The sequence below is a fragment of the Ammodytes marinus genome (genome assembly GCF_949987685.1).
Source record: "Ammodytes marinus genome assembly, chromosome: 9".
Lineage (NCBI taxonomy): Eukaryota > Metazoa > Chordata > Actinopteri > Uranoscopiformes > Ammodytidae > Ammodytes > Ammodytes marinus.
The window spans coordinates 17,122,603-17,266,781 of record NC_137213.1 but is presented as its reverse complement, the minus strand read 5'-3'; the positions used below and the strand labels follow the sequence as shown (position 1 = coordinate 17,266,781).

At 40.5% G+C, this 144,179-nt stretch overlaps 1 protein-coding gene across 1 annotated transcript; it reads left to right on the top strand.

Annotated features, from left to right (window-relative positions):
* Positions 1 to 65,181: 65,181 nt before the first annotated feature.
* tnr (tenascin R (restrictin, janusin)) lies at positions 65,182 to 134,339 on the top strand (the record flags this gene model as incomplete). The annotated part of the gene is made up of 28 exons (XM_080034205.1): positions 65,182 to 65,265; positions 65,973 to 66,177; positions 66,630 to 66,730; positions 68,693 to 68,855; positions 69,741 to 70,217; positions 75,828 to 75,947; positions 76,144 to 76,287; positions 77,552 to 77,667; positions 81,514 to 81,664; positions 84,827 to 85,005; positions 85,733 to 85,823; positions 86,310 to 86,392; positions 87,576 to 87,678; positions 88,564 to 88,653; positions 90,141 to 90,274; positions 90,437 to 90,566; positions 93,120 to 93,386; positions 97,783 to 97,902; positions 98,268 to 98,411; positions 104,023 to 104,142; positions 106,638 to 106,781; positions 115,855 to 115,985; positions 120,137 to 120,269; positions 120,991 to 121,142; positions 121,359 to 121,455; positions 131,613 to 131,774; positions 132,286 to 132,449; positions 134,220 to 134,339. 28 exons carry the CDS (start codon positions 65,182 to 65,184, stop codon positions 134,337 to 134,339), a joined length of 4,125 nt encoding a protein of 1,374 aa, XP_079890331.1.
* Between the last annotated feature and the right edge of the window lie 9,840 nt (positions 134,340 to 144,179).

The following is a 144,179-nucleotide window of genomic DNA, read 5'->3' as shown; positions in this document are numbered from 1 at the left end:
TAGTGGTTACTGAAAGTAATTAATTACAGAACAGACCACAACAGATACCGAAACAATTCATTCTTTAGTAAACAGGTAAGGTGACTATTCTTTTTTTTTGTTGGAAAAGCCTACATATTTCAGTTATTGGTCAGCATCATCCTTCAGGCTTGGTATCACTGTCTTTAGCATTAAGCTTGGAGAAAGACTCATCTGTGGGCAAAAACAGACACAACGCAAAAGGTCCCTTTTCTTTTGGCATCCTCGGTTCAAAGAGATAAACCCTTTGATCCCTATGATATTTCACTTCTTTATCAACATAATTCCAGAAGCACAGTGGACTACCTTTGGCGTTTACTCAGGATTTCCCTGTGCAGCTTGTTCTTTAGGGTGCGTAAATCCCTCTCCTCCACTCACCCCCCCTTCCATCTTCCCCTATATATTTTCCTCCATCCATTCCTCCCTCTGATTAATTACAAGGTCAGTATAAACAAAAGGGAGCAGTTGTTCACATGGTCTGCTATATCATTGGCCGAGGCTCTATTCATATTCTGGCCTTTCATTTATCACCACTCGACCCCCAGTTGGACTGGAGCCATTGCCTGACGTGGCAAGGGCGATTCCAATTAATATAATGGACTTGTGGGTTGATGTTTTTTCTTCGAGCTCTCAATAACGCAGTCATTTATATGCTGATTTGCCATTTCTCAGTTGTTGCGGACAGCTGGACGCAACCCATAATAAATCCAAAGGGGTAAGTCTGCGGTGCATAACTCACCAAGGACATGTTTTGTCCCAAATCAAAACAACGCCTACTGTTTTGACATTGAGGATTCAGTCTGAACTGTGGTGGCCTTGTATATAATGACGGGGGGCTGCATTAGTCTGCTGAGATTGCTTGTCTCAGCAGTATCGTTACACAAATCCTTACATTATCATGAATCATCAGCAGTAGTCAGCAGCGCTGGATAAAATGGAAACAGCGTGATTGATACCTTGTGTGCAGAAAACGGCCAAAGCAATCTAGCCGAGGCCCATATTACTTCTATTATTGGTGCTGAATTAGACTCAAACAGCAAAGTGTGTGAGGAGATGAAAAGGGAAGCCTCTGTGGGGTGTATGACTTCCATGCAAATTGTTTTAAAGTGCTTATTGAGCTGTGTTTTCATTTGACATGGATTGATGCATAATTCCATCTTCCCTGCGAGTCTTTCCTTCAGTGTCATTTGAATACTTTATTGAACTGTGTCTATTCTTTATGAGATGCTGATGTGCTGCTGAATATAACACATGTACAAAGTAAAGAGGTTGCTGACATCCTGGAAATACTCAGTGAAAACACCATGGTATTTATCCTCCCAACTTGAAACAAAATAGAGATCAAACCTTTATCCAAATGTCTCTTTCAAAAATTACATTTTGATTAGTAAACAAACACTTAAAATACGCTGTTGTTTTAACACGCACTAATGTACAAGAAAGAGGTCAAGTTTGCCTGAAATACATTTGCGTCTTTGAAAAAATACAATCCTTGCGGGAACATTTTCTCCTTAAATACAATTATCACATACTACTTGAAGTGTTTCGATTGCAACAGTTAATCCGTTAAAGTGCAAAGCACACAGTTTATTAAGGGAGTCACTTCCCCTGTGGACAATATCACCTTAAACATGTATTCTTTTTTAAAGCTCAAAATATATTCAAAATGTAAGCATTTATTTTGAACACCCTGCACTTTTTTTGTGTGTTTTATGCCCATAGATTGTGTGTTACAAAATATTTAAGTGCTCTTGAAGAATAACAAAAATACACTGTGGCTCTCAGGGGATTTATAAATGAGGTCTGTTCCCCCAGGACCATTGTTAATCTAGACCAAGGTCACTCCACTGACCTGGGTAGTGGGTACTACTCTGTTTTGAGAGTGTTTGTGTGTGCATGTATGTGTTTGTACATGTTTGTTGTGAAGCTGCTAGTACGTGTATAGGGAAAATGAAGACCCATACACACTCACAGCTATAGACAGATGGAGAGGGACAAGGGGACGCGAGCAAGGTCAGTGTCACTGAGCCATGACGAAGAGCCAATGTTGTAAATAATAAGCTCTGACCTTTCAGGGTAGCTAGATGAGCCATTTATCAGCCTATCGACCCAGTGTCCACTTCTTTATCTGGTCTTTGTCATAACAAGTAGAGCAACCAATGGACATTAATGGCTTTCTTTGTTGACATAATGAAATTTTGTTCAATTGTCACAAAAATCATTGATAAAGCAACCTCATTTATAGGTGTAGTCAGTGATCGTAATCCAACACTTTTTGTCAAGATAAGCACATATCTACTCACTACTGCTACCTGTCCGTACTGTGAGTGCGCGCAGAAAGAAAGTCTGTTGTTTATGCATGACCCAGGCTATGTAAACTGGTATGTTAACAAATGGAGTCAGGTAGACACCGCCAACACTTCTCCAACCAATCAGCTTAAGGCAGCGTTCGTGACGTTAGTAGCAACAATGCTATTGGACATTACAGCACATTTATAACACATATGCAAATCAATTCAATGTATGCTATACACATTCTGTTTTAATCTTTCTATAGAGTTGTTTTCAGAGTTACTGGGTTTTCAAATGATCTACACACTTGAGATTCATGGTTATGTTTGTTTAAAGCAACTAGACTTACAAGAGGAAGTATATTTTAATTTAAACAAAGGCTAAATATAGAGCTGATGAATAGAACTGGATTTTTAAAACAATATTTCCTTGATATAAAATAAACACATACACATTGGAACATGACTTACTTTGCTTACTATGGAACTCTTAGATGTAAACAGCATCTATTAAGTTGAGTAATTCTCTTTTAAAAAAGGTTTGCTTGCTCATCTGTAGGCCTCAGCAGGTGCCGTTTTTTTTTTTTTTTTTTTGCTTCTCTTGCATTTCCATCACTTGGTTATTGGATTTTGCGGAGGAGGGATGTTTCGGTTGCACTTCTCACCTAATACGAACTGTATGTCTCGTCGGATACCTGTCATCGGCAACTGATCCAGATCCTCTCTCATAAAGCCTTTTAACCTCCGGAGACACTGTGCTGTTAGTGAGGTATAGCAAGTGTAAACAAAAAAGATAAAAAGAAATACAAAAGAAATAAAATATGAAAGAAGTATTGACATAAAGCAAGTCTTTGATTAAAGCCTACTGGGAGCGCAAAACTAACCAGCACAACTTGAATTTATCTGGGCTCTTTTCAAAGGGCCTGACAGCGTATTTACAGTAACACTTACTCTTTGAGCCATTTTGTAAAATGAAAGCCCTCGCTGCATCAAGCTGCACTCTTGAGCCCTGAGTAGATGAAGCCAACCCCTCCTTTTTTGTGGTATTCCTTCGGCGGTATCTCCATTTAAAGGCGAACGAAGGATTGAAAAAAGATGGATGGATCGACAGAGATGTTGATTACGACCCAGCTGGGACCTGCACTCAATTTCAACGACACCAGAAATATTATGATGCGTGTCCGAGCCATCAGAGCACACCAGTAAGCCCCAGGTCTCCCATTATATTGAATGGGGACGACTTATCACTCCTGTATCACGCTTGCCAATAAAGACAATGGTCGCTGGGAGACTTGACATGGGAAAAGCTTAATAGAAATACACTTCAAATATAGTTTGCAGCCTTGTAATAAATCACAGTAACTGTTGGCAAAAACAAAACAATATGATAAATGCCAATCTTTGTGAACTTTGTTATTTGTTTTTCTTATAGGCTGCCTTGAGAATTGTTATGTGTTGTTTACAGAAAAGCATCCTATATGAATTTCTCGCTGTTTTGATCTAGTCTTTTTTTAATTAAGTGGAAAACTTGAACTCAGTTTTGCAATATTTAATTCAGTGTCTATTTTGTGTTTCAGCAGTTTAACGTATTAAACCAATTAACTTCGAATGATATGCTCAACAGCTTGTTTTTGATTCAAAGACAAACTGAAACTGTCCGTTTGTTGAATTCCATGGATTTACATTTTCTAAAAGCTGACAATTTTTTTTCAGATGTCCTTGAATGCATCGCCAGGGAGAATTTTAAACTTTGTCCTTGCTCGCAGCTTCAGTGCCAGACAATGGTAACAAACACTATGGACAAACAGTTTAAAATAGGATAACATTTAAAAAGTTGCATATTCTGCATAACTGGTCCGAAGAAGGACCTCTTCTTCACATGCAGCATAGCCAACATGTTCCCAGTTTAGTTTTTTAGTTTAAATTATTATCTCAAACTAAGATGATTTGGATTCTGGATAATATTTCTGCTGTGGTGTGGAGTTTTACTTTCATGCGATCCTTTCTTCTTCTGTATTATATTCATTTTGTAACTGGTTGTGCCACAATTCACATCCAAACCCTTGATATGCTCCTTCCATAATCTCTTTCTTCAAGAACTTTCTTTTCCCTTAACCTTTGTGTTTCCTCAAGTGTTAAGTTGTCAAATCAAAAGCTTTTCTTGAGAGCCTATAGGTAAACAGATGGGGCTTAAAATTGATGTAGACACAGCTTTGAAGCTAGTCCAATTAAGATGCCAAAACTTCATTCTTAAAATCAGCATGCATCTTAACATTAAGATGGGAAGATTATCAAGTTTTTGTCACTATTTTAATATTCTTCTGACTGGTTGTGTATGCACAAATACAAGTCAATTAAAAGTCAACAGAAGGTATGGATAAACAAAAAATAGAACGTGTTCGTGTGTGTGTGCTTATTATGCATGTTTTATGACATATGACCCTGGTGTTCTTGAGGCCCTCCACTCGAAGCTGGCAGGTCAGGATATTCAGAGTGTTCTAGCTGATCCCGGCAGCAGCTTCCCCCCGATCAATTATGATCTAGACCGCCAGCGGAGGCAGAGACAGTGGGGAGGTAAGCATGGGCCTAAGGCAGAAAGCAAACATCTGTGTTCGTTCAAACCAATTAATTGCGAGGGGCTTGCAACGGGCTACGATCGGTGAACATTCCCACCCTCCACTCCTCCTTCATTAGTGCTGCTTGCCATTTCCTCATCATCTTCATTCCTTGCTGGTCTTTTGGCCGTTCTACCCGCCATCTGTCTCTTTCCTCCCCTTCATGCATGTCCATTTTCTTCTGCATCTTTTTTGATCTCTTTTTCTCCCTCTCCACCCCGCCCTCCACCTTTCCCTCTCCTCCCTTTTTGTCTCTTTAATTATCCCTCCCTCACCGTTGCGAGATAAAAAGAAATGGCACATTTTGTACACAATGGAAATATTCAGAAAAGATGTGTGTCCTCCCCTCATACATGTCCTCCTTTATTTGTTCACTGCTCCCACCTCACACACACGCACACACACACACACACACACACACACACACACACACACACACACACACACACACACACACACACACACACACACACACACACACACACACACACACACACACACACACCCACCCACCCACATAATGTTGAATTAATTCCTTCAACGTCCCCGCTCACCATCGGTGGTCCTTTTATCTCTGGGGGTTGTGGAAAGGTGACTGGATGGCTCCCCGTCATTAAAACCTCATCATCTGAGATGACACTGTCTAACGTCATTGACTCTCACTCTTCCCCCCCCCCCCACACAAAGGATATGTCCATAAAATCCAATTGGCAGATGACTTTTCAAGCGTAGTTTCATTTAAAGTTGAATTTGACACTTTTATACTACAATTACAGTGTGAATACTGTAAAAGAAGGAATAATGTTCATTTCTGCACAGAATGTCAGGACTCTCAGAGCAATTTCTCTGCAATCCTCTGAAATACAAATACCTGACTGTGGCGGGCTATAATGTTTTGGGTGGGATGGGTTTCCTAGACTGCTTTCCAGAGAGGTATTGGGACAGAGATATATATGTACAGAGATAGAGAGAAAGAGAAAGAGAAAGAGAAAGAGAAAGAGAAAGAGAAAGAGAAAGAGAAAGAGAAAGAGAGAGAGAAAGTAAAAAGAGAAAAAAGATGGAAATGTCAAAGTAGATAATTTCCGTGGAAGATGTTCCTAGAGGATCTAAACCATGGTCTGTGTTGCCCTGCAGTGTTTCATCTTGTATATTTTTGGTGGGAGGTTTGAGCCAGATACATGTGGCCGATTTAATGTGGCCTTTGAAATAATGGTGTGTGATTAGTAAGAGGGCATGGTAGACATAATGGATGAACTTGGTGACCAGAGTGTCCTTGCGCACACACACACACACACACACACACACACACACGCACACACACACAGACACACACACACACACACACACACACACAAAAAACATCCGGCAGTCATTATACAACTGATAAAGCTCAGAAGCCGCTCTTTTAATGTCTATTAAAAGAGAAGCTGCAATTAATTTCCACTCTGATGATTTGCCCCATGCTGGCCATAAAACTGACCTGCTGTCGGCATGTCAACAGAGATGTCACCTTAATCATTGTCATTGAAACAGATTTAGGAATTGGGTTTTCTAATGTCTGGCCTTTGGAGGTTACAGGACATGATGCGTTGGAGGTTCTAAATGAAATATCCAGCCTTTGATTAAAGTGGCATCATGCCACATTTTCTGACAAAGGGAGTGATTACAGAAACTCAGAAGAAGTGTTGGTACTTTTCAAATTCTACCTTCAAACACTCCGGGACTGTTTAGTGTGTTTGTAATGTCGTGTGCACACAGAAGCATAAATCTTTTAAGATATGCCAAAAATGTTTATAGTATTTCTAACATTGTCTCCAAAAAGTGCTGGAATTGATCTGAACCGGTGTGGCCATCAATCATCCTGTCAATCAATAAATCAATAGTTCAGTTCCATGAAACTGCAGTTTAACAATGTCAAAAGAGTGCTTCATCAAGCTATTGTAAAAGGGAAAGCGGATATACACCTGGGACCCATTTTGTCAGATAGCTGACTGCATGACAGATTACTAGTCAGTGATGGCCTAACCTTTAGGAACACCTAAATCTCCCAACATGTGCTTGAGACATTTCTGAACAATTTCCTGCCTTTAATTGAAAATACGTAGGCCAGTAAATTAGTCTGTCATTGCCACTTTTAACCATATTATTTTGATTATCATGTACAATATAACCCATCTTACTAAGTCCAAGGGAGTCAAAGTGTGCATCCCTTTGGCCTTTTCGTTTTTTTTTGTAGTTGTAATTCCCTATAGGGTTGGGCAGGATACTGGTACCAGTAACCAATAGTACCCTTTGTTATGTTTCACTCTCTGTAATTACACAAATGAAATTTAAGTTTAAAAAAATTAAGTCATATCTTCTCAATTTTGACATATTTGTTTAGAACATTGTCATATTATTATTATAATAATAATGGAAAGCTTCAGATAAAGTTTGTGGGTTTACCTTAAATGAACACTCACCTGCTGCTATGCTTCATTAACACTTTTCTAGACTGAACACAAATTCTGTGTTTCATCCCCGAGCTGATGAGCGATCACCTCTGCATCTATGGCAGGATGTGTGGCGTAGTGTCCATGCATGTGTGTTTATGTATATATGTTCATGTAGATGAATAGGTCCTTTATTATGGATTTTAGCTTAACCCAATATCCTTCCACTGTCACTGTGATAACTGTCTAGGGTGGAAAATTCCGGGAATTTTCAAAGTTGGAAACTTTCCATGGGAATTAACGGGAATTCATGGGAATTTATGGGAATAAATGGGAATTTACTCAATTTAAAGCAACCCAAATGCACTAGATCCTTCTAACTATGTTATTACAGTCCTGGCAAATGTTCTAGACAGTAAAAAGCAGTGTTTTCAACTAAGTTTTATAATATTTATCAACATTTCATTTCAAATCAGATTTTTTAAAAAGCTTATTGAGACAACCAACTTGATATCATATATTGATTTTTACTAGAGCAGGTTTACAGAGGCTTAAACAGTGATTTTAAATATAGTTGGGTATAGTATATTTTAGCTTAATCTTGACTAAAAAAACAACCAGATTTGTACACTTGGCAATAATTATAGAATATAGGCCTACCCTAACTTTCACACACAAATGCCGACTCGGACGACCCTGTGAAAATACAGATTTACTGTATATAACATTTAATTGATGTGTTTATGTGTGTGTGCACGATTTGCTCACTGCTCCCCCATTCATGGCATGAATAGTAATGCTAATACCTTGTGCCTAGACATCAGTGTTTTATTTAGCTGTTTATATTCAGTCCCTGTGCTGTATAATCATAGATAATGCGTTAACACATTCAGAATCTTTCAATTACAGGAGGAATATGCTCTGCAGCCTACAGAAGCCTTTCAGATATTCAATTACATCCATCCCCACTATTTCTTGTTCCCTCCAAACACTATAATGTTAGTCCATTGTGGTCATGGCCTGATCATTTCCCTTTATGTTAGAGAATCAAAGCTCATGATATGATTCATAAGAGAACCCCTTTGTGCAGGAGATGAATCAAATGGTTTTGAGTGGTACTGTGCCATGCAGGCTCAATGCTCCCCGTCCCTTTTCTAATGCTAAATAGAACAAAGGGCAGTATTCCACCCCAAAAGTAAATACAGAAAAAAAGATAAAAGCTCTAATCTCCCCCCCCTTTTTTTTGGACCTCATCATAAAAGTACATCAATGTATTCTGGCTTCGGCAGAAACTAGTCCTAATACAATACAACTTAAGTGAATGTTCCCAAATACATATCTCTCTCTTTTCTATTTAATTTGACATTTTTTTGTATACCATTTTTTAAACTGTTTAAAAGGTGTTACCCAATAATTATGTAAATGTAGAATTCAAGATTTAAGGTATATCGGTGAAACACAGAAGAAATCAATCAGCTAACATTTGACAGATTACGAATTTCTCTTTTTATAAAGTCAAGCTTGACCACATATACTACATGACTACCAATTGAATTCAGTGGATTGATTTTTTTGAATGATTGTCTATTAATTTTGCCCACAAAGACAGGGCCATACATTTTTCATTCTCACTGACTTTTATTTTAAAAATGTCTTTAAGGAACATTATTACACCCTATTACCGCTAAATACAGATGGCTCACTGTACATTACTCCCACCATAATCCTCAGAAGGTCCAATTTATTAAAATGATTTGTTATGTAGGCTCCACACAGAAAACCCAAATTTGTTTAATAATGAAAATATTATGTTTTTTATGTTCCATCCATTTTCTGAAAGCTGGCGTACTGATGGAGACAGAGACCTTTGAGAGTACAAGAGGGTCTTTTAGGAGTCCAGAACCAGTAATGGACACTGACATCTATTTATAGTGGGAACAGCTAAAGACGATGAATAGGAAGCTGAACAAAAAGGGGAGAGATAGAGAGCAGAGCCACAAGCAATGTTCTCAAAAAGCTTTCATGTGTAGGAGTAGTAATCTAATGCAAAACCACTTAATGGACAATTGTTTAGATTTTACTGTTTTTACTCCATGGAATTTCATGTACGCCATGATTCCTTTCATAAGCCTGTTTGAATCTCACTTTGTTGCATTTTGGGTTTTAACAATGCACCAACTTTATGTTTGCAATGTTACAACTTTATTTTGAGATATAAGCCTGGGTCAGGGACCTTGATTTACAAGATGAATGCCTGAAATTCTGACCAAAAATTCAACATCAAAATCATATTCTGAAATGTTTTATCCACAGAGGAGACCTATTTGCTTTTTATGTGTTGGTGTTTTTGAGTGGCTCAGGTCGATGTTCTAATCGCTAGTCTGCCCACAACATCCTTATGCAGTTGGGACGAGTGAAGAAAACATGTTTTTGAAATTCATCTTCTCCAGCTCTCTGGGCGATGCCATAAAGTCGCAACATAATTCATTCCTCCTTCTTTAGACATAGCCAAGAATTATGCCCCGTTTTAAGAAATCCCTGAAGGTACTAATTCATATTCTCAATATGATTGGACCATCAATACTGAGGGGAAGTGAAGGTCGCTCTGACAGTTTTATGGGTTTGGCAGGTTTGCCCGTCTTACTGCCATGGCTTCACAAAGCTCTATAATGCTTTTGTTCCCAGCATTGCTGTTCACATTGCATTGTGACAGACGGCCAGTTCAAAAGACAGCAAACATAATCAAAGCCGCATTACACTGAATGTGACCTTCGCTCACTTGTTCCTGATAGGTTGTTGATGATACCAAGTAGCTTGCCCTGCTCCTAATATTACAGATCAATAAACAAGCTCTGTGAATATTGCATAAGTTCAGGCATTTGCCTTCCAATGTATTATGCTTTTTGTTGAGAGCTTTTTTTTATTTAATTTTTTTTTTACTGTCAAAAGCATAACCGTCAAAACACCAAAGGCTTTACAAAGGGTTTCATATCTATTATAAACGCTACACTGACTGATAGCTTAAAAGACAAAACAGCACATGTCTGGTACATGCTATTGAGCACAAGGTGAATATTCTTTAACTCCACAACTGTGTTTGATATTATTATAAAACCTGCTTGCTTGCTTGGCTGTCTGGCTCCAGTTATTTTCTCTGATGGGTAGGCAAGACGTGTTGCTGTCCATGGTGCTGAACTTGTGTTCCAGTTCTTGAAGGTGGCAAAATAGCAATTCAATTCAATTTAAATGCGCTTCATTGGCATGACCATATTAAAAGAGTCTTGCCAAATAATGAAATACAATAACCAGTTAGAACACACATACTACACAAGCATACACAAATACAAATATAATTTTGAAAGGTGTGCAATAACTGCATATGCACTTTATCCCACCTTTTTATTTTTCTTATATTTTTTTTTACAACATGCATATATGGGGAACAACTGTTGGCGGACATATTTAATTTAAGGGATTCTCTCTCACTATACTCTTATCCTTGTGTCAGTACGGTCCTGCAACAGTTAAAGTTGTCCAATACTCAGGATGGATGGAGGGAAATAAAATAAAAAAACTCTCAATCGCTATTGTGAGTGATTGAATGGCTTGTTCAACCGCTGCATGGCCTTTTGACCTTTGCCGTACTAAAGAGAAGAAGGAATTAGATTGGTTAGAAAAATAAGATATGAAAGCTTTATAGACCCCGGGCCTGCCACAAAAAAAGGTTACAAAAAATCTTCTGTAAAGGTCTGAAAAGGCACTCTGTGATTAAATGCACCGCTGCTCCAAGTCTTGTAATCCTGGACTTGCGTTTTCTCTTTTTCTGCCTTCCTCTTTATAACCAACTCTCCAACCAAAACGGAAAGCCTCAAGGAGTGTGAGTGTCATAAGTATGGCTGTGCATGGCAAAACAATTGCAGCTTGTCCACTGCATAATAGGCGGATGGAAGTTTAAGCACTGTGCGCTATCCATGAAATCAATGGTCCACTGCTTGGTGGCTGGCTGACTCTCTTCCAAAACACAGCCAGGCGGGTGCCATAAAGGATGTTTATTAGGCTGACAAGTTGACACTGCAGCCTCTTGTCATGCTCTGATAATAGGGGCCAGGCGCAGACCAGTGGAAGGCCTTGCTTCAGCTGGTTAGGAGACAGACAGCCCCTTCAGGGGGGACAGATAAGAAAGGAGAGGAAATAAGACCGGAGAAGAAAAGAAAGAAGGAAGAGGGAGGGTAGGATGTATTAGTGCAGCTAGTGCCTGGCTTTTATGCGTGGAAGAACAGGAGAAGAGAGAAAAGCAGAGGAGCAAGGTAGAGAAAAGTGCAGAGGAAGAGAATGGAGGATGGTCAAGGGCTTTGTTCAATCAGTACCTACTTCATTGCGAGTTTAAGACGTGGATTTAAGAAAAGAGCTCAGTACCCATAGAGCATTTGCACAATGGCGTGAAACTTGTTTACTCTGCTCTTCAAAACTCTGTATCTTATTGGACCAAATTCTGAGAATATAACTGGTCGTTTTGTATTTGTTTTGTATTCCACGCAACCTGCAATTCCAACTGTGTCCACTACAACAAAATGGCAACATGACCCAGCGCTGTTTCTTTTAAGACTTTATATTTCGTTACTTCTGTTCCTAGTGAGGTTTCCGCACTTGCTGTGGTAAGCTTTTCCAGCACTGTATAGTGCATTGGATCAATTACGAAATAAATCTAAGACTTCTTAAAAAAATCAGTTTGTGACCCTCTTCTTTTCTCTTTTCTCTTCTCCTCCTTCCATCTCCCGTAATGAGCGGCTCTACATTTACTGTGAGCCCAGAACAGATGCACTCTCTAAATCAGCTAATCGATGGCACCAGAGTTGGTCCCTGAACAATATTGTAGGAAAACTGCTTGAATGAGCTTCATTGATTCGGCTTCCCAAATCATTATTTCCTCCCAAGAAAGAATGACCTTGCTGAGACAACAAGGTCGTTATTTGTCTCTCCACACGCTAAGACTCTAATTGAGTACAAAAGTGCAAACCATTCTAAAAGTTGGTTGCCCATTCATTGATATTGTCGCATATTGTGAAAATGATTTAATGAAGTCTCTTCTTAACAGCAGAACCTCCGCGACCTTGACAATTATCTTTTCACTCAGAAAAACAGGTCAGCTCAAGACGATAAGGCAAAGATAGGATGAGCTGTGGCTTATTTCTTGCTAACTCTTCATAAAGCACACCTCCATTTTTCATTTTTCCAAGGGTCAGTTCTTCTGTTTTTTTTCTTTCTTTCAGTCAGCTCTGCATTGGGGAAGTTCCCAGCCCCATTATGTCATCAGGGGACAAGGGAGAGTAGAGGGAGAGAAAGCGCTACAAAATAAGCTATTTTAATTAAAGCTGGCAGATTTACCTCGCCTTGCTGGGTTTAAAGCATAGGCGTACCGGGCCAACGGGGGCCAAAGTGCCGGCCGTAAAAATGAGTCATGCCAGGCAGGGGTGTAGAAAGAGCCCCCCCCCCTGAGGGACGGGCCGGGGGAATGGAGGTGGGCAGTCGGAAGGCTGTTCTGTAATGAGGACACATCGCCAAGAAGTTTGCCGTCTGATAGAAGGTCCTGGAGCTAGTGGCCAGGGAAATATGGACATTGCAATACTAACTGTATAGCTGTGGTGACATTTCAGCTGCACTGTGCTGCCGAAGTAAGAGGGTGTGACAGTGTAACAACAAGAAAGAAGATGGAGAAAATATTCATAAATAATATAAAATCTGAAATAGAGCCCAAGAGTTATGGCCTTCTATCAGTGTGGTGGCTTAGTTCTTTTGCAATAGAATTAAGAAAATATGTAAATGTGAGTATTTTCAATGCTAAAACATATGAAAATCAGTTGGGGAAGTCTGTGATAAAAAAAAACCCAACAACTGTTAAAACCTCTGTGGTTTCTGGTTTTTAAGTGGTTGATCAGAGTTCCTAATCAGTGGCTATAGCATCTAATACATCCTGCTGTATGAGACAGTTAATAGTAAATCCTTGCCTTGCATGGGGCCCAGCCTAAACGTAAGCTTATTTCAGACAAAATATAATAACACAAGTAGTATGTATAGTGTAATGTAATATGACAATGTGTTATGGTGGATATATATATGTGTGTATGATCATGTGATCCTTTAGCCTTCCTTCTGCTGCAGTAGTGGAGTAAAGGCAACGTGTGACTCCAACTGTGATTTTGTGATTTTGGCAGCCATCAACCAAACCAAGTACATTTGTAAAGTGTAGCTCATGCAACAGCTGCTGTCTACTTCCCGTGCCAGAGTTTGATGGTGTTGAGGAGCCAAAGGAGAGCCATGGCATGACACAAGCATGTTTTTGCATGTAATTCTGTTTTCGGGAGATTTGGATGGGGTGAAAATAATCCGTCATCCACCATCTTCTGTTCTTTTTTTATCTCGGATTTTTGTCTTTGTCTCATTTCCCACACTCCTTTGCTTCTCTAATCTTCTTCTCTTGTTTCCTCACTCTCTCCTCCAAGCTGTTGGATGTCCCCAGGAATGAATGAGTGATAAATTGATAGCTGTGAAAATAATAGCCCCCCCCCACCACACACATACAGATACAAACACACATGCGCGCACAGACACACAGAAACACACACCCACACACTCTCTCACACCATAGGCACTAACTGCCGCGATAGCAGATGTGACTTGATGTCAGCACTGTCACTTCTTCCCTTTCTTTCTGCGTTGAATAGATTTCATATTTTTTAATCACCATCTATAAATTGCTCTTTTTTATGTGTTTTGTTTCCCTTTGTCATTTGAGAGTCTCCACTTTATCTCTTGTAACAAAAAACAAAAGAGACAGGGACGTCCTCTCACATATTTGCCCGGGCACGGTGCCATCTTGAATGCAGCAGAACAATTGGCGACAGTGTGTTAAATCCTTAAATAAACAGAAAAACAAAGAAAGAAAGAAAGAAAGAAAAACTTATCACCTCCCTAAAAAAACATTGGCACACGAAATGTACAGTATGTACACACACCTGCAAGTTCAAGCACACACACACACACACACACACACACACACACACACACACACACACACACACACACACACACACACACACACACACACACACACACACACACACACACACACACACACACACACACAATGACTTAGACTTTCAGTTACAGTCCTTTCACACCATTTAAAAGAAACTAGACCAGACAATTTATTGTCCTTGCTTCAGATTGATTCTGTGGATTTATCCGACAGATTCAGTTTAGGGTTGTTTTCCTTATTCTCCTTTTCAGCTGAGTAAACTGGTTGGCTTTTGTCAACTCCTAAAATGTGAGCCGTCACTCAACTGGGACACCTTAGTGCGGCAATAACTCTCAAAGACTGTGTGTTTTTCTGCAGCAATCAGAGCCTGTCATCCTCTACTTTGGCTTCTTTACAGCATATTTTCTCTCCAGGTCGTGTTCGCCTACCCATCTTCTGGTGATATCCTCTTAAGAAAATCAGACTTGTTCAATATGCTGCCTCGTCTTTCTTTCTTTTTTGTAATTCGGATCCTGTTTCTTTGCTACAGTAACCCACCTGAATTCAGCTATAAAAAATTTCGTCTGAATGTTTGAAAAGCGTTGAGCTACAAAAACATCCCATCTTGCTGACCTAGATGGGAAGTATTTGTTTATTCTTCCTTAGATGTAAAACTCACACTTTCTTTAAAGCTCCACACTAGAGTCTATCCCTCTCCCCGCCTGTCTTTGTGCAGATTCAGTGCCCTGTTTCAGCTTTTTGTGTGTGTGTGTGTGTTTGTTTACAAGAGATCAAGAAATCTTTAATTCAGACTCTAGCCTGACCTTGTGAATACATTGAGGCAAAACACATACATTTATGAACAACTAGATGATTACACCTTATGTTACATGCTGAATATAACCTTCATGTGTTAGGGTTTGGTCTCCGTCTCAGTAAATGTGAGTATGTAGCCTGAAATTGGGTGCCCAGCGGAAACCACTCAGGGGGATTGGAAACAGCTACAGCTCATGTATAGGCCAACACACAATATGCAACACAGGTGTTCTAAAAACTAGGTTTAATTAACACTTGAACTCGACCAACACTGATTGGAATTTCCGAGTGCTGGGACAATATGGCAGCCTAATTAGGATAACGAGAGGAGCTCATAAGACGAGTGGCCCAGGTACCGGGAAAGGTTGTGTCCTGTGATGCTATAGCTCTGTAAATCCTTCATCAAGAATCTGTATCACGTGCAGGCTCTTGTCCCAAGTGTAAAATGATAGTCATTTCTTGTGTCCTTCAAAACCATTATAAATGTTAATGAGCACGTTTGTGTACAGGGTGTGTTTGCAATGTTTCCACACACACACACACACACACACACACACACACACACACACACACACACACACACACACACACACACACACACACACACACACACACACACACACACACACACACACACAGACTTATACTTTAGAAAAGGAAAAGTGCTGCAAAGGAGTTTCTTTTTCTTAGCGGCGTTTGAATTTGTTTAAAAATGGATCCACAGTCAGCATCCTTCTTCATTTATTAAAAGACACCGACAAAGATTATTGGAATTGAACAGATGTCAGAACTTGCAGAACTTTGCAATTACCAAACTTTAAATAGACCTCACACAGCTTCATAACGCTACACCAGGAGTTTGAATTGAGTCATCGGGGCAGAAGATTGAAGTATGTAGAATACGGCCTTCGCTGCTGTTTTGGGCTGGGGGGTGAGTCAGGGAGGGAGCAATAATCGGAAATACTGTAGCACCCAGATATAATGCATAGCTAACTGTGTCTGAGTTTTTTTTTGTTTGTCTCTGATTACACTATTACACTTTGTATAATTGTGATATATTTGTTTTTTTTGCCGCTCCCAACCAAATACATTTTATTGGGGGGTAGAATAAAGTGTGCATGCATCACTTTGTGTCCCCGGTCTCTCTTGTTCTATTCTCATGAATACTAATGTATATATATATATATATATATATATATATATATATATATATATATATATAGGGGAAGGTGGGGTGATTAGTGCATTTTGGAAGTTGCAAAACCCATTGTTTCTAGAAAACCGTGGAAGAAATTGGAAATGTGACCACATATTTAAGAAGAGCCATCCATTTGACTCATCCTGTAAAGAAGGGAGACACAAGGAATAAGATATAAGCACATTTAAGCTAAAAAAACTGTGTTTTGCCTTTCAAAGTAAAATTTCCATGATCAAGGTTTTTTGATTATTGTGTCTGAACAATTATAGACACGTTTGAAAACATTTGACACATGTTTTAGTGCTTTGGTATGCTACACTTTGAGTCTATATAATTAGCACAATGTCAACCCTAAATTGCTGCATCATGCCTATTATCCAAAATTCTGGGGATGGGGTGATTTGTGCGCAAGGGCCTGGGTGAGTTATAAGTAAGTAAGTAAGTAAAATGTATTTATAAAAGCACATTTATGACAGTTTGCACTGTCCAAAGTGCTGTACATAGTGCATTCAGTAGGTAAACAATGAAGGTAAAATAACAATAACCAAAATAAAAGACGTAAAGCCCATACATCCACATAAACACAGATAGTAGTGCAGAGGTAAGTAAGTAGTGCAGAGGTTAATGGGGAGGAAACACCAGGGTGTACATATGGGTTTTGAGCCTTGATTTAAAGGCAGAAATGTAGGGGGAATCACATTTGTCAGGTGGCAGTTGGTTCCACAAGCACGGAGCAACTAGTGCAAAGTACATTTCTGAGAGTTGTGCCAGTGGCATGGCTGTATACGCTGGTCACCAAAAGAAAGTGATTGTCTACAGTAGCTCAGAAGAGAGTGACATCTCAATTCCACTTAACGACACCACTGATGAGAGTTCAGATGGCCAGAAAGATGATGATGGTGACTTTGTCATTGTGACACAATGACGCACAAATCACCCCACTACGTGGGGTGATTTGTGCGACAAGACAACTTTTTTTCCGAAAGCTATATTTCTTAAACAGTTTATTCCAGATCCAAAGTTTTTATTGCCAGGGATGCACAACATCCTGAAATATATGTACATATTTGAGTTGGAGACATAACTGTCAAGGCCTCACTTTAAAATCACTTTGAGTAAAAAGTTGCACAAATCACCCCACCTTCCCCTATAATAAATCCAAAAAGAAATAAAACGACCTAAGCTTACACATCTAAAACCTCTTTCCTTTCTGTTTACAGCTGCGACCCAGAGGACCAACCCTGAAAGGATCGGCTCAGGTGCTCTAAGGGTGAGTTGCTATTTTAGATGCTTGCTGTGAGTATTCCTTAGGGCATGTAAACAGTATGTTTGTGTATGTGTGTCTGTATCTGGGTGTGTCTGTATGTGTTTATGTGCATTATGTTTAGTACTCCTATATATAGGAGAGAGGACTCCATATGTATATATAGTCGTAAAACTTGCACACTCCAACTTGTCTTATATATATATACATGAGTGCACACTGGCAAAGAGTGCAATAATGTTTTCACACAACAATGAAAAAACACCTCAGCGTGACACATGGAATTACACAATAATTCAGTTTTCTTTTGGATGCACATATTAACGCTCCTTTGACTAGGCACTGCTGCATAACTTTGTCTTCTTCTGTTAAATCTTAAATGTCTTCTTAAAACCCTTATACAGTTTCACAGCTAGGGTTCTCTGCATTAAAACACGACTAGACAGTTTTTTTTAAGATAAGACAAGGCCCCTTTTTGCTCTCTGTCCGTGTCCCCGGATGCCCCCCTTTGGCCACATTAGCATTGAAAGCACATACTTCAAGGAGCTGTCCCAATCACTGTGCACTACATATCTCAATGATGCAGAGACTCCATTACCCTTTTAGCAGTAGACTTACTGTGTAAAAAAGACTCCATATAACTTTAACCTTCCGCAGCAAAAAAAATATAATCTTTTGAATTTAATTTAGTCACAACCTCCGATTCAAACGATTATTTTCAGTCACAACTCTCAGACCCTTTTTTCTGTACAATAAATCTGTTCATTATGCTCGCTAGTTCATCAACTCTGCCTCCCAGTTTCCATTAGGCTGATTATTTTGAGAGACAGTACACTTTAGTTGAGTTTGAATCCTAGGATGACATTTTTACACACACCTCCCTTCTTCCGCACGAAAATAAATAAAATGTACAGCCCTTCTCTTTAGCTGCAGAGATGGCCCCCGGGCAGTAAAAGCCCTTTCAGAGTTGTGAAGAATTAGCAAACCAAGTATAAAGTGTTGGCTCCGTACTGCTTAATTGGCCTCCGGCATAGTTTTCATTACATTTGATTTTAGTCTTTCTGTCTGTGTCTCTGTACTAACTACTGTAGAGTAATACTCTCTGAGGGATAGGTTGATAGCTGTGTAGATTGCTTGTAGGCGGATTGGAGAGAGAGAGTTAACAGGTAGATGGATCAGAAGATGTTAGCAAGACAAATCCCTAGTCACTTGATCAAAGGATCTACTACACTGATAATAATGGAAACACCTGCACACTACAGGGTCTAACAGGGAAAAGGAGATAACTCATTATTAGTGTTACTCCGCATTAATTCAGAGTAATTGTTCAGAAGGGGATACTAAATTATACTATAATTCAAAGGTTGAAAACAGGGTGCAGAAATATATTAGGGATATATTATAAATAAGCAAGGCCAGTCTATCCTGACGGCAGTGGCGAAGTGGGTAGGAAGATTGCCTCTGGAGTGCAGGGTCGGAGGTTCGATTCCCTGCCTACCCGCCACATGTCGAAGTGTCCCTGGGCAAGACACTGAACCCCAAATTGCTCCCGATGGTTCAGAGAGCGCCTTGCATGGCAGCTACTGCCATCGGTGTATGAGTGTGTGTATGAATGGGTGAATGTGGTAAGATATGTAAAGCGCTTTGGGGCTGAGAAAATCGGCTAGAAAAGCGCTATATAAGTCAAGTCCATTTACCATTTACCATTTATCCTTCTTTATCTGTAGCAGCTTATCCAAAGTATGTCAGGCTGGAGTGTTAGAAGAATACAGAACGCAAATGATCATCTCCTTATAGGGTCATTCAAATGCCTCAAGGCTTTGATGTGTAAATATGAATTCATTCCCAGCTTTACTCGGGACCAAGTAATTATGCAGTCATGTCTCTGAGCTAACAGTTGTTCTTATGGACATTTTTGTGTCCATTTGTTTCTTCACAAGAGAGGCACAACCATACCCGTCGCTATGGGCGGGCCATAGGGGGCCGGGCCCGCCCCCAGAAATGCTTGTGCCCCCCCACTTGGGGCACAGATCTCTCAAAAAAAATGACTTTCATTTTTATTTTATACTATCATAGTAGCTCATTTTGTGTTGATAAATACTAATGTTGCATTCTTTATCATCAAAACATTTAAAATATAAATAAACAATGGTGTGATTTTGTTTGATTGATGGGAGTCTATCTACACTGCAACAGCCTATCACGGCCTTACTGAAAAGAAAGTAAGGCTACGTAGGCCTACGTAATACGTCAATGCAGCCGCTCAACAGTTACCGCGCATTTTGAAAGTGAAGCTGGATGAGTTTTCGCATCATAATCGATATTCGGTAACGGTTGAAAAGCCCTCCAACAGTCTCCTCTGCCAAATCGGATCGTCAAACTGTTGTCACTTTTCGAGCCGCATGACAGACTACAATCCGAAATTATGGACTTGTTCAGCGCGGTGACACTTCTGATTGCGTGAAGCCACAGTTTTGCACTGTGGGAACTCTGCACTCCTCCAGCCACGGCCATCGAGGCTGTGCCGAAGACCGACCCCAGTCCAAGCAAGAGAAGACGCACAATTTACAAGAACCTCCGCGGATTTGCAGTTGAGGAAACAGTTGGTCCGTCACAAAGTGACATAGACGAAAAGATTGAGTTCAAGAGTATTTTACAGTGTTATTGATGCTGTGCAAGGAGAGATGGATGCGCGTTTTGGAGAGCGCAGTAGCAAGCTCATTGGCGCACTGGCTGCTTTGAACCCGGAGGCCGAAAGATATGTTGATGAGGAGGTTGAGCTCGGAGAAACGCCGCCTCCCGCTGTACTGATAGAAGGGACTGGAGAGAGCAAAGCCCTGCCTCCACTCAAAGTAGGCTACCGTGTGTGTGTGTGTGTGTGTGTGTGTGTGTGTGTGTGTGTGTGTGTGTGTGTGTGTGTGTGTGTGTGTGTGTGTGTGTGTGTGTGTGTGTGTGTGTGTGTGTGTGTGTGTGTGTGTGTGTAATGGCAATGCATATCCCTCTGTTGACTGCTTTAAAATGCAATGTTTGAGATATGCGTCTGGTGTTAGGCTACATCTAATATGTTGAATAGTCAAGTGTTTTATGGATATTCATAACATTGCTTCTATGCAATGTATTGCTTTAAATTATGAATTATGAGGACTGATGTTGTAGGCTATAGGCTACCGCTGTTGGTTAGTTTAACGTGATGATTACGTGCTGCGCGAATAGAGTAGGACTATTAAAAATATACGTAGGCCTACTGTAGGCTAATAATAATTGTGCCCCCCTATGCATTTCATATGCCCCCCTTAAGACAGAGGTCTGGCAACGGGTCTGGGCACAACACACATAGCCTGTCTTACATTTGCACTCATTTTATACCCATTTTCACATTTAGTTAACAATGGTTTATTAAAAAATAAATGTATTCGTTCCTTTAGTACAAATATCACTGTACTGAACTCTGTTTTGACCACGCGGTGGAGAAGCACTTAGTTTATAGCTCACAGTGATCTGCAGTCAGATAAGGGCCCGTTTGCCTTTCTAATTAGTTCTCATAGGAACTGAGCCATTGATGGATGCAAATGCCCATCGATTTCTAGCAGGGCCCTACACTATTTGACGTTTGTGCTAAATGCCACGCGGAGTATGACGACTCTGTGTCAGTGATTTCTGTAACATCAGCACATGTCTATGTGTTTGAGCTTGTGTGTTTGTGTGTGTGTGTGTGTGTGTGTGTGTGTGTGTGCCCGCGTGCAAGTGTGTTTCTGTGTATTTATGTGTGCCTGTGTTAAATGAGAATGGGCCCTGGAAGCTGACGAATAGGAAAGTTGCTGCATTCCTTTTGGCCCAGGCAGCCTAATCGAGAAACATTGATCTGGCCGGGGGCAACAGTGTGCTTACTTGCACATTGAGATAGCCAAAGGCTATTGGCAAACTGTTTGTTCTCATAGGATAAAAATCACAAGGCCCAGTGGTCTAAACAGATCACTATGTTGGAAGGTCAGAAGGAGTGCCACAATTAATCAGCTAGCCTCCTTCAATATTTCCGGTACCGAAATGTTAGTTGACGCCACAGTTCAATACAGACCTGGTTAATGAATTGTGCTTACATATGTTTCTGACAGCATGTCAAGACTTATGCACAGTAAGCATAAACCTATTGCACAGTAAGCATAAAAGTATCTGGGAATGGTTTGAACTTTGAACAAGTGTAAAACTAAAAGTATGATCTCAAAAGGCTTCACTATTCATCACATCAATATTACTGTCAGGGTTTACACTTTAAAATACAAACTAATTGCATATAATATGACATCATCTGTTGAAATACATTTGCAAAGTGTGAGCAATGTCCACTGATAGCACAAAAACAGTCCACGTCTTTAAACTGCTGTTCTAAAGCAGATGCTTCATGTATACCACACAGGTGCAGCCTATATTTCACCTTTTGGCAGTTTAAAAAAAATAAGTTACTTAATTTAAATAGGCAACCAGCCACAGCCTCGAATGACATTCTCATTTCTCAGAGAAAAATAGCAGGATCCTGATTATGTGATTCACAAACAGTGTTTGATGTGTTTTGAGGTCTCCATCAGAGCATGTTATAATCCGGCTTGGCAATATCCAGGATATTGGTTCCAGTCACTTGATTTTCCACATAAGGGTTTGTGATGTGACAGGCATTTCAACTGACGCTCACAACAGGCTCATAGCTGGCCGGCTGATCGCCCTCATCTCACAGCACATGTTAGCCTTCACTAACTGCGTCGTGGATGTTTCAAAACCCAAAAGGTGTCAATCTCTGTCATGATACACCCAGCCAGTTGTAGTGATGCTTTACATAAAGTTTTGAGTTTTGATTTCAAGGCAAACATCTGGACTTAATGCACAGCCTCGGCTCTGTAAACAGGCATGCAAAGTAGAGCGTCTATTAAAACTGTTTTTTTTCTTTCAGCACACAAAGCACTGACACGTAACTGATCATGAGGAGATAGTCCCTGATTTCAACAACAAGCATTATCCAGAATCGCCTATTCCACCTTTAAGGGCAGATGTTGCTGTGAAAGATATGGCTCTGTCTGTATTGCTGTCACTTGTATGAAAGTGTTAACTCTACAAATGGCCTGCATTAATGTGAATCTCCCTGTCATTGTCCCCAACTCTCTTCACTGTGGACAGGGTTTGAATAATGCAACGCTCTGTCCTTAACTTCCATTTGAAAACATCTGTTTGGTCAGCAGAGAGAAAAACTGTGACAAAGACTGAGCAACTCATTCAGATGACAGAGATTGAAAGGCAAAGGGACCACAAGTGAACGAGGGACAAGGAGAGAGGAAAAGAGGGATGTGTCAAGAGACAGAGGGGAAAGATGGATAGAAAGACTAATTGTAAGGGAGAGGGCTACACAGTGCAGCATCTATATTAGTCTTCCGGAGGATACCTAATATGATTTGCTTGGGTAATGAGACAGGCGGCCATTTATAATTTTCAGCGTTAGTTCACCGCTCCTCATCATTTTTCGGCGCTGTTTACCTACATACACCATCCTGATTGCAGAGAGGCGGGAGACTTTTATTTTTAGTTGTTTGGAAGGTATGTAGACAGGCCGTGATGAATGGGGAGGCTCTTCCATTGTGGCAGCAACAACAGGAGCAGGATTGACTGTAGCGTGTTGGCAATAATGCTGTCGCTACTTCACACTGAGAAAAACATTGCTTGACTTGCTTAAATTTAAGTTCAGATATGCAGTGAGTTTACCGGGGATGAACTGAAATGAGAAAGAATTAACAAGAAAAACACAAATTAACAATCCAAGTTTATAAAAAATTTAATAAAAACTACTTTAAAATCACAATTTACTTTACACTATATTACATATAGTTACTAGACTACAGGTGTGAAATAGCAGGTGTTGCTACTGCACAAAAATACATTTGTAATGAAGGTAGAAGTGGGGACACCACTATTATTAAGTGTTGCGTTTGATGAAACAAGCCCTTAATTATACATTAAAGTTAATTTTTAATAGCTTTTAATGCATATGAATGATTAAACTCTGTGGACACACTGTTTTGAATGTAGTGAGAAGATAACAAGTGTCATATATTTTACATAATAATGATACAATTAAATTTAAGGGGATAATTGTATCCAGACATTCTATTATTAATCCCTAATAACTAAACTACCATTTTAAATATTTTTATTTTTAAACATAACATCAGTTACTATTGCAAGTATTTTGTCCTGCTTCTCAAGAATCACTAAATGTTTGTGATTTGATTTTGAAAAACAGAGTAAATTCAATAATTTCTCCACATTTAAACCTTGTTTTTATTATACTTCTGACTTGCAACAGGCAGCATGTATTTTGATTAGAAAACCGTAATGGCTCAGAAAAACAGACAAAAGCACGGGTTTAGATACAAGTTCACGTGTACCTCCGGTGAAAACCAGCGGCCAGACAAAAGGCAAACGCATCCGACGACAGAATCAATCCGTGGGTCAGGCAGGCAAAACAAAAGTCTAGAAAGCTTGGAGGGGGATGCAAACTAGACACGTCTGGGAAAGTGTGGGTGGAATAGTGGCCTGGTATTTATTGTGTGAGACTGAGGAAGGGAACTGGAGAATAGGTGGGGGGAGAAGGTCAGGTGATGGACATGGTAAGAATCGTGCTTAATGCAGAGCTATGGGTGAATGAACTGGGGGTTGTGGGCAACTGAAAGGAGTCAGAATGGTTAGGAATGAACTCAACTGAGGTATTTGTGAGAGAAACATAATGCAAGCTGCTTTACGTTTTTATCAACACTATAATAAAACATTAATCCACAAAGCTATACCCAACCTTGATACTGAACACACATCCTGCTACTTTTTATATACAATACTTAGGCAATCGCAGCACTCTGTAAAGGTTAGACATACTGAATACATGCTTTACTATACAAAGTCACTGCCCATTGCATTGCTTATTTCAAGGAGAAAATTCCTGAGGTTTTTCTAACCTATATGCTGAAATGAGTTGTCAAGTATACTATACATTAAATGCTGTCCAATTTCACGAGTCACAAATCTGTCTCTAGGGCCTTAATAATCTGCACTCAAAATTAAGTATGTACAGTACAGTACAATGGTTGAGAGGAACTCAACTTTAATCAAAGTTTTCTAACAGGTTTAATTTTAGTTGAATTTGTCAGATTGACAGCAAAGCACTGTGGTCAGTGGGCCACAGACAAAGGCAGAGATTTGGGTAACTTGTACGGGTTATGTTGACAATAGCCAGCTGGACAACATTAGTTTTAAACCATTCAAGCCATCCAATTTAATTTGATCTTTTTCTCCACTTTGTCTGGTAAATGGCAAAGCACGTCACAATGCAGTAGATCCTGCTACTGCATGCATTGGCACGGACCTGTCTTAGCCATTTTCTTCAGAAGTTTAGCAAAAAACACATTCAAAAAGCCATAACTCAAACAGTGTTTGCCAGTTGAGCGGTCGGAAGAGCACAGAATATGATTTAGTCTATACGGAAACCAACAGCACGGCCCAGGAACAATCACTTCAACCATTACTCTTGTTCAAAGTGGAGAGACTGTAACTCCCATGCTTCTGTCTACTTTAACTTTTCCGTTGCACTTTAGTTTAAGAGCTCTCTCATCCTGTCCCTCTGAGAACAGGTACTGCTCTGCCTCTCATCAGCTCTCATTTCACAGCTGCTTTAACATTCTTTAATTCCTCCTCCAGCATCACTCGAGGTCTCTCTTTTCACCCCTTACTTTCTTCTCAGCCTTTCTTCTCTCGCTCACTCCCCCTTTTTTTCCCCACTAAGAAGACAAAGTCGAATGGCCCGATAGCATTTAATTGCTGTGGTTTTTATGTGGTCTGCTGAGAAGTAATAGCCACTCAGCACTTCTGTCCACAAGATAGATGCTGCCGATGCTTGTCTGGGAGTTGCTTGCAGCTTGGGAGCGCACCCACTGGCTCAAGGAAGTGAAGGTGAAGTAATAAAAGAAAATGGTTCGCTAGAGGGGGGGGGAAGAAAAAAAAATCCCCACAATGGATTTAATTTCCTTATTGGCAACAAGTCATTCTGGGTCATGCACACATGCACACGCAGGGATACACAAATACACATTCCCATAGACACACCAGCAAATGCAGCAACACACACACCCACACACTCACAAAAAGGGGTCAGAGAGGGGCAGTAACTTGTTAGCAGCAGCCAGTTGCTGTGACCGGTCCAATAATGCAATTTGTTCTTACCGTAGGACAGGCCACCGCAAGGAAACAGTCACAGGGTTACTCAGAGCGAAATCACAGATGGAAACAGCAGGAAATCAAAAGGATTGCTGGGATCCTTTCTGTATTCCTCCCAGCGCTGGTGTCACAGACCGGTCACAAACGCATTATTTCCTAGGCCCTGAAACATTAAAACAACATGTTTTACTCTGCAGTATGTCTGGGGTTGAGCTTTACAATAACACATATCCCTTGTTTAACACCATGTATGATGTGAACATGTGTTGATTTTATTAAGCCTTAACTCAATAAATCACACAGCATAAACTTATCTTAATATTTCAGTATGGCCTTCATGGAACACTTAGCATATTTTTCAATCCTATATTGTCTGCAGCGTTCCTAATACAGTTGTGTACATTATGCAGTATGCACCTGCTTGAGTATGTGTCGTTCTGGAGATTGCTCGTTGTCAATACATAGCATAGGCTCTGAATACGGGCATGTGGGCCCCTTTGTTTACACAGTCTAGGCTGTGTATTAACACTAGATTTAATTTTCTGCTCACACACAGCTGGTGGATCTTGAGGAGATATTCACTGATTTTGACAACAATCATTGCTAATAATTGCTAACTCTACCTTTGATAAACTGTGGCAGAGTCATAAGCATTTAATTAATCTGTTCAATGACATCAACACCAATCATATCAAATGTACTGATGTAGATGTTGAGGGTAATTTAAATAATGTGCAACCAATACATCAAATGATCTAGTATGGACTTATTGAAGTAGCCTGAACATCACAATCAGCAACAGTTTTAGCTGGACTTTACGAGAAATCCGTCAGCATTCATTAAGAAACGTACAGCGTCTTTAAGAGACACTGACACTGAAACTCAATGTATATATACTCAAACATATGCCTATTAATAGTAAAACGAGAGACACTGAACATTTTGAGTGGTCTCTTAATTTTTTTCAGAGCTATATATACAGTATATTGCACTGCACATGATGACAAACTTACTGAAAACATCTTCGGCATCCTGCGAGGGAAATTAAATATGGATCACAGTAAGGCACCTTGCAACCGAACCATGTCAGAAGTTCACTGAAGAGTTTAATTGCTATCCATGTGATTGGATTTTGTCAGTATAGGAAATTTAAAAAATCTTGAGTCCATGAAAAAGCAATTACTTGCTTTACTGCTTAACTGTTAAGAGGCTCTCATTATCTAGTTAAAGCCATTCACAATTTAAATTCAAAAGGAATCTTTAATTAGTTTTATTTACTGTCACACTGTGCAGTTTATAATTCTTCTGTGAATAAAACACTGAAAGACAGACTTGGTGTTTCTGTAATGTGTGACTAAAGTGCTATTCTAGATAGTGTAAACTTTGCTGGCTTTGTTTAGCCCCTATGTTCTATTTGTGTTCTGCTAAAGTTATATGATTGTAATTACAAAAGTTTGACTGAGGTCATGCCCTTGAAACTGTCAATTACGAGAGGAATTAAATATGTATTTCAATAAATAGAAATGTTATCTTTGTCAAAATGTGAAGTTATTAATAAGCCATTATTAAGAAAGTTTATCAAAGACAAAATGTACTTTTGTTGGGCTTTCTCTCTGTAACATCCAAAACACACCCTGACTGTTTAGGTCTTAAGAATGCGAGTGTGCCGTTTAATTATTGTTTCTAATTAAAATGCCCAGTTTGGCGTAATGCATCACCAGTCTCCACTGTCCTTTTATGAGGTACAAACTCATTAAACTTGTATCACATCAACACTTTTCAAACTTACTCTATTACTGAAACTACTGTTTTCAATCAAAGTTTTATTGTTTAATAATGACATAGCTTGAGGTTCCCTTTAAAAGTTCACAAAGTTACGACTTTACTTTAAGTAATGGGACACCGATCATTTTAGAGAGAGATATTTTGAATATAGCAGTATTATAAACTGCAGTGTAGTGTTTTTTTTTTACTGAATTAATGAGTATGTTTTTCAAACTGCCTTTTCTTGAATGCATTTCATGTATCACATATATTGCGTGTATATGGAGAGGCTGCGTGCTGCATCATTCGTCTAATATGGCCATAACAAATTGGAAGACAATAAAGCCTAATTTAATTTAATTTAATTTAATTGAATTTAATCTAATCTAATAATCGGTACCGAAAACACGCCCTCACCAACGCCGGCACATGCTTTTTTATTTTCTATACTTTATCGTAGGATCATATATTACTCTGGGAAGTTATTTTTTACATTTACAACATCCTACAGACATTTTTTTTATAGTGTAAACACTACAAAAAAACACACACCGGCACATGCTTTTAAGGGGGGGGGGGGGGGGGGCTTCTCCTTTTATTGAACATCGGCTCTAAATTGTATCCCCTGCAAGATCTGATCAACCTTAAAGGTGCTGTAAGCGGAATGCTTCTTTTAGCTAACTTCCTGTCAGTTACTGCAGTTAGCAGTGCCCTCGCTCGTCCCCACGTCACCACATTAATGCACTGCGGTCTTCAAGCAGCAAGTTATCTAGCATCATCTCAGATCCATAAGTGTGATAAAACATGATAAAAACCATCAAAACAGACATTGGGAAGGATTTTTACCTGCTCCGCCATTGAAGGCGCATAAACATTCACCCATCTGATGCTCTGGCGTGCACTGGCAGTGAGACCATGGAGTGTATATACTATATATGAGTGAGACGAGTGTCGGTTTGTAGCGTTCTCTCTTCTGATTGGATAAAAATTTCGGGATACAACAATAACTTTATTTGCCGATTAGATGCAAAGCAGCTGACTGAGAGATCGGCTTTATGAAATGCGCACATTAAAGAGGACCTATGATGCTTTTTGACTTTTATGACCTATAAACGTTGTTGTTATGATGATTCATAGTCATGCTTAACCATACTAAATTATCAAATAATGACTTGCATGCATTTCGACGTATTCCCTGCTGACCGTCTGGGGTGTCTGTGCAGAGCACTAAACACTATTCTAGCCAGTCGAGAAGTCACGTGTTCAAAGCGGTCTACCCTTTGTAACTTTGTGACGTCGCATGTAACTTCGTGAAGTCACCACGCGAATGTTTCCATGTATGGTAATGCTGTCACTTCCCTGTTCGCGTCTGCCTCGCGCCCTTATAGGTCCATGCTCGCGCTTCCCGCCACTGAAAGTGTTCCGGAAGGAAGGTAACCAATCACAACGGAGTGGGGTTTGCAGGAGGGGGGGAGGGGAGCGGAGATTGCCGAAGCACAGGCGGAGGGAGCGGAGATGGCCGATGCACACACACTCAAGTGTTGACAGGACGTGCTGGATCGCCAAAATAAGAGAAAGAGCTTCCCGAAAATCTACATAGTTTTTTGTGATGTGATTTGTGTCAGGTTGCTCTATAGCAGTGTAAAACAAGAAATTAAGACCAGAAAAGTAGTATAATAGGTCCTCTTTAAGTAAGTGATCACTGTATGAATAAAGAGCGATTTTACACTTATATTAACATAAATAAACCGCTTACTTCACCTTTTAAGGTTTTATTTTCCTAAACCCTCCTGACTTAGCCTGGCATTCCCAGACCTGCCACTAGGCGCTGTGGTTAGCCTGTTGGTCTGGACACTCCATTGAAGCTTTTTTGAAAGTCCAGAAATCCTGACTCACGTTTCAATTGGTTCTATCTAATATGGGCGGGCCAGAGCCCTTTGTATGGTGCTCTGGGGCGGACGTAACCGGCTGACGACAGTGACGTGCATGCGCCGTCGAAGCCGTGATAGTAAACATCAAAGATGGCTGCAGATATGTTGTTTGAGTTTGAGACTGCTTTGGCCTCGACCCTTTACGATTTGGAAGATGGCACTCAAATCTTTCATTAGAAAGTAAGTGGAATGTTCTGTTTTGCCGACCGACCACGGCAAAAGTTTAATTTAATAGTTTAACAGCTGTTCGCTAAACGAACGGGGCTTAATACGTCACCTTGTGCATCGCTCTGATTGGTTGTAGTGCTATCCAACTGCGTGCATTGGCATTTGAAATGCACGAGTAGGAGCCGCCCCTTGAGTTGGAAATTACTGTTGATCGTGGCCAGACCCTCTATCGTTCAAGATATCAGGGTCTGGATTTCCAGGCTACTCCTGACTGACAAAAGCACACAAATTGCAGCAGTATATTGAGAAAAATCCAGGGCTTAAAAAAAAACGGATGTTTACAACTTGGTTGCCTTCGTGATTCACAGCACATGTTGTTTGTATAGTACCGTGGTGGTCAGGGGAACCATTTTAGACATCAAAAGCCCTCAGCTGGGCCTACTTAGCTACCTACTCCAGGTTGCCTTTGTGATTTGGGAAAGAGGCAGTCGTTTGCCCCAGTTGAGCTGGCAGCCCCGCAGCTATCCTACATGGAAAACAGCCCCTGGTGAAAATGACTTTCCATTACTCGTGACCCTATCTGTAATGACGCTCCCTGCTGATAGGATAATTCGCTGCCTGAAATATCAACCGGGGCATTTTTTTCTTCTTTTTGTTGCAAGATAACGGAGGCACATAGTGTGATCCCACAATATAGAGATACCTCCCTAAAAATAGATTAATGTATTCATCTTTTTCTCTAGATGATGATGGATGATATCCAGGGAAGCATTGTACTTCTACACTCTCCGCATCGGGGACTCGCATATAAAACAATGTAGCACTACTTTCATATTTGTCCTTTTTTCATTTTTTTTGTTTGCCCTCCTCACTGTAATGACACTGTATTTCTGTGTAGTCAGTGTCTTAGAAGATGTATCGATCACATCACTAGAATACAATGAATGGGGGTAGCGTGTTAAAATTGATTGCTGTGGGGGGGAAGCTTCTGAAAGAGACTTTTTTTTTCGTAACAAACAAATCAATAGCCTCGAAATAAGAAATGATCTTGCATCAACTTATGTGCTCATAGCTATCTGTCATTGTGTGTCAGTTTGGGTGTGTGTTGTAGAGTACATGTGTGTCTTGTTCATTTAACAGGGAGCACTGGAGCAGAATGTAGTGCCATAACAAAATAAAAGAATCAATGCACAAGCACTCTTGATCTCGGTTCTTTGTCTAACAAATGTCACTGAGGCAAGATGTCAGCAATGGAAGAAGGCCAACAAGGAGAGTGTGCGCAGGAGGGATTAAAGATATTTGAAAACAAAAAGATAATACTGTACATGTGTCTTACTGTTTTTAAGAGGGTGGCATTTAGTATTTTCAATCTTGAGTTCAATGCTAAAATGTTGGGAAAGTTTCCTGAGCAAAGATGTTTCTTTAACTGGGCTATGGCTGCCTGACATCACGTCCCAACTAGAGAAACACCTCAAGATTAGTTGCAAGCTCACGAGTCACACTGAATGTCCTCTGTCACATAGTGTGCTATTCTTTATCTAGTGGCTTAACTCAAAATAGAGATTGACAATGTGTTATTAATTGCAGCATTTAAAAAAAAAAAACAGTGTCACGTGGTGTAATGTAAACATACCTGTAAACATACCTCCGTTAATTATCAGCTAACTAATAAACATAGTAATTATACATTGCATATGTATGTGTGTTGCTGCCTACTATCATGACATCATTATTTGCTAAAATATTAAATATACATGTAGTATTCTTTTTTTAAATACTACAGGCTTTGTGTTGTACGATTCAGAACAACACCACTGCACAGCCTTTTACACAAAGCATATACTGTAAGAGTATATAAACTATACATATTGTAAATGATACTGAAAGAGGGAGCACACCTTTGCCTCACATCACTGTTTCAAACTGTTGCTTATAGAAACCCTTATTGGCTTCCTGGCTGAAAATATCAACCTGTTTTCGAGCAGATGACTAATAAATGTATGAAAAGGTTCCCGGGAATCACTGAAATGTGCAAAGTTGATTTGCCGGTTTTGCTTGAATAACTGAGGTAATAGAAAAACTTTTTATCAAAGCCTCTTCTTACTTTCCGAATGCATTTTTTTTTGCTCAAATCTGCAAGCATAGCCATCTTCTCAGTTTATTGGAAAGTCTGTTTTTCAGACGAAGGAGACTATCTTTCATATACAGCGCTCATACATTTAAAGATGCCATCTGTTTTTTTTGTGTAGTTCCTTACAAACTTTGTAACCGTTTTTAGCTGTGTTGCTGCACTAATTCCACAGTCAAAACAAGCTGGAAACTAAAGAATGTAAATCACAACCTTTTAGTTATATCAGGTGGTGGTGAGATGTAGTAGACTTGTGAAGTTGAGATCATTACATCAAAACAGCAACTCAGAGTTGTTCCACACGGTCACACCACATAATATTGCCTTTATTTAAAGGCCAACACAGTAATCCGTCTCAGTCGTTGTATATTGTATTAGATATAGTCATGGATATGTTCTAAACTGACCCCTATTATTAAACCAAAAGAGAAGCTAGCTCGTTGTATCCATTTGTTTGTCTGTCAAATCAGACAGCATCAGCTGTGGAGATGGACTGATAGAGGCTTTAAATGCAGCCATGTTTCATGATCCAGTCACACATGGCTGACCACAAATGTAATTCCAGCCCGTCTATGAATCTGGTATGAATTTGATTAGCAATTTGCTGTTTTGTTTTTCTGCAATCTAGATTGGATCAAATCTAAAATCAGTCTGGATAATCCCAAACTCAGAGTCAGTTTAGCACTTCACACTTTCTCCACATCCAGTGTCAGCAGACGTGTCAGCCATTCAGCCTTATTTTCCATTTTTAAAATAAAAGTGTTTTTAATGTGTTTGTAACCCAGTGACAAAAATGGGTTAACATAAATAAATAAATGCCCATAACCCCGTTGATAAGATCATCATAATACATCATTATATATGCTTATTTAGTTATTATTTTATTTCCATCATTCCTATTCACTTAAATAGCTTGTCAATCAATGTTGGTCTTGCATTGAGGCGGTTGATTGGTTATGACAAGGAATAGAGACTGCTCATTGGATGGTTAAGTTAAGTTCCGCCTCCATGACAGAAGAAAGAAAACTTCAACACAGAATGAGACGATATTGATGCACACAGAGATAAAATTGATTTATAAAAGTTAAACTGCAGACGTGAGTGAGGCTAGAGCGTATGCCTTCGTGTTGTCTGTCTGAGGAGTTGGAGGACGGCCGTGTGTCGGAGGTTAACTGTTTCTAGCATTGTTTCGGCTGGGTTTTTTCGTTGGATTAAATTGGATTCTGGATTCTCCTGGACAAAGGAGATGGCGAGCTACCCTTGAACCATCGAGCAGCTTCTCATCCAGAGGAGTTGGAACTGATAAGCAATTCAGAGGAACATCTCAGAGGAGTTGGAACTGATAAGCAATTCAGAGGAACATCTCAGAGAAGTTGGAACTGATAAGAAATTCAGATGAACACTTTAGAACCTTTCAAGCAATCTGTGTATTTCACTGTGAGATATTGTCTGTTAAATTGTCTTATATAAGAGAGGAAACTTTATTTTATTTTCTTATGACAAAGCGCTCTTTGGGAGTAAAAGTTAATATTTACAACATATTTTGTCTGGTGGTTTCATGTGTCGTCAATGGTTTATTCACTCAGCTCCTCCCGAACCTAGAGCAACTGTTCTTTACCTAAAATAGGGTTACCACGGTTACATAAAAGTTGGCGAGCTAGCCAGGAGCTTTGTGACTATTGACATACATGTAAACCACCTGTAGCGCCACCTACAGGTCAAAACGTGAATTGTAGATTTATCTTTTTTTGCGTTTTTGCTGCTTTTCTTGTTGAAATCTATACATTGAGGTTGAACATCGTAGTCTAAGTGTTACACCTTTGAAATGGAGGTTGTTGTGACAGAAAATATCAAAGTGACAAACTCTGTAATAGTTAGTGGACTATCCTTTACCCCTCTAGATGAGGAGGTTTTTGATTACCTAAAGCAATATGGGTCAATCAGCAGGATAATTAATATTGACAACCCCCAATCTGAGTTCCACAAACAAGTTATCATTGAGTTTGAATCAGGTGCGACACTGCAGTCACTTGCAGACCTATTACCCTTCGACAGGCCAAGTACTGAAGACCCCAGGGTCTTTCACCATGTGAAAGCACTGGCTAGTGTTTACAGCAGCAGGGTGGGCACTGAGGTCACTCACACTTTTATTTCTGAGCTTAAAGGCTTAGCCAAATTAAGTGGCATGTCATTTGAGGACATTTTGCGAGATGAGTTGACAAAGATAACAGAAACTATTGTAGCACAGACCCCAGCGGAAGAGGTGCAGATAGTTCATGACCCTACCCCTACCCAACCATTAGTGACTCCCTCACTTACTGCCCAAGCTCAGCCCAGACCCCCACCAGGCCAATGGGGACAATATCCTCAACCCAGTGAAACAAAACTGAGCCCTGCTGAAACCCCACTTAGCCCTCACTATGGTGGACTAAAACCAACCCTAGTTCAGCCCCACACTGAGCCAGTAACTTCTTTAACCCCACCTCTCTTAAGCGATCCCAGGCCCAATTTTACCTTGTCCCCTGATCATCTCAGCACACCTGAAGTTCAGAGAGTAGTAGTCGAACACATTGTGAAAAGCACAGAAATAGCATCTCACCTGCACTCACGTGCTAAATTGAGGCCTTTCTCAGGCAGAGTCCCTTGCTCCAACTATGAGGTAGACTATGACACCTGGCGGACCAGCGTTGATATCTACTTAAATGACCCCACTGTCTCCCATTCACAGTTGGTGAGGAAAATTGTTGACAGCCTTTCACCCCCTGCTATCAAAGTGGTAAAGCCCCTAGGTCCCCAGGCTACTCCAAGAGATTACCTGGATTTGCTTGATTCAGCATACGGAATTGTGGAAGATGGTGATGAGTTGTTTGCTAAATTTCTCAATACTCACCAGAATTCAGGAGAAAAACCATCAAGTTATCTCCATAGACTGCAGTCATCTCTCATTGAAGTAGTGAAGAAAAAGGCTGTATGTGCCGGTGATGCAGACAGGCAGCTTCTCAAACAATTCTGTAGAGGGTGCTGGGACAACACAGTAATTACAAATCTCCAACTGGAACAAAGACAAAGTAACCCACCAACCTTCTCAGAGTTTTTGCTGCTGTTGCGAACTGAAGAGGATAAGCAAGCTGCCAAGGCAAGTCGAATGAAGCAGCACCTTGGATTCACAAAGACAAAAGTTCAGGCTAACACACAAGCTGCGTGTGTCAATGACATCGAACCCCAAGATAACAGTATACCGTCAACCATGAAACAGATGCAAAAACAAATTGCTGACCTCCAAACTCTGATTGCATCATTCACAGCTTCCAATGGAGAAAAGGCAGTGAAACCCAAAACAGCTAAGGCTCAAAAGTCAAAGCCAAAAGAAAGTCCCCCTGTTTCTCAGAACCACTCCCCAGCTCAACTCATGACCACCAGGAGGCCAAGGCCCTGGTATTGTTTTAAATGTGGGGAAGATGGTCATATTGTCACCAGTTGTAGTAACCCTGCTGATCCTACACTGGTCTATGGCAAGAGAAAGGAGCTGAAAGAAATGCAACAGGCTTGGGATGAGAAGAACCCTTCTAACGATGCTCTACCTTTAAACTAGAAGAGGCTCCTGTAAAGGGACTATCAGGAACCGAAAAACAGACAAGTCCCAAAGAAAAGCACAACACAAAAGCAATATTTAAAGAGCAAAACGTTGAACAAACCAGAAACATTCCAAAAGGACTTGTAGGAAGACAGAGCACTGCTAATGTTACAGTTGGTGGAGTAGAGTGCAACTGTTTACTCGATACAGGTTCACAAGTTACCACTGTATCACAATCATTCTACAATAATCACCTGTCAGAGTACAAGATCAAGCCAGTCAGTGACTTATTAGAGGTTGAAGGAGCTAATGGCGAACCTGTCCCTTATGCTGGTTATGTGGAGATAAGTCTGAAGTTTCCTAAAGAGTTCATCGCCTCAGAACCTGAAATTGAAACTCTAGCTCTGATAGTGCCAAATACTCGCTCAAGCAGCAGTATACCAGTACTAATTGGAACAAACACTCTTGACTCTCTCTATGAAGAGTACTGTGATGACAACACCCTCAGATCTACTAAATTCTGTGGTTATGCTCAAGTACTCCAAACCCTGCAGCTACGACATCAGCAACACTCCAGTGGCAGACTTGGCCTAGTCAAACTAAGAGGCACTACTCCTGCCACAATCCCTGCCGGTCAAAAAGTCATCCTGCAAGGTTTTGCTGGTTCAAAAACTGTCAACAGTGAACAATGGGCGCTGCTTGAACCACCAACCATGTCATCGTTACCTGGTGGAATCTTCACAGACTGTTGTCTCATAACCATACCAAACCAACATCCTTACAAGGTACCTGTTGTACTCAGAAATGAGACCGAGCATGACATAACACTACCAATTAACTGTGTCATAGCTGAGCTAACAGTAGCTCGGGAAATTGTACAACATACTTACCCCAATCAAAGACCTTCTCACCTGGAAAAAGAATCCCTTCAATCTGATGAGCTACAAGATGCAGCCTGTACTTCCAGTCAGCAAAAGGCAGAAGCAGATGTGAAGTTGAAGTTTGACTTTGGTGATTCACCACTTCCTGAGAACTGGAAAACCAGAGTAACAAATAAGCTAAATGACTACTCTGATGTTTTTGCTCATCATGATCTCGACTTCGGTCATGCAACGAAAGTCAAACATCACATCAGACTGAAGGATGAAACGCCTTTCAAACAGCGACCCCGTCCCATACACCCGCAAGATTACGAAGCAGTGCGACGCCATCTCAAAACCCTTCTCGATGCTGGAATCATCAGAGAGTCTGAGTCCCCCTTTTCGTCACCTATTGTTGTTGTCAAAAAGAAGAATGGTGACATCAGGCTGTGTGTGGATTACAGAAAACTAAACCTCCAGACTATCAAGGATGCATATGCCCTACCCAACCTGGAGGAATCGTCTTCTGCACTCACTGGGTCTCAATGGTTTTCTGTGATGGATCTAAAATCTGGATACTATCAGATTGGGATGGAGGAGACTGACAAACAAAAAACAGCGTTTGTCTGTCCTTTAGGATTTTGGGAATGGAACCGAATGCCGCAAGGAATAACAAATGCACCCTCAACGTTCCAGCGCTTAATGGAAAAGTGCATGGGAGATATGCATCTGCGGGAAGTGCTCGTTTTCCTTGACGACTTAATTGTCTTCTCCAAATCCTTGGAAGAACATGAAATCCGACTGACCAGTGTCCTGAACCGACTGAGAGAAAACGGCCTCAAGCTTTCACCAGAAAAGTGCCGTTTCTTCCAAGCATCAGTCCGTTACTTAGGGCACATTGTGTCAAGAAGCGGAGTGGAAACTGACCCAGAAAAGGTTAAAGCACTCAAAACCTGGCCGAGACCTCAGACTTTGAAGGAATTAAAATCCTTTCTTGGGTTCTCCGGTTATTATCGGAGATTCGTGCAAGATTACTCCAAGATTGTGAAGCCCTTGAACAACCTCACTGCTGGTTACCCCCCACTGCGAAAAGGAAGCAAGCCAACCTCAACAAATGGCAAATTCTTCCACCCGAAAGAGCCATTCGCTGAAAGATGGACCTCTGCTTGCCAGCAGGCTTTCGAAAGCATCATCGACAAGCTCACATCGTCTCCTGTGTTAGGATTTGCAGATCCTAAAGTACCATATGTCGTCCACACAGACGCCAGTACAACTGGACTAGGAGCGGCATTGTATCAGGAACAGGATGGACAGAGTCGTGTCATCGCCTACGCAAGTAGAGGCTTATCGCGCAGTGAAGCGAGATACCCGGCGCATAAGTTGGAATTTTTAGCCTTAAAGTGGGCTATCACTGAAAAATTCCACGATTACTTGTATGGTAACTACTTCAAGGTTGTAACTGACAACAATCCGCTGAGGTACATACTCACCACTGCCAAGATGGATGCTGCCAGCTATCGCTGGTTAGCTTCCCTGTCCACTTTTACGTTCGACATCACATACAGAGCAGGCAAGCAGAATCAGGACGCAGATGGGTTGTCAAGGAGGCCTCATGGAGAGTTAACCAACGACGATCAGTCCCAAGGCGAAAGTCAAAGGATACATGAGTTCACCTCCTATCATCTGAGTCCTGAGAACAGTCGATTCTGCTGTCCAGAGACAGTCAAGGCAGCCTGCCAGAGTCATACTGCTGCTTGTGTGGAGGAAGACTCTAACCCTCCTAGCTTAGTAGAGTCCCTAGCTATGCATGCTGATGCTATACCTCCCGAGTTTGAGGAGGAGGGATTCCAAGGTCTCCTAACAGTCCCCAAGTATAGCAAAGATGAGCTTGCCAGACTACAAAAAGCAGACCCAGTCATCAGTAACGTCTTGAAGTTAATTCGGTCCAAAGAACCTGTACCTGCCAGTCTCAAATCTGAGTCGCCTGAGTTTCAGCTAATGCTCAGGGAGATGAGTCGTCTCGAACTGAAGGATGATTTGTTGTACAGGAGACGACATTGCGACAATAGACCAGTTTGTCAACTTGTCCTGCCACAAGTGTTGAGGTCATCTGTACTTACCAGTCTTCATAACCAAATGGGACACATGGGTATTGAACGCACTCTTGAGCTAGTGAGGTCAAGGTTCTATTGGCCTAAAATGGCATCTGATGTTGAAACAAAGATCCGGACTTGTGAGAGATGTGTGAAGAGGAAAAGTCAGCCAGAGAAAGCTGCACCTCTGGTTAATATCAAGACGAGTAGACCTATGGAACTGGTCTGTATGGACTTTTTGTCCTTGGAACCGGATAGCCATAATACCAAAGATATCCTGGTTATCACTGACCACTTTACGCGGTATGCGGTTGCTATACCTACAAAAGATCAAAAAGCCAACACAGTCGCCAAATGTCTGTGGGAGCAGTTCCTCAGTCACTACGGGTTCCCCGAACGCCTCCATAGTGACCAGGGACGTGACTTTGAGTCGCAAACCATCAAAGAGCTATGTGCTTTGGCTGGCATCCGTAAAGTGAGGACAAGTCCATATCACCCCAGAGGGAACCCAGTAGAGCGGTTTAATCGCACATTGCTAAGCATGCTGGGAACTCTGCAAGAAAAAGAGAAGACGAAGTGGCGGGAACATGTCAAACCACTCGCTCATGCATACAATTGCACGAGAAATGATTCAACTGGTTTCTCACCCTACGAACTGATGTTTGGGCGTCAGCCCAGATTGCCTATTGACATTGCATTTGGGTTACCAGTCAAAGACCGTTCATCCACTTCACATTCCCAATACGTAAAGAACCTCAAGTCTCATTTGAAAGAAAGCTACAAGCTTGCCACTGAAAATGCAAAGAAAGTTGCTGATAAAAACAAAAAGAGGTTTGATCTGCGAGTGAGAGAATCCACACTTGAGGCAGGAGACAGGGTTCTTGTGCGAAATCTTCGCCTTCGCCAAAAGCATAAACTTGCTGACAGGTGGGAGTCAACAGTCTATATTGTGCAGAGGAGAGCTGGAGATATACCTGTCTATGTAGTGTGCCCTGAAGGTCAGGATGGGCCCACACGCACATTACATCGTGATCTACTTTTACCTTGTGGTTTTCTCTCTGAAACAGAGGAAAAAGAAGTGAGGCCTAAGAAAACTCACAGGCCAAGAACCAGGCAGACATGCAACCAGCCAAATGAGCAACCTCTATCTTCAGAGGATGAGGATGATGATAACCCATGGTTCTATCCCATGAAAATCTCTGAGATAGAGACAAGACTGGTTGAAGTCTCAGATATGCCTAAAACACAGACAGCTCTCGGAGACAACGTACCTGCTAATTCTGAAGACCAACAGGAAGTGGAACACACAATCTTACCTGAAACCTTATCTGACCTGTCCTCCACTGGAAACATTCCCAACCCTGTGGAAAGAAACCATGTGGAACTAGAACCTGAGGAAAACGTACCTGATGTCGTTGAACCTGAGGAAAGACAAGAAAAGACAAATGGTGATATTGAAGCAGAGACAGTAAACCATCTTACAGATGCTGAAATAGACACAGACGAACAAACAGGAAAGGAAACACACTTTCCTGATGTGTCCATCATCGATACAGAAAATGGTACCAAAATACTTGGACAAGAAGAGGAATCATCAGTGCAACGTTTGGATGAGTCCCTACCCGAGCTCCTTACAATGGAAAATGACGAACAACCATTACATTTTCAGGAGGAAGGAATGGAGAATGGTATTCATTCAACAAGTTTGTCTGATTCACAGGTTGAATCTCAAGAGGATGATCTCCAGACAGCGATAACTAATGGTCAAAGTTCTGATTCTGAGACAGACAATGGCAATAGTGAGAATGCCAGTGAACATCCTCGGAGGTCCGAGCGTTCAAGAAGAGCACCTGGAAAGTTCACTTATTCCCAACTTGGCAATCCCTTTATTTCTTTTGTCCAGACCATACTAGAGGGATTCAACCAAGCTTTAGTTGAAACATTTGAAAGTAATTATGTAGAAAGAAGGACATGAAGGGACTCATGTCAGTTAAGGGGGGGAGTGTGTAACCCAGTGACAAAAATGGGTTAACATAAATAAATAAATGCCCATAACCCCGTTGATAAGATCATCATAATACATCATTATATATGCTTATTTAGTTATTATTTTATTTCCATCATTCCTATTCACTTAAATAGCTTGTCAATCAATGTTGGTCTTGCATTGAGGCGGTTGATTGGTTATGACAAGGAATAGAGACTGCTCATTGGATGGTTAAGTTAAGTTCCGCCTCCATGACAGAAGAAAGAAAACTTCAACACAGAATGAGACGATATTGATGCACACAGAGATAAAATTGATTTATAAAAGTTAAACTGCAGACGTGAGTGAGGCTAGAGCGTATGCCTTCGTGTTGTCTGTCTGAGGAGTTGGAGGACGGCCGTGTGTCGGAGGTTAACTGTTTCTAGCATTGTTTCGGCTGGGTTTTTTCGTTGGATTAAATTGGATTCTGGATTCTCCTGGACAAAGGAGATGGCGAGCTACCCTTGAACCATCGAGCAGCTTCTCATCCAGAGGAGTTGGAACTGATAAGCAATTCAGAGGAACATCTCAGAGGAGTTGGAACTGATAAGCAATTCAGAGGAACATCTCAGAGAAGTTGGAACTGATAAGAAATTCAGATGAACACTTTAGAACCTTTCAAGCAATCTGTGTATTTCACTGTGAGATATTGTCTGTTAAATTGTCTTATATAAGAGAGGAAACTTTATTTTATTTTCTTATGACAAAGCGCTCTTTGGGAGTAAAAGTTAATATTTACAACATATTTTGTCTGGTGGTTTCATGTGTCGTCAATGGTTTATTCACTCAGCTCCTCCCGAACCTAGAGCAACTGTTCTTTACCTAAAATAGGGTTACCACGGTTACATGTTCATTTGAATATTTGAATATAATTACCACTAAAGACCACATAGCGCATTATTGTAAAACTGCAATGCCATTAGAGCTACTATTTTCCTTTTTTTTCTGCATTTACAAAACTATTAACCTTCATGGAATGTCATTTCCAAATTTCATGCCAGTGTTTTTGTGGCTTTTTCATTTGTACCTGCTCAACATGCAGGGCGCATCCATTGCTACGCATGCATTTGCATAGCTTTTAGCAAACCTGAAAAGGTATAAAATGCCCTCCCTAGTTTGTTTTGGTTTTCCTGCTTTTCTTTGCAACCAAGAAATCTTTTCTCTGCAATTTGTTATTATTTCCAAATAGTCCACTAAGGTTCAGTGTTTTTTGAACTTCGTCTGCTCTAAAATATGTTCCATGATGAGGAAAAAGTGTCCTATTTGTGTCAATGTTACATGTTGCATGTTACATGACTAAAGTATACCTGTAGTCTTCTTTTTGAGTTCACATCTAGCTGACAATAATTGTAGGTTTTGAAATGAAACAAATTATTAGTATTATTAGCTATTCAAATAATCCCCTTGCTTTATAAAGTCTATATTCATTCAAATGCTCCAACTGTCAGATGGAGAATCAATTTCACCAGTAAGTGTAAGCGCAGTTGGTTACTACAAATATAAAGAGAAATGCACAGGCTTGTTGGTCTGCATCTCTTATCATGTTCCCACTGGAGTGAGATTCAGTAGAAATTGATTGAGTGGTGCTCTCTACCTCTCTCTCACGCTCTCTTCACAATCCCAGCCCCCCTCTAGGATATCTGCGGTCAGACCTGTAGCTCTAACCTCTCTGCACTGCTCTGTGGCTGTCTTTAAAGGCTTAGGAGTGTGTGTGTGTGTGTGTGTGTGTGTGTGTGTGTGTGTGTGTGTGTGTGTGTGTGTGTACACAAGAGACAGAGAGCTGTAAAGAGAGACTGACTGAATGAGTGGTGAAGAGAAGTGTGGACTCTGTGTGTATGCAGTGTGTGTGGGCGAGTGGACAAGACAAGTTTGTGTTAACTGTGTTATTGCAGCCAAAACAGAACAAAGTGACGCCCTTGGATTTTTTTTCTCTGCAAACAGGGGAAATGTTTTAACACAGACCTTGTGTTGTTGCTGTGGAGGTTGGTGAATCTTAGTAGTCAATATTTCCATCCATATTTAGCCCACACATGTGAACCGATTTTCCCCCAAAATAGCAAATGAAAATGCGAATAAATAATAAATAAAATACCAAAAAGAAAAAAGAAAAAAAAGAACAGCTACTCAAAATTAAATTAGGTGTAAACAGAAATAATAGTATTGCTACAGATGCTCAGAAGTTGCTTTTAAGTTGTTTACCACATTTCACATTTTAACAATTACCCAGCATCCTACTCACAACAACAGCTTGCTGATGCTTGTTATTCTCTCTTGGTTTGCCTAGGGGTGAAGCTTTGTTATGTGTCAATATATTTCAGCAGTTTATTCTTCAGCACGACCGTTCGATTGATACAGTTTGCCCAGCCAAAGCAGTCTAAAAAGTAGAGAGATTCCTTCATGCAGTGGACCTTTGGAAGAATGCATGGTAATAAGTGACTGAGTACACTTGTATGGAAATGAATGCTTAATCAACTGCTCTTCAACAGTTTCCTACAGCGCTGACGAGCCTCATAATATACCCACGTACTCATACAAATGAAGAATGTTGACTTGTGTATTGTTGCAGTTTTCAAGTAACCTTATATTAAAACTCTACCCTCAATCAACCTTGTGTGGATGTTCTGACAATGCAATTTGATATAAAACAATAAACAGCTCCACATTGTTAAACTATTGGAAGAAAATGATTGAATTTCTTGGAGAAATATGGACCTTCCATTACCTCTGCACCTGTATTTTATTGATCTTAACTCCAAGGCTTTTACTTTGTAACCTGGAATGCGTCTATATTGATTCATAGGCTTTTTCATTTGTCATTTGTCATTTGTCATACAGATTCATTAGATAGCCTGTGGATGGGCACCATCAACTCCCCTACTCATTTACTTGGTGTGCGTGTTCTCTTGTTGACTTTCTCTCAGGCTGCCTGTCACCTCGTCTCTGTTTCTCTGCCTGTCTGTCTTTATGGGATCGATTACTGTCATAATTAACAGTCTAACACGACCAAGGTTTGTTTTGCCTTAGACCTGTGGCTCTGTAACTGCCTGTGGTTTTAAGTGTGTTCAGTTCATCCACTGTGTGTGTGTGTGTGTGTGTGTGTGTGTGTGTGTGTGTGTGTGTGTGTGTGTGTGTGTGTGTGTGTGTGTGTGTGTGTGTGTGTGTGTGTGTGTGTGTGTGTGTGTGTGTGTGTGTGTGTGTGTGTGTGTGTGTGTGTGTGTGTGGTATATGTGTGTGTGTGTGTGTGTGTGTGTGCGTGCGTGCGTGTGTTTGTGCGTGGTATATGTGTGTGTGTGTGTTCTGCAAATGTAGCATCCTCAAGATATGAATTAAGTGGAGCAATATCCAATATTTTATGTAGATATTTCTGCAGCAATGTGAACTGACTCAAGCTTTGGGAAATTGTATACGTTACAGTATATTCTAACACTATAATACATTTAGAACATTTTAGAAATACTAAATGATATAACCGGCTAATAATGCACCTATTCTAACCCGCAAATCTGTCATTTAAGAAACATTTAGAAAACAAACTCAACTTGACTCATATTCTCTCCTGCGGGGAGTTTTGGTGGCCTTCACTCACATTTCCATTTATCCTGTCATTGAGACAAGCAGCTTTTTATTAATTAGTTAAGCCCTCGTGCAATATGATTGATCAATCACTGTCACCTCCTGAGGTGAATCAAATGGATCCTGGTCAAATTAATTAGGAGATGACTGTTCCAAACACTCACCCCGCTCATTGAATGTGTGGCCTTCACTGTGTGATGTAGCACCCTGCTCCTTGTCCCTGAAGCTAAATGTAAATATCTCATAAAAGTGTTTCATAAAGGTCAATAGAGAAGCACTCTTTATTCAGACGAGGTGTTGCACTCTCTAATAGACTGCGGGAAACCCTGAACTGAACTAGTCATACATAGTTAAAATAATTCTTTAAATAATTTTTTTTACTGAACATATTGAGCTTTAAACTTAAAATGTTGTCTAAGATCCTTGAAGTTTTCATTCACAAAACACATTAAGCAGCAGCAACAGCAGCCCTCTTGTAAATGCCGTTAACTCTGAATTTCATTTCCTGCTCTGCAAAGATAACAAGTCAGTGTCCCAATTCCAGTTGCCCACTCTCCCATAAATGAGCTCATTGGCACATAAACAGTATCACTAACAGTGGTGTCTTAGTTAGTTTCACTGACAGGACTGGAGCGATTGACTTATTTCATCCTCGCATTTGAAACACATTTATGTACATTCAACTGTGTACTTATTGCCTCGGTAGGTGGAGGAAAATGTCCCTTTGTCCTTCTCACGTTTAACTTTGATTAGCTATGGATGTTGTTTTCCCAAAGACATCTCTCTTTATCAGGTAAATCATTTCAAACATAAGGTATGTGTTGAAGTAAAAAGAAAATCACAATGGATGTTCTTATCAATATTTAAAGGTCAGCACATGTTTTACATTCTTAATTGATAATGATACAAATATGTTTATACCTTTTAATGTCTTACATTTTCCCTAGGTTTGAAACTATTTTAGGACATTTTGTATAAAAAGCACATTGAGTTGGTATTGTCTTTGAGCAAAATATGTAAGCCCAATATGTGTTTTTTTGGACTGCAATTGTAAATGTTGATAAATAAATAATTAAATGTACTCATAATCCAGGCTACAACATGATAAGTATGATGGTATCCTCTCCACTCTTTGTGATCCTTGGCTGTCAGCTGATGAGCCAGCAATAAGTTCCCCCATTGCCCTTTGGCACCGTTCCCTAACTTTATGACATGGAACACAAGGGAAAATAAAAAATAAAACTTTTCCTCTTATAAAAGCTCCAGTCGGACCCTGTGATAAAACTTATTTGATGACACAGTAAACAACTTTTATTTTCTTGGGGGAAAAGATGGTCTGGAACCCATTTTTCATTGGTGTAAAGGGGGCAAAGGCGGGTTATGTTTTGGCAGGTGATGAATGGTTAGTGGGAGGGAATCCATCTGCTGCATCAACACAACGGAAATGGGATCATCCCACTGATAAAAAAGACAAGCGTAATTCACACACAGAAAAAACTCACTGAAGAGTATAATAGAGAGAGTGTGTGTGTGTGTTTCTTTATGCGTGTGTGTGTGTGTGTGTGAGTGTAAAAGAGATGTCTTTCAATCTTATTTCAAGTCTCTTTATCTCATTTAGGCAATCTCGCCCCCTCTCTCTTTCACAAACACACACACACACACATACACACACACACACACTACACTTCACCAGTGACTGTGGGCCATCCTAACTAAATACCCACTATCTATCATCTGAGATATTTCATACTTTCTCAATTTAATAAGCCAAGACGATATATGTAGTGTCTCGGGAAGCTGTTTCTGTAGAATTATATTGAGCTTTAGGAATGTAAACCATAAATATACATTAGATTCTTTGGGTTTTTAAAAGCAATATAAAAAAAACTCTTTCCTCCAGACAGTTTGAAAGCACTCAAAGTTTTGTATGTGATCATGTTTGGGAGATTACATTGTAATAGATGCAATTAGTAAATACAACTGTATTCAAATTACTTTTCTAAGCCTGTTAGTGTCCTGCAAAGTGGTAGGCTTCATCTATACTCAATATAGATATAGAAGTGTGATGTAAACAGTGAAACTGCTGGGTCACATACATTGGACTTTTCAGTAGGATTGTCAACTTTTGATGTGGAATGCATTTGCATCTTAAAACGTCTTTGAGCGAACCCTGTCCACGAGAAATTACATTTCTATAGCACTACATTGTTTTCCCAATTATGACGTGATGGGACACAATATCTGCCTTGATTTTTGTTATTGAATGAGTTTCATCGCTGGTAAGCGTTATGAAGCAGAGCACTTTATCAAGGATGCTCAATACGAGTCATATAATAAATGCTTGAATTGAATAAATGAATTAATTTGAAATTATAAAGTAGAGTTAAGTCAATAATAATTATATTCAGTTTCATGCTACTGCTTTTCAAATTAAATACAATGCGGCATGCTTTAATCTGCCATACTGAATGTCACTCTCTACTGATCACTTTAATTGTCAACTTTTTTGAAATAATTACTTGTATTAAACACATTCCTTACTAGACTAGATGTCAAGCTTTGAAACAAGAGGACTTTAAATCCTATCAGCCTACACACCTACCTACACACACGTACTGTACTGTGTCTTAGACTTCAGGACATCGGGATGCCAAAAAATATGATTTCCATTTCCACTCTTGTTTTGTAAGAACAATACACTTCAGTAAAACACTCTTCCCAACTTTCTTTTTAGCACTTACTGCTCCAATATGGAGGAATGTAAAGTGTTTTTTTTTCATACACATTCATTTTAATTGTCTTACTCCTTTTTTTCTTTATTTATGTTCAGATTAATTTTGCGATAGAAGCATTTTTCTCTGTGGCTGCTGCTGGGCAAGCCGAATAAACTGCGGTAACATAAAGTGTTTTACATTCAAAGGCATTTCTTGGTGTTGCTCTCTCACAACTACAAAGCAGTCGGAGTAAAGAAAACAGGACCATCTGTAACGTTCTACTCTCTCAGTTGGACGGCAAATAGAAGTGATGCAAAAAAAAAGCCTTTGTGTTTGTCTTTGTGTGTGGTAATACAAATCATTTGAAGACATCTGTTCTGAATGTTTGTGAGGGAATTATTGTGAAATATGGTTTTGGGAATCCATGTTTCTGCATATTGGGGGTATCTAAGTAGTTCTGAAAACATGTATCCATAAGGCATGGTTTGTGTTTGCAGCTAGGCAACACTAGATCCTCTCAAGATATCTTGAAGCGTCCCAAATACCCTTGTGTGTGTAATGGGAAAGTTGACACCACTTATCTTATAAAAAGCCTTAAAGCTACATTTGATCTAATAACAATAATAATAATAATAATGGATCGGATTTATATAGCACTTTTAATCACACTCAAAGTGCTTTACAGGGTTCCAGGTTCCATTCATTAACATACAGTCATATCGGTGGTGGTAAACTATGATTGTAGCCACAGCTGACAGAAGCATGGCTGCCATTCCGTGTCAAATTCTCTGATTTCCCTGCAACCTGGTCCAACTCAAGTTAAATTACGTTTGTATTTATCATTCGTATGCTGAATAGACCCATGTTTGACTTGACAAGGATCCATACAGTTTTCGGTCAGAAACAAAGATGGAAGTGTGTTTGTTCATCATTTAGGGGAATGTTTTTGGGGTATAAAATGCAAAAGTTTCATTTATATTCTGCACATATTACATGTACATTGTATTACATTGTATTGTTGTACTTTTTTTATTCTCGGAATAAAAACGCTATGCTTAGAAACAAAGATGGAAGTTGTTATAGCATCTAAAGTCCCAGATACTTTCCTCTGTAGTTGGTGGGGACCAAGTGAGTTTTGGACTGAACTTTTAGAAAATAGTATCCTGCTAATACTGGTGTCACAGCAAAAAATGACAGTGTCATTTTGAATAGCAACGGCAAACAACCCATTTTGTCTGTTAGCTTGGAGGATTGTTTTTTTTACTGCTGCTGTCAAATAGTCCTCATCCTGCATATGAACGATCAAATAGGACTAGATACATTGTCACACATTCTTTAAAAAGATAAAATGTCTAAACACTGCGAATGTACATATTGATTTCCCTAATGAAGAGGATAGAGACAGCGATGGGTATCTTTCCACCTCGCAATGTTTGAAGAACTAACAGTGGAGCCAAGTTACCTTTTGTGTATTTAATCAGCCGTCTTCTGCTGGAGGAAACCGAAGTGAAAGTGACACCATTTTCAGAGAATTTGCAATTCCTCTGAGCCAAAAAAAAAAAAAAAAACCCGGCCGGCAAAGCATGTCATTTCATCTCTCGCAGGGTGAGTGAGACACCCTCAAGAGCAAACGGGGGCTTTTTTTTGTGTTTGAGTGAGCGTGCCTGGAACAAAAAACACCCCAAGCACTAGAAGAGAAAAGTAAATGAGTGCTTTTTCCTTTTTTCATGTTGATAGAAAGAGCCACAATATGTGCCTGTTCCTTCTCAGCATGGGGGAAGTGTATTTACTTGGGCCTCTGTGAGCTTGTGAGTGCATTTTTGGTTGTGTGTGTGTGTGTGTGTGTGTGTGTGTGTGTGTGCGTGCGTGCTTTTGCTTAAGTGTATATGGCTACATGTGTAGTGTATACACCTTAGGTTTTCCTGCAGTGCCCCATTGTGCCTCTATTGTTGCTCTATTGCAAGAATAGATCATTTGAATCTAAATGAGGACTCACATTGCTAATTTCCTATAACATGTTGATGCTTTGGCTTATCAACACAGCCAAGCTTAAAGCGGAAGACTAAAATAGGCCTGTCTGTTTATTCCTGCCTGAGGTTTGAACTCAATCTGCGAGTAATAAACACTTCTGCAATGTGAGAGGTTTCTACACAGCATGCTCTTTACCACAGAGCAATTTGCATTTCAAATTCTTTCCAGAGAATGTTCCATTCTTATGTCGGGGGAGAAAGCAGTTGAAATGTGCAACCAGTGTAATGCTAATTCCATCTCTCCACTCTCTTGGACAGGTGCAGAGTCGGAGAGAGACTGGCAACAAGAGAACAAAGTCGTCACAGAAAAGGTACTGTGCGCACACACACACACACACACACACACACTAGACACATTCATAAACAGGCCTAGTTTTCCCTCTGGCTACAGTGTAATGTTCAATTTAATGGTCTAATGTTGCCTAATGATTGCTTTATGTGCATGGGGCTTATTGTGCATCTATCAACCTGAAGCACATCTAATCAGACAATTAGCCCTCATCTTGGGCTAATTTCCATGTATGTATTCATCACCACAACTGACTCTCTAATAGGAGCACAAATGAATTGTCAATGCTTGATCACATGGTTAACACACACAAGCACAAGCACATGCACACGCATGCACGCACGCATACACACACACACGCACACGCACACACACACACACATACACACATACACAATCACACGTACACACACACCTCTGTCCACCTACCCTTCTGTGTGGATGACAGAGCAAAACATAGCATCAAACCAAGACGTATAAAACTATAGACTTACAGTTACATCCAGAAGGGACTCACAGACGTTTTACATTCAGACTTATAAATGATTGTTTCAGTAAAAGTCATCCAGTGCAAACAAACATGCTAATCATCTATTTATATTTGCACAAGTGCATTATTATCTTGACAATATATTTTTAAGCTCAAACGATACTTGGCTTTTTTAACATGTTATTTATTTGGCATTATTTCATACTGGACATTTCATCCGTTGATTCATTTCTTTACTGGACATCTACGCGTATTACAGGACAAAGACCGTTAACGTAATCCGTGTCCGGCTTCTGTTACCTTTTCCTCAATTGTTTGTTCCTACTACCTAACTGTTCTCTTGTCCACTGAGGGATTAATAATATAATTACTCTGAGCTGTCATTTTAAAATGTGTGACCATTTAAAACTTCATGGTCACACATGTACGAGCTATCAAGCCTGAAAAAAAGTCTTCAAAGTTTCAACACAAGCTGTTAAGACCACCTCTTATCAGAATTGCAATTCCCATGCAGTATGTGTATTGCAATGAACGTCGAAATACACATTTCTGTGCAATGTAAAGCCTTTTTTCTTGCAGTGACGTGTACATCTCATCTGCACTCTTCAATTTGGGGACCCACTGCACTACTCTGCTTAATTATGCATTTGTTAAACAGCTAGGGTATGCTCATCACTTAATTAGATTTTCCAGTCCTGGGATTTAACAAAATAGTTACATGACCTACTGTGCTTATTTACACAGGGGACTGGTATCATATTCCACACAGGCTTTTTGAACAGTGATTATCAGAAGAGTCGCCAGGTGTCCTGATGATCCGTCCCAAGGTCCAAGACTCCTAACATAATTTATCTTTGGATAATGAGAATAAAGCTATTAGTTGAATAAACAGGATTATAATGAGGTGCTCTCCGTTTATGCTCCATGGCCAAGGCTTTCCATACAGTCTTTGCAGCAGTGACATTATTGTGTGCATTTTAATAACCTTGACACAATTTAACACTTCTTAATGTAAGTAAAAAAGGAAGAAAGAAGTGAAACAGACAATAAAAAAAAAATATATATTTTATACATGTTACTGTGGTGAAGAGTTGACGATAAAAATGTCTTCTTTTGCGTTCTCAAGGTGTTTTGATTTAAAGTATATGGAACTCTCTCTTGTATTGATGTGATAAGATTGCAATTTATTAACTTTAAACTGATCCATTGAAACCAACATCTGCCAATGTGGTATACCCGTTGAATCATCAGACGGGAGGTTTGAGCTGGGCTTGACTCTTTGATGTCGAGACACTCTGCGTGCGCCTGACTCAGTTTTGCTCCGAGGCTCAGTCATTTTTCTCATGTCGGCGGTTTGATCTCATACACGAGGTTAACACCAAAAAGCACACCCTAGTGATGTGTCTGTAAATATATTCATGGATTTGTTTTCCCACAGAGAGTTTAGAATTTGAATCAAGCTGTCCGGGGATATAACATCTTCATCATCTTAATGGAATAGTTGAAGTGCTTCGATTTGCAGTGGAGAGATATGGAGGAGTAAAATGGAGATCGACAGGAAGCATAACCGAAAGAGAAAGTACTAAACTAATATACATCATGTGGACAAGCATGCAGCAGGAAACGTTTCTCAAAATGAGACAGTTTCCTCCGACTGATGATTTTTCATTGAGCTTAGCGTTTGCTTTTTGGCAGAATGAAAGCTTCTATGGCAACTAGTGAAACAGGTCTAAGTGATGAGAAGACAAATGAATGGAGCAGAAGAAGGCCAACAGCCAAACATGAGAGATATGTGCAAACAAAAACACGTTAAAAAAAAGTGAGGGAAGACGAAGGGAGGCTGGGAAAAGAAAGAGTGGAGACAGAAGGTGAGAGTGACAGCAGCGGAAGCCTTTGATCTCAGGTTTCTAATCAATGGGGATTATGGTCTGTGTGCCTGTGTCAGTCCTGATTATGGCAGCAGCAGCTGCAGCGCCGAGAGACAATGGCTCATGAAGAAAGAGCAGCCGACAAACAGCTCCGTGTTCTGAGCAGAGGTGTTCTGCACAGACCTGTCTACATGCATCTGCTTGTGTGTGTAAAAAGAAAAAAAAGAAAACAGTTTAACTTTCATCATGCCCATACATAGTACTGTCACAAAGACTCGACATTTGTGACCCTAATTTGCCAGGCAGTGTAGGAATGGGTCCTCCACTTCAGGGAGTAAACATTGTGAATTCCTGACACAGGAAATACTATAAAATATGACGTGGTTAAACTGCAGTGCAAAGACAGGCAGAGAACTACTTGAACTTTTTTAAATGTGAATTCTTTAAACCTCTACCGGCAGCAGACAGATTGTGGCTGTGGGATTAAGATGTCAGTATTTTCATTGTTCAGCAGCATCGAAAGATTATGTTCAAGGTTTCGAAAAGAAATGTTGGTTAAAGTGCTGCTGAAAAAAATCTTTTGGAAATGCTCAAGGATCTCTTGCAACCAAGCAATGAAGGAATGCTTTTTCATCCCACAACCAAACCCGCCATCCACATTTTCAACGCTAAAAAAATATCTAATTAGCACTTGGAAACAAGAACTGTCCTTAACAGTGTTGCTCTTCTTCATAGCTTTTCCCTTACTGGATGAGATTTTATTCTATTTCTCTTTTGCTTGGTTTTTAGACCATGCTGCTGAAAACAGCCAGAGCAGTCTGTCACTGTGGCAGGCTCTCTGCTAATGAACTGGACCTTTGTATCTCCCCCTCATCAGACTATTCCCGGAACTGATATCATCCCAATCTGATCCTGCATGGTACAAAGATGTAGCTAAAATAACACCTTCAGTCTGACTTCACCTCCCTCGATACTGGAATAATGGCCAATTAGACCCCGTGTTAACACAATTAATACTAGATGTCTCAACAGCCCAACCACCTTGTAAAATGTAATTTCCTTTGAAATATGGTATCAATGTTTGAGGGGCTTTTCTGTGATTACTGTGAGTAAAAATGAGATATGTCCCTTAACTAAATAACCATACAGCATTCCTTTAAAAACATTTGATTTTCTGTTTTTCTTTATGGTATTGTTTATATTTTCCTTTCTGTCTTGAATTAGAAGTGATACAATTTGGATTTGGTATGGTTATGATTAAAAATCAAACGATGTCAAAACTGTCAAAAACATGGCCAGAGCAATTCTTATAGTAGACAAAAAGGAATTGCACCTTTCAAGTAAAACCAAAACAGACATTTCAGCATGTTGCAACAAAAATCAGTATTTCTAAATTGTACATCAAGATCAGTCAGAACAAAAAAAAAAACATCAGACCAGAGGCAGACCAGTGTAAGTGTTAGTGCAGTAGAGAGAAGTCCTAAAAGTGAGTTTTTTAAGAGTTTGGCTTTATCTCATCAGACAGCTTGTTCAAAGAGTCTGTCGGTGCCCTGATGTAGAAAGCTTGATAATCCATAGTCGCCTGTCTAGACTGTGAAATGACCAGACAAGCACTGCCTGAGGATATCAAGCTGTGATGCTCGGGCTCATGAGGGCTTAAAAGCTCAGATGCAGCAAGTCTAAGACGTGTCTTAAAGGTAATGAATAAAAGTTCTAGATCATTCCTTCTTTGCACTGGTTTCCAATGAAAGCTGGTAAGTGCTGATTTTCTATAGGCGCAAGGTTTTCTACTAAATCAGGTTTACCCACTATTAAAGATGGATTCTTGATATTCTTTGATAAAATGTAGAAGATCCGACCGCTTCTTTAAACAAGACAACAATCTCACCTCAATATGTTGTCGATGGAAGCCTTCTGCCCACCCTCATCAGATGATGGTCAAGGGACTTGACCAATCAACTTGTCTTACAGTTCATGACTGAAAGTCTTCATATCCCTTTCACAATAAAAGTCTGACTCATCTCTCTTAAACTAGACCAATAATGAAACGCTCACCAATCTGTCTAAACCAGTCTAGCTTAATCCATAATAAGTCCTACAAGTCCAATCATAGCTTGATAAATAATTTAAGTTTTACCAGTATAACTCAACCTGATGTCAGTCAATAATGGATCTCCAACCGATCTGACCCTTCAACCTGTATATTAAAAAAAGTTCAAATATTATGTCAGTTCAAAGGGATGACCAGTAGAATATTTTGTGACTAAATAACACCTATTCTAGCAGAAAACGTACCACTGTGTAACTACTCATTGGCCTGATGTAGTCATATGTATACATTGTGTGCAAGTCCATCTTCAAATTTGTCATTCGTTGGTTTTAGATGGCTGCTTCCATTTGGTGTAAAGTAGATGCTTTTGTAAATGGTCAACAGAATCTTGATTGATATAATTTTTATCCTTTACGTTTCACTAAAGGAGTGGTACTGAAAGATTACACAAAGTAGATGAAGAGCGCCGTAGGCTATTAGCAAGTATCATATTTCACAAAGTTCACCACAATTGCTCAAGCCATTGACGAGCCTGTTCCAGTGCATGTGACAATATAACAATAGCTTTTCACTACAACATGTTATTTATGTTTCCCCAACCCAAAGACATTCAGAAAAAAAAAAACTGTTTCACAAAAGCGGAGCAAGTCACCATAAACACAAGCCGATACCCATAATAATGCCTGTCAATAAAACATAATGCCGTGCAGGCTTTAAAATAACCACCTATTGTGGTCCTTTGCCATTGAGCAGTTTATTCGGTAATTGAATACAATCCCTACTGAGCGCCGGGAGCACTTCTTCCCCATGCTGTCGTGGCATTGAACAGACAGCAGCGACAGAAAAACATGTCAATCCCTTTTGATCCCCCGTACTTGCTTTATCGTCTCCGCACAGCTTATGGTATTGGATTGTTGCCGCCTTTTTGTGCCATTTCAAGCCACCTTTAAATAACAGAACAGAGAGAAAGACATCTAGCACAGGTGGGGAAGGGAGCGACTTATTTTTTTTCACTCATGTTCTGTATATGAAAGGTACAGGAGAATCCGTTGTCGTTTGTGTCTCATAGGAAACAGAAGCCTTTCAACTGGGAAGATGAAAGGAGAGAAACGGCTTGCTAGAAAGGGAGAGAGACTAGGACACAGGTTTTTTGATGTTTTCTTAGTCCATTTGTTGGTTTGGGTCATGCCTTAGAAAAAATATATATACTGTAGGAAGAGGAAGACAACTCAGAGAAAGTACAAGGACTACAAGTGTATGTCAAAGTCAGTCACTTACAGACTTTTTGACGTCTATGCAGGAGCCATATCGTGGGCAGACAAACTGGAAAATAGTGCCAATTATTCAGACATTATAAGGAAAAGAAAAAAATAATATTTTATTTTATTTTGTTAAATGTATTTTGCAGAAGCAACTTTTGTTTTAGTTCATACTAGCTTTTTCTACCTTTTATTTGTATTTTTTCCCTGTCCGTTTTTAAAAGAACCAGCAGGCAGCTCTGAAACGGAAAATGAGTTTGCTAAAAGCCGTGTATTGTGTCAGGACAGAATGGGAGAGCAGTGGGTATTTAGCTCCAGCAGACAGTGAGAGAGAAACAAAAAAAGAGCAATTCAGATCATCTTGATCTCTTAGCTGAGTGAACTCAAAAGGGCTTACCTTTAACGTCTACATTTTCAACTGTCTTCTCACGCTCTTTCATCCATCCATCCGTCTATTCCGCTCTCTCTTTGTCTCCTGCTGCCCTTTTTCTAGAATTACTCGTCCACACTCTGTCTCTCCCCTATGAAAGCTTCTTTTATCTCATTCGTTCTTTCATACTCCAGACCCTTATATCTTCTTATAATGTCTGTCTGTCTGTCCGTCTGAATGCTTGGCTCGTCCTGTCTCGTTTCTTTAACTCTCTTTTAAATGTGTTAAGAGACCAATAATATTTCCCGCCTCCAAGTAAAGCCATTAAACTAAGTCAAGACTAAGCCCCCGGAGATCTTGTCCGCTCCCAACACTAACCCTTAGCTATAATGTAAATAACAGCTATCAAATCTTTGAGTGTAGTTATTACACTCAAAGTTGTTATCAATGACATAAACCTTATTAACACAGTCAGTATACATGCTGTTCAGGTCAAATCAACAGAAGTGTCCCCTTAAGTGTACAGGCTGTAAATTTGCAATCTGGCACTGTATGTATGTACTTGCTAACATATACTGATGTACACAGACTATACAATTTCAAATGACAGACTTCCTTTTAATTGGATGCACTTGTCATCTTTCCCACACTGTGACTGGAGAGGAAATATATGTTAGATGCTCATCTCACATCCTTACCTTTCAAATAAATCCCTTGACGGGGTGTTTTCCCCGAGCCACATGGTGCACCTCTGCTGCTCTGTCGACTGCCTTACTGTAACTGACAGAAGAGATAAGGCTCAGGTGCACTGGCCATGGTAAATTAAATGGAATATGTTTTAAAAATGTACAGGTGTTTTTCTTGTATGTGTTTTGTCAAAGGTTTCAGGCTCTGCAAGGTTGAGTTCTTTGGCACAGAAGCTTTATTGTGCTATGGCCACACAGACTACTTTACAATACTACAATAATGTTTACATGCAAAAACATGTTGTTTTGGTCTCTTGGAGTTACTTTCTAATGGAAGTTAATGGATTAAAAAGACATGCCAGCATTAATTCCCATAGTGATCGGTAATTCGATAATGCAATCAATGCATCAATTAGTCAATTGTTTCCTCGAAGAAAGATTTATTTAAACAACTGAAATTAGCTATTTTACTAACTTGCCGTACATTTGTAATTTGGCAAACTAAATAATTGTAAAGTCAGTTCAATGCAATCAGCAGTTAAAGTAATGTTGGTGTCAACACTTGATTTATGGCCACATGTCTACAATGAAAGATACAAATAATTGCTGTTAGGACAATATATCATATATTGTTGCTGTGTACATTTACATGAAATAGTTTATTTTATAAATAAGATTACTCTTATGTTATAATCCTTCTGTAGACAGTGTCTTTTCTTGATGATGATGATTTATACTTTACTTAAATTCCAATGTCCTCACTTACCTCGAAATATCTGTTAATAAGCAGGAAAGTTAAACAAGGGGGTAAAAGTAGTCCTGGATTTAGAAAATAAATGAGAGTGACAGACTAAAAGACAGATGGTTTTCAAAGATTGCTGCCTTAGCCCTCCTTTAGTGTTCGTTATCTCAGTGCTTCCTGTGAGCATTTCTTTACATCTTCCTTGATAAATCGGTCACGGTGTGCAACGTGAAGCAGGCAGTCATCGGTGGCCTGAGGTTGTGTTATTTGCTGTAGAACGGAATCCATTTCTTGGTCCCATCTTTGCTCCGTAACAGCCCTGAGACGGCGGAACAGACTTGTGTAGCCCTCTGGTAGCTGAAACAGCCAATGAACAGAGCCCAATGGTGCTGAAAGACAAGGCAATTTGGCCAGAGTGATGGGAATAATGAGAAAAGCACCGTAATGTTGCCAGAGTCCAATTTACAAGGTGGAGAGAAACAAAGGGATTGAGAGGGAGAGAGAGAGAGTGATAGAGAGAGCTCAAAGAGAAGCAGGAATGGAGAAGGAGAAAAGAAACGCAAGAGACGGGGGAGAGAGAGTGAGCAATCACCCACGCAAGAAGGCCTGGTATTGGTTTTGTGTTCGTGTTGAGGTGAGTGCACATTAACCTGTGCAAATGGAGGTTATGGCTTTACGTCCATGGGGCGAGCAATGAGGGGACAACAAGGCTGCTGCCAGAGAAAGAGAGGGAGAAAGAGAAAGCAATGAACAAAGCATGAGAGAAAATTCAGTCTTTCCATCTCTGCAGCATGTAGTTATCGGCTTTAGAATTAGCCGTAGATATGTCATTATACAGCGCCTCTCTGGAAGAACAGATTTACCATGCGGAGTGGGAAAAAAACGACTTTTAGGGATAAGAAAATCCCCGGAGAAAAGAGAGAGAAATTGAAAGGCCCTCTCAGAGAGATAAGAGGAGATGGCGAAAATGACAACTCGAGGTAATGAAAGCGAGAGAGGCAAATAAGAGCGGGCAGACCAGTGGGGAGCAGAGGTGATTTTCTACGAGAGGTGAATAATATCATGAGGGGGAAAAGTGTATACGGTAAAAAAAAATGTGTCTCTCCTTTTTTCCTGACTCCATGTTATGACGCCACAGAGCAGAAGCAACATGATTTCACCAGATGGGGCCCCCTTTGGTTTCCTGTCCCCTAGTACCAGTGCAGGTTCTTGAGACCGCCATCTTGCACTGCAGCATCTTAGACCAGAAGCATCACTTGTATACTGGCGCAAGCCGCTCACGATCACTGGGACAGCTCTTCCGAGGACTGTGCCGGTCTGTGGGTCTCGGCAGCAGTGAGTGGAGATTACCATCGCAGCTGGATCACAGAAGGCGATTGCTACCAAAAAACGTTTTTGCCGACTTTATCTGTTCTCACAGAGTAGAGAGGAAAGAGACCACATACACAGATTGAGACATATGTCTACAGGCGGACAGCAAGCACTTAGTTGGGCTACAGTCTAAAAAGAGCCCTGAGGCCACGGAAAGAGAGCAACACACACAGACAGACACAGACACACACACACACAGACACACACACACACACACACAGACACACACACACACACACACACACACACACACACACACACACACACACACACACACACACACACACACACACACACAGACACACACATTGAGAGTTAATGAAGCTTCCCAGTGCGTAACCCCTTTCAAAATGCAATAGGGACGTTAATCTCCTGCGGGTCCGCTAACTGCTAAGATACACACACCTACACACATAGCAAGTCAAAGGGAGACTGTGATCATGAATGTGTGGGAAGGGAGGCATTCAGTGGCATGCTTCTCGTCTCATGATGCAGCTGGTTGGATGAGAGAGGCTTATTTAGATTATCTCAATTCTCCCTTTAATTATGATGTCGTTTTTAGTATACTATTTCTTTCTGTGGACACGTTATGTTTTATTTCTAATTCTTTATCCTGTTCATCTTCTCAAGGCTGAACATTGCCAATTCATTAAGGCTTTGAAATCGATATGGTCTGCATATTGAACACTTAAAGGTCACATATTATGCTAAATGCACTTTTTAAATGTGTTCTAACATATCCATGGGTCCACGGTGTGCCTAGAGACTGCCAAAATATTTTAAAAAATAATAATCTCTCCTTTTCTCACTCTCCCCCTTTCTGAAACCCCCACCCCTCCCCCCAATATACTCCAGTCAGAATTCTCGCCGTCTATAACGTCATAGACGGCACAGCCACATCCCCATATTTTCTTTATATGTCCACGCTTCCCCCCCACATTAGTAACCAGAAACTTCCACCGTGCAGTGTTCTATGATAACTCCCCTCCCCCCATTTCTTATGGTCCACGGCCCCGAGATCCTCTGGAAAATTTTCCGAGCGACAGCCATGTTGTTTTCCCCGCTAAGCGACAAGATGCCCATAGTACAGCAAACCATGCAGAGTGTTGCATAAACCAACACAGAAGCATTCTGTTCATAATCCACTAATTTATCTTAACCACAGCAGTCTTAATAATGCCGCGTTTATAACGAGACAAAGCTTAGGGAACTACTTGTGTAGTAATTCCATCGGTGAAACTAAAAGGAATCTCCTCAATGGTTGTTTGCCTGTTATTTACCTAGTGTAGCATGTAGCTTCGGGAGTAGCACCCGTTTGCACAACGTTTGCTTCTATTACACTAACTTAGCTTTCCCATTGCAGTTTAATAATGCCTCGTTTTTAACACCACAAAGGGTGGGAAGTTATTCCTGAAGAAACCAAATGTGAGGCTACTGTTTTCACTGGTTTTAAATCGTCTGAGTGTTACTTTTAGCCGTTAGCGCACATGTAGCTTCGGATGTAGCACCCAACGTTTGCTTCTATTACACTACCTTAGCTTTCCCATTGGAGTTTAATAATGCCTCGTTTTTAACACCACAAAGGGTTGGAAGTTATTCCTGTAGAAATCAAACTTTGAAGCTACTGTTTTCACTGGTTTTAATCATGTCAGGTCATGTCAAACTGTTATGTCAAAGTATGGCTTCGCTCCGGGTAAACACTGTGTTCGCAGTCACGCAGTGTCTCTCTAGTATCACGAGAGCACGGCAGAGACGGTGGGAGGGCCCGGCAGAGAGGTGGGAGGGGCCAGCCAGATCGCAGGCTGCAGACACCAATATAGGTCATCCGGAGACCAGAGGAACATCAGGGTATAGAGGCTTGCTACAATAAATGATCTGAACGGGTTTTTCAGCAAACATTTAAAAAAATAAGTATTAGGGACTTAGACCATATAAAATTGACAGTAAAGTGCATAATATGTGAGCTTTAATATACACATGCAGGCAAATAAATGTTTCTCTATGCAGGTAACAAAATGTTGCATGTCTATGCAGCCTCTCTAACAAGCTCTGCCCGGTGTAAATGCAGTCTGTGCAGCAAGCCCACGAGTGCGGAAACGTTTCAACCTTTTGTGAATTTTGCCATCCACTCGGCTCAGCTGAAGAGCTGCAAGCACAATGCACTCCCACCAGTCACTCATTGGTGGTGAGGGAATCATTATGGACCAGGGAGGCTGTGGAGCTCTCAGCAGCTGTTAATGATGTTGGGGTAATAACAAGCTGTCATCTTTTTTGTGTTTCTTCCTACAAAGGAGTCACGGGAGACAACTACTCAAACACCTCCAGTAAAAAACTATGAACGAGCTGTAAGGCACCATTCAGCGCTGTGTAATTCTGTTGAAACTAGTGATGCTGCCCCCCATATGTCTGTTCCAAAACACACGCTGAATATCTTATTTTATCTATATTATCAATGTCTTTGCAAAATGTGCACTTATTTTTCACGATTAACAACTTCAGTAGCCTTAGGCTCAAAGATAACCGCCACAGAATTCAACCATGTTGATGGGAAAACAAGTGGAAAAGCTGTCTCTGTGGAGTGATGGAGTCACCTGTTTCACAACCAGTCTTTATATTCTGCAGAGCATGCAGCCAGCTGTGTGCCCGACACAGTCACACTCGTATGTAGAATAGCAAAGGCCAATGAACATTTTTTTCTCCTGCTTGAGGGACGTACAGTTCTTGGCTGCTTTATGAGGTAAACGTACTCATTAATTCAAACTGCCAGCTCCCCTAAACAGTGAATAATGTGACTCCAGCCGAATATATTAAGAAGGCAGACAGGGTCAAGAGGTTCAGTTATTGCTTGACTAAAGGTTTAATTCAGCAAGATGTGTGATTTATGCAGAGTTATTCCTAATGGTGATTGGAGTCATAAACAAAAAGCAGTAAGGGGAATAAGAACTCTGTAAGCAATGTCTTGATGATTCAAGAAACATGGCAGTGGCATTCAGTCTCTGCTTAGAACTGCAAGAAAATGTGTGGCTGAAAAAAAAGAAACAAATCAGTGATAACATCAAACAGATACCTATTGCCTAAAATCCCTAATAAGCATCTCCAGCGCCTTGTTCAATGTATGCCTCATAAAGTTTGTTTTTGTGGTGAAATAAAAATGTCTAATAAACTTTGTCTAATAAAGTGTAGACAGTGTGTGTATATGCAGGTCAAATAGGCCAACATATAATCAACAAGAAGGGATAAGTAAGCCTTTAAATCAGCACCTTTTTTATAAGCCTGTGTATTGCCTGATTGAGCCACAAAGCTGCATAAGACCATTTTCAGCGTGAGCTTTTGACCTGGTGTTTGCAACCACACAAATCCCAGTAATCCCTAAAGTGAAATTAGCATGGCACTGCCTGATGGTTACCGACACCCTCCCCTCCTGTGCCTCGCCTCATTCCTCCTCAGTGTATTACCAGTTCACGGTGAGTCACTGATATGTCAAACAGGTCCATTTAAGAAAATGGTGCATCATTGGAGAACAGCTCTGTATGTCAATAGAGTTTATACACTGACTGAGTTATAGTCTAAAGAGCACACTGTACTATGGCTGAGTTCATTGGCAGTATATTTTCAGCCTGGACAAAGACGGTGTTGATAAAGCCATGCAAGAGAATATGTTTAAAAACCAAGCAAAAACAAACCAAGGCTAGCTAGCTGCAGATTTAGTTGGTGGTACACGTCCAGGAATAAGCGTTCAGAAGCAAGGTTAGGGAAGTGCAGCTTATTATGTAGCTGATTATTCTCATTCTTACAGATTTAATATTAAAGTCGAAATCAAAGGTTGATATTTAAAACAATGCAAGTTGTTCGTTTGCCTTTATTTCTCCCTTATCTACAATATGTCTCTGTTACCTTATTCTATTTCCCCCTTTGCTTTTATATACAGTATGCATTTGATGAATTCCTATGGGCATGGTGTGCGTTTGTGTGTACGCGCACAGGACTTTTCATTTGTGCCTTTGGGGGAAACTTGTGAAAGATGAGACACCAGTGTAATGGTATTAGTCTGTAAATGTTTCTTTGAATTAGGACTTAGAAAATAGCTCATCATTTAATTTTTTTTATTCATCATATTGTAGCTGATGTTTCCAACAAGATGTTTCTTTTGATATCGGCCATTGACTTTGTTTAACCAGGAAATGTGGAGATGCTGAGCATGCTCTTTACCTCCTCAGTTTATTATTTAGTCTTCTTTACTAAATAACCGAGATGTAGTTATTTTTCATATAGCATAGCTATTCCAAACTTGGGCACCACATCTGTATCTAGTTATCTACTGTATAAACAATAAAAAAATACTCTTTTTGAAGCATCCAATTGTATTGGATACACATATCACTGTTATTACACTGTACATTTTTAAATTCAATTTTCTTTTCTTTTCGACTCACTGGCCGTTAACCACATTGTGGATAAAAGAGAAAGATAGTGTCAGTCAAGTAAAAAAAAAGAAAAAAATCTAATCAAACACCTCGGAAACGAAATGTAATCTACCAAAGATGAAACAAGTTACACAGACAAGATCAAAGTGATTCCTTTTTTTACGTCAAACTTTTATGCATGCTGCTTTTAGTCATTCATTTTACAGTTGAGATTTATTGCAGATTGGGTTCCTTTTGAATTGGCTGAATGTTTTACTTTTTCGTTTGCATAAAGTGCCCTGATGTTTTTTGGTTATAATTGGAACAGGCAGTTTCATTTCAATCCCACCGGGGGGTGAACTCATCCAATTTCTCTCAAGAAAATAACCAGGTTATACATAGAGTGACAGCATTGTTTCAGAGTCATTAAATGTATGCCGTCTGCACACACGCAATGTTGAGATGTAAATACGCCTCATTTTGTACTTACACCTTCAGAAAGAGTTGCAGATTGAGAGGTTGCCTGCTGACAGATCTAATCACTATCAAGGCAGGTGGACTTTTATTCAAATTATAGGCTTAAAAACAATGGATGCATGACACAGTGTGGTTTCTACCTGTGTGCGGGCAGGTGCATATTTGTGTGATATGACTGTCTATGCAAGAGCAATGTAGGATTGAAGGTGTATGGTGTACTTGGTTTTGTGTGGGCTGATGTGCTCATGTGCGTGTGTTCTCTCTTGCTGAAAATAAAGTGAGTAAATTAAGCCCGTTTTTAGCGCCTGGAGCATGTTGATTCTCTTCACTCTGAATGAGTGGGTCTGTCCCTAATTGAGCCTCCGTGAAAAACCTCCTCTCGCTGTGCACGGAAATGCTTGTGGGCATCAGCATGCACCGTGTGACCTAATGACTAAAGTATAATCCTGTGACTTTGAACATCTTTCAAACTTTTATCACTGGCATTGTCACTACGTATAGGGTTGTGTTAATGTATGGGTCTATATTTAGACTTTTTAAAAGCCGCTATGCCTTCAAGGAGCACACGTTGCATGCGTACGAGAACCTTTATCTGTTTTGTCTACAGTGGGATAAAAAGGTTGCATGAGACTTTTATATCACGATACATCTGTTTTGACCTCTGTTTCTTTGTCTTTGAAAAGAAGTTTAAGAAACTGATATAGCTACAATAAACATTGACTGATGTATTGCCATGGCCAATTTTTTTTATTTTTTATGAATTGCTATCATATCCAAATGTCCATATCCACAGACAAGTCTACAATTCAACATGTATTGATGGAGTAAATACTAAAAAAAATATTAACTTGGGTTTTTTAGATCAGTTTTTCTTTCACAGATGTTTGTACTTTCTCTCAAATTTGTACCAAAACTTGTCTTTCCAGGGAATTATGAACTCGTAAAGATGAAATAATTCTTCATAAAATATTTGTATGTGTGTAAAGCCAAAAAACAAATCTCAGCTGATATTGTCACGGGATTTTATTGGTTAAACGCAACGCAATGGTTGATCTCGAGAGTTGTTTTTCTATCATGCTTGCTATACTGGAAGTGGTTGGGGACCTCCATGTAGCACCATTTGTCATCATCAGGGTCTTTTAAGCATGCGCGCCATGAAGCTAGCCGAAGGTACACTGCTTTAGCTAATGGCTTTGAACAAGATGGTTCCAGTTGACTTTCCTCACTCCATCATCTGCGTGCTTTCTCATTTCTTTGGTGTATTCGCCGGTTAAACGGCTCGTGGCGTGTCAGACAGCTGCATGCTTCAGGGGAGGCTTCAAAGTAGAACATTTTCCATCTCCTCGGCGTAAAGGAGGGCGGCGTCGGGAGTCGATTCCTGCAAGGCCAAAGCCATTTTTAAAACATTAGCGGCACCGTCTCAAGCCAGGCATGATGTAGATTGTAAGATATGACCAGCTGTCTTTTCCCCGTGGGTCTTTTATGATATACTGTGTCAACTCTTTAGATATATATATAAGAGTTTCTGTTCACCACACACACCATCTTGCACGTGTGTGTACACATGGGTCGTTCGACTTTGTCTTGAAATGAAGGACGTGGGCGCGAAAGATCTTGAAAATGAAGTGTGAGAAATGTTTAGTGTGAGCGGAAGGTATTTGTTTGTTTTCAGAATACATTTTATTTGACCTCAACCTAAAATTGTGCTTGACTCACACACACTGGGATTCTCTCTGTGTCTAATGTACAGAGACTTCAGCTCTGCACTGTCTTGTCTTGGGCTGATGTGTGACACTCTGCTTAAAGGATCAACATCACTTTCTCCTCAGTGCGGCTTTTATTCCAGTCTGTCCCCTTCCTGCATTTCCTCACTCAATAGAGAGAGAGGATTACACAGCGGCATCACTCAAACCATGTCTCTCTGCAGAAATCCATCCATCAACTCTGTCCCTGAGCAATATCTCTGTAATACTCCCCGAGTGGAAAGATCAAATATTTGTTTTTTGCGCAGTGAAATACATTCAAAGGTTCTCAGCCACTTCCACCATCACTGGAAGAGCTTATTTCCCCTTCCCCTCCTAAAGCCAATTATTTGACATCAGATCAAAGGCATTTATTTACCATTTACAGAGGATAAGCTGATGGTAAGCGGGACTCCCCGCAAGCACACAGATAACACACACGGAGTAGGCACACATGTACAGACACGTTTTCCATATTGACACAGTAACACAACTACACTGGAAGAACTACAGTATTTCATGCAACTCCATCATCGGCTGCCTTTACCCCTCTGTCCTCATTCATACCAAGTCTATACATAACATCTCGTTTTTTTGTCTCTTCTCCCACCTTTCTATTAATCTTCACTCCCCCTACAGGTGTGAGTGGACAAGGGGTGGTGACATTTCTTCCCAGCATGCCACTGGCACAGCAACATCACAGGGCCACTGTGCCCACAACAGGCTGGATCCTGCTTTTGGCTCTGTTTCTCGCTCTACAGGTACAATTTGTTCCAACAAAATAGCCCTGTGCATTTTTTATGGAGTACAGCTGCCCAGGGCTTTTTTTTCTCTCCTCTATATTCATTATTTATTTTCAATCTACTATTTTTGGCAGCCATGTTAATCACTTGACTCTGGGCACAAATCCACACTCAAATTTGATCTTGGCCAGTTTTTAGTATCATATAAAAAAAAGTGATGATTTACTGCATGTTTTACCAATATTAAATATTTCTTTCCTGTTCACCTGACATCCTAAATGTGTGTGATGATATGGCTACATACATGAAGACTACATGTGATGTCCCTGGCAAAAAAGTTCCCTCGTAAGAGTTTGGTTGCTGGACTGTAAATACAATTAAGAGCAAGCCAGAGCTGCTAACGTTAGCCTGAACTGTTATTACATGTGGGACCAGCTTAAATAATACATTGAATGTGTAGTAATAAAGCGCAAATTAGAATGACCAAACTGTAAAACTGATAATTGTTTTGTATTTGCTGCATTGATGCACTGATTTGAAAATCCTCTATATACAGTATATTAGTGTCATCTTATTTTGTGTCCCCTCCCGCTCTGTGTTATTTTATTTGTCTTCACTCCATCAATGTGTAAGCAGAAAATATAAAGGACAAAAATAACTGGGAACCCCCTTGACTCCAAGCCACGTGCCATGTCTGTTGTTTCATATTGTATCTCTGTCTCCAGGGTGCGTCTCATACTGCTCCATCAACAGACAACAAGCTGGTTCGTACCAGCAGAGTGAAGAGACAGACCCAAGGGGGAGATCAGCCCCCTTCCAACCAGACTGTGTGGGAGCAACCTGTGGTCTTTAACCACGTCTACAACATCAATGTCCCCTTGGAGTCTCTGTGCTCTGTGGACCTGGATGCCCAGGCACCACCTGACCCAGGTAATGCTGAGGTCTTCTGATCCATCTGGTGTTTGGATTCAAACTCACTGTAGCTGTGTTATGCTGTAGGTGGAGTTAGCCCTTCTGGAGAAGGTTTGTTGCCAATATCAGTGAATATCTCCTCGCAATCTGCTACCTGCCCGTAAAAAAACCCAGAGTCAATACACTGCCTAGGCTCTGTAAACGGGCATGTTGCTAGCTACAGTGGCCCCCCTTTGTTTACATACCCTCCTAGGCTGTGTATTAACACCATCTTTTTTTTAAAAAGCGCACACACTGTACAGACAGGTAGTGGAACATGAGGAGATATTCACTGATTTTGACAACAAGCGTTCTCCAGAATCGCTGACTGCACCTTTTATCTGCTGTCCTTTGGTCCCCTTTTGTTCACATAGAGACATACTCTGTTGTAGTACTACGTTTTTTTAAGACCTTTTCTTTTTGATTCAAAGGTTCTCGTGCTGAGTTGGAGTCCAGACCGCCTATGGAGAGTCCAATGGATTCAACCGGGCCATCGGAGTACATGGAGCAGACAATGGATGCTGAGAGCCAGGTGTGTGTTTGGTTGCACTGATACAGTATTTTTAGGATGACCCAGAGAGTTGAGATGTGTGAGGAGACTTATGTGTTGAGTGATCTCTGCAGACTGTCTAATGTGGCTCACAATTGATTCTAAAGGGCAACATCTGTTTCATCACACAGCGTCAGTTCCACGCGGATATTTATGGCGACATGTTGTTTCACCCAGAATCAATTGAAGTCATCCTTCACACACATACATACACACACACACACACACACACACACACACACACACACACACACACACACACACACACAAATCCAAAACAGCTCACACACTCATATGCTTGTAGACTTTACAGGTGGCTGTGAAAACTCGAAAGAATGAAGCCCGAGGTCATTGTGAATTTGAGTTGGCAAAAATTGGATTATTAAAGTAAGCATTTTTAAAGATGGTAAAAGCTGCATACAGTAATAAAACATCCCTGAAATATGCTTGAACCAACACTATAATTTGATTTCTCAAAACATTTACAAGGCAAGCACAGTGTGGCACTCATACTAAAATGTACATGAAAGTCTAAACCAGGGGTCTCCAACCTTTTTTCAACTGAGAGCTACTTTGAAAAAATTAAAGTGGCCAAGAGCTACTTGTATCAAATCGCTTATATTTATTTACATAGGACACATCAAATGAATTAAGCTTCTGTTTGTACACGTGTGAAATTGCAATACCCAATGCTTATTATAAATCATTTCCCATCAAAGGTCCAGGAAAACATTACTTTACACTTTTTGTGGGCCACATATCACTGAAAATGTACATCAATGTTTATATTACAGTTCTTATTTGTGACACACGCAACAGTGTTTCCCCCAGAAAAGGTCTTAGTCAAGGTGGTCACCGCCCAGGTGTGGAGGAGGCGTGGCGCAAAGCGGCGTGCCAAAAATGTTGGGGGTATTTTGCTCAAAGATGCCAATACGCACTACAGAAATAAACAACTGCTTATTTGAAAAAAACAGACAACTGACCTTACAGTTGTGACCTTTTAAAGTTCCTTTTTGGATGGGGGGCTGTTGTGAGATAATTGTGGACAATAGGCCTACTGTGATGCGATAGCCTATACTTCATTAATGGTTATTATTAGCCTACTTGCTCGATTTCTTTTTAAATACAGAGGTTATTGGTCGTTTTGGAACATGTATAGTATTTCCCAATTTAAAACATAAAAATAAAGCAGCATTGAAAATTCAGAAAATGTATCTTGTATGGCTTCACTAGCATGCTGTTTTACAAATAACTCAATAGTTGAAATAATAAATACAATGTGTTTTCTCCTTAAAATTATTAAATACATTTATCCAAAGGTCACAGACAGTAACAGTGTGGCACTTCTGTAAACTTACTGAAATGTGCCTGGGCTATCACTCTCATGCATTCGTCAAACTTTTCTCTGCGCTGTCTGAGCTGATAGGTTGTGTTGCCACGGTGATGTGGAGTCTAAACTGTTCTAGCTTTACACAGCACTTCTTTCTGTTCAGCTAAATATCCCCATAGAACCGCGCTGCCTTTATTTTCGCCACCAGTCAGTGACGGCTTGCTTCTGCTCGTTTACTCTCCCGCATGCATGCCGTAGTCACGCATGGCCTCATGCAGAGCTGCAGAGCAGTACACACACAGACACAAACACCAGCTGATAGAGAAACCCTTTCATGTGAACATTTATTTACCGCAAATCGCGGCCCTTCGCGAAGTTTTGACCATGGGAAAGAGGTGCATTTTTATTTATTTTTTTACAACACAGTCGGTCAACCTATCAGGCGAGCTACTGAAAACCTGCCCGCGAGCTACCTGTAGCTCGCGATCAACGTGTTGGAGACCCCTGGTCTAAACCATACTCCAAAATGCACTTTATCCCATACTTTGGAAATTCATTGGTCTTATAGCCTATGCTTAATAAACCCTCATAAAAACAATTTTTTTTCTCTTCAGGTAACATTCACTCACCGCATCAACATCCCAAAAGCTGCATGCGGTTGTCAGTTGACGACCACCATCCAGCAGCTGGCCACCAGAGTGGAGATGTTAGAGCAAGAAGTTTCCATGCTCAGAGCTCAGTGTGGCTCTGGATGCTGTGGAGAAGGCTCAGCCATGGGTAAGTGCTTTTTAACATGGAAAACCAAGCCCCTGGATAAAGCTGTATGAGTTTTTTTTTTTTTTTTTTTTAAATAAGCTGTTTTTCCAACCTAATTTGCACAAACAAACTCTGCTATAAACCATTATGCTTTTAAAACATCCAAACAGGCTGTCTTATACGTTGCATAAAATAATGGTACTATTGCTCCAAAACTGGCAGATGAAACCTGTTTATAGCTTGAAGGAAGAGAAGACCAACGTCAACAGAATATTGATAGGTGTGCTACTTTTTCATCCGCTACACAGTCTCGGTTTAAAACATGTGGAGAATTTTTTTTCCACCGTTAAGAAGATGCTGCCTTTCTAATATAAGGGGGCTAGGATGGAGTTTTAAGATATATTTTGGTTAAAGAACCTGCTCCATGGGCCACATCAGCCCATTCAACTATTTCCTGAAAACGCTCCGTCTCTAGAATGTGATTATTTGGAGCAGTCACGTTGTGAATGGGAATTAGGACGAAAGGCTCAGCACAGGAGGAGAGGGGCTCGAAGGAAAATGCACAGAATGAGACAGGTTTCTACTGACTCATCAGGAGTTGAAGAGTCCCCTTATGTTTTTTTCATATTATAATTGCTTGAGAATATCTCTTTTTTTCTTAGGGTTCCCAGTCTTCCAAACACTTCTTATCAAACAGAACTTTGAAACAATCGTATTGATGTTGGGGATTCTCTTTTATGATGTTATTTCTTCATATCCATTAGATTGAGATTCTTATTAGAGCAACAATGAATCCTACACAAAATGTCCAATCCACAGTTTATCAACCTTGAATCAGGTGTCATTTAGTCACAGGATACAGTATATAACGTATATACCGATATATATATATATATTTTTTCCCAGGTCGTGTTGACTTCCTCCCCGGCTGCAGCGGCCATGGCAGCTTCAGCTTTGACCTGTGTGGCTGCATCTGCGAGGAAGGCTGGAGCGGCAAAAACTGCACCGAGTCCCGCTGCCCCGACGACTGCTCGGGCCAGGGCGTGTGCGTGGAAGGGGAGTGCGTGTGCGATCGTGACTTCGGAGGCGACAACTGCTCTGAGCCGCGCTGCCCGTCGGACTGCTCGGGCCGAGGGCTGTGCATCGACGGGGAGTGCGTGTGCGAAGAGTCCTTCACCGGAGAAGACTGCATGGTGGGCAGGTGTCTCAACGACTGCTCCGACCAGGGGCTGTGCACCAACGGGACATGCCAGTGTAGACCAGGCTACGTGGGAGAAGACTGCTCTCTGGTCTACTGCGCCAACAACTGCAGCAAGAAGGGACTCTGCAAGGACGGGTTCTGCGTCTGCCAGGATGGCTTCGCTGGAGACGACTGCAACTCTGGTAGGCGATTACAATGTTATCCTTTGTATCAAAACGTCAAAGTCAGCTTTGTTGTCAATTTCTTCAATATACGTGCCAGACATACAGTTCAATCGAAATAACGTTTCTCTCTGACCCACGATGCAATGAGAACAAAGATGAAATAAGTCATATAAATACATTCTAAATAGGGCAAAAGGTAAGGCAAAACAAAAACAAAAAATAAATAAATTGAAATGTGCAACATGAGGAACATTATTTACATCAGTAGGATGATTTTGCCTCTTGTCAGGTTTGTCTGGCATTTGTGGTTGAATTTACAAAAGTAGAAAAAAAAACTCAAGAGAGTGCAAGAGAGTTCTCTCAACCCTTTTCAGTCGGTGTGACCAGGATCAAATAACTCAGAGCAGAAATCAATTTTAAATAGATTCCAGAAATTCATTCTCTGTGGCCTTCAGACAATTGAAGTCTGAATTTTTGAGCAGAAGCAAGTTTCTTTTAAATTCAGAGCTGCCACGTTAGATGAAGTGCCTTCGTTGCCGAGAGCGATGTATTGTAATGTCGGCCCACATTCCTGTTCATGCCTTTCTGGTGCTGTCGCCGATGTTTGGTCTGGTGCAACCAGTGAATGGATTCTTCAGACGTACACTCCAGTGAAAGTATTTTAAAGAGGAATCTAGATGTCTCTATTTAAAGTGAAGCTTTAAAAGTCAAAAGGAAATTTGCCACTTGATAAATAACACCTTCAAACAGTCTGATAAAGTAAGAAAACATTTGAATGTTTGGATCTTCTTACTTCTTACTGTTGGATAATAATACTCTAATACTTTATTTGTATTGATCCTTTCAAAACAAAGTTACAGAATGCTTTGTTCATCATATTTTCATCAACATGTTTGGAGTGGAACTTTTGATTTCAATTGTTTTTATTAATGAATTGGTTATTTAGTCCATATAATGTCCACAGTTACATATTTATACTATTAGACCAACAGTCAGAAAACTAGCTATATATAAATACATATTTTACAGCAACGTAAAACAGAGAAGGTCAGCAAAAGTTTGGGCTTATTGTATGACATAAAACTGAAACATTTAGCACATTTTAAGGAAGATTAACAAGTTGATTGAGCAGCTAATCGTTTCAGCTCTAAAAACGTTTTATAACAGGAACCTCACACTAAGATAGCCAGCGCAGTAGGTATTAGCATTCATGTGCCATGGAGTGCTGAGAGTTTGCAGACAGATAAAGGCTACGGCAGGGGATCTCAGTTATCAGCTCACCTTTAACAAGAATAAATGAAGTTATTAATTCATCCACCTAGTGTGGTGTTTGAATAGAAATTACCTGTGATGACACATGGCTTGCCTTACTGAGACTGCAGGTGGATAGATCTGATGGGTTGACATAATGCAAATAATTCTCTCTCTCTCTCTCTCTCTCTCTCTCTCTCTCTCTCTCTCTCTCTCTCTCTCTCTCTCTCTCTCTCTAAATCTCTCTCCTATAGAAAAATGGCTGTCAGTCCCATCTTTTTTAGTATATGTGCAGCCCTGAAAAACATTGTATTCGTCAAAATGCAGGTGGCGGGGCGCTGACTTGCTGGACAGACGAAGGTGTAACAACATTAATTTGTCAGGGAGTCACATGGGATACAAAACTGTCGCATTAGCTGCAGCTGAGACACCTATCTGAGTCCTGCATGTATTTGTTCAGGCCCACATCTCCATGGCAAAATACCACAGCGTCCCCCGCCATTTGAAGGCAACTGTCGACAATAGTGAAGGATGAGAAAAGACAGTATAGCGAGCGGTAGAAAGACCTGGATGGCAAATCATATTACCAAGGCGGACCCTCCCATATAATATCTATACCAAGTGAGGGGGGCGGGTTGGAATTGCTCATTTCTTTGCAATTAGAGACTCAAATAGCCATCGCTTGTAGGCGAGAGTTTGCTGAATACAAAACGGCGCTGTTCAATTACCTGCGACCTGTAGGGTGACAGGTTTAAGTGTGTCACGTTATCAAAAGCCGTAGACAGCAGGATGTTTTTTTTTTTTTTTTTTGCTTCAATTATGGTGGCCTATATACTTCCCACAGTGAGAAATAATGGAGGATGTTAAATTTAAATGGGATGTCTCAGGCGTAGGGGTGTGGATACATTGTATCTTCACATGAAAGTATATCCAACCACCATGTCAATGAGTCTGCGATGCTGCAGTGGGAAAGTGGCAGTGACCCTCTCACGTTGTTGACATCCTCTGAATGTGTGGCAGCAGGCAGTCGTGACAACTGACATTTCTCACATACTTATGGATCTCAGTGCTGCTTTAATGCTCCCTTGCCCTCATGCTTGTCGATACGTTATTCTATTGCCAATAGTGAAAAACAGATTGAGAAGCCGACAGCACAAAGTAGCTTTGTTTCAATCAGTTGTACTATTAGTCAAATGTAACTGTCATGTTTGACAGACATGTGACAGTTCACCTCATCCCACTATCACGCTCAAAACTAAACCTGACGCTGACAGCCATGCATACGGGCATAGAACCAACAATATTTCTGTGTGTCATTCATAGTCCACCTCCGCAGTTTGAGGACACAAACTGTTATCGTGTCTGTGAGTGAAATTGTGTTGCAGCTTGTGACAATCAGTCCCTCAATATCCAGAACCATTCTCCCGCACTGAATGGAAATTGAGTCTCTTTTTTCTTCTGGTACGACAATGCATCTTTGACAGTAATATCGGAGCCGAAAGAGACGTGAATGCCAGTCGTATCTCAAAGCCTTGTTTGCTCTTTTCTCTTCTGAACACTTTGGTGCAGAATAAGTAGCCAGAATTTAATTTTTTTTTTGTCTTTTTTTGGAATAACTACAGTTTAAGGTGCTACGAGGAACTTTTAAATATTTCTGAAACAGTCAAATTTTTCCTCTGATGATCATAAATTACATGTTACAGCAAACAAGACCATCAGCACAAAGAATACTATTTTTATATGATTGTTTTCATACAATTCAAAGCCCAATTGATTTTATACAGGTCTCAGACAAAGAGAATATACATGATTAATATGGGGATAGATGAGCATTATACATACAAACAAAGTATCACATTCATACCAAAGAATTGAGTTATTCAAAGGAACAAGTGAAATGCCATTACATAAAGTAGCCGGAAGGTAAGTTTGTGCTCTGATGATGCACTGACCTCAGTTGTCGGCTGGAGTTGTACCTCTTAAGGTTGTAGTTCAGTAGATACGGCTGTGTCTGCCTATGATCGCATACTGATTAGACCTAATGGGACTTAACGACTCCAGGCGAGATTTGTGAATAACCTTCAGCGAGTTGCCCTTTTGAAACCAACCTTGGAAAAGGTAGATGTCTTAAAAATGGTTTCACAATGTGTTTTTTTTAACATAAATTACAGGAAATATAACCGTCCACTTTTGAGTGAGTTTGAATGTGATAGAACAGGTGTATTTTTTTCACATCCCATTATGTTGTGTGTGAAATAATGTGTGTAATGTTAGGCAGTATAGACAGACTAGAAGCACTCATAAGATTTCCCTTTACATGTCTAGTGATTCCGTTTTTGTTGTTGTACCTGGGCAGAGAAGTCAAGAAGTTAAAGCTATTTTTGGAGTTTGCAGGCAACAATTTCACTCGAGTAAACAATATATTTGCATTCAAATGAACTGTTCGTTGATTACCTTTTACAAAGTAACACCAAGGTGAAGATACTGATCTATCTGCTCTATCTCTGCTTTATCTAAAGAGTTGCAGATTTCTTCCTACAACATCAGTGCCTAACTTTTTGAATAATTCCTTAGCGCTCACTTAAGAGTCTTTCGCTTCTCAAAGGGACTTAATGCCTTCTCTTTCATGCAGCTCGTCAGTTCATCCCTCCTGCGTGACCTCATTCAATCACTCTTGTGCTATCCCTTAGATTATTTGCTCATTCGTTTTTTATTTGTTATTTCCCTTCAAAGACGTTGACGATGTTGAGTCAAATTGATGGAATACATCAAGCTGAATGAACGCCGGGGGAGCTGTACCCTCTAGTCCAAGTTCACTGTTTTTCTGAAAAAGAGCAAACTAGCGCACAGCATGCCACCATCTGTCCAGAGCTGAAAACGGCTTACCAGAGTGTCCAAAGGTTTCCCCAAGGAGGACTCAGTGCTGCGCTGTAGAGGCCTGTACCACAGGTTGTAGAGATGATGAGGGGTTGAGAGGTTGTTTATCACACCATCACACTCACTGCTCCTCCACTCCTCTCTCTCTCTCTTCCTTTATATTTCTCTTTCATCCTTTCCTCTCTCATTTGACCGCCTTTGTATGCCAGTCATTTCCTCTCCTTCAGCACGTCTTCTCTTCTACTCTCTATCTCTCTCTCTCTCCTGTCCTCCGTTTGTCTGTGAATCAGTCTCCCACTCGAAAAACTGTTTGTACTTTCTGTCTTGTCTTCCCCTTCCTTTGTGTCCTCCACCCGTGTCTCCCCTCTCTCCGCCCGTATTGTTTTTGGCAGTGAGGGCTGCAAACAACTCTTGTTTACGCCTCCACATTTACATTCTATGCAACCTCTCAGGCTTAAGGCTTGACTATCTCCACTTCAGCCCCAAATGAATGACAGTTCCTCCCTCCTCTCATGTCAACACTGAGGCTTGTGTTGCCAGAAGCGCGGGTTTTCTTTGTACTGGCTTGAATGTGAATTAAAGGAGAAACTGTATGAGGCACCCGGAGCAGAAACTGACCAGAAATGGATGACATCTGATTATTAATTCAAGGCAACCAAAGTTGAATTTTTTTTCCAGAAACTTGGCCTGAGTCCAGTATTTGTAACCCCTGAGATTGTAACAGACAAGTACTGAGTCATTTTTCTATCAGACGATACGTTTGTGCAAAAATATGTTCTAATATGTTAATGATCCACCGAGATCTATCCTCCATCACCATACTGTTTATGAATAATTAGACAATGTTCTACTGCAGTGTCCTATGTTCGAGAGGGAATTTCCACGTAGTTAATCTTTTACTAGAATGAACAGTACAATTCAAAGCTCATTTGAGTTTATACAAGTCTCAAGACAAAGAGAATATATAGTATAGTAGAGTGGAGTTTCAGTTTGAACTATAATAACGTTGATTCATATGTGTTAACCTACTGTACCAGCAAGTTGCAAAGAGTCAGCTTAAGGGGGTCATAATACCATAAAATGATTTTCTCCGCCATGTTTCATGTCAAGCTTAATCACTTCGCTTCCAAATTGACCAATTTAGTGAGATTTTATTTTTTTGTGTTGATGCCACAAATCCTAAACATGTAGCACTCTGCCATCTAACACATTCACATGTCCACAAATCATATTGGTAATAGTTCTCTTGTAAAAGGATTTTTTCATCGTGGGATGACGAAGACACGTATACAGTATGTTCCTTCTATGTAGCTCCGCATTGGGTCAGTTGGCAGAAAAGAAAATATATGAGATACACACCTTTCCTATTTATTAATTATGGGTTTGAAGGCCTGCCTGATATAGGAGATGGCTATATGCAGTCCTGTGACACATGCAATATACTAACAATTCATCCCCCCCCCAAAAAAATTTGAACAACAATTTGATTTGTGTCAACAGTGGCACCGGCAATGAACCTGAAGATCCGCGGCGTGGCTGATCGCACCGTTGACCTGGAGTGGGAGGGTTCAGTTGTGCTGACAGATTTCTTAGTGACCTACACGCCAAGCAGCCCTGGAGGTAAGTACAGGGGTATGATTCTCGCTCCGGGTGCGAGAGGTAATACTATCAATACCCCTAGACTTTCAGAAGCGAGGAACCTGATAATATATGTTTTGTTTGAGTCAAAATGTCTTTAAAGTGTACATAGCTTCTTCATTAAAAAAAACAAAAACTAAAAATGAATCTGTGTATCTTGTTACCTGTCTCTCACCAGGTGTGCAACTAGAGATAAGGCTTCCAGGCAATGTAACAGCCTGCTCTATCTCAGGCCTAGACGCAGGCGTAGAGTACAATATCAACGTGTTCGCTGTCATTAACAACAGCATCAGCGTGCCTGCCAGCATTACTGTTTCCACCTGTAAGTGTTGCCTTCTGGGTTGTGGTTTTTTGTTTGACAAAATGTTCTCATGGGAGACTAAAGGGTGAAGGCATGTTTGGTCCATGGCTAACAGACCCTGTGTTCCAAATCGCATACTCTTTCTTTTTTCTATTCTACATACTACATCTGATCATAAAAATAATCTAGTTAGGATGCAGTAGGACATACTTTTACTAATGTATGTCATCATAACATTGCGCCTTGGTCTTGCCTCTTGCTTTTATGTCCGTTGCATCCCTGTTTGTTTTCATATGGAGGCTCTGTCGATGTGACGTCTCTTTTGGTGCGCACTGGATTGTGGGTCAGAATCGCCCAAATAGCATGCAGTATGTAGTAGACATCCAGGTATTTCTAACCATACTAAATCTGGCCACAAGAATTGGGACATCCTAAAATCTTTTTTCTACCATACTAAATAGTAGATAGCATGTGTATCTGAACGCAGGGAGAGTGTACATGTACAGAGACAGAGAAACACACCAGTTGCTTCCTTGCTAACAGAAGTATGCAAACTCACCTTCGCAATTAATTGCTTATTTTCACCGGCAGACATAATATTGTATCCACTCTGGATGGCTGGCTATGAACAATGTCTTGCCATTAGTTCAGTCTAGGCGGGGAAAATTATCCTCCATTTCACAGATAAGTTAATTTAATTTCACTGATTGCAGAATTTAGAGTAATGAAGTCAATTTGGGGCAATTAAGCTTGATGCAATCATTTTTCAATGCCGATAAGATTTGGTGGGTTATCTTTGTCGAAACGCAATTATGAAATGCAGGATTCGATTATCTGGAAAGATTTACGAAAGACACTGCTGCATGTAAGAAAAAAGTAATTTAAGGTTTTTGCTTAATCAAAGTACAGGCTTTGGATGTATCTTTTGAACCAAGGAACTAATCTGGCAAGTGTTTTATTTATGACCTAAAAGCAGTACTTTAGAAACCAAACACATATCCAAGCTGAAAAAAGTAATTGTCTCTTACAAAGCATGTGTTCATGTTTTTCATCTTTTCTTCTAACAGAAATAACACCTTTTGATTGAATAGCATCATGTAGGATGGATCGCTGTAGAGCAGCTTTCCTTGTGATCGAAAGAAAGACAATCAAGACAAAAGAACAGATAAAGAAATATGAAAGAGACAATCTGTTCTGCATTGGGCACCGTCAGCATGAGCCACTGCAGTGATTTATGAATGTGGCTAAGTGAAAAACAATAATATGTCCCTGGCTACCTCTCCAGATCTCTCCAATCCGGATGGTTTAGTCTTTAAATCCATCACCGAGACGTCCGTGGAGGTCCAGTGGCAGCCGTTCTACTACTCCTTCGATGGATGGGAGATCAGCTTCATCCCAAAGGTAAGACTAAAGCTACAGTGTGTGAAGGCTCACTGCTTACTGTATGTGTTTGCTGTCTGTCCCAGAGTAAGACTGCACTACAGGACACTAAAAGACCAGTTCTCTGTCCTTGTGTGTGAGACAGACCCTGTAATGCATTTCAATCATGAGAGACTTCGTAAACGAAAAGGTTAAGAATGAACAATTCATTTATTGAAATGTGCTGAAGATATTAAAAGAGTCTTTAGCGATTAGACCCCATCGCATAAATGGTGAATATGATAGATTTAACCTAATAGAGGGAACCTCCCATTATGTGCTGATTTAGTTGAAGCAGCAACTAGGCGAAACCATGAATGAAACTAAGGGAGGATCTGCAAATAAAGAACAGATAGTCAGTCTTCCTGTCTTAACTTTAGCCAAGCTTCATCTTTTGAATCAGCACCACATGTTGCCAACTCTCTCTCTCTCTCTTTCTCTCTCTCTCACTCACTCACTCACACACACACACACACACACACACACACACACACACACCCACACACACACACAACATTATTGTTTTGTTTCATTCTGCATATCAAGCAGAACAACTTCATTGTTGATTGTTGTTGTTCTTGATTGAAAAGGATTATTTTCAAATCTCACCAAAGCCCATCTGTAAACGACTTTGACTTTGTGTTCAGAAGCAGGAGTAGAAATAACTGGATGGATTGAGGTTTTCTAAGGGGGTTTAGATGAAGCCCATACCAAATTAGACAATCGGATTGTCTTAAGCTTATTGGCTATTAAGTGGATGATCCATTAAACCCTTTTCCCAGAATAACCCGTTCCTAAAAACCGTAGCGGGGCCAGGTTCAAAGCCACAAAGCGTAAAGCATTTCTCTTTCTACGTATAATTCCCGCTGCAAACTCAGGTACTCTCGGCACTCTAATCTCGTGCCATTACACAGTAATTGGTTTTCTCCTTTAAGGTGTTCTCATGGGGAGAAATCCTTTGGTCCAGCCTGACTCAAAGCCTCATAGTGTGTGTGTGTGTGTTTTCTGCAAGTCCTTTTAAGTATAGAAGCTTTCTGAACCGAAGAAGCAGTGCTGTTGCCTAATTTCATTGGATTGCTTTTAGCCCTTGCTCTTTCTGTCTTTCTATTCCATCTTCAATTTCTCTTTGCCTTCTCTCTTCTTCGTCTTCCACCCCCCCTCCCCTACACACACACACACACATACACACACACACACACACACACACACACACACACACACACACACACACACACACACACACACGCACACACACACACTCACTTCTTTCACTTAATCTCTCGTTTTTTACTTTCCATCCAACACCTCTTGGTCTCCAACCTTTCACTCTCTATCCCCGTAGATACCCTACATCCCTTTCTCTCTTTTCTCCTCCACCTCTCCACCTCTCCCTCTTTCCCTCCATCTCTTTACTGTGTGGCAGTTATTCCCTTCATCATCGCCTGCCTCGCTCCAGCCACAGGGGAAATCATATAATGAGTTGGCAGTCCCGCCCCCCGTTGATTTAATCCAGCAATGGGGGGATTGTGAATTTTGACAATCTCGTAATGGAAGTTAGCATGAAAGCTTTTGGCCAAACAAACACAAAACTCGCTACTCTGTAAAATGGAAAAAAGGGGAGAGCGAGAGAGAAAGAGAGAGAGAGAGAGAGAGAGGGAGGGTGCGCCTCGAGACCAGACGTTAACACTGTTAGAAACAGCCACAGTACTGTATATCCGACATTCCAATGAAATACCATCCTGCCAGTGTTTTGTAGCACATACTGCACCATTTAAAACATTATATTCTGTGTTTTCCGTAATAAATCGATAACACTGTATAGCAATCAGCAAATCCTGCTGCCAGTAGAACTTTACTAGCATAATATTTGTGTTTTTGAATTAATTCCAGTAGTATTAGAGTCATGAACTGCTGTGTTCTCAGTATATATTAATATAATGTAAATGCCTTTTTAAAAAAGGACAGCTGAATCTCTGAAGAAACCATTTGGTTTGTTGGAAAAACAGCTAGGGGGCTTTCTTTTTCTTTAATGGAAATTTGCAAACACAAAAACCCACACCACCACGCATAACGATTAGTGTTTCCCTGCGGTATCTCAGTTATTGCGCTTCAAGTAGAAAAGTCAAGCCAATGGTCAAAACTAAAAGGTCAGGACACATGATGAGACTAGACATATCCTCAATATTCTCTTCACACAAGCATTTGTTCATAGAATGCCTGCATGGACTTGAAATTATACATGCCCGTGGCTATAACCCTGTTCAAATTGCACTCTGTGACTTGCGCCTTCACTCGTGGGAAGATGAGACAATGCCAGGCAGATTCCATAAACAAGTACAAATCAATCTTTCTTGCTCATGTGAGCTTCTGAAGCTGCATCTTAATGGAAAGAAAGTAGGTGGTTAAGTGAGATGAATGTGGGGATATAAGATCATATAATCATATCATCGACAAATTCCCAACACACATTTTCTGACTTACCTTTATTTCTATATCGCAATTTCTTGTTCCCCTCCTGCTGCCGCCCAGGTACAAAGAAAGTGATGTTTGTTCCCCAGTAGATCACAGTATTGTGTATTTAAATTCATTATGAAGGAAAGAAAGAGAAGGTACTGCATGAACAAAATGTTCACACAAAATAGTTTTTTTAGTTTTTTAAATAATACAACAGTTAGCAAATGCTCAAATCCTTGACTGTTTTTCTCATTCTCTGTTTTGGCAATGCACTTATAATAATGCATAACACCCTCCTTATCAGGATTGAAACATGCACAACAGCATTTAAGTTTTACTATTATTTTGACAAAGTAATCGTGAAAAGAAATGGTTGCATTCACTTGTTTTGCAGTAAAGTAATCAAGGTGTTATTCATCACTGCAATACATCTCAAGTGTAAGATAATTACATTGCTGTCTATAAAAAGAAAATAAGGCTGACACTTTTTCTTGTTTGACACGCAAAATCACATGCTGTCTTAAAAATTAATTACCATAATTAGTCAGTCACCAAGACGCATAAATGGGTAATCAAACATTCTAACATTACTGTCGCTTTTGGGTCAATGAAATACAGTAATAAAAATAACCTCATACAACCACAGATAGAATAATGACTGAATGAGAGTTGGATATACTCTTATAAGGATTCATTTATTTTAATTGAGTGTTGCCTCCATTTTACTGTCTTATTATTTAAATTGAACACAAACTGTTTTTGGAACATGTTAGTGCCCGCCCTGGTAATTAAGTTGAGCTGATTAAATGGATAACCTCTCTTAATTACAGGTTTAATTCAAGAAAGTAGCAAGCTGTTATAAGTTATACGTTTTTTAATACAAGCCTTCATAGCACTGGCTTTCGTGTTTTTTTTTTGGAGCAGCACAAGGTGTGACATCTGTCCGTTCGACAGGAAAGTGCATTTGCAACTCTGGCTCTCTGAGAACAGCTGGGAATAGAAGGGACTCCATATGGATGAGTGACAGGCCTTGGGAAATATGGAGAGTGCTGCCTCTGCAGAATATGAGAAATATCACTGTAGCAGTCATGCACATTTTTTTGCCAAGCAGCACGGTTTGGGAATTAAATGTGCCGAACCATTCAAATGTTTACAAATAAATCAACAGAAAATGGAACCTTGTATATCAGAAAATCTACTGCATATGGAGTTTAACAGCTTAAGTGGCTGTTTATGTCTTACTGGTATTATATCTTTCAGATCCCTTATCATCGCCAAGAGAAGCACGTTCAGGCCACACAGCAGCTGAAGTTTACTCAAAATATTCAATGTGCACTGAAGACATTCATTCCAGTGTCTTTTTTCCCCCCAAAGGATAATGATGGTGGGATGACTGCCCAGCTGCCCAGCACCATCATGTCCTTTGTGCAGACTGGTTTGAGACCAGGGGAGGAGTATACTGTTAACCTGGTGGCGCTCCGGGACCAGGGTCGAAGCCAGCCAGTCACTGCTACTGTCACAACAAGTATGTATTAATGCAAATGGTTAAGATAATATATTGCACTCTGATTGAATTAGAATTCTTGAAGAAGTAAAGTTATTATCACACCAACATTGATTATGTTTTCCTACATTAGCCCAGTACAGCACATGAGTTTGAGCAAGCCCATGTAGAGACAATACTAAACTTTTCTTTGTATTATTGTTTTGCCACAATATGATTAATGTTAATGCAGTTTTAACTCTGACTATTGGCCATTTGGTCATGACCATTGAGTGCAACACATACATACTTTGATTTGATTTGAAAACCAAATATACATATAAATACTGTATAATAACAAGAAAGTAAATAAAAGTGAGAAGCTGCTATTAACAATTTCCCTTTTTAAATGAATGTTTCCATGAATTCTTTAGTGAAATCCTAAAAGTTGCATGTTTTGTCCAACCAACAATCCAAGACCCAAAGATGTTCAATTTAACATGGTTACAGAACAGACAAAAAGAGCCAGTCGTCGTATTTGAGAAGCCTGATTAGGAGAGTGCCATTTTCTCTTGTAAGGCTTAAATGATTAAGCGATTATTATAAGTGTCACCACTTTATTCCCGTCAATCAGTCAATTAATTAATTTGTCATACTAAATGTACTAAATGTAGCGTGCTTTTACCTGCCTCACACACGCACGCACACACACACACACACACACACACACACACACACACGCACGCACACACACACACACACACAAGCACTGCCTGATATCTATTCTTCTTTTACCAAATATGTCCCTGATATGTAAACCCCAACCCCCACTTCTCACCCAGCTGATACTACTTGGGCAGCTGTAATGGATCCAATTCAAACCTCGTCCGTACCAATTCAAACTCTGATGTCTGCAGTCAAAACATCATCAATTTCCTGTCAAATCTTCGTTCATTCCGTGGGTTGTAATTAAGTATCGATTAATAATTCATGGCAGTCATTCATTTTTCACGGTGGCCCACTGCAGGAACATCTTATTGGATAAAGAAAAAAATACACATTTGAAGTTCCTCAATTATTCATAACAAAGATTTATTGTTCCTCTGAGACGGAGGTAGCGCATTGAGGAGTCGGAGGAAAACCACAGGGAGAGGACAGTTGATGTCAGAAGTGGGTTTTAGCACATGTCTTCCTCTATAGGAGAAGACCCAAAGGGCCAATTTCAAATACATCGAGGATAAGGGTTGACCTGCAACATATCAAGCCGGAAACCTTGGAATTATTTAGATCTCAATGGCTTAAAGAAGGACTTTCAATGAGAATATTGTCCTGTGGCACTTAATGTGAAATATGTCATTCACATGAGTTCCCCATGGGGGCATTACATAAGAATATTTATGCTGTTGCGGCACAGTATGGTGTTTTCGGGATAAAAAATATAACTTTAGCATTATGTCATGTGCTATTTTGGCTGGATCCTCAACAGTTAATGATGCTTGTCACCTTTTTTAATCTTTAAGCATAACACCTTAAAGTTGCTTGTTTTGTCCAATCAGCAGTCCTAAACCCTAATGTTCAATTAACAATAATTACACAACAAAGAAGAACAGCAAGTCCTCCTATTGGAGATGCTGGGAGAGGCAAAAGTTAGGCATATTTGAAAGTGATTTTTAACAACTGGAATCTCACCGGCAAAGGGGGCCGAAATCACAGCCAAAATAACAGGTGCATTGTCAGGCCGAGCAGCAGGCAAAAGGCTGAGACCTAGACATGCTGACTCCTGGGAATCGCAGACCTCTCATGTCAAACACTCTGAAATGGCTTTCCCTTATCAAGCGCGATGTGTTTTCACCTCTTCACACCTAATAAGTGTTGTTTTCCAGCAGTCAGTGTTGAGAGACTGTCATCGTGGCTCGTGTTTAACATCTTGCACAGATAAAGCCTATTGTCTCAGGGAATGTTAGGCTAGTCTGATGCGTTCTCCATGCTTGGATGTCAGTGAACAGCTTTTTGTTTCTGATAACAAATCCAGATCCACCCTGTAAAGGCTTGAAGTAAAGGGTATTTACCTTGAAAATCTTCCTCTCATTTTAAGTTTTTTTCCATTTTAGTTTCTTGGTAAATACTGACTAAAATGTGTCCAGACAGAAAAGTTGCCATGACCTGTCTGGTCATGTTAGACATCTTGTTAACGTGTTCTTTTTGGCCAAGACTTTATTTTTTATGTTGGCCAAAGTTCTTGTACAGCTGCCTGTGCTGCCTTTTAGTAGACAAATGATATATTCAAATTCCTTAAAGTAGAGCTAAAACATTATCTGATGTATCACTTAGTTGACGGACTAAAAGATAATGCCAAACGTATTTAGTTCCATCTAGCCCCAACATGTACTCAGATGAGGACACACTAATAAAGGGTCACATTGAGATACTGCTTTATTTTTTATCGGGAAACGATGACTTAAGTCATAGGAAACTAAATATCGTTCTATGGCATTTTGGTTGGACAAAATATAAAAAATTATGGTAACACTTTACAATAAGGTACACACAATTGTAGTACCTACTACATAGATATGTGTTACCTACTGATAGGTTTTTTTTGTTGTGTTACCTACTACATAAGGTTTTTTTTTGTGTGCTACCTAACACATAGGTTTTTTTGGTGTGTTACCTACTACATAAGTATTTTTTTCTGTGCTACCTAACACATATGTAGTAGGTAACACAAAAAAAACCTATGTGTTAGGTAGCACAAAAAAAAAACTAGTGTAGCACAAAATAAAACTTATGTAGTAGGTAACACACCAAAAAAAACCTATGTAGTAGGTAACACATATCTATGTTGTAGGTACTAAAATGTTGTGTACCTTATTGTAAATTGTTACCAAAATTATAACAGAACCTTAGGCTTCAGGAAATTGTTTTTGTGAAAGCATTTTTCACAACGTTCTTTCTTTTTATTGACCACATCATTAATTTAGAAAATAATCAGCAGATTTTTGTAGTAGTAGTAAAGGACAATAAGTGTATGTTGCATCCCCGCCAAGGAGTCAATGATCCAAACTGTCAAGGGTTGGTATCTTACCAAACAACAGGTGCAATGTTGACAGGGACACCACACTCTATAGTGACTGCTTTGTTCACAAAAAAAGCAACAGGACAAATTCAATAGTTATGCTTTTTCTTTCTTTCTGTGTTTTACAGTGATTGATGGCCCCACTCAGCTGGTCGTGAGGGATGTGTCAGACACCGTAGCGTTTGTGGAGTGGACGCCGCCCAAGGCAAAGATTGATCAGATCGTGTTGCGTTACGGCCTGGTGGGAGGAGAGGGTCCACGCACCACCTTCCGCCTTCAGCCCACACTCAGCCAGTACTCCCTGCAGGTGAGTGGCAGGGCCCGGGTGCAATTTCTTATGTTGTGTACTAGAGCTGCAACGATTAATCGACGAATCGATTATTAATCGATTATTAAAATAATTGCCAACTATTTTGATAATCAATTAATCGTTTTGAGTAATTTTTTAATAAAAAAATTCCAAATTCTCTGATTTCAGCTTCTCAATTGTGAATATTTTCTGGTTTCTTTAATCCTATTATGACAGTAAACTGAAATATCTGTGTGTTTTGGACATAACAATACATTTGAGGATGTCAACATGGGCTTTGGAAAATGTATCAAAATTTTTCACCATTTTCTGACATTTTACGGACCCAAACATTAATCAATTAATAATCGATTAATCGAGAAAATAATCGACAGATTAATCGATTATCTAAATGATCGTTAGTTGCAGCCCTATTCTGTACAGTGAATGATCTGAATGAACAGACACATTATGTGGACTCACCTGCCATGTGGGGACAGGAAAGCCACTCCTCACAACTCAAACCGTTCATCTTTGGGTGGAGAGTTGTCTTTGTTGGGGCTTTGACATTGTGTGTGTGTGTGTGTGTGTGTGTATACACTTGTCATGCTTGTTGATCTGATTTCAGAGTCTGCCTGCCTTCTGTGTTTTGGAGATAAAAACTAAAACAAACGAGAAAATCCATGCAAAGAGATTAAACGGACTAAAACTGTCCACTTTTTCTGTGTTTTTTTTTCTTCCACAGGTTTTGCGTCCTGGTTCGAGCTACGAGGTGTCTGTGAGCGGTGTACGGAAAGGGAACGAGAGCGGATCTATTTCCACCGAATTTACTACCGGTGAGGTCTGACAGCAAGCAGATGTGGAGATAGTGGAGTGTGTGTGTGATCCTGTGCCTGCCTCTGGGGATAGCACATTCGATGACATATGGCCTGAACCATATTGTTTATGTATACTGGATGTGTTAGTCAGCATCTGTTTATAGTCATTTATTTTTCTCCTACACCACCACATTGTTTGTGGGAACATCACATTTTGGTGCAAACAACAATGATATAATACCAGAATTTCTAATCCAAGGTTTTTTTTTATTTGAATTTGTTGATTCTGCAGAAAGTTAAGCTAAGGATATGTAAATGATTACCTCTGATGTTGTGTAGTAAATAATGTCATCTTACACGTAGATCAACTATTGTAATTCACAGTTGAACACTGCAGCTGTATTTGTGTGTGATGATGTTTAAAGGGCTGATGATTGCTTGTTCACAATCTGTGCGACTTGGTCTCAGTGTCCCCAACCTTGTCAGCTTTATCGTTCTTCTCAGAGATGGATGCCCCCACCAACCTGCGGCTCGTGTCCAAGACCTCCACCACCCTGGAGCTCGAATGGGACAACAGTGAAGCTGAGGTAATCGACATTTATAGTTCATTTGAATGATTTGTCCGTCAGCCATTTTGACTGATCAAATTGGGTTGTTGAGTAAGCATATTTGAACAACCTGACATAGTTTGGTCCCTTTAAATTTCAGCTTTGTATTTTCTTTCAATACGTAGTTTAGAATGTGATGCAGTTTACTGTTTTGATCTTTGACTCTGAGACATGATAAAAGGTGTTTCTAGTAATAAGAAGCCATCAGAGTCCCTTAGTGAATTTTGTAAAGTAGTGTTGTAGTAGCTACAACAATGTTAATGAATCCGTAATTATAATGATTCAACAATATATTTTGGATTATATAGAAGATGCTATACTCTAGCATATAGTTTGATGCTTTGACTTAAATATACATACTATTATTTCTGGGCTTTAACTTCCAATGGGGGTAATATTATTGTCAGATATGAAGGAGGTTATTTTACTTGAATAAACATTACTCCATTGTTATCCTCTGGATTTAAGATGTGTTCTTCTTTGTCTCTATTTTATGTACTTTGTATCTGTTTTTTAAGTGTAATGTGCTATCCTGAAACACTTCATATATCTTAGGATCTCTGCCCTGTATACCAATGAGTATGTTATTTACGTCCTGTTAGTAAAAATAACAACTAATTTGTCAATAATCCCCACCCTCCCTCGATGCTTCCTGCATACTTGCCCTAAAGCAGGATTTTTATTCCTCCCCTTTTTCTAAACTCTGGCTGGTTGTTTTTTACACTTTATCATCACACGCAGTTAGGTCTGCTTTTTGGGAGCTTGCTAAATGCCAGTAACTGGAATGTGGCGAACAAATGTACAGGATGGAACTGGTCACTGAATGACTCTGAATGAAAATGTGTTGTTTCCCTTAGTAATCTCAATTATACTCCCTGAGCTCACTAACCAGAATTATGAAGCTGGTCTATCTTCATGCCTGTTAGAGTAACACATTAATTCATTATCCTGATGATGCGTGTTGGCAGAGAGACAAATATCATTCTGGGATTTTGCAAAAACAAACCATTTATTCTCTGGAACATCAGCACAGCAATTTAAAGCGGTGTTGGCTGCTCGTCGTGACAGCCTTGTATTACTTGCATTTTTTAAACACACTTTTCAAATGTTTCTTTCAGGTTGGCTGTGTACACGTTTTTTTAATATCTCTGTTTAAATGTAGGTGGAGGGCTACGAGGTGGTGTACAGCACTTTGGCAGGAGACCAGTATGATAAAGTCATTGTGCCACGCAACGAGGGAGCCACAACCAAGACCACTCTGACGGGTGAGTGACGTGTTGTTTGTCTTTTTCCCTTTATTCTATCATGTGTCGTGCAGTCAATTTCCTCTTGAATTATTTATCATCAGCACCTGTAGGGGGTGTATAGCTCAATATGATGTTGGTCCTCCTTGTGTTGTCAGTATTACAATGCTGCATCTAATGTGTGCTGGGGAAGTGCTTGTGTGTTTTACACGGCAGGATTATCTGCAGAGCTAACACCAGGCTGACGGGCTACTGATTGTATCTGTAGAAACGCTTGTTGTCCTGAGGGCACATCGAAAGGCTGTCAGAAAAAGGAGGGGTCAGCTGGGTTTGTTTTTGTAGGAAAAGGCCATAGCACTGCAAAGGGCACGGCCGGTATTGGAGTATAGAAGCAAAAGGTCCTTGTGTTATTCTGCGGCGCTCTCATTCCTTCTCTGACAATCTAATTTTTTTTTCTCTGTCTCTCTCTCTCTCTCTCTCTCTCTCTCTGTCTCTGTCTCTGTCTCTGTCTCTCTCTCTCTCTCTCTCTCTCTCTCTCTCTCTCTCTCACTCCCTCCCTCTGTACTAATAATCTCTGTCACCCTTTCGCTTATTTTCAGTGCCTCTCTCTCCCCATCTTATTCCTGTATAGCTTGAGTACAATCACTGTAGACGTGCTGAATTGATTTGAAGCTCATCAATTATGCAGTTGGCAAAAAAAAGTTCCTTAAAAAATCATACTGATGTACATGTACACTGTCCTTGACCTCATCACCGATGCACAGCTTTTTAGGCTGCTATGAAAACTCAATGTGATTGACATGTGCTCGAGAAGGAGAGTGTGTGAAACTGTCTGTGTGACTTTTTTTTCTCCTCGCTTATAGTGTGTATTAAATCAGTTTGTCCCTTTTTGTGTATGTGCCTCAGACCTGCTCCCAGGAACAGAATATGGCATTGGGATTTCTGCTATGAAAGACAGCAACCAGAGTACACCAGCAACAATGAATGCCAGGACCGGTGAGTGGATTACTGCTCATACTGTAAAAAGCCAGTGGTGCACTCATGCATATAAGACACACTAACAGCGCTACACTGGAAATCTCTGCTCCACAGCAGGCTGCTTGGACTATTTGTTATTATAAATATATAATTCCCAGTTAGCGGTGTTAGTGCTTTAAACCATTGAAAGCCGTTATAGCTTAATTATGCAAATCTGATTATGACAAGTATAAGCTTCTATCTCAGGAAGTTGTGTAGCTGTTTCATATTGCCGGCAGGGGTGGAAGTTCATATTGCAGCATTTAAAAGCTGTAATAATGTGTCCCAATTTGCTAATGGCCCCCCTCTTTACTTCCATACTTGATTGGCAATTAGAATTTTTATTGTGTTTTGAGTTGTTTGGCTGAAAGAAAAAAAAGCACCCCACTTAACCTTCTGTTTAAAATGTTAGTGTGTGAGGTGCTTCACTAATCTTTCCCATTACGTTGACTGTCAAGCACATATTTCCTCCAGTGGCAATTATTATAATGGCTGAAAGTGTTTTGCACTTTTCAAAATTATGCCTCGATTTTTTATTTTTTTTTGAACATCTCTTTCGACCGCACTATTTTGTTCAGTCTCTCTGAACTGTGAAAATGCGCTACAGCTATTACAGTTGTGTTCAAAATAATAGCAGTGTGTTTAAAAAAGTGAGGCAAGATCAAAATCCTTATCATAGCTTTTATTTCCAAATACGCAAATGCATTGGGGACATTGCACATTCTATTCCAAATCCAAATATGAAGAAACATTTGTCAAATGTTTCTTCATCTTCACAGAAAGTTAAGAAAAAACACACTGCTATTATTTTGAACACAACTGTACATCTTTTCCCAAATAGCTTTAAACAATATGTCAACACGCCTTCTGTGCCCAGCACAAACACAGTGCTCAAAAAGTGTGATTTACTGAAAGCTGAAAGCAGAATTTGCATTAAAAGTGGCTTTAGTTGAAGCTTTTCCGTCCTTCCTTTCCCCCAAAACACACAATTTGACAAGGAGCTTAGAAAAGAGGTTTGAGGGTTCTGTCAAGCAGTGCAATAGAGGATTAGATTAGATTAAACTTTTCTTTATGTGCAATTTAAAAATATGATTAAAAGAAACTTGGATAAAAAAGTTACCATGATCAGATGAAGAATGAAATATGTTCACACACTAAAAAGTTTCTCGAGTGACAGGTGCACATTAGGTAAAGAGACCCATAAAGGTAGTATCAAATGGTAAATCATCAGGTCTACACTTGATGGGGTCAATTTACATTAATCATGGATGAGCAGGGTTATATGAAATCTCATATAATATCCTAACTTGGCCTTACTCACCTCTTGGGTGCATTCTCCTGGGTAAAAGTGTTCATGCTCATCCAGTACCAGGCTTTATAGCTGGATCTTCTTCTTTACACTTTTAGCTAGATACCTTGTTATGAGGGCATGTGCTTCACTCAAATCTTGTTTTCCCTCTTATTAGGTCTGGATGTGCCCTTGGATTTAACTGTGACGGCTTCTACAGACAACACCATCACTCTGGTGTGGGGCTTGGTCCAGGGCCCCATCGACCATTACAAGGTCACCTTCACATCCTCCTCTGGCATCACAACTGAGGTACAGAACTGGAAAGATAATGCACAACACATTCAAACAGCCATCCAATTGTATATTGTATTCTGTATCATATCTACCGACACTCACCCAAGGCTCCTCTTGTATTATTAAGTTACTTCAAATCCCATTTAATATGTGCTTTCCTGTGTCTCCATGTTCCAGCTGACCGTGCCCAAAGACGTGACCACTACCACCCTGACAGACCTTGAGCCTGGGAGCGAATACAGCATCACTGTAGCAGCGAGAAGAGGCAGACAGCAGAGCACTGCAGCTACAATAGACGCCTTCACAGGTAGAGCACGTTTTTATATAGTAAAGCAGGGTAACTGTGTTAGCTTACAACTGTCCCACTTTGTCTAATTATTTCCAACAGCTAGATAGAAACGTTTAAAGAGTGTCAAGGTTGTGAACAGCATCTGTTTAATTCACTTGATTATCAAACAGAACTGAGTTAAAATCACTCCAGTGTTTGTTTTCTCTGCTCAGTTAAGACCGTAAAAGGTAGTCCTATTATGGCAGAAAGCTAGAGAAGGCTTTTAACACTTTGAATTGTGAATATAATGAACCAAAGTGTGGCAGCAGGTAAGGTGAGTGAGTCACGCAAAAAGAAAGTGGAGGACCTCAGAAGACTTTGAAGGAGCAATTAGCCGAGGTAAATTATTCAAGTCGGCTAACGAGCTCGTTACAAGTGTTCCCTAATTGCACCTCTCTGTTATGCATCTAAATGTTTTTCAGTGTTTTTCTCTTCCGGTTCTTTTTTTTATTCAACTCCACCTTCTCTCTGTTGTGCTGCCTGTCACACTTGCGGTGGCTGGCTGCTTGCGCCAGTCTTTCCATGAGAATTTCAGTGACAACACTTTTTTTATTTTTTTATCCAGACTTGTGTCTATCCGTCAAACGATATGTCGTATTGCCTGTCAGACTATACCGGGCACTGTTGGTTCCTTGTTATTTTTTACAAAAAGTGCTGTCAGAGTGATTGGCGTGCGCATACCAGCTGTCAGATTTGTCACTCTCTTTTCTTCACTGCTCTCATCTTCATCTTCATCATCATATCATTTATTTTCACGGTCACCGCCCTGGCAGTTGTCACTGTCATAACCACCATTCCAATCCGAGATATTCTCATTGGATCGGTGGGTCATCTTTTGTCATACTTGGCCCTTTTACTAACATCACTCTAACCATCTGGAGAGGAAAGACGAGATTATGATGAAGTGAGAAAACCAGAGGGAAAAATACTGAATTAACTGCCATCTTCTCGACCGATGTTTTCTTGTCCATATTGGCAACATCTGTCTACCTGCGCTCAGGTAAACTCATCAGACAAAATATGTTTGGATCTTGACTTATTATGATCCAATGTAAATCATCTTGAGCACCTATATCTCTACCCCAGTTTGTTTTTCATCTTCACTGAAAACAAACTCATCCGCTGTTGTGTAAGTCTGCAAACTCTCAAAAGTCTCTCAATATTAATACATTTGTCATTGCGGTCGTGTACTTACACTGTGTTACTCAGGGAGCACTGGGGTGGGGGATTGTTTATTTATGGGATGCTTTCATTTACATACAATTTTAAAGGATTCCTTTGTTTGTCTATTCATTTATTCAGTCGTTCATTTTTTTCATTATTTCTTATTACTTTCTAAGGTTATGTAAGACACATAGTGCTAACGGAAGCAATAGTGAGAAAAATCGCTCCATAAGAGGAAATGGATTTGATTTTCATAATGTACATACAGTACATGTGACAATTTTAGGGTTTATTTATCACATCCAATTATTTTTTTCCATTTTACTCTCTCGCACTGACCTCTGTGTAAAAGTTCAACTTTCTGTGTGAAATCCAAAAGGTTAATTAAAACCAAAGTTGCCACTAGCCATCAAACTACTCATCTACAACGCATTTTCTTTCTTTGCGTTTACAGACTTCTTACCACATTACAGTGACACTCAATTCTCCTTTCTGCACTGTTCAATCTTTCATTAATTCAAACCCATTTTTCTTTAATGGTTGAGCCCTACTACTTATACTATAGTGTTATTTGTCTCACATCTTTAAACCAACCTCGACACAAGGGTTCACACTGACACCATGAGTATTACGGGGGTTTCCGCAATACAAATTTCTGCTGACTGCACAGGCTGGTAATGCATGTTGACAGTTGGCAAAGGAAGTGTGCCATAAAAAGGTAGCCATTCACCAATAAAAGAGGAGAGGAACATAAACTCCTGGCCAGTGTAAACAGTGCAGGCTTTTAAATGATGATTGATTGGAAAAGAAAAACTCCACAGGAAGGATAAATCAGACACGGAGAAGTTGGTGTTACTGCATCTTCCCTGCTGCTTAATACCTCCACCACACATGGCTAATTAAATTCAAATCGTCTTGCATTTTGCTGCTGTGTCAGCTGCTACGCTGCTGCTGCTTCATATTCATTGCATCATCTGCTGTCCAGGTTACACAAACATTCTTGACAACAGCATCTGCTATCATCATCATTCCTCCATTTTCGCGTGAACAGTCCCAATCACATCCTCATCTTTATGGCTTGGTTTCTCTTTTTTTGTAATAACCAAACACACTCTTAACCTTCACTTCCTCCATGGCTGTGGTCTGCTTTGGTTATCTCACCTTGTCCATCAGGATAACGTCCCCTAATTTCCCTCAACTGCATTTCAAACGATCTGTTACACACTGCTTCCATCCAATCGCTTGCCTATCATCTCCATAAAGATGGCAGCAGTTTTTCACTATTTCCTGCTTGTGGCCAGCTTTTCACCTATTCTTGAAAACTTTCTTGCGGTGACCTTTTTAAAACCCCCACGTGGTTTCTCCCAGGCATCAGGCCCGTGACCCACCTCTACTTGTCAGAGGTGACTTCAGACTCTGTGTCGGTGGCCTGGAGCGCCCCGGCACCGCCCGCCGACCTCTTCATCCTGAGCTACAGCTCTGCAGACGGCACCGACACCTCCAAGGTGACGCTGGACGGCTCCAAGACGAGGTCACTGGTCCAGGGTCTGCTGCCGTCCACTCCCTACACCGTCAGCCTAATCACGATACAGGGGGACGCTACCTCCGAGCCCATAACGGCCTCACTCACTACAGGTGAGCTGACTTGATGTCAATGGAAATGGGGGCATCGAAGGTATCTTGGGGGGGATGATGCAGATTTAGATAAATAAAACAAGAGCTTTATGATTTTTTTGTTTTGTATGATATTTGTCTGAGTAGCTTATTGTTAATTGTTTATTAAAAGGATCCCCATTAGCTAATGCTGCAGCAGTCTGCTACTCTTCCTGGGGTCCACACAAAACATACAATATATACACATTACATCATAAGTATTTAACTACACAATTATGCATTAAATCACAACAGTATATCAATCACAACAATATAGTACGTACACATATATGCGCATGTTCACATACACATGCACATATATACTGACACAGGCACACACACAGGCACACGCACACACACACACACACACACACACACACACACACACACACACACACTCATAGTAGTAGCACATAGTAATACATCTGTGCGTTCAAGCTACTGTACGTCTATGCATAAGCAGTGTGCATGGATGTGCATGGATATGTACCTATTTTAACATTTGAGGCTGCAACTATAAAAGTCAGAATATAGTGAAAAATATCCCAACACATCTACTACCTTAAGCCCCAGGGTGATGCTTTTAAATTGGCCAAAGCAACACTCACACTTGTGAATTGTTTGCACTGGCACTGAACTGTCCCTGAATCCCATTTAGGATTAAGTAGAGAAACGGCGGTCGGGAATTGGAAAGAGAACATTTTGCAGGAAGAAAAGTGGGTAAATGGCAAGTGTGAGGTATAGTGAGAGAGGAAGAAAGGAGACACATGGTTGTAAGAAAGGAAATACAAAGTGATTTTAAATGAAGTGTGTATTTGCAGAAATGCTGTTTGAGCGTTTAATTTGCACAGAACCACAGCAGAATGAGTTTTATAATTAGACATCTGCCTCGTAGTAGGTTCTCATTTTGTCTGAGTTTGCCAGACTTTGGAGAGAGGGAACTTAAAATAAAAGTGTGTTTTATTCTTCTGCAGCATCACATAGGTGAGATGTGTCACAGTATTTTATTTCATATGTATTCTAAACTCATCCACAATTGTAACATTGAGGCATATAAGACACTTCTAACTAATGGTTTTCTAATCAAAACAATTACAGAGATGAGAGAAGTGAAAGAGGGGGAGGACAAGTGCAATATGATGGCTCATATAGTGCAATAAACAAAGCATTTTATTACACAGTATTACCATATTATGCTTCACTAATTAGATCATTGTGAAAATAAGCTCTCACAAACAGTTATTTAGATCACGAGTGTGGTGTTACTGCTGCACAAAATATTGTATATAGAGTATAAAGAGATGGCTGGAGACAAAGAGAGAAAAGTCTATGTTGAACAATAGAGATATTAACTTATCATCAGTGCTAAGACACACCTGCCTGCTGTCAGTTGATTACTGTGTCAGTTTCACACAATACCTTGGCAGCTTGGAGCACTCTCTTTACATGAGTATGAGCATGTTTGAGGGAGGGAAATTGTACAGAGATCTTGAGACAGATGTACAATATGTCTTGCACCGGTCTTTAGACTGCAGTCATTTTGCTGGCCTGCTTTGATCTCACATGTTTGAATGTGAACGTTGATGAGGGACCTGACACCTTCCCTGTTATAATAAGGTGTGCTTGCAGTGTTACATTTGCTTCATTTGAAATCCATTGTAATGTATTCTAATCTTTTAACCACTGTAATAGAGTGTGGTTTGGTTTATTGGACTAGACCGGGGGTCACTAACAGGCGGACCGCGGTCCGGGTCCGGACCCAGGTGCCGTCCTATACGGACCCGGACCTGTAGTCAATAAATTATTTAAGTATTTAAAATTTTGACGGGGCGCTTCTATTTTGACCGGCGCAGCTTTTCTAGACTTTACGGTACTGGTTTAGCGAATCAGGAAATGCATTCGAGTTAAGCCATCCCGCCTCCTGCTACTCAGGCAGCCAATCGAATCTGTGCATTCCCGGCTCAGGCTGGCTCACAGACAAAGAGACAGTGAGCGATCATGCGTGAGATGACAGAGAGAAGTGCAAGAATTACGAGAATTTCAGCAAAATAAGTCAGATTAGAGTGAGAAAGACAGCGGGAGGAGAGTGAGATACAGCTTTCTCTCACTCTTAACGAGCGATCAACAGCTCAGTTTTTTCCCCTTTTGTAAGACTGGTGAAAACCGGTCAAGGTGCAATCATGTGGATTCTCTATTACCCCGATGTAGACCTATGTGTGAATGACACAGACATAAGATTGACATAATCACCAATCGCCAGCAGCACTGCATCTACTGCCCACAACAGCAACAGGAAAAACATTATTTTTTGTATGTAGTTTCAATTATCTACATTTTAAGTTTTACATATTCTTAGTAATGGCAGAATTTATAAATACAGGTTAATTTTTTAGCAAGATATTTGGCTAGTAGCCGCCCCACTAATATTAGCAAAAGCTAGTGGTCATCTGTCCCTCAGTCCAGTTGTTAAGCATCTGGCTGCTAGCAAGTTATGTTGTTTTGTTAATTTTTCTATTCATCTTAATTATATTAAATGTTGACCTTTTCTTTTATTCTTTTCCCCAGAATGCACCAGAATGCTCCGATTACATTCTAAAAACACAAAAAAAACTACTGGGGGGATACCCCCAGACCCCCCTACAGGGGTTTAGTTGCTGACATGTCACTTTTTCAGAGCTTTTCAAAATCGCAAAATAAAAATCCAGTATTAGACAAAGTGGGAAATTACTATGTTAAACAAACATAGTAGGTATAGTGAAGTTTAGAAATTATACATTGAAATATTTCTCAAATTGCATAATTAATTTTTTTGCACCCCTTCTAATCTCAGATGCACCCAGAGTCATTATGTTCTGCAACACTGAAGTTGCTGCTATACTTTATTTAATTTTTCAAAAATTAATTATATATTTTATCTTTATTTTAAGATTATTATTATATTTATTTTCACCATTTTATTTTTAAATGCAGCCCTTCTTTTCTATGAAGAGATTAGTTTCAGTTGAGTCACTTAAATAATACATATATCTTCAGTATTATATATCTATAATTATTTAAAAGTGAGAATAAATATTGTTGAAATGTTTTTGAATTGTTCTTTCTATATTGATCTGACAGTCAGTTGTTGATTACATGCAGACGTTGATACAACTACTAGGCTACTTCACTATATATCAAACTGAATCATAACGCAAGTTAGACATTATGATGTTCCGGACCTTTGCTTGAGGACATTTTCTCGAACTGGACCTATTTGAATTTTAGTTGAATACCCCTGGACTAGACAGTCACTCTGCCACTGGGGTCAGTTTGCGCGGTGCTTTAATGTAGCTCAGCCTGAGGGCCACATTCAGTTATTAGCTTTACACACCACAAATTGAATTGTGATCTTCCAGGTGGATAGAGTCAATAGCAGTAGATATCGCTGACATATCTATCTATTCTGTGACCGTTTCCATTCAGACACACCCAAGCTTCATGAGAAAAAATAAAATGTTCTCATTTTAATTCATGGATAACATAATTAGCAAGATATGCATGCATGAACAATCAAACCTTCTATAAAAGCTACAACTGTATGCCGTACAAGTGGAATTTAAATGACTTTGAGGCCAGGAGTTATAAATTGCCCCCTCCCCCCGCTTGTGAATAATAGACATTATTCTTTTCAAAGGAAGGTTAATGGTGGTGGAGTGGTTGGAAGCGCTGCCCGTTTCCCCCCTCTTGTCCATACTGAGAGGTGGAAGTGATCTTTTCATCTTATCTTCATCCTCTTTTCTGTCTTTTTTCTGTCCTCTTCTCCTAGTTTCTCTTTCATTAATTTTCTTTATCTGGTAGCTTAGAACATGTCATCAATGTAATTGTTTATCACATTGTTTGCCATAACCTTTACCATGGCAGCTCATGACAAAGGAAACAAATTGTCAGCATGGGGGGCGGGGTGGGGGGGTTGTCTCTTCTAGTTAAGCCCCGCTTAGTCTCAATGCTAATGTCGCCCATTGTGCTCTTTAAGCTGGACAGAGCTAGATTTCTCCTGGAATATCTTCTGATGGCGTTTTGTTTATTTTACAAATTTGCATTGACAATGCTTCCACAGAGCAAGAACAAGTGTGTTTATGTTAATGTGTTGAAGAGGAGATTAAATATGGACAAAGCAGGGATCAACTGAAATACTCTGGCTTTCAAGGGCACTGATTTATTTTAAATATTTTATGATAATTCAGGAACCTTATTATATAATGTACCACGGAATGCGCTCCTATTTCTACTTCTGGGATCAGCATAAACTCATATTTTCGCCATTAGACAAAGAACAATCCTCCATTGTTCTAGCCTTCCCTTGTGGATCCAATGCTAACACTTTCCCTTCCCATTCTAGGCATGGACCCCCCAAAGGAGTTGACGGTGTCCGATGTGACCGAAGACACAGTGACAATCTCTTGGATCCGACCAATGGCTCCTTTCGAATACTATAAGTTGTCCTACCAGTCAGCCAGAGGTAGCATATTCTTCACATATAACATCCATCCATTGCATAATCATACATGGTATTTATTACATCAAAAGACAGGCCGGCACGCTGCATTTTTTACGTTACACTTAAATGAACATGGCATTTGGTGTAGCCGGTCCGTATGATGTAAGAATGTATTTTGAGTAGGAAACCTTATTACACATCCTGTTATACCTAATTAACTTTAACATTTTATCAGTGAAGTTTCATTTTTTTAATTAAAATTCTGCATTGATTAAATATTTACTCGAAATTTGATAAAAAAAGTGCCACCATTCAGCCAGGCAGCCTGCCTCTAGAAGAAGTGTGAGATGAGACTGACTTGCTTTTCCCCCTGATGTCTCTGGCAGGTCGCGTGGACAGCGTGGTGATCGACAGTGATGTGACCAACTACACCTTGTCCAGCCTGTTTCCCGCCACAGAGTACGAGATCACCATTAACGCTGTGCGAGGGAGTCAGGAGAGCAAAGTGATCAACACCGCCTTCTTCACAGGTAGGAGTCATGAAGGAAAAAAACATAATTAGTTCAAGCTCAAGTTCAGCTCTCTGTGGCTTGGTGGGTAGAGCGTGTACAATATGGGCTCAGTCCTTGTCGCAGTGGTCGCGGGTTCGAATCCGACCCGTAGACATTTGCTGCATGTCATCCTCCCCTCTCTCTCCCCATTTCCACTCTGTACTCCCTCTCTCAACTGTCAATAAAAGCTTAAAATACCCCCCCTAAAAAATATCTAAAAAACCCCCCCCAAAAACAAAAATTTACCAAAGTGCTTTACATTTCAAAAACAAATGGATAAAAACACAAACACATATACAAGACAAAAGAAAACAGGACAAGGAGGCAGAGGTGTCAAAAAACTAAACTCAAACTGCAAGCCAATGAATACAAGGGGGTCTTACTGTACATTATGGTATATACATATGGTATAAAAACAAAAGCGCAACCAAAATAAACACACCTGTTAATTGGACTGAAATTACATTTTTCAGGTAATTGTGTTCATGTCAGCTCATGAACACATTATTTATTTTTTTCAAATCAATCAGTGGTGAGTGACTTTTTTCATGAAACAAATCACTTTTTATGATCTTTGTTTCTCACAAAGATAGAGGAAATTTCAATTTAGGGGTTGAAGTTTTGTTTCAGTGACCTTCACGAAGGTTTTATTTAGTGCATTTAGACTGTTCTGTTAGACTGCATTCGTTTTAGCTAGCTCTAACCGCTAACCGCTGTGATCTACTTTTGATGTGCTTTTTGTTATGTCCTGCTCTGATACAGTAGCAAATAGAAACAAATCTTTGTACAGCTCTTTTGATAAATGCCCTGCTGGGAGTGGGCGGCAGTTTGCCGTGTAAAATGAATGAAGAATTCCTCTACCACTGCAAGACTTTCAGACCAATCGTTCTTCCAACAACAATAGCAGCTGTGTGTTGGGAGATATATGCTCAATAGAGCAACATTCTCACACAGACACACACACACACACACACGGATGTCAGACACATCTAAGGTACAGCTGTCATTGCAGGCGGTGTACTCGTAGCTGCTGCAATAGATGAAACTGTCCATTTCATGACCCAGTAATTGGTAACCTACTCCCAACTCCATCTCAGTCTTCTCTTTCTCTCCACTTCCCTCCCTTGCTCATCACTTTATAATCTTGCTTCACCTGTAGCCTTCTGTATCATTGCACCATCCTTGTCTCTCCCGTTCTTCCTCTTTCTGTATTCTTCTCTATCATCCACCTTGCTGTCCTCTATCTATTTCCTATCTGCTTCGTGCCACCCTCTCTTGCTTTGAGACTGCTAACTCGCTGAATCTTAAGTAAACCTCACTTGCACGCATACATGCATGTGAAAATGTGAATATGGGATGCCGCTGCTCTCTGTGAAAGATTTCCACTAACCTAAGATTAACACACTCTCCCAGTGCCGTATGCATAATCTTTTACTGTGCCTGTGTGTGAGAGAGACGAACAAGCCAGGGAGCTAAGCAGAGCCCCGGATAGGAGAGACAAAAGCAGAGCAGAGCAGAAGGTGTGTCTGCATGTCAATGAGAGCTGATTCACCAGCAGCAGACACCAGGTTCAGGTATTCAGGAAGAAAAGAAAGCTAAAAGAGTCCCTCTCCCTCACTTTCACTTCTCTGTCTCCTCTGTTTCTTGCTTTTCCCCGTTAGTTCTTTATTATCAGTTTTCCCTTTTTAATAATCCCAGTGTACTCACAATGAGCACAGCCGTTGGGGCTGTAATAAGCTGAAAAGAACATAACTCCAAAGTCAAGCTTGTTAGAAATGGTAAATTACCTTTTGCCGTCGCACAATGCCCAACCGGGGACATTTTAATGCCGCTTTCAACAACAATACATAAACAAGGGATTTGGAAGAGTAATCCAGCCTTCCCTGGCCAAGTGTGTAATGACTTGAAACACGCCACAATTGCTACTTAACTTAACTTTCGTATTCAATTATTGTCAGAGGCAGCAAAAAGCAGGGAGACATATTTTCTTTTTGCAATGTACCAGCTAATGCTTATCTAAGAGGAATTTGGGAGGGCTGATGATTGACGATATGAAGGCCTCTTCACGAGGGTGCTAGTTTGCAAAGTGTCCGGACACCTAGTAACGTATTACCTTTAAAAAACTGAAGTTAAATGCCCATTAAAGTAATTGTTTGTAATACTATCTAAAGAGAAGATGGATGCTTTGTTAAAATATCCCACAAAATTGCAATTAACATTGAATTACAAAATTATAAAAATTGTCAGTGACCTAAATTAATTTAAACCTATGGCTCATGACATGTTGCCAGGCATTAGCAGAACAAGAGATGCAAAAATATATTAATATAAAAAGTAATAACATAGTAATACTCAATGAAACTTTACATGTAGCCTACAGATAAGACAATCAACACAATGATTAGTCAATAATACACAATAAAAAAAGGAAAGGAAAAGAGAGCGCATGGTTATCATCTTTAAATACCTTTTTTCTTCTTTTCAGAAAATAGCAAAACTGTGGGTCTAAATGTGTGGTTAGTGTATTGCTGCCTGCAGTTTAAAAGTTCTGCACTGTATTTGCTCTGCTACTCATGTCACAGTCAAAGTGAGCCATTTCCACTAAATGTAGCAAGACACCACTTACATTATAATTAATTAAAGGTGCAACACAGGTCATTTAAGACTTTTAGACTTTAGACTTTATTGTCCCCTAGGGGAAATTCTTTTTCACTCCACAGTACATGTATGGGCCGCACGCCGACAGACAATAGACAGATGGACAACAAACACAACAAAATAAACATGCATACAGAATATATAAACAGAGTGGGACTGGGGTGTTTAAACCAAGTGGTCTTTTATATTTCAGTGACACTCTGTAACAAAAAAGGCACAGGAAAAAAAAGGAAGTGGTAAGCGGCAAATCTGCAACTAACTGCTAGCTATTTAATAGCTAACAAGTACAGGTAGTTCCCAAATAACACTGAATAAAGAATTATAATAATGCAAAGTTCTTGTGGCGCCACAGAGTACATCTTCAAAGTGTTTTTAATCTCACACTTAAAAGCACACTGCTATGTTAATGTTATACAAGTGTTTGCTTAAATCTACATAGCGACATTTACTCAATGAATCCTCTGGGTTCAGGTGCTAAATGGAATAACACCAAGGACAAATCATATACTGATTGGATTAGATATAATGATAATAATGATAATGTATGTAATTAATTACAAAACCTACACATATATTATATAGACAATATTAAATAGGCATTGAGGCATTTCCGTTTAGCTTTATGGCAGCCCACATGCAAAGTATGTGTGTGTTTCTATTTCTAAAATGTTGGTAAGGCTGTGGTGGCCATGTTTGAGTATTAGCATTGTTCCACAAACGCATCCAGTGTAGCTATAAGGTTAATGTAGAGCACACACTTACAAACTGTTAATAACCAGGCAGCACAGCCTCTACAGTAAGAGGATGTCTCATACAGAGATACACTGGAGAGTACAATGGCCCAGTGTGTCTTAAGGATGTAACATACTCCGCGAGAAGAAATAACAAAGTTCTCGGTGACAGAGCTGCGAGAAGCTCTTGTTTAGCTGTTCTCGCAGCTTGTTCTCGACACATCACCCGGGCCGAACTTTCTTCTCGCAGCTTGTCCGAGAACTACTGTGTGATTGGTCAGTTTGAAGTCAATGAGGAAAGCGAAGTGAAATCAGCTGGCGCTACTGAGTCAAATTTCCATGGTAACAATGCGCCGCGGTGAGGAGTTCGGCAGTTGAGTTCTCGTGAAGTCTGTAATGTCAGACCAGAAAGAACTTCTCGCAGCTCTGTCACAGAGAACTTTCTTCTTTCTTCTCGCGGAGTATGTAACAGCCTTTACTAACTGTAACGTCTGCTGCAGTCTGGTCTACATAATAGCAACAGACACGGCACAAAGCACAGGGAATTCATGGCCAACCATTGCAGCTGGGATGTTCCCAAAGATACCATTTTCATTCAGAAAAGGTCATGAACTCAATTTAGAAAAAAAACACCAACTATCTTGAATTGAGACATTTATCTGAAGAAAACTTGCTTAAACAGGCTTACACAAGGCCATACACAATAAAACTGTTAGCTGTTACCCAATAAACATTCATTGAAAACTGGTCTATATGTACCCTTGAACAGAGTTGTTTTGTTAGAGAGAGACAAGTGTCTCTTTGGTATTCACAAAATGGTCAATGAACAGTCCTTTGTGAGCTGACTGCACTTGATGATCCAGCTCGGTACTAATCTGTAGTTAGTAGCAGTTGAGTGTTGACCGGCAGCTATAGATAGCCAGAATCAGTGTGGGAATAACTTGGTCGTACTTTTACATTTCTGTCGCCTTTTATTGAGCTGGACAGTGAGGCAAAAAGCTACAAATGTAAAATTTGAACTATTCCTATAAGAAAATCACATCAATATCTTCAGGATAAGAACAGCATTTGATTTATTTTTATTTTTTTACCCTTCAAACTGTTATATTGTTGTCTCAGGCCTGTGTTTCACTGATGCAATCAGGAGAATGGAGAGGGATGATTGGATTATCACTGGGCCTGATGAAGGAGGCATGACCTGTTTATTTTTTTATTTATTTCTGGCCATCTCTACTCCTTCTCCTTTGCCAATCTAATTGACTTGGCAAGCATCCATTCAATTCACTTAAACCTTTGTTGCAACTAAAGAAATGATTAAAACCAGGTTTGTTCATCTATCGTCGTAGCGATAATAAAAACTCAAACTAACTTCAGTGTGCTGTTAATGAGCTCACTTCTTTTTTTATTCTGATGAGGGCAGGGCGCTATTAATTACCTCATCTAGGCAGAGCTTTGGAGCACACGCTGTGTTCTGTGTTCTCCTGCCACGATCTCTGCCATGGCAAAAAACAACACCACTGCGGAGAAATTGGGGTTGAAACACTAAGGTTAAAGGTATAATTACATTCAAACTCAATGTTGGCATGTCCTGCAGTCTGAGAATAAAATGAGGGTGAGGGAAACAGTATAGGCTCAGGAGAATATCCGAGACTTTCTCCAGCCCTTATGATTGCATAATTTCTGTTTGATGTGTGCGAGAATGGGGGAAACAGTTGACCAAAATGGCAAAGAGAGTAATTTATTAATCAGTGTGAATGCAAAGCTCTTCTGTCTGTGGCTTTCTATACTAATTACTCAAACGTGGTTTGAATATTGGTTTTCCATTCAAACAGTGCTCCATTCAAATCGTTTAGGTGTAAATTATATGCTCTCTTTGTATTTTTTTTTCAGATCCACGATGTACAAAATGATAACATATGTGCATACGAAAGCACAGCTCCATAGTGTTTGAACAGATTCATTACTACACTAGTTTCCCCAAAAATAAGATACTGTCAAGACAAATTGTGTTTACCTGAAAATGTTTTTATATGTACATGAGTAGATTTATTTTTGTTTTCATTTGCTGGGAACCTATTGAATGAGAAATCCTGCAGCAGCTAAGGGAAAATAAAGAGCTTGCTTTTTTTAAGAAAAAACTGTTATTATTGTTGCTTTGGTCAATATATTGGGCTAATATCTGTGTTGTGTTATTTACCTAGCGATGGACATGCCATCTGAGTTGACGGCTCTGAACATCACTCCACAAGGAGCCCTGCTGAGGTGGAATCCCCCTCTTTCCAGTGTTGACAACTACGTGCTGACCCTCACATACAACCAGAGTGAGTTGGCAGAACTACAGGCTTTCATGAATGTACTGTTTGCTAGGCAATCAATCAATGGATGGATAAACCATCACCAAAGAACACCCACTTGTCTTTGATGCCTGGATGTCTAGCTTGTCAGGTGACTTCTGCACATATTCAAATCCTGAAAATGCAGCTGGTAATATGTCTTTCCCTTGCATTAGCCAATGGCTACCATTTTCATTCTAAAGATAATTCTTTGGCATTTTTTTTGACAGTTTGGACAGACAGAAATGAAATGGGGTAGAGAGGGGAATGGCATGCAGAGAACGACCAAAGGCCAGACACTAACCCGGGTCTGCTGCGACGAGTACCAAGCCTCTAGAGGGACGCTCTAACCACTACACCACAAGCACCCCCATATGGCTACCAATTAACTTTACCGGGTCCTGACCCTTAAATAGCACTTAAGATGTTAAATTAGCATTTTGTACCCTTGGTTATATTTACTAACCAAATTGTTATTTAGTGCAGCTATCTGCCATTCTGCATGACCAAATGACTAAGATCTTTGGAAACTGTCTGGCAGAGATGTGACCAACAGGCACCATTGAGGTTTTTCCCATTGAGAATTGAGATCAGTGTGATCCTTTGACGCAATATGGATCCATTTGTCTTTGTCTCAGAACAGTTCATTATGCTTTTTGGATAGCCAAGGTTTGACAAAAACACTGCAGTTTTTACAAGGCATACATTTCTGATGCAATCCATGTCTTCACTGTCTGACAGCCATATCCAGATGGGTGAGATAGCCACATTGCTTGGCCCCTCAGAGTCAGTTTATAATTTCCTCCCTGAACTAAATGGATGACTGCCAACTTTAAGCTACTTGACATGCACTGCTAGAGTGCTGAAATATGAAAGTATGAAAAGTTTCAAAGGAACCTTTTAATTCACATAAGCATCCCCCACTGTTGGCAGCGGTTAGCCTTTGCAAATATATTATTTAAATTCACCAATCAAATGTTAAACTCTTCATCTCTACCACTATTTTCTCCCCTGACTTTTATTAACCGACTGAAGAAAATGTTACGGGAAGCATATTTCTAATTTGCACATGACCCCACTTAATAAGCCATGCCTTGAGTTATCAAGCCAGAAAAATCTGTATTACTCAGCCTTTTGGACTTAATGTGTAAATTACACCCTGACTGACTGGACGGCAGCCAGGCCATCTCAGTTATCGAAGCAGTATCTATATGCTGGACACATATTTTGAAACCAGCCTCCGCCAGGTTTTGGAGGAGAAGTGCAATGTAAGTTGTTGACAAATTCCCTCGAGTGTTGGTGTATTAAATCAAGGTCAATACATCTCATATTTCACCGAGCACTGCCGCACATTACAAAATAGATTTTTATTGGCAAACAGGAAGACCCACATAAAATCCAAACCATCATGCTATCAGTCATTCAAACTTCATATAAAATTAATTTATATTGGGAAAAAAAGTGGGTTTTCCATATGCTACTGGCATCAATGTCTATTGGCAGGGAAAATAAAAACAGTATTAGGGGAATAATGACAAGTTGATACAGCTGTCATAATTATTTCATAAGAAATTAATATTCAAATGCATCAAGATTCTGTCAGTGAGCCATCAAGGCTACAGCAGCATTATTAAATGTATTCAGTAGTCAATCAAAATATGTGTGCTACCAAAAGCAAAATGTGTGTAGAAATCCATAAGTGCAGTCTTTAAGGCCTTTTTCAAACCTATAATTAGTGTGCTCTGGTCCTTATCTGAGACAAATTTCTTGAAATGCTGTATATTGCCTCTGTTTGGTTCAAGCTGCAGCATTTAGAAGTGGACCAACATTTGTGATGTGCAAGTAGACTGCTCTCTAATTGGTCAGAGTGTCCATGTGGGAAAACTCCTTCAAGCAAACAAAGAGTAAAATAAGACCAGATTTCCAGAAATAGACGCGCCACTTTTCAATTTCAAATGTGAGGGACAACAACGCAGGTCGATCTCTCTCATCACTTATAACATTGTTTGGCTTTACAGTTTGAAAAGGATAAGGGCAATATTATTCAGATTAATTGGGTGAATTGTGTATCAACTAAAAACATTATTGGCTCACTATCCCTACCACTGATGCACAGTGCAGCTGTCTATGGAAGTTGGTTTAATCTAAAGAGGTGCAATTCTTACTGCAGTCTGGTCAAATTGAGGTTGGATCGTGTTCTCAGCACAAGCGAACCGTACTAGAGTTAATTTGTATGCATCTACCTAGACCACCTTTTCAACAAGGAATTGTTGCAGATGTTTTGTGAAATTGCTGTTTTCGCATCTGCAAACTGCACCAAGGGGGTTAACGCTCCAGGGTTCAATTGAACAAAACTATACAAGGCAGATATGAAAGCTCTCTTAGACCGATATCTATCTATTTAGATTAAACTAAAAAGAAGATGCATACGATGTTTTAAATGAAGAAAACCTATAAACATGTGTGTTACTTCTGTTTTCCAGTGACAGCTGATACTTTCCTGGTGGAAGGCAACAAGCAGGAGCACCAGCTGTCCAACCTCAAGCCAAGCACCACCTACTCTGTAGCCCTCTACGCCACCAAAGGACCCCTAACCAGTGGCACCGTCATCACCAACCTCCAAACACGTATGTGGTGCTTTTATTTATCAGGTCTCTGTATTGGGTGGCACGGCGACTCAGTGGTTAGCACTGTTGCCTCATAGCAGGAGGGTTAGGAATTATTCTGCCATTGTCCTTGACCAAGGGTAATCTCTCGTACACTACTGTTAAGAATTAGTCCAACTCAGAGGGTGTATTTCTCCCTGGGGAATTATATGATTCAACTAAAGCGGTGTTCATGTTCACCATATCTAATCTAACAGAGTTGCAGTTCATTGGATGGATGAATGAAGGGGTGTCATTCTGTGTATATTGGCACAGTTATATGCTGGTCATATTTCTTATTGATAAGTAACCAAACGTCAGGAAGGTGGGTAATATCTAATACGGTAATGATGATAAACTGTTTTTGTATGATACTGAGCAATGCAATGTATCAACAGTTTATTGTGTTTAATGTTCTTATCCAGGACACAGTCTACCGCAGTCAGTGTTTGTTATGTTTATATTGGCCAGCCGTACATGGATGGATGTTTGCAAGGACACAAAATCATAAAGTGAGACAATGTTATTTTTTTCCTTAAGTCATTTTAGAATGCAACTTAGGAAGATTTTAACATGTTCTATTCTTTGTGCACACATTTATCTCTATGTAAAACTCACATATTTCACAGCGGTTAGGATCTTGCCAGAGACTCTGACACGGTCAAAGACACAAGCTGTCATGTGGCTTAAACTTGTGAACTTATGTTCAACTTTTGCCTGCTTCACCTCCAAGTGACCCACCTCTGTAATAATATTCACATTCGTCGGCTGCTCCATTGAGAGGAAAAGTTAGGGGTGAAAGAATTGTTCCGGTTTAGCTGAGTTGCAGCTACATAAACTTTGTTTTTTCTAGAGTTCTTGCAGGGAAGAAAAAAAAACTTTTCAGTCAGCAAAGGGAGGTCATATCCCCCAAGGAGTACCACAGCTACCTGCCCTGTACTGCAGCAGAGTCCAACTGCTCCAAACAGAAACTTAACTCTGGGCTGCAGAGAATAGGTCTCAGGAAAATCAGGTGTCCCTACAAGCATGTCAATGCTGAAGAAACATATTGTTACTCATACATAAACAAATGTGCTTGGCAGTGTATGGTGGATCTAATTTGGAAACAAATCCACTCCCTTCTACGTCATGTGCCTCAGCTTCTTCAGAAAACTCATAAAAAGCATACATTTCTGCTATGGTTATACACTGTCATATAAAAGAAGGATTTTAGGATATGGCTGCGTGTAGGCAACACCATGGAGTGAGCAAAGAGGACAATCCTTTATTTTTGTTTCGAAAACCATGTCATATTGATTCAAGCATACGGTTGGGTGCTTGTCTTTGTTGCTGTGCTTCTCTGAGTGGAATAGTCTAAATATAAAAAAAATAGTCCCATGTACATGTGCACAAAAAAACACGCTAATAAAGTCTTAACCCCCAGCAGAAATAATGATGACATGAAAAACTAGGGGGCGCCTTTGTCAATCCCAACATCAGAGTGGTCTCCCTGTGTTGTTTATTAAACTTCCTAATTGAAATCCTCAAGCTGGTTATGTTCCACTCTCAGCTTGTTTTATTTTCTCAGGCTGTTCCGCTCCAGTGAAAGATGTCACATTGTGGACTGGCTGGCAGGGAGGATGAGACCATTGATTGGTTTGGTCAGCTACTGTCTGGGTCTGAGTCTTTGTCTGCTGATATGCTTTTGTCAACTTGTATCGGCCTCTCTCTCGTTGAGTTGGTTGCTCCTCTCTCTATACTTTGCACCAACGTTAGAAATTACAGATGAAAACAATGCGTCTATTTGGACTAATACTTAAGTCAAGTCTTGTTATTTATAGAGCTTCTAAAGACCAACATGCCTTGCAGAGGCAAAGACAGATGCAAAGAAAAATGCAAATAAATAATAACATGAAAAATGAAAAAAAATAAAAATAAAAATAGGACAATCATATAGAAGCATTAATACTTAAGTAGACTGGAACGCAGCTGTTGTAAAAAGATCTTCTTAAGACAGTATTTCAAAGTGGCATGATTATATCTTATTGTGGAAAACAAATCATTGCACAAGATGATCATACACTTGTGTAGTTTCCATTGAAGGTCTGTGGTTTGCAAATAGCACATGCACGATCTGAATCGGGGAGGGACATTTTCAAGATTGCTGAATGAACATTGCTGCTCTCTCAATGGTCTTGTGTTGTTAGGACTGATGGTGAAGTTGGAAATAACTGGCTGGAAGACACAAATATTCTTGGAAGAAAGTGAGCCATTATAAAAAGACAAATAGGAAAATCCAAAAAAACAGACAACATAGCCAATCTTACCTACCCTCCATGTGGCCAGAGAAGAACACTTTGCATACAATGCAGTGACTGTAGTTTCCCAGCATGGAAATGCAATCATGGAATATAATCATGCTCTAATGTATTGTCTCCATTTGTGTTTTGCAGTGTTTTCTATTTGCATTTATTTTTCTATCTTGCTGGGTTTTTTTGCCTGTTTTTTTTTTGTTCAGTTTTTTTTTTTAACAAACTGACATCTGGAAAGGAGTTGTTCCCTTCGACTTCTTCTGGTCTGTGTATTGTACAGCACCTGGGCAGACTTAAAGGCGAGCTGTACAATAGGTTGGAAGGGTCAGAGAAAGTTCTTGCTGTCAGGTATTGAGACAAGTATATGGCTCATATCGAAATGTGACCAAAGACTGCCTTAGCCATTCAGCTTTAGAAAGGTGGAGGGTTGGGATTTCTTTGTTGATTCCCAAGCTTCTGAACCGTCGCTGAGTAAGTTGTTGTTTTGTCTGGCCGCCATGCCTCAGGAGTTCACCACAGAGTTAAGATAGCTCCCAAAAGGCTCAGTTTTAAGCTACAAGAATAGGATTTTACTACGGGTGTCTATAAGCCTGTAGGCTGGAGCGTCGGGAAAATCCCCTTAGATGTGTCTGAGCCCACTCACTGAGAAGTGCTTGGCAAGTTTTTTTGAAGCAGCAGAGATCCTTGCTGCGGGCAGCTTCACCCAGCGCTGGCTGATAGGTGTTCACCAAGGGCTGAGAGTGCTGCTATTAAAGAAACATAATCTTCATTCTTCAGGCAATTGAGACGTCGCTGACACTTTTATGTACTTTTGAGAACTCGAGTCCCTATGAAATCTGGGCTGTTAACTGTTTTATGGTCAAACTGTCTGGAACTCTTGCAACAACAGTATATTTAGAATATGTATTATGGTATATATGGAATATAGTTTCAAATATGCTACTTGCTGTTCTTTTTTTTTTTACGTATTCAAAAATAAAAGATGTGTCTTGATGTGTGAACTATGGTGTCAAAGAGATGTGTAATTTCTTTAAAAAAATAAAAATAGGATAAGGGTAGGATTTCTTAACAATTATATGTTACTTGAAATATAATGTATTTGTATCAAGTAATATAAGTAATCATTTCAACTTAACTTTAAAAAAAATGTGTGTTAGAGGTTAACCTTTACAATGGAGTTTAGGAAATATCCAGTACTGTAACACCTGTTAAAACAAATAAACTAACACAATACAATTTAAATATATTACTCTAACAATTATATGCATATGATACGAAACAATAGCAAATATAGCAAACCTAATCTATTGTTAGTGCTGCTATATGTCATGTGACCATGAACTGCAGTTGAATGTTCAGTCCCTTACAAAGACCAGCCCACCATTTGTTGTTGGAATGAGATAATTGAGTTCACCTGAGGGTGGGGGGAGAGGGGTGACAGGGATCAATACCAAGGGGTGGGAACAAATAAGATTCAAGCATTAGAGGATGAACTAAGGGTCGAATTGTATCGATGACGGGGGCTGGTTGGTATGTTAACCTGGAGGAACCGACAATGTGTGTGTGTGTGTGTGTGTGTGTGTGTGTGTGTGTGTGTGTGTGTGTGTGTGTGTGTGTGTGTGTGTGTGTGTGTGTGTGTGTGTGTGTGTGTGTGTGTGTGTGTGTGTGTGTGTGTGTGTGTGTGTGTGTGTGTGTGTGTGTGTGTGTGTGTGGGCGACTGGATTTAACATCATAGCTTTATTGTCACTCCCGTAGGTCCGGGTATGAAATAGAAAGGTTTTTTGTTGTTGCTTTAAATAGATGTGGTCTTGTTTTAAAACATAATTTATATTCTAATAACTTCATGAAACGACCACTGCTAAGAACTAGTTAAAGAAGCCACGTCATTCAATAGCTCCCTAGACAGAAATCAGTCCCTGTTGGAAAAATGCAACAAACTGTGTAGTGTAAAGCTGAACCATTGAGGAGTAAAGTGTTCTCCATCGTTTTGTAGTCATTCCCTATTACAGTAGTATTTGGGGATGTATCAAAGATACTTATTTTCATCTCATCTTGTTCTTCAAGGTATGTGGTGTGTAGACGTGTTCTAGTTTGTAAGTTTAATTAAGGAAAAAATACCTAAGCAGGAAAGCTAATGTGGGTTGTTGTTTATACAAGCTGTATTCTGTTGAATGCACACAGAACTAGGGGGCGCCATCACAAAACCCAAAACTATCAAATGCATTTCTTCCTTCGTTAAAAAAAAAATGCTATTTACTTACAACTGTTTTGGACGTAAAATAATAACAGGTGTTTTTATTCAAATTCCATATTTCCAACTCTGAGATCTATCAAAGAAGCATTTGGTTATATTCAATTGGATTTCATAAGAACAATATAATTCCCAACGCATCATCCAGGCAAATGTATTTACTTGCAAACCGGCTTAGTGATAGCCACTCCAAAAGGATGACGTCCTCCCTCTCGTCTTCCTACAACAAATTGCTGTTGCCCACGCTGCCCTTCCCATCTGCCTCTCTGTCTGTGTTCATTTTTGTCTTCCTCTGGCATTGTTTACACCCTGTGTGTTAATGACACATTAGGTGTAGCCAAGTCCTATTCATCTCAATCCCATTGTTCAAACCTCAGCATAAAAAAGACAGAACAACAGAACTGCCGGGGAACTCAGCCCAAACACCTGCTCACCTGCATGGGCACGCTCCATGCAAAAGGTTTAATTGGAGGGAAGAGAGAGTGAGTGGGAAAAAAAAGACAGATTTAATTTTTAATTGGGAGAACGAAAAGAAAGGAAGAATAAAGAGGCCAAGGAGGGTGGTTGCAGACCCTCCAATTGAAAACTCTCCCTTACTCCTCTTCCTCGCCTCATCTTCCCCCCCACCCCCCCCCCCCCCCCCCCACACACACACACACACACACTGGATCCTGTAGCTGATGGGTAGGACAAGAAACAAAAGATATATGCTCACTCTCTGGCACATTGAGATAGAATGGCAGCCTGTCAGATAAGGAGGAAAAAGGAGGATTTGGACAAAAGATGGGACCGAGCAGGAGAGAGAAAAATAAGCCCAAACGATAGATAGGAAGGAGAGGAAAACCCCATACAGGTTGATGCGGGAATATGAGCAAACGGACAAAGGCTTGAGTGCAGTGAAAAAAAAGGCGAAACGAGATGCAGAGGAGATCAATAGAGAGGAGAAGGCATCAGCACGGTCTGCACTGCGCTGTGTGTGTATCTCAAACACATTACTCAGCCTCTCACCCTTTAAACACTCTTTGTTCCATCTCCCTCTCTCTCCACATCTACATCTCTCTCTCTCTCTCTCTCTCTCTCTCTCTCTCCAAATCCCAGTGTCACACAAAGTGGATCTGCCAATCAGTGTCTCACAGAGAGAGAGCAGCCCCCCTCATCTTTCAGGAGGTTATCAATGCGGATGCATGCTCTTAATTACCAGGCCTGTCATTGATCTTTCCATCATGAGCGCACATGTTCGCACACACACACACACACACACACACACACACACACACACACACACACACACACACACACACACACACACACACAGATTGAAATGAGAGGAGAGTGTCCGCAGAGTTGTGTGAGGTCCGGGTTCAATTCAGGGTTACATCTTTTAGCTATCAGTTAAGCCTTTAGCTCTTAAAGTTAAAAGAGCAAGCTGTTTATAAGAGCCCATGTTTGTTTCATTACAGAGGAAAGAATGATATATATAATGTACATATATTTATCATTATCATCATCATATTCACAGTATATAAGCTACACAGCCTGCCTTACAGGGAGCGCTGTTGGGTTGATGGCCGACCATGTGCCAAAAGGGTCATGATGTAACTGCAGGAAATTGATTTTTCCAGACAGAAGGTCATCTATTTTTTCCCTTTCTGAAATGAGGTTAGGATGTGTCAGTGCTTGTGCCGCCGTGTCAAAAGATCAGATATTGACTCAAAAAGGGCTGATGTAAGGTGGGGGAAATTGAGGTGAGTCCACCTTATCGTGTGGTTAAATTATCAACAAAGGCTCTATCAGCGAGCTTTATTTGTAGGCTGTGCAGGGGACCAAAAATATACTTGGATGGTGTGATGTAAGGTGTGGTAAAACTTTGGGGGGTTTCTCAGATCAAGGGCTGGAACCCTTTTGAAGGTGTGATACTCGCTGTGATACGCTGCTCTTCTCCCCAAATCCTGTGAGTATTCATGGTTACTTACGCGCGTCATTGGTTTCTCACCCACATTCTTCTTATCAACAAATCCAGTAAAAATACAAATAGATTAGTATTCTACTGATAAGTATTACCTGATTAGATGAAGCCTTGTATGATGCATCTCTCTTTGTCATAGACCTTCATTGCTTTTCCCAAAAACGATGAGCACTGGATGCCAAGTTCCTTCATTATTACAATTGACATGGGCTCTGTAGTTGACTGTGAGATCAATCCCACATTCATATGCTGATGTGAGTACTCAATACTGCACCAAGTGTGTATTGATCCACAATGTGTAAAAGGTATCCAGTTTGAGAAACATGAGTGGGGTGAGTGAGACGGTTGGCCATTGCAATTACAGGGAAGCAGTCATTGGCAATTCAATTTTTGGTTTTCTGGCTCCCTTCAATGTTTCCCATGCATAATGTGTAAAATGAAAATCTACTGAAAGTACAAATGAGAATATAAGACATAAAATGGCGAAGAAGTTAAATATACAATAAATTATAGAACAGAATATAGAAAACTGAGGTAGACTGATGTACAGTAGAGGAGCCTTATACATAGTCATTACTGTCGCAGAGAAATAAGTGTATGGGTTCATATAATCATTTCATCAACATTGTAATGCATTTGTTAGCAGCTGTTTTGTTTAATTGCTGTTTGAATGTAGGATATGTCTATATATATATATATATATATATATATATATATATAATTTTTCGTTGTAGCGTAAACTCTGATCCCACGTAATCATTCTTTATTTCCTGTCTCACTGTTTACAGTATCAAATAAAAACAGAAATGCATAGAAATATTGGAAAACTGTCCAATCCATTGTCTTGCACATTATCTATTCACCGTATTTGTAGACGGTAAGAAAAATCTGTCAATATGTCAGCCTTTTATCTTTTGAATTGGACAGACTGGCAGCATCACACTTCTTCAAGTGGCTCAGGAAGGAGAAAAACAAAATCCTTTTTTTAAAAATGACCTTCAGCCATACTGGTTTAGTGAACCAGACATGTTATTTAATCTCAGCAGCTCAAGGTTTTATCAAAAGGTCAGGTTGTTGCTACTCTGCTTCCTCTTTCTGTCTGTCTAGAGCGATAACACATAGTCATGGCAGCATAACAGGTTAGTCAACCTAAACAAAAAGGCACAATGCTGTTTGGTTGTTCTGCTAAAGTCTGACTAAACAGCTCCATGCAGGTGTGTGCTGATGTAAAGAAAAAAAAATTCTATATACTATCTGTGGGACGATTTTGTGTGTAATTTTCAGGTTATTGATTTGTATATCTAACTCACACCGCCCGCAGAAGCTCTGATTATTCTGCTACTGCTGATATTATTGCCAGCTACTTCTCTCCTGATAGTGAGTCAGCCTCAGCTTGTATGTATACACTATATGATCAGAATAAGCCTTCAGGACACAAGACCTTGAGCTCAGTTCAGTATCTCCATAAGTTTGATCATTTATTCAATAAAATACTTGTAAGAACTGTATGTTCTTAACTTGGAGGATAATAAATAATGCAATAAAACACTACAATACTTTGAAAACTTTCAAAGTAGCAATAACTTAAGCAAATTCAGCTTATAAATTTTGCAAAGGTACACTTTTAATTGGGCTGTGCTCAATGCATGCTAATCGTTATGATGTGTGTGTGTGTGTGTGTGTGTGTGTGTGTGTGTGTGTGTGTGTGTGTGTGTGTGTGTGTGTGTACTATTAATCTGGCGAGTGCTTTGGCATGAATGAGACAAATACATGAGCAGGTGACCTTGATGTTATTCTGAGCTATTCTTGAAGAAAACAAGAAAAATCCGTTTTTCTTTTGCCTGTATTTTAGTGAGGATGCTCCCAGCAGCAGGCCTGTTTCCTTAGGTCAGAACCGTGTTACCATGAGTTTCACACCAGCGCATTAACTGATATGATCTCCTGTGTGATGAACATCATTATTAAATAATATGAAATCAATTACACAGTTGACTGTTCTTTCACTTGGTATTTTCACAATTTCTGCAAACCCTGATAGCTATCATTAATACATTCCACCCCTGGGACGTCAAATTGTAAAAAAAAAAAAAACCTTCTGCTCACGCTGAAAGATTCTGGCAAATTAATAAAACAGCTTCTGCTTAATTAGATCAGCAGTAATCTGAACACTTTCAAATGTGGTCATTATGTGCAGCATTCAAATTAATTCATATCACAACACAAAATCACAAGAACCTGAAAGGGAAATGTAGTTTATTTGCACTCCTGCACCCAGCATTTCTGTACAAGACACTCAGGCAAAGAGCACATGTACAGTCACTCGATTTATTAACATGGTAGGTCTAATTTTTTAATACCAACACCTGGCATTCACTCATCACGCCCACGAAAACTTGAGCGCTTACAAAACACCTGGGTGATAAAATCAACACATCAGCCTGTATTTGATTAGTGCATTAAGACGTATAGATGTACAGAACAATCAGAAAAACCTTCATACACTAAATTGATTGTAATGTTTTGTGATTGTGTCCCTGTTTCTGGCAGCCATGGACGCGCCCCTGAACCTGACAGCTAGCGAAGTGAATCACCGCAGCGCTCTCATCTCCTGGCAACCGCCGATGGCAGAGATAGACAACTACATGCTCACCTACAAGTCAACAGATGGCAGCCGTAAAGTATGTCACTAAAACTCTTATGTCTCAACTCTTACAAACACACACCCACTGAAACTGTAATCCCATGTATGTTAAACATTTCTGAAGCCAAAAGGTTTTTCCCTGTCTGCTGGCTCTGGAAACCCTGTTGAGTTGCTATATGCTCCAGTTGCAAATGTGTCAGGGAGATAAACTGTTCTTTTTAAAAAATCCTCACACCTGAAAATAGACACTTAATTCAGCAGATATTGGAGGACATTTTGAAACCCTCCCCCTCTCGGATTTGGAAAGTTGCAAAATGTTCCCGATGTAATCAACTTATTGTACCCAAGTTGATCAGAGTTCTGGGAAAGAAAAAATAATGCAGAATCATAACTTGATGACAAGCACTTCAAGATATAAATGTTATCTTTCAATCATGTTAATCCCCTGCTGTGGTGGATATGAACGTTTGGGAGAGACAAACACACTCACAGACTGGTACAAAAGGGAACCACACATTGAAATTGCCTGTCTAATAGAGGTGTTCCATTTGAATGTTTCTCAGTAGGGACATTGTTTATTTTGATTACGCTTCTTGATGTGGCTGAGTAATGGTTATGAAGCACAATAGTATGAGCAGTGTAGAACGCACCACGCCTGTTAAATGAATCCACCAGAACCATGTTCTGTGATGCTTTGCAAAAGACTCCTTTTAATAGCTACTAGGTGTCTTACACACACACACACACACACACACACACACACACACACACACACACACACACACACACACACACACACACACACACACATACAGTATGCACACAAACCTAACACACATCCATACTGAGGCAGTGGTGATGTACCACAAGTCACACACACACCGACCTTGAATGTGTGGTCTTGTTGTGTGGTTGACCATCGGGTGTCACTCATGCACAAAGAATGCAATGGATTTTAGATTTCACTTGTTTCAAACAGACTTCTATCAACATTGTTCTTGAAATCATGTCTTTCTTGTGACTATTTATCCCATGTTCTGGCTATTCATCCTTAATCCAAAACACATTATACTGTACATTATAGCTTTTGAATACAACTAATTTTAAATCAATATTTTGTGTGCCATTTCCAAAATGCTGCATGTTAATTCAAACTGAAATTATGTATTTTCTTTCTACTACAGTATACATACAGTATCTGCCTGATAAATAAACATAGAGCTTATAAATCAGTATACCCAACAGGGATAAATTAATATTTAATACTGTTTGGTTTCATTGTGGCGCTCCCTATTTCAGCATTAACAAGTCTGAATATTGTTGATAAAGAAAACTGTTTTCATAAAACCAATCAGATTGTTTAATTGAACAACCATATACATTAAACAGTAACATCTACTGTATGTTCTATCACAGGCACATGGTAATACAGCCTTACAACTAGACAGCAGCCTGCTACACAACACAAAATCCTCACTTTGAACAACCACCCACATTGTCTTTGCTGCTGTAGAATACTTACAAATACACTTCACTCTCCTACTTAGAAACATGGGCACGTGTCTTGTGTTTGGGTTGCTGAATGAGCGACCAAACAAACATTCACGCTTTGTAGGTTAGACATCTACATTGCTGTAGGTTCACCGTTGTTATTTACAATAAAAAGTAGACGTTTTAGATGTTGGAAGATCTTGAAAACCCAGTCGGAAGAAATAAGAATTGTTTTTTATTTTTCATTTTATTTTTTGATTACTATTAATTTCTTTTTTTAAACCTTGGTTCAGCACAGTGAGCTGCCTGGAGTGTGTGTGCCACAATTTGAAATCATTTTGTTTAGCACCAATGAGTCCGACCACTCAAGCTGGGAGCAACAATGAGCGCTACAGCCAGATTGAAGTGGGTCCTTGTAAGATTTTATTCCGGTGGTCTCCCTTCGGGGCTTTGGCTTGGCTGAAAAAATCTGTGGCGGCATTACCTCGGCTGTACTCTAAGCACATATCAGTGAGCTTCACAGCTGTTCAGCCAGCTTTCCCCTTATACAGAGATAATGGACTTTTACAATTTAGCACAAAGTAGTGTTGAGATTAATTTCTTATCTGATTAACATTTACTCAGCAGTTTGTAAATGCATGTATCACTGTTGGTGTTCGTGCCTGGTGTGGCAAATAACTTCCCATTCACACACGCACACACACGCGCGCGCACACACACACACACACACACACACACACACACACACACACACACGCACGCACGCACGCACACACATACACAAACACACTAGCCAGCCAGCCAGCCCACTCAACCACATGTACACAATCAATAACGAGTGTATGAATATACTGTATGCATTATTACTTACAGGGCTGTTGAGCTTGCAGTGAAAAATCTTTATCTTGACCCTGAAAATCTGATGAGACAATGACAGATCCTCATTTACCAGCTGCTCCTTTGCATTATTCACATGGACACTTTGCCTGGAAATGTGTGATATTTTCTTATTTTTTTTTAACTGGCAGAATATTTCATATTTACTTGGCAAGAGTGCAACACACACACACACACACAAATACATGAATATACAAGTTCACGTTTCGGTTCAGCGATTGATTGTCTGTCGGCAGAATCATTTTCATCAAGACAAATTGTCAAATGTCCTGGCTCCTTAAGACGCCTCACTAAAAGAGAATTGGTGAAACAAACTAAAGGAAGGATTTGTGCTGCTCAGTCTTGACTTCTTCAGCAAAAATAGAAATGTTGGTTTCCTGATTGCCTGGCAGCTTTGCAGCCCGGCTGTCCGATAAGAGTCTTTTATCTTGTTCCCTCTGTCTAGTTGCCCTCCCCCCTCCTCCATCTTCTCCCAGTCCCTATCCATCCATCCTTTCTTTTTCTTGCTTCTCTCTTTTTGTATTTTCTATTCCCACCATCAACAGGCAGACAGACTTGTTCAACTTTTCCTGCTTAGTTTACTAGTTTTTATTTCTGTGTGGAGCCAAACATCTTTCCCATCCCACTTGTGATAAATAGACGTCACTGTTTCTCAAAACACAAAACAATAGTGACTACATTCTAACTTATTTTTCCATGCTTTGAAATAATTATAAAAAAAAATATTATTTGTCGAAATATTACAATACACACATGCCCAATGCAAGAACATTGACAGTAACTGCTACAGGCCTAGGATTGAACTGATAAAATATAGAAATCTTTCTTACTATTGCAGTATTTAAATCGACCTGAATATGCTCTTTTCATTCCTGCTAAATAAACCTCATCTATTTTGCGCTGACTGATTGAGAACACTGTGCTACTGGAACACAAAGCAAGCTTATCATGTGTTTCCTGAACAAAAATAGCTTTGAGGATGTTTAGTGTTGCATTTAATCATTTCGAAACTCCCTAACTCAATTAAAGTTTTTTTTATCAGTAACGTTGGGTTTCTAACATCATTTATTTTGACCCTGAAGTTAATTAATACTGAATACACATGAAATTATAACTTTTAGGACAACAACAAAACAAAACAATTTAATGAAGTATGGAAACGCATCTATGAGGCACTATGAGAAATAAAGCTTGTAGCATTGCTACGAAGGGAAGGGGGAACTACGGTGGAGATCACAGGACACTTTTGTGTGTGTGTCTTTAAATGTTGTGTGTGTGTGTGTGTGTGTGTGTGTGTGTGTGTGTGTGTGTGTGTGTGTGTGTGTGTGTGTGTGTGTGTGTGTGTGTGTGTGTGTGTGTGTGTGTGTGTGTGTGTGTGTGTGTGTGTGTGTGTGTGATCATGCGATGAATTACTTATTCCTCTCGGCTGACATAATACATAACTTCATGTAAAAAGTATTTTACAAATAATGAACAACATACACATTTGTCCTTTTTCTTATTTTTTTTCTCTCTTTTCTTAGTTTGTATGTATTGTCTGGTGTTGTTTGTTTGTTTGCTTATTGTTACAAAAAAAACAAAATAAAAAGAATTATACAAAAAAAAAAAAAATTATAACTTTTAAAGAAGGCACTTTTTTGATCTAATATCTTTTAACTTATGTGAATGAATTGGGTCTTGTGTGTGTGTGTGTGTGTGTGTGTGTGTGTGTGTGTGTGTGTGTGTGTGTGTGTGTGTGTGTGTGTGTGTGTGTGTGTGTGTGTGTGTGTGCGTGTACGTGTGTGTGTGTGTGTTTCATAGGAGCTGATCCTAGATGCAGAAGACACATGGATTCGGCTGGAGGGACTGGCTGAGACCGCAGAATATACTGTCAAGCTCCAGGCTGCAAGAGGACTTGACACCAGCGCTGTTGTGTCAACCACTTTCACTACAGGTACATATTCACTCGCACCCACACGCACACACACAAGGTGCACATATTAAGGCTCCCCTAAGTCAGGCACAATTTTAATTTTGCTTCCCCACAGCATAGTGAAGGAGACTTCCCATTAGACTGCACCTGCAGAGTGGCTGCAATCCTACAACTGAGCAGTGTGCTTTAATCTGTAATGTGCTCACTGTGTAATTGGAAGCCGGATAAATCACTAAGACGAAGGGTTGGAATGCTACACGCTAATAACCAGGAATTTCTGCTAGCATGCTAAAAGTAAATATCAATTTCCATCATTTCAACCAAACAGTGAGAAGCAGTAGCAGTAAACTGTGTAGCATCCGGTAGCATCGTGCAGATAATCAATTTGCCTTAAAGCAGTTTTAATAATACTTCTTGCCACTAGGGGGCAGCCAAACAAGCTATGAACACATCATAAAAAAAAAAATTATATAGCGAACAGTTGCCTGTAACATTGCAACATTAGTATGGCATGTAATACATTTAATACTTAAAGCTATAATCTTTTAAAGTAAAAATATCAATTACTGTTTCTTTGAAAAGAAAACTTGAATGTTGTAAACCAAATGCCGTTTACAGATAAATGTCTGGTTCTATTCATGCAGTATACATTTTAAGGCAAAAGATGGACACAAACAAGATACAGCAACTGGGAGTCATAATATTAACATGAATTCCCCATGCCTCCTGTGCTTGTCTCCAGGGAGTCGCCTGTTTGCAACGCCTCAGAACTGTGCCCAACACCTGCTGAATGGAGAGTTGCTGAGCGGCGTCTACACCATTTACATCAACCGAGACCCCAGCCAGGGTGTGCAGGTGTACTGCGACATGACCACTGATGAAGGAGGCTGGATCGTAAGTCACTGAGAAGATGGCAGCTTCTTTTAATAGCGCTTTTGGCATGAGTGCAAATGAGAGAAACTGTGTCAGTTCGGTTGAGAAAGGAGGAAGAAGAGTTGGGGAGAACATTTGTATCATTACTGGATTGTTTAAAATAACGAATAACTTTTAGATTTTTGAGTTATGGAAGTTTTATTTGTCTGATCTTGTCACACATGTCTTGGTGTTTAGATATTCCAGCGCCGTCAGAACGGCCTGACAGACTTCTCCAGGAAGTGGAGTGACTATCGGCTTGGCTTTGGAAACCTGGAGGATGAATTCTGGCTTGGTAAGACTTTAGGTTTATGTTAACCAATTTAGAGTGCACTGTAGTTTCACATACAGGGGTTTACCCAAGTCCATCACTTCTTTTCTGCTAAGCGCTGGACAGAAAGGCAACATCTCCGGTTTGCATAACAGTCAAATCAGGGGAGGACCTGGAAATAAGTTGTTGTTTTTTTTAACTAATTGGTGATTGAGTAGATGTTGTATAAGAATATTTACAAGTAAGGTCAAGTTTACTGCTGCCTTATAACAACATCCTGTCATCCTGCCAAACATATGTCAGCTGCGTTTTGTGATAGTCCTCCACACCCTTCCACCACATTTTTCTCCATTATGTTCCAGTTTTCCCCGTCTCCATGACTCAAGAGGATTTAATAGCCGCGATACATAGAGGGCCATCACATTGTTCAAGTCGATACATCAATTTTTTTTGGGGGGGGATGTATCTTTTGGATGCATTTTTAGCCATTTTGAAGATGTGTTACTCAGTGTGAAGTTTTTTTTTTCTTCTACCACTCATCTCATCTTCCAGCACTTGACTTCACAAAGACTAGTCCATTCATTACGGGATTTTGTAAAAGATCATCTTCTTGCAATAACTCTGTGATTGTTTTTTTGGGGCACTCAAAGACAAAACAGCAGACCCCACCCCAGCCCCATTACAAAAAATCTCATTATCAAACAATAATTATATTCATTAGAAAATGAGTCATGTTTCTTCATGAGCCAGTTTTTGTGATGTCGCTTTGCTGCGGATGATTAAAGGGAGATATTACATGAATATTTCATTAGGTGAATCAGGACCTCGAGACGAATGTATTTCCAAACTATTTGATTACAGAAATTAAATAACTCTGGGGAGAAGAGTTTTATGGCACGGCATTAACACCACATTATTCCGAGAGGGAGGCCTGTTGCTTTTGCAGCTGAAACATAATGGATCATAATACAAAGATAGCTGTAGCACGCTGAAGTCCATTAGTGGGAAAGCACACTGTAATAGGTGAAAGCATAAAGAGAAACTCTGGTTGAGAGTCTTTACTGGTTATTTTTAAAGCTTTACTTTTGCGGTATTGTCGAATTGAATAATAACGTCAGCTGTTCCTGTTTCCTTTTGTTCACCATTGCCCGGAGAGCGCTCAAAGGTGGCTTTTTACGTTTTGTCACAACAGAGAAAGTCGGATTGCTGTCTGCTAGTTTAAATTAATTATTCATCAAATTTTTTTGTATTTCAACAAAGAAAAAAATGACTCACGGAAGCACAGGAAGCTTGGTAAAAAAAAAGAAGAAATATTGGACATACTAATATAACACAGTAAGATGACAGTGACCACACAATACAGGATGGAAGTCCGTCCTTTTTTTGCACACCGCCCTGTATAAAGTATGGATAAGTGAGCTATAAAGTGACAGGACTGTTTCAGCTATTTCTGACACTTGACACTGAGACTTGTAGGTGTCATGCATCACCATCCTGGCACTGATATTTTCTTAATTTCTGGCAGATTTACAACAGCTCTAAACCCTACAATATGACCTACGGAAACCGAAGCACTTCTGGTTCAATGAAACAATATTTTAAGATGACCTTTTTCCACTTGAAGGTTGAATCAGCAGTAATATGCCCCTTCCGCCCTCTTCTACACAAGATACCAGTCCAGGGCACTTCATTCTCTCGGGGTCTAGCTTTCGTTTGTTTGTTTTTTTGTTTTTTTTGCCTCCTAAGATGCACTTTGTACTCTGTACTCTCAGTGCATAAAAGCAGCTTAATGTAACCTGGGGGTGTGGAGCATCCAGAGCTGCTCTTTGCTTCCTGTGAAAGCTTCTCCCCGTGACGCTACATAACAGATAACATGCCAGGGGGGGGGGGACACGGTAGCATCGGAGTATACTGGACAGAATGTCAAGCCCGCTGCATGAAACAGACATGTCAGTTGATATGCGTTTATATGCTTGTGAGAAAGGGACTAAAGGGACTTTTATTTTCACAAAGCATTTTATTTAAACAGGTTAGTCTCATTAAAATCAACATCTATTTGTCAAGAGAGACCTGGCCAAGATGGACAGCAGGACACAGTAGCAGTTACAACATAATACTTCAAGACAGAATACAAGCTAAAAAAATAAGCACCCTTAAGTGAAATCCAAAAATACATTAAAATGATTGATTAAAACATTTTCAATTGATCGACCTTCAAACTCTTAACAACGGTTTTAAATTATTTTGAGATCCTGAAGTTTGAGCTCCTTCTGCAGGTCATTCCAGGAAGAGGATGCAAAAACTTGAAGGCATATTTATAGTGCAACATTAAGTGTTGGCACAGTACAGGCACTATGTTACCATGGAGGCAATTGGCTGTGGATTGTTAAGCCTATATTTGCTTTTGGAATGTTTTGGGTAAAATTGGCACCATATAAAGCTATAATACATTAACTTTAAGAGGATTGCAACCTACCTATGGATGTACCGACAAATATTCCTTTTTTAGGAATAATTTAAAAAGTGCATATAAATTGATGTTTTTTTTCAATGAACATCTGAGATAATGATATCCTCAGTAAGTATTAATCGCTTTGATTCTAAAAAATATATGTACCACCTGCCTCTGTTTGTTCGCATTTGACTGAGATATGACTGAGAAGCAGTAGCTCACATAGGCTACCCTGAAATGGCCTCAATGAACTGTGTGTCAGAGTCGGTTTTGCAGCTCCAACTACTTACCATGTTAATAAGAAGCCAAATCAGTGCCCAAATTACAATAATTACCCCCAAGTTGTTTTCAAATCACTGGAAAACACCAGCAGCCGCTTTTATTCACCTCACGCAGCGTCTTTTTAGACACACATCTCTCCCTCTGGCCCCCCGCCACCTACTTTCCCACACCGCACAGTTTGAAAACCTCTGAGCCGGGTCAGCGCAAAATCAATCGTGCAGTCCCATTCAAGTGTTCAAATCTAGCTTTTTGTCCTGTGCTACTACTTGTATTTGCTGTGTATTTTAACCATTGAAAAGCATAAGTGGTGCCCTTAAAATGCATCATCACAGCCGTTTCAAAGTATTTGACTTTCACTGTACTTTCAACAGATCAGGTCACTATAATATATCCCTGTGGAACCTTTTACAGCAAACATTTAGTTAATCGCCTGCGTCTACACACGCAACAGGGATGTATTAGACAGTATGGCACCATAAACACCTATAGTAAATCCTCTCAAACTGAAATAATTAGCCAGCGCTCAAGAATATGAAAATTAGGCTTTCCTTGTTATCTGTTATAGTTTGTAAATGTCCGTTTTTATTGCTGCCTCTAGGGCAATCTATATACACTCTACTCACCGACCTCCGCTATGTTGTGGTCACAGCAGCTCGCTGTGTGTTCCTCGTCTGTATCTGCCACTCCCCCTGTCTGTCTCACTTCACACCTGGTCCTCATCTGCAATCACGCTCACCTGGTCTTCACCTCCAATCAACTCCCCTTCATAACCCGTGGATTCCTTGCTGTTGGCGCCGGATCGTCCTATGCGCTACCGTGGTAACTATAACGTACCTGGCTCCAGTTTACTGTCCCTCGCTCTCGCTTACTCGTCTCTCGTTTCTTGTTGCCTGTAGCTGTTGACCACAACCTAACTTTTGTTTTTCCTCTGCCTGCAGTATCCGGACCACTCTCTCCAGCTTCCCGGCGTTGGTCTCCCCCTGGCTCCCTCACCCACTACCTGCTTCCCCTCACTATATATAATAAACCTTTTTTTATATAATCCTACTTCGTCTCCGTCTGCTCTTGGGTCCAGCATCGTAACCATAACAGAACGATCCGGCCAAGATGGACCCAGCGGACATCGGAAACATTCGTGGAGCTCTCGCCGCCCAAGGCACTCAGGTGGCGGAGCACAGCCAAGCTCTCCGGGACGCTATGGAGGCTTTTAAGAATCTCGCTACCCGAGTCACACAGATGGGTGACCAATTGGACTTACTGGTACCTCCCACCACAGCGCCTCCACTACCAGCGGCACCCCCGCCTGCTCTCACTTCCCCGTTACACCTGCCACGAGCTCGTGAGCCATTTATTCCTGCGCCAGAGCGCTATGCTGGGGACATGGGTACGTGCAGAGACTTTTTGATTCAGTGTTTCCTAGTTTTCAGTCAGCAGCCTCTCACCTATCCCACAGAAAAGGCTAAGATCGCTTACATTATGGGGTCACTTAAGGGTAATGCACTAGCGTGGGCTTCAGCATTATGGGACAGTGATTCCCCAGCTAATGACAATTTTGACCTTTTTGTAGCAGAGATGAGGAAAGTGTTTGACCATCCAGTAGAGGGAGGGGACGCCGCCAAGCGGCTTATTTCTTTACGTCAGGGCTCCCGCAGTGTAGCTGAGTTCTCCGTTGAGTTCAGGACCTATGCAGCCAGGTCAGGCTGGAACGACAAGTCACTACGTGGGCTTTTTCTTTCCGGTCTCAGTGAGACAATCAAGGATGAGCTGGCTACTAGGGAGGAAGCTGACACTCTCGATGAAATAATTTCCCTCTCTATCCGGCTGGATAATCGCCTACGCGAGCGGCTTAGGGAGAAGGCGGGCAGCTCCGTGCCTCCGGTTTTCGCTGCTTCCTGTTCCCCACTCTTCCCTAAGACTGCCCTCTCTGCCCCCGTGACGCGTGCTGTCACTGAAGAGGAGCCCATGCAGCTGGGTCGCACACGTCTCACCCAGGCAGAGCGGCTTCATCGAATTAAGACCGGAGTGTGTCTGTACTGTGCGCTGCCCGGGCATCTCATCTCCACCTGTCCGTCACTGCCAAAAGACAGGGCTCGGCAGTGAGGCTCGGGGCCCTGCTGAGCCACGCCCCCTCCGTCCCCGATTCTCACTGTTCTCGCTCACTGCTGGATGCCACTCTCCTGTCCCTCGGGCATTCCTTTCCTGTGTCAGCCCTGGTGGATTCGGGAGCGGATGAGAACTTCATTGATGCGGGCTTCGCGTCTCAGGTTGGCATTAAATTGGAACAATTACCCTCTCCCTTAAATGCTAACGCCTTAGACGGCCGTCACCTGGCCCTTATTACCCACCGTACTAAGCCCCTTGAATTAATTGTTTCTGGCAATCACCACGAGATACTTCAGTTTCATGTCATCCTGTCTCCCCTCACTCCCCTGGTGCTGGGGTACCCCTGGCTCAAGCTTCACAATCCCCAATTTGACTGGTCTTCTGGCAAGGTGGTGAGTTGGAGCACGTTTTGTCATTCCACCTGCTTACAGTCTGCCCTGTCTCCGGCAGTGGGAGATGTTCTCTTGCCCAAGGAACCTCCCGACCTCTCCTTGGTTCCCCAAATTTATCATGACCTGGGAGAGGTATTTAGTAAGTGTCGTGCGCTCACCCTGCCTCCTCATCGCCCCTATGACTGTGCCATTGATCTCCTCCCCGGCGCCCCTTTGCCCAGTAGTCGCCTTTATAACTTGTCCCGTCCTGAGAGGGAGGCCATGGAGAAGTACATTAAGGATTCTCTTTCGGCTGGCCTCATGAGACCCTCCTCTTCTCCTGTTGGTGCAGGTTTCTTTTTTGTGGCCAAAAAGGACAAGTCACTTCGCCCATGCATTGATTTCAGGGGTCTCAATAACATTACTGTGAAGAACAAGTATGCGTTGCCCCTCATCAGTTCCGCATTCGAGCCACTGCAGGGCGCCACAGTCTTCTCCAAATTGGACCTACGTAATGCCTATCATCTGGTGCGCATCCGTGAAGGCGATGAGTGGAAGACGGCCTTTAACACCCCCCTCGGCCATTTTGAGTATCTCGTCATGCCTTTCGGCCTAACTAATGCCCCTGCTGTGTTCCAGAACCTGGTTAACGACGTCCTCCGGGACTTTCTCAACCGCTCAGTTTTTGTCTATTTAGACGACATCCTGATTTTTTCCCGCAATCAGAAGGAACACGTCCAGCATGTCCGGCAAGTTCTTCAACGGCTGTTGGAGAACAAGCTATATGTGAAGGCCGAGAAGTGTGAGTTCAGTGTCACCTCTGTATCCTTCCTGGGGTTCATCATTGAGAGCGGGCAAGTGAGGACCTGCCCCGAGAAGGTCATTGCAGTGACTGACTGGCCCACCCCCGATTCCCGCAAGAAACTGCAGCAGTTTCTGGGGTTTGCCAATTTTTACCGGAGGTTCATCCGTGACTACAGCAGGGTGGCAGCCCCTCTCACTCATCTCACCTCCCCTGCCCGCCCTTTTGCCTGGACGCCTGAAGCGGAGGCTGCCTTCTCTAGGCTTAAGGAGCTTTTTTCGTCTGCCCCCATTCTCATCCAACCGGATCCCTCCAGGCAGTTCATTGTGGAGGTTGATGCATCTGACACTGGGGTGGGGGCGGTCCTGTCCCAGCGCTCGGCCTCTGATGAGAAGATTCACCCCTGCGCTTTTTTCTCTCGCCGGCTGGTTCCTGCTGAGCGGAATTATGATGTGGGTAACAGAGAGCTGCTGGCTGTGAAACTGGCGTTGGAGGAATGGCGGCACTGGCTTGAGGGGTCGGAACAGCCGTTCGTGGTATGGACTGACCACAAGAATTTGTCTTACATCCAGACAGCCAAGCGATTGAATTCCCGCCAAGCCCGGTGGTCCCTGTTTTTTGGGCGTTTCAATTTCTCCCTCACCTACCGGCCCGGTTCCCGTAACGTCAAACCAGACGCCCTCTCCCGCCAGTTTGGCACTGTGGACACACCGGGTCCCCCTGACACCATCCTCTCTCCTTCCTGTCTCAGGGTGGCTGCGGTTACCTGGGAGATAGAGTCCCTCATCCGGGAGGCCCAAATCACTGAACCAGACCCGGGCAACGGCCCTCCTAACCGCCTCTTTGTCCCCAGTTCGGTGCGCTCCCAGGTTCTGGTGTGGGGTCACACATCGCGTTTTGCCTGTCACCCTGGCGTGGGTCGCACCCTGTCACTCCTTAAGAGGTACTTTTGGTGGCCAGCGATGGACGCTGACACCCGGGCTTTCGTGCTGGCCTGCACGGTTTGTGCTCGGGCCAAGTCCTCCCATCAACCCCCTGCTGGCCTGCTTCGCCCGCTTCCTGTTCCTGGTCGGCCCTGGTCTCACATTGGCCTGGATTTCGTCACTGGTCTTCCCCCCTCTAATGGCCATACAGTCATCCTCACAGTTGTGGATAGGTTCTCTAAGGCTGTTCATTTCATTGCCCTCCCAAAGCTCCCCTCTGCCACCGAGACTGCCCAGCTGCTCGTGCAGCATGTGTTCCGCCTCCACGGGATTCCCACGGACCTCGTCTCCGACCGCGGCCCGCAATTCATCTCCCAGGTGTGGAAAGCCTTCTGCCGTGCGCTGGGGGCCTCTGTCAGCCTGTCATCAGGGTACCAGCCGCAGACTAATGGGCAGGCGGAGAGAGCGAATCAGGATCTGGGAACCGCGCTGCGTTGTGTGGCTGCCCGCAACCCCTCTGCCTGGAGCGACCATCTCTCTTGGATCGAGTATGCCCACAACTCCATGTCCTGTGCAGCCACCGGCATGTCCCCGTTTGAATGTTCCCTGGGGTACCAACCGCCCTTGTTTCCGGCTCAGGAGGACGACATCTCCGTTCCCTCAGTACAGCACCATCTCCGCCGCTGCCGCAGGGTGTGGAAGGGCGCGCGCACCGCTCTGCTGCGCTCCGCTGAGCAGAACCGGCGCACGGCTGATCGCCACCGGGCTCCCGCTCCTGCCTATCGGGTGGGTCAGCAGGTGTGGTTGTCCTCCAAGGACCTTCCCTTACAGACTGGCTCTAAGAAGTTAACCCCTCGTTTTGTGGGGCCCTTCCCTATTGTCTCCGTCATCAACCCCTCTGCGGTCACACTCAAGCTGCCCCCAGCCATGCACGTCCACCCAACCTTCCATGTCTCTCGTCTAAAGCCAGTCTCCACCAGCCCTCTCTCCCCCCCGGCCATTGCCCCCCCTCCTCCCCGGGTGATTGACAACCACCCAGCATACACCGTCCGGCGGTTGCTGGACATTCGGCGTCGGGGCAGAGGGCATCAGTACCTCGTGGATTGGGAGGGTTACGGTCCGGAGGAAAGGAGCTGGGTTTCGCGGGGTCTCATTCTCGACCCCTCCCTCATCCGGGATTTCCATCTGGCTCATCCTGAGAAGCTTAGGCCGCCTGGAGGCGTCCATTGAGGGGAGGGTACTGTTGTGGTCACAGCAGCTCGCTGTGTGTTCCTCGTCTGTATCTGCCACTCCCCCTGTCTGTCTCACTTCACACCTGGTCCTCATCTGCAATCACGCTCACCTGGTCTTCACCTCCAATCAACTCCCCTTCATAACCCGTGGATTCCTTGCTGTTGGCGCCGGATCGTCCTATGCGCTACCGTGGTAACTATAACGTACCTGGCTCCAGTTTACTGTCCCTCGCTCTCGCTTACTCGTCTCTCGTTTCTTGTTGCCTGTAGCTGTTGACCACAACCTAACTTTTGTTTTTCCTCTGCCTGCAGTATCCGGACCACTCTCTCCAGCTTCCCGGCGTTGGTCTCCCCCTGGCTCCCTCACCCACTACCTGCTTCCCCTCACTATATATAATAAACCTTTTTTTATATAATCCTACTTCGTCTCCGTCTGCTCTTGGGTCCAGCATCGTAACCATAACACGCTAGTTTCCATGCTGAACACAATGTCAGTTTGATTATGTAATAACAGAGAGGAAGCAGGGTGGCTGTGTGCGATATGTGATCATTATCCTATTGTCTCTCCTATGGCCCATTTCTGTATAAGAGTGAGAGAAAGGCTGGTAATAAAATGTGAGGAGATTGTAATATTGGTAGTATAATAGGACAAGAGCGCTATATAGTGTGTCAAAATGACTTTTTTAATTGCCGCAGTTTGGAATAGAGGAGTCTGATCCCATAAAACTGTTGGGGGGAAAAGAACAGTAAAAAAAAAATTATGGGCTCAAGATTAATTGCTTATAATGCAATGATATTATTCAATTGAAAATGGATATTGCAACACTTGCTTTTCCCTTGTCACCCTAGGTGCTTTGGGGTTGTAAAAAAGATTGTATCTGTTTTCAACTGACATATTACAGCATACCTAGTTTCCCTGCTTTCCTACTCCTTATCTTTGATTTGCTTCAGGGTTTTTCTTTTTCAATGAATTTCCCCCACGGATTGGAAATAATTGTACATGCGATGCTCCTGTTGGAGGGTTAAGCAGGGTGGGAGACTCTTTTTTTCCCAAATTGGTGCTTGTTGTAATCTGATAGTGAAGACTGAGTCCCATTCTCTGCGGCCGCTGTGGGGTCTTATCACCCTTTTTTTGGTTCAAACCAGCCACATATCTGCCACCTTGGAGATAGAGCGTAAAGCCGCATATCTCAAAGAGTAAAGCCCCAAATAGCATTAACGGGCTGGGCTGGGGGTGACAGTGTCCACCGCTCTGGGCATGTGTCAATCACCAACATTACTACAGTATAACCAGCTGAGAGAGAGACACGCCTGACACAGTGCTTATCAAGATTCAAACCTGTAACCCTCAAAGCTGCTGGTGCGAACAAAGTGTGCCCACAAGAAGTGTACGTTTATGGTCAACACATTTAATTCGAAGCGCTGTTCAATCTTCCCTGTTCAGTATTCTTATAACTGTTAACTTCCAATATAGTCATTCTGTCACTCCATATTTGACTTCCTCTGTTACTCTTTCAAAATAATTGAATGCAATTTTCCTTCAAGGTGCCCAGTGGATTTTTCTTCTAAATAAAGAAAGTTGTGATTGAATTCATTCGTTCTCACCAAAATTGAATGCATTTCCTTTCTCCTTTACAAATGAATTACCAATGGTTGTAATGGTTGGATTTAAATCTGCACCTGTGCTATTGCATGTTTGGGAATTGCTTTGAATCCATTGTCACCGGATTGCATTCTGACTCAATCAAAATGTGAATGTTAGGCCCTTCCATCATCAGTGTGAGCGGGATGACTTCTAAAATCGGTGTTTTTGAAGCTCTGAAGTCGGGCGTGATTAAAAACCAGATCAGTCTGGTTATTAAAAGAGAGTGGGAGCTGGTGTAACTGGAAGATAAAAGTTGTTTCTTTTAAACAGCAGGTTAAGTGTCAAGATTACGGTTAATCTCTGTGGAGTCTGTTTACAATGGAATACAGTATATCTATAACACAGAATGATGTGTTGTTGTGTCTCCGCAGGTCTAGACAACATCCAGAGGCTTGCTGCTCAGGGACGCTACGAGCTGAGAATTGACATGAGGGACGGGCAGGAGTCAGTCTACGCCAATTATGACAAATTCTCCCTGGGGGACGCCAGAAACCTCTACAAGCTCAGGATAGGAGAGTACAACGGCACCGCTGGTACGTGGTTCAATACTTCATTTTTTTGAATTTTAATTAGCTTTGTGGATTACGCATTACAAAGTGTTTTTGTTATTTGAATCTTTTTATTATTATTATTATTATTATTATTATTATTATTATTATTATTATTATTATTATTATTATTATTCAATATACTCTAGTGAACCCTCCATCCAATGCCATTCATTTCCACTGCCTTCCATCCTTCCTTCTTCCTGATGTCTGAAACACTAATTTCCCACTCATGTCCCCGCTCTTCATGTATCCCAGTCTGTCAACATGACCCTCTGCCAGAATTGCCCGTCATCCACTCACAATTTGCAATTATAATTCCCACTGCTTAAATAAATTCAGAGAGGCTGCAGCAGGTTTTCCTTTCCTCTCTCTCTCTCTCTTTCTCTCTCTTTCATGTCTCGCCCCCTCACCACGCCGTTATTCAATGTGGACACTGATGTTTCTCTCTCTCTCTCTCCCTCTCTCTCTCTCTCTCTCTCTCTCATGATCCCAGGTGACTCTCTGAGCTACCACCAGGGTCGGCCCTTCTCTACAAAAGACAGAGACAATGACATTGCCGTCACCAACTGTGCCTTGTCCTACAAAGGAGCCTGGTGGTATAAGAACTGCCACCGGGCCAACCTCAACGGCAAATATGGCGAGTCCAGACACAGTCAGGTCAGTCATCCCATTAACAAGCAAGCTGATTCAATTGTAAAGCTGAAATATATTTTGGTGTAGGTGGAAACAGATTTCAAAAGAAAACACCCACTTGTTGCAGCACTGCATCTGGAATGGATGGATATGAATGATGGATTATCAGCATGGTAAATGAGCTGATAATCCCAAAACTCCAGACCTAAAGTGTGCCAACCCCTTCCCTAACTAAATTGATATTAGGGACCCAGCAGCTCATTTTCTCCCCCTTGGGTCCCCTGGCCAGGCTGATAGTTTGGGTTTAATTTGTCCAGGTAGTGAGAAAATTGGTCCTTGAGATTTTAGCAGCTACCCCAAAACCGCAGAGGTTGAAATACATCTGTGGTGTTCACACAATTGAAAAAAGGACATTTAAAAATGTCAACAGCAATGTGTCACAACGTCCCTATGTCACCTCACTCAGTGGAACTACTTCACTGGAAGAAAGTAGTTCCAAGAAGATGGCTTACGTCAAATTCTGTGGATTATTCAGAGTAACTTTGGACACCAGTTTCTGGAAATACACATTGCTGTTAAATCTTATGAATGTAATCTCTCAATCTTTCCAGCACTATACATTTTCCATTTGCCTCCGTAATGGTAAAGGTGTGCCAACAGAAACTGGCAAGTGGGTGAAGTGAGCCTTTACCTCAGTCCATTACACTGAAAAGGGACATATTGGCATTTACAAAAATCACATAAACTGGTCTGATGAAAGGTCAAATGATCTCATTTTTTAAGAGGCTTATATTTGTAAATTAAATTGCTAGAGACATCCCATCTCTTTACTTATGACACTGATGTGCCTGATGAGGGAGCTGGAATGAAAGGTAAATAAAAAGGACTGTAACTACACTACTTGTCGAATTCTAATGCAATTTAATCGGGGAAGAGAATTTTAGTTCATTGAAACACTCTGACCAGTGAGTTCATATTTAAATTACAGAAATACATGTAAGAAAAATGCTCCAAACAAACATGAAACAAGCATTCACATGTTGTATTAAACATAATGAACACTGGTACCCCCCTTCTCCGACTTCTTCACTTTTTCTTCTTCTTCTTTTTGCTCGCCACAATAGGTGGGAGTGAGAGTTGAGGGCTTGTTCGTTCCTATTGAGGACCGTGTGATGTGTGCTCTCTCTCTATGTCTCTCTCTCTCTCTCTCTCTCTCTCTCTCTCTCTCTCTCTCTCTCTCTCTCTCTCTCTCTCTCTCTCTCTCTCTCTCTCTCTTTACTGCTGGTACGACTGGAGAAATAGAGTGTGGTGTTGTGTGTGTGTGTGTGTGTGTGTGTGTGTGTGTGTGAAGCTGCGATTAGGCTGAACTACAAAGGCTGTGGAGCATCACTGCCTCTCTTGCTGTTCTCTCTACCTTTTCTCTTTGTTGCTTGATAACATGAAATGAGACCAGGTGGGAGCGGAGACGGGCAGGCTTGAATACGCGCGGAGAGAGAAGTTGCCTTTCAGAGTAAAGCTGCAAATGGGAAGGCTTTTGGCGGTGGTGGGGATTAGCAGGGCTAGAGTGAGACTATAATTGCACTAAACTCATAATTGTGGCTGGCTCTTAAATCGGGATTTTCCTTTGCCCCTGCTTCTATGAAAGCTTCCCTACGGTTGAAATTCAAATATGCTCCACTGAAAATATATGACCGGTTTCTTTTTTATGTTTGACCATTTCTTCAAATGCCTGTTGATTCAAAGAGTTTCTGAAATCTCTCTCTCTCTGTCTCTCTCTGTCTCTCTCTCTTACAGGGTATTAACTGGTACCACTGGAAAGGCCATGAGTTCTCTATCCCTTTCGTGGAGATGAAGATGAGGCCGTTCAACTACCGCAGCATCAGCAGCAAGAGGAGGCGGTCCGCTCCTGTATAAACACAGGGCCTCGGCCCGGCCCAGAGTGGTGGATGGATGGAGTTCGGACGACGTTTAGTGATTAGTTTCTGCTGTCTATGTGCCTCACTGATATGCTCCTTTAATGCAGTTAAAGTGAGGCTGCAAGGAACAACATAAGGGTTATGACAAAAAAAAGCTACTAATATTTTATTAATATTCCGTTGAAGAAAATAAATTCCAGTATTATTATTAATATACTACCACCAATCAGAAACTGTTATAACCGCGGGTGAGAGTGTGAAAGAACAAAGACAGGGTGAAACAAATGTCCGAACTCTGTTGATCTCTGCGCTTGCCCCAGCTTTAGCTGTCTTTCCCTGCTGTACCTCTACCCAGATGATAGACACTGTATGTAATTTATTGAATACTTTGAATGACAATGGTTTTATTTGCTGTAAAACAAAAAACTAAAAATGGAAAGGCAAACCAAAAGCTTATTTCTTTTAAGTGCGTGATTTGCCTTTCCCCAGAATGCGTGGAAATGTGCTCAGAAATGCCCTCAAGAGTGCGAGAGTTAGCGTTATTTTAACCGAAACAATAACACTTTTAACTGGAAAAAATATACTGTATATGCCCTTAAACCCCTTAACTGTAATATATATATATTTTTATAACTGATAATGTGACAAAAAGTCCACTTATTTAATATGATTTGATGCCTTGACTTTTGCGCCTGTATTAAGTTAATCATAAAACATGATGACGAATGCTGGACATAAAAGAAGCAAATTGAAAATGGAACATCCAGAAGCATCATTTACAATGCAGTGCACCACGTACTGCTTCATAACCTCAATTTTATTTATTTTATTCCTCTCTGTCCGTGTTCAAAGCAGAATAGTATTAAACTTTTATTAGTATTTGTAGCCACACTGAGGCCGAACTTGCACTACGAGTGGGAAAACAGCAAAGCCTGGGTGTTTCTGTTTTCAATTCAAATGATTTTCTATAGTTGTTCATGGGTATTTTCATATTATTTCCCTGACTTTATTTTGTGAGCGATTTACAAACGCCTTCGTATCTGTTCAACCCCTGCTGTAGATGCTGTGATTGCTTGCAGCGATGTAACATTTCACCAAAGATCTGTATGATAAATTGTTAGCCTGCTGTTTGGAGGGATGCCAGTCCATTCTGTCATCAAAGTCACTGAAGCAGCATTTTTTCCTTATGAATAGGTTATCATTAACTGTATGCTAATCACGTCCCCTTAGCGTCATTTTATGCAATGTGAACACTAAATTCTATGCAAAAAAAAAGAGGCAGGTTTGGCGTAGTGCAGATTTTAGCCTGGCCTCTGCCCCACTGCATGAAATCAACCTAACAGAAAGCAGAATATTAAGTGGAGAGGAGCCAGGTATTATTTTTTTCATTCTGTGCCCTTATTCTTCTTCTTGCCTCGCATTTCAAGCTCCCCAGCGAGACAACAAAATCAACAAACAAGGCAGAGAGTGAATTCTTTCAGTGGGGAGGTGCGTAATCTGCAGCATGCCCACCAAGCATATTGTTTCACACTGTTGCACAAAGCGCTCGGTGCCAGCGTGTTTAGTCGACTGCAGTTTTTCGGGAAACGCCTTTTGTTTTGCGTTTCCTGCCTCCTCTGTGGGAGCTAAATTATCTCTGCAGAGTTTGAAGAGAAACCGCACATCAACTGGCTAACCCCCCCCCCCCCCCCCACACACACACACACACACACTCTGGCATTATACTGCTATCAATACAAAACTAAATGTACTGTCCAATACAATCCTTGGGAATCAATGTCACCATCACTGCAAGCAACATTTGATCTCACATGTTTTCAATAATCCAAATATTAACAGCTGGAAATCTCATTGGTATGTATTTCTATTAGTTCATTTTAATTCAGTTCCCACTAAAGCCCACCAGCAAATGTGGCTCTTATCATATGACTGTGTATATTTTTCATTCTATATAAAAAAAAAATTAGACTGGAAAAATGGTGACTCTCCCCTCTATAAACGACCACTAATGTACTCATGTAGGTATAGAGGTTGAAGATATGTGACTTTTGATGTGTTCCCCCCTTTTAGATGCAAACTAATTCAGAAACATTTCCCCTTTTAACCACTATGTTTAACCATTGTTGACTAAATTGCAATCAAGGTAGCAAAATAAGAAATGTCGTAAGACTATGTTTTAGTTACAGTTCTTTGCCGATCAAGGAAAGGGTGCTCTTGAAATGGTTTGTAAGGAAGAAGATGTTGATGTTTTTAATAAAGCTGGAAGCAGTACAATTGCCCTCAAAAGGCAAAGTAAAGCCAGGATAACCTAAAATCTAATGTATTACAAACCATTTCAACACGTGACCTTTCCCAGGTCTGATTTATGTTTCAATGTCAACGTGACTGTTTCTGAGCCTGTCATGCAATCCATCTCCCATAGTGATTTATAGCGGAGTAGGGAATTCCCTATGTACTTATTTCATTAACTACAACCGTGCTTAGATAAAGTTTGCCTCGTGCGTTTTTTTTTTGTACAAGGAACAAAGGTCATGAAGCTTTGCAGAGAAAGAACAGAATGTTATTTGTATTGTGTGGGATTTTGAGGTCCTTTTAACTCTTTCAAGATGAAGGCTGATATATTTACATTTATTTTTTACGTATTTTCCAAATCATCTTTCAGCCGTTTCAAGCTTTTTATGTCAATCAAAAAGAATACCATAACAAGGACATTTGTTCCTGGTGTTGAAAAGCCTCTCTCCTGCCTTCCATTTTCATTATTTGTTTAAATAGTTAAATTATTGCTTCAGACAAACATTACCATACATCACCTAGTGTAACTAAAAGCTTAGTAGTATAACTCTTAAAGGAGAAGTAAGTGATATTTATTTTTGTTAATATACATGTTAAATCTCTCTATATTCGTACAGCAATCACTTAAACAGTATGCACAGTTCATACCACAGGTCTCCCAGTCATTCACCTCTGTGGTAATTGCCAGTTAAAATTTCGAGTATCCCAATCGTTTTATCCAATCAGGAGAAAGAGTGCTATAAAGAGGCTGGTCTCTGAACGATGACTCGCCTCTCTCCATCGTGGCACTATCTGACAAAGACGGCTGTGTGTTCATGTGGTGGTGACGTAGGGTCCATGGAGGGGACTGCTGCTAACTGCAGTCACTGACAGAAAGTCAGCTAAATGGACCATATCACCTACTTCTCCTTTCATGGAGATCGTTCGGGAAAATAAATGATTTGAAATGATCTTGTCATGAAAACAACATCCCTGATAATACACAGACAAGAAAGACAAAATTAATTATTTTCCTGATATTATAAATAATTTGATGTGATTTCCTCCAGCATCAAGTAAAATCAACTAGTTTGTTTTCCTCATAGCGAGACTACTAATCAACTTATTCTTGTATCTTTGGAGGGCAGGGGGGGAGGGTATTACATTGGTACTTTGTTTGTTGTGTATGTTTTTTCATCAGGTAAAAGTCAAACCACTGTATAACATGAGTTTTAAAAATTGCACCTTTCTATTATTTAAACTTAAAAGTGCTGGAACTCACTCACTGGATCACTGTTTGTTCTTTAGCAATCTTCTTACAGCACAGGAAACCTCTTCCCTTATTTATTTCCACTGTTATTTATTTCCCAATGACTCTGTGACCAACGTAACATTTAAACAAGAAAATAACAGCTAATAATGTGACACACGTTCCTCTAATGGTATCAAAATGAAAATGCTTTACTTCATGGTTTCACTTTTACAAGGGAATCATCTGATTAAAAACCACCGTGATTGGTGCCATTTGTTATATATAAGCCAGAAACTGCAAATGCATTGATTTTAAATATTGCCATGGAAATGTAAATGCTGACAAAAATGTGATCTTGATTGTTTGAAAAGCTCGTATATGCTGACACTAAGGATTTATTGTTGGATAACCTTGGGTATTACTGTCAAATTTAGCTCTAGTTTGACTTGAACATGTACTATATAGTTCCTTTTTTAATACATTTTCTACATATTAATAAAACATTCAAATAGTCTGATTTGGTGTATTTTGTTTTTCTCTTTTTTGTTTGTTGTGTGTGAATGACATTGTTGTTTTGTGTAGGCCCTTAACCCTCACTGTTCATCTCTGCATGAACAAAACAAGATCAATTTGAACTACTACTGCTTTTGTTACTGCTATAAAATAATGAAGCACCAAGAGCCGTCTCACTCCATGTCATAAACTTTTCAAAGTATCTTCACCTTTAATTGGAGGCCATTAAAACCCAAGTGCGGCCAGCCAAGTGAGCAGTGCTAGTATGAGGTATCATAAAGGTCTGTGTGTGTGTGTGTGGGGGGGGGGGGGGGGGGGTGTATGTGTGTGCGCGCTCGTGCGGTTTGGCTCCGGGACCGCTACAGTAATTTATGCTCCAACACAGAGACACAGCAGAACTGCATGATTACAACACATTGAATAAACCTTCATTATACATAAGAAAAAGGTATATTATCAGAATCCACAACAGCAGAATTTTAACTCACAAAAATAAGTTTAAAGGAGTAGTACTTTTTTAACAAGAAAGCCATCCATTAAATATGAAACTACCACTACTATAATGACTGAAAGCAATTGGGCAAACAGTTAGCCTGGCTCTGTCCAAGGCTTAACATATATGTCCACTATGACCAGCACCTCTAAAGCTCATGTCATAAGCAAGTTATATTGCATTTGTTCAATCCATACAAAAAAATAAAAAGTTAAACAATTATTTTACGGGTTGCAAAGAAAGAATGGAGACTACTGGAAGTTGCTGCACCTGGCTGTGAGATAAATAGTATAATGAGCTAGCTTTAGAGGTCCTGGGAGGATGATTGAGCAGAACCAGGCTAGCTGTTTGCAGTATTTTTGCTAAGCTAAGCTACCTAGGTGCCAGTGTTATTTTTACCGTACTGGCCTTGAGAGTGGTGGTGAACTTCTCATCTAACACACAAAGAAACTTAATTCAGAAAAGTACATTTCCAGACATTAACCTTATCTTCTGTCCCCTTACTATCTATCAGTCAGTTTAGTCGAATGTAAAAAAAACAAAAAAAAAACGTTTTTTAAAGAAATCTTATTGAAATCAGAACAGTTTTCACATCTCAACTGTAAACCTTTGGCCTGATCTGATCTATTACTGGTGTGAATCTGCTCTATTATTGGTGTGAATTTGAAACATAAGCAGGAGAAATATGCACAGCTATCACACTTGCATTCAGTAAAGCTGCTAAAGATTGTATCGCAATAACAAGAGACTTGCAAACCCCCCAGTTCAGCAGTTTTCAAGATTCATTCTTTAATTAGCGCATTTTCTAATTATCCATTAATTATCCATTCAAATGTCTGGTCAGCAGAAACAGCTTGGGTAAATAATGAGCCTGCTTTAAGATACAGAAAAACATTATCTTCAGACACAAATAAAGAAAAAATAGCGACCCAGGATTAATAGTGTGGTAAAGGTCGGAGAGATAAGCTCATGTTTAGTCTTTATCAAAACAAAACACTTGACATGAACTGCTGTGTCATGATAAACAATGCTCACAGCTTGACAAGGTTCTCTGTCAGTCATGTTGAAGTTCTATTATGTAATGAGAGAATGAATGCAGCTTTTGTTCAACAGATACTCCTGTAAAGTAACTGTAGCCTGGTATACTGCAACGTGTCCCCATTTTACCACAATGCTTTATCCCACCTGCCATTTTTATAAATAACTTTTAGGTAATTTACTTAAAGCAGAATTAAGCAATATATTTATATTTTTAATATACGTTTTACATTGCTCTTTATTCATATATTCTGGTAGCCATAACCCAACTTGTCTTTCACCAGCGATGAACAATGTTAAAATAAGGAGATCTACCACTTTTTTCTTGGGCATTCAAATGGATGTTTAACTTTTCCATAACATAGAATATACTGTAGTAAGATTATTGTGCTCTGGTGTAAATTACCTCAACTTTTTCTCCATTCTTCATAGCCTCAAATCACCCTATCTATCCCATGTTTATCCAGAAATCTTGTTTTGGATCATTTGTGATGCAGTTGTGACCTGGGGCAGCTGACAGTGTCAAAAATGTATCTATTTCTGTAGCGCAACATGCTGTAGAGATATTCCACCCTACTGCTGACAGTAGTTACATCTCAAACAGCCAGAAAAAAAAGCTATCTCAAAACACAACTGTGCATTCAGTTGAACCTGCCCTGCCTGGGAAGCAAAAAATGACCTGAACCTTCCCCAATAAGTACATCTAAACTCATATTGAAACAAATTTGGAGAAGTTGATTTGACCTTCATTACCATGTGTTACACCACATATAAACTGTGACACTTAGGTGAGTTACATACACACACACATTCAGTCTGTGTGTTAACTAAAGTAAAACATATTAGTCATTATTGACTGACTGGTGCAACAGCCTGCAGACTATGACCATTTTCATTCAGTACTTGCACTTCCATACCTTGTACTTCTTGTACAGCAATTGTTGTTTTAGTTAATTATACATTGTATTTAATTATGCAAACATCAACAAGAAAAATGGCTGTGGCACAGTTTGCTTGTGCGGTACTGTCCCACTGTTGTATTCCCTCTTTGGTCTCAAGAGGAGCCGGAGTTCTGACTGACTGAAGCTACTTGGTACTTTGATGCTCATCCCGTCAGTATCCCAAACATAAGAAGATGTGTTGACTCCAGTAAGTCAGCTCTGTAACTCTGGCTTAATCCCAGCGTCTCCTTTCAGTGCTTCATGGATTTTTTGGGAACCTTCCAGTTAAGCCCATCAGGGCCATTGTAGTTTTCCAACAAAATCGCCTCAACATCAACAGTGCTCCAGTGATCTTTCATGAAGACTTTTTATTGAGTATACAAAGCTGCTAAATTCACACATATAATATTCCCTAACTGCTGCAAAGTCTATGAGTAAATTGGGCCCTTTTCTTATTGCCGCCAAGATACATAAACAGGTTCTAATGGCTAAATATAACATTCAATTTGAGACCTAGAGAAATCTTATTGACTTAATCATGTTTCACCTCAGCCTACGTAACAATGAAATGAGAGAAAATGCACCCCACACAAAAACGCACCCCACACAAAAACGTTATATGTGTGTGCAGCTAAATACAGTTGAACGGCATAGATGTTGCATGATGGGAACGGGTGGCATCAGTTTCTTTTGGGTGAACTATCCTCTTCTGCCTCACTTTCTCTCTCATCCTCGGTCTACCCTTTCTCCTCCTCTCCTCTCATCTCACTCCATCCATCCAGCCAGTGTTATACCTCTGCATCTCTACAGAGCACAGAGCTAGTGGTGTGGGGATGAGGCTGATGAAAAGCGGCGTTGTGAGCCATCTCCAGTCTCCCATGCGCTTTCGGAGAGTCTCTTTACATCTCGCTGAACCCAGTGTGTGTTAACAGGCCCTGGCAGGCATCTGAATGAGAGAGGGAGGTGCAACCCACTTCTCCCAGTTAGTCAGCGTCTGTGATAAGCGCTGTAAACACCCGACCGGGGCCTAATTGGGACAACCCGGCCGGTGAACAGCTTGATTTCGCTCGTCATCCATTTATTGATGCTCAAAGGCTCCGTGAGTTGAAGTGGATGGGGGGGAACCTGAGCAGGGGCCCCATAGATCAACAGAGGCGTGAAGGAATTGACCATTCAAAACCTAAGCGGAGTTGAATGTGAGGTAAGACTTGAGCTGGTTGAGCAGCCCATTCTACAAATCGCTTTTTGTTTTTGTTTGTTGGTTTGTTCTAATTGGATCAATTTTATCATTAGATCAAAAGTGTAAAATGAGGGAAAAGCCTTTTATATTGGAACGATCCATCACACCAATCATTAAGCTTTTCAGCACTCTTTAACACTGGTAATTGATGAATGAATGCTCCAATGGAGGCTCTGAAGCCTGAACATGCCTTAATGAGACTTTCTTTCCAAATAGGAAGCCACTCTTATTTTGTTCTAGTGCTGGTATTTAGTCATTCTGTTGGACATTGTTTACATCCTCCCCTCTCCTTACATTTAGTATGGTGTTACATTTTATACAGTAACACTATACCCTATCATCTGGGCTTTGGATCTGTAGGATGGCTTCATAAAATAGTTTGACAGTATTTAAACTTAACTGTATGTGAATCCACAAATCCACACATAGTTGTAGTAATAGTACAATTAATAGCAATTAATAATTAATAGCATTAAAAAACATGTTTCAGAATTTACAGTATCTCTTTTTTCTTTTTGATGTATTTTCTCTAACTAGTGTTTCTGCTGCGTTCATCAACTTACAACTGACTGTAAAAGAAGGTGTGTCTTTTTTAGTCAGACCGCCATAGTTGGTAAGTTAGTAAAACACAACAATCTTGTAATCCCATTTAGGCTCTAAAATATTTCCCCCCTAGTTACTGCAATTGTGTACAAATATCCCTGGCTTGCAAATTTAGATAATATCAAACTCTTTTTGTGCCTAGACTATATGTTGACTGTCTGGACTTTTGTTGTCAGGGTTTGTCTCCAATTTGTTTTTCCTGTTTTGCCATTTCCAATTCATGATTTGAGGCCAAATAGAAAATGGAGTTTGAATTTCTCACAGTATGCCAGCAGCGCTTCTTAATGCCCTCCCCCTTCTTCAGTTGATCTAGACAGAAGTCCTCAGGAGCCATTCAGAGAGCTGACACACATATGAAAGGGCTGTCGGGGCTGCGGTGACCTAAAGGGGCGGGCTCAGCACAGAGTTTGTTCTCTACTTTATAAAATCACTTAGAGAAAAAGAAACTAACATATTAAAGGGTTAGATTTAGATTTTGGATAGGGATTTTTTTTTGCAGAAGGCACAACACAATGAGTTTGTGTTTGTGCAAGAGTTTGGCATTTGAGAGTGCATTCAGCCTTAATTCAATGCACGCACACACACACACGTGTATTGATGCACAGTTTGAACTGAATGGAAATCATGCTGTAATGGCGTGTGAGTAAGACAGTCTCCTTTATTTTGTTTCTGGTCAACATTTGTAGTTAAGGACCATGACTAAAGTAGGAATGTCATAATTTTCAGTCTAAATGCTGAGGGAAAAGCCCTATCAATAAAAAAAGGATTGTCTCATTATCTGCAATCCCTTATCACCCTGATACAATGCCAAAAAGTTGTGGTTTCACACAAGAGTGCATAGTCACATCCACGGTAAACACATTGAAATGTCACAAGGTTTAGGTTTAGAAATAACCCTGAAGGTTTAGGTAACCTTTACATAACTACCAAGACACATTTAAACATTGTTTGGGGTTAGCGCATGCTGGTCACTACAGAATGTTCACACACTGGTTTCAGTGTCTAAGCTTAGCTCAGTGAATAAAAATATGTTTATGCCGTTAAGTTGCCTTCCGTACTCGAGCCACTCATATTAAGAAATGTTCACTTACCGTTAGGTGCTCTGGGTGAGGTAAGGCACCAATATAATGTAACAGGTGACATTAATTCATGTTGATTACCTGGGGGAGGTACTGGATACCTAGATAATAATGAGGTGAACATATTTGACACAGCCAGGAGATTAATGCAGGCAAAGAATCAGTTACTATCGTGTGGATAAAAATTGAAGTTGATTGAGTTTTTTTAAAGAAAAGTTGTATTAGTTTATTTTCTTCCGGCAGGATGAAACTTTACTTTTTTGCTGGCTGTGTCTAAATGTTCTTGGGGCTACAGATTGTATTATCTGTTTTAGTCTGAATAATTTCTGTGATCCTTTTTACTTAAACAGCTGTGTCATACAAGTCATGTTCACTCACAACAAAGAAAACAGGGAAGTGCCTTTTTGT